This window comes from Dipteris shenzhenensis, chromosome 32, assembly GCF_047967505.1.
Source record: "Dipteris shenzhenensis isolate YYH24624 ecotype China chromosome 32, Dip_SZ_1.0, whole genome shotgun sequence".
Lineage (NCBI taxonomy): Eukaryota > Viridiplantae > Streptophyta > Polypodiopsida > Gleicheniales > Dipteridaceae > Dipteris > Dipteris shenzhenensis.
The window spans coordinates 2,764,176-2,897,347 of record NC_141627.1 but is presented as its reverse complement, the minus strand read 5'-3'; the positions used below and the strand labels follow the sequence as shown (position 1 = coordinate 2,897,347).

At 43.3% G+C, this 133,172-nt stretch overlaps 3 protein-coding genes across 3 annotated transcripts; all 3 read right to left on the bottom strand.

The window, feature by feature from the left end:
• Nucleotides 1-21,714: 21,714 nt before the first annotated feature.
• Nucleotides 21,715-23,742, bottom strand: LOC147880177 (Transducin/WD40 repeat-like superfamily protein). Its single transcript, XM_087371256.1, has one exon. The coding sequence runs from the start codon at nucleotides 23,619-23,621 to the stop codon at nucleotides 21,966-21,968; it is 1,656 nt and encodes a 551-aa protein (XP_087227382.1). The 5' UTR covers nucleotides 23,622-23,742; the 3' UTR covers nucleotides 21,715-21,965.
• Nucleotides 23,743-42,227: 18,485 nt separating this feature from the next.
• Nucleotides 42,228-72,071, bottom strand: LOC147880176 (uncharacterized). Its single transcript, XM_087370959.1, has 4 exons — nucleotides 71,670-72,071; nucleotides 71,422-71,551; nucleotides 43,315-43,429; nucleotides 42,228-42,922 (listed from the first exon to the last, which is right to left on the bottom strand). Exons 1-4 carry the CDS (start codon nucleotides 71,801-71,803, stop codon nucleotides 42,864-42,866), a joined length of 438 nt encoding a protein of 145 aa, XP_087227085.1. The 5' UTR covers nucleotides 71,804-72,071; the 3' UTR covers nucleotides 42,228-42,863.
• A 30,690-nt stretch (nucleotides 72,072-102,761) lies between these two features.
• LOC147880175 (triacylglycerol lipase OBL1-like) lies at nucleotides 102,762-105,698 on the bottom strand. Its single transcript, XM_087370852.1, has 6 exons — nucleotides 105,611-105,698; nucleotides 105,033-105,381; nucleotides 104,678-104,889; nucleotides 104,499-104,532; nucleotides 103,693-104,384; nucleotides 102,762-103,353 (listed from the first exon to the last, which is right to left on the bottom strand). Exons 1-6 carry the CDS (start codon nucleotides 105,695-105,697, stop codon nucleotides 102,940-102,942), a joined length of 1,788 nt encoding a protein of 595 aa, XP_087226978.1. The 5' UTR covers nucleotide 105,698; the 3' UTR covers nucleotides 102,762-102,939.
• Nucleotides 105,699-133,172: the final 27,474 nt, after the last annotated feature.

The window sequence follows — 133,172 nt, the reverse complement described above, 5'->3', positions numbered from 1 at the left end:
AGACACCTTAACGCATTATAGTTTTTTTTATAATCTCATGATTTAAAGGTCAACCTTGGTAAAAGCAAGGTTATGATCTTCAATACATCTCGAGTCGTCATGCACCAGGAGCAATTCACGTTTGATGGGTCACTTGTTGAGATAGTTTCATCGTACACGTATCTTGGGGTTGTCTTCTTCAGACCCATCTTCACTATGAGACCCGCGATGCAGGCCCGCCTGAGTAGGGGATATGCTTCATTGGCCAGATTAGAAAGGCAATGTTTTCGCTCGCACTTTCAAGATCCATGGACCAAGGGGAATACAGAGATCACTGCTTGCACATCATAAAGGAGGGTTTCATTAACCCACCAGGATACACGTAGATCCACTTACCCCACTCACTGAGGATCTCTATTGGGCAGTTCTGGGTCTCTTCACATAGCCTTCGTTTCAAGAGCGGCAGAGCAGAGGGCCTATCCAGGGGAGACACATATGCACATTATGTGACATGCAGGAGGTTGAGATGGAGGAGCACTTCATCTTCAGGTTCCTTGTTTACTATGAGATCCGAGGGCATTTCTATTGCCTCTTCAAAGATAGCTCTGGGGTTTTGTCTTGTTTCCTCTCCTACCCAGACCAGAGATGTTTGGCAGGCTTCATCCATGAGGTAGCTAGGCACCGTAAGAGGATACTTCGATCATGGAGACAGGAGTTGACTTCTTCCTTGGCAGATCCCTCTCAAAGTTCTACTACGGAGTTCTTCCTACCAAATCACATGGACCCCCATGAGACGAGGCCTCGACATGATCGTGACCCAGAGCCAGTGACCCGATAGCTCAAACAAAGGATTGACATGCATATTACACTTGGGGATATCTCCTCTCCATTCAGAGTCAGGGCCCCCGGTCGACAGGGGTTACTGGGGTTACTGTGGCCCTTGTTAGGCGTAGAGCTTTGACCAGGAGATATCATAGGGCTGCACCTGTAGGTAGCCGACAACACTCTATCGTCAATTCCATGCCTCCATTGCCTCATCCACCCTGATGATGATGAGATTGATATGTAGTCAACCACTGACATGACTATGTTGTACTTAATACTATCATTTTGCATTTTTTGTTCTGCATTAATGTGGATGCTCATTTAGTAGCTCCACCCTCACAGCTCGTTTTGTACCAGATTTTTCAAAGTCTCATAGACCCATCGATCTTTCAAAGACTTTAATAATCTCTCTCTCTCTCTCTCTCTCATTTTCATTCATTCATCATCTAGATATGTGGTTGGTGATTTATAAATCTCCATTGTCATTTAAAAATAAGAAACAACAAACGTGATATACTATCTTACCAATCAAACTAGTTCTGAAGTCCTACATTCCTAAAAGGATTAATGAGCAAGTGGGTCGTGAATGATAATGTAGATGCTCCAATCAAAAAGCCTTAAGATAATCAAGAAAATTGAAAAATGTTGTGATTGTTATTGCTATTAGGACTTTGATTCTCAATTGAATGCTAGAGATTAAGATTTTAGCAAATATTACAAAAAAATGCCAAAAAAAGTTGTTGAGCTCTGTAGTTGTAACGACATAATGTCATTTGTAAGTTAAATGCACTTCAAAAAATGAACGTTTTAATGCACAAGAAACCAAGCAACTCAAATCAATGAGGCCTAGAAAAATTTTTTTAACTAAGTACTCTTTGAACTAGCAAATTCGACACTAGCTAGTCTTATTCCAAAACTCTTTAAGGATTATGTGCAAGGAAGATGTTAAGGCAGAGTTGAAAATTAATGGATTTCTAAGGGCATGGATTTGCAAAGAAAGAAGGCCCCATGGTACCCACCAGTGCTCTTAAAGAGCAAAAAACACCAGAGATTGTTTGCAAGGAAAGAAAGTGCTTTAAATGTGTGAAAGTGAGGCATGTGGCTGCCCAGTGCCCTAAAAAGGCCAGTCATCTAAAAGGGACCAAAGAACACCACAAGACAGATCCCAGTTAATGATTAGGAGTCACTAAAAGCCACCAGCGGTTGAAGAGATGAAGGGGAATCTCCAAACAAAAGAAAGAACTCGAGGTAGGATTACCGCAGGTATCTTGTCAAGGCCAAATACTATTTGGCACTTGATGCCAAGTGGGTAGATATGGAATTCTTCTCAGAATATCCTCAAGTTTTATAGTTGTACCAAGAATGTGATTGTAGCGAGCATGTGTTTAATGATCACATGATACTATGTAATCTGGTTTGGAGGTTGTAATCTACATTTAGTTCTACAAAATGTGATTGTAGCAAACGTGTTTTTTTTGGAGCATCCATGTAGTTGAAAAAACTCAAGGTTACTTCAAAGTGGGTAGTCTCTACTTAATCCAATTTGTATTTTAAGAGTTGATGGGCACCACTTTGATGTTGTGAGGGTGTATTACTTGTTAATGAGTCAAAAGAATATATTGCTCCTCAATGCGTCAAAAGAATAAAATATTTCATTAGGCTAGTCATTATTCACATTGTTACATGCATTGATTCAATGCATGCAACAAGATGAAATTTCTTATAGATGTGTCAAAGCAAAGTTCCTTATTCTTATTGAGGCCTCCCTCAAATGCATTCATAACAACACCCATTGCCTATGTACTTGGTATGTATTTCCAATTATTAATCATTACCCAGAGCATGGTAGTCACAGGACAGCCAGGCCAGTGCCTGAGGTGTCACGGCTTTGGGCACTTGGCTGCTATTTGTCCTCGATTCTCTAGCTCCTCTCGGCCCCCCCCCGCCCCCCCCTCCGCCCCCTCCCCCCCCTCCGGGCAGCCACGTCAGAAGGAGCAAAGGCAGCCGGAGTCCGGTCCAGAGATGGATGGCGGCTGGACTGAGGTCAGAAGGAAAAGAGGAAAGAATAAGAAGATTTCTGAAAAAGGCAAGGAGGCAGAGGCTACCCAACCTGCAGCAGCGCCTCAGAGACCTGACAGGCAGCCGCCCCAGGGTCCTGGGAGAGCTTCTTCTTCGACTCTATCCCGGCCTCCACAGCCTCAGGTTCCCCTCTCTTCCGCTCCCCAGCCCCCTTCCACTCAGCCCCAGCCCCTTCCCCAGTCGCACCCCCTCTTCCCGACCCGCAGCATTAGCCCCCGCCTCTTCCTTTTCAGCCCCCTCCTCTTCCTACTCAGCCTCAGTCCCAGTTTCAACCCCATCCCCCTCCCCCCGCCCCTCTCAGCTCTCCTGCAGTGTCAGCTGCACCGATGATTCCTCAGCCGCGGGCAGCCCCCACTCCCCCTCCTCCGCCCCCCCCGCTAGTCGCTTCCGTGGAGTTTGAGTTGCCTACCCCTCAGCCTCCTCCCCCTTCCCCACCTCAGGCAGGACACCCCGAGTCTACACCACCCCTGGAGTAGTCTTCCCTGTCTGCTAGCCCAACCCCCTCAGTTGCAGACTCTGGCGGGCCTCAGCTTCAGGAGAGAGAGCTTCCTCGCGACTTCTACAAATCTGGCCCCTGGGACTACTTGGATGTGGCCAACCTTGGGACCTTCCCTGCTTGTCTCGACATCGGTATCTTCCTGCTCCGTAAAGGGGCGGATGGGAAGATCGCAGCCTTGGCCCCGAGGGATGGCCCTAACTTTGCTTTCACATTTCTTAGCGACGGCATCGAGACTTGGACAGATGACTCGGTCTAGGAGGCTCTCAGAGAGTAGACGCACGCTCAGGTTTGCTCCTGGATAGGCCCGTCGGGTGGACAGCTTCTCGAGACTCAGTGGTCCGAGGGTGACGTGTGCCTGCAGTGGCGTTGCGCTGCCAAGCGCTTCAGGTTGATTGTGATCCTCAGGCCCCCTCTATCGTGGCCCCTTCCCCAGGATGTCAGAGCCTGGACTCCTCAGAAACTCCGAGCCTTCTACGGGATGACTACCTCAGAGATCTCGAGTTGGCTCGAGAAAGCGTTTGTCCATGGCACTAAAGGCCTCACGCCTTTGCTAAAGGTTTTGAAGAACGGGCAGGACGACCCCGCCTCCCCCTCCAAACCCTCTCAAAAGCGTCAGCGCCTCCATTCCGAAATGTCAGCTTCTTCATCGACATCGGCCACGAGCAGACAGTTGTTCGCAGCCTACCAGTCCTCACCATGAGCTTACACCTTGTCTCCTAAAACGTGAACGGGTTCCATTCTTCTCGCACCCGTGGTCCTAGGAAGCTCATCTTGAGACAGGAACTTCAGCCAGCAGTGATTGGTCGCTTGGATATACTTCTGCTCCAGGAGCATAAGCTTTCAGTGGCTCATTCCCGTAGATGCGGGAAGATTCTCCCTGGACGCTCTCACACTTATTGGGAGCCCTCGATTGGTGCACAGGGGAGGAGTGGTGGTGTCTGTACTTACGTGTGCGAGTTGTTTGCCCAAGGAGTTTTTGGTCATGGTACGTTGATTCTAGGCCGTGCACTTTGGGTTGGCCTAGAGTTGGAGGGTTCGAATCCTCAACATCTATGCTCCCACAGACCTCCGATGCAGAGCCACTTTCTGGAGGACACTCACAGGGATTCTCCCAGACATGGATTCCTAGATTGTTGGAGGTGACTTCAACAATCTGGAGACTTTGGAGGACCAGTAGGGTAGAGGACCAGAGTTTACAGGTATGGCTCAGGCAGAGCAGTCCGCTTGGGACTCCTTTATCTTCAAGACAGGAGGTAGGGACAGCTGGAGAGACCCGTCCTTCCGCCGTTGGCACGGGAGCTTGGACTTCTCGTGGGGCTTCCGCAGGGAAGGAGGCAGACTCCTGGAGAGAGATTGGATAGATTTTATGTCAGTGATTGGGCCATCAGCAGGGATGACACTCTCCGACCACACGCCTGTGCTCTTATCATTAGACTCGGCAGCTCAGTCCCTTCCCCCCCGTTCGTGCCGGATTCCCGATTACATCCTCTCGAGGGAGGAGGTGCGCAATAGTATCGGTAGCCTTTGGGACAGAGATTTGGGCGAGTGCGTGGATCTGGTAGATTCGGTGGCGCAGGCTTTGCAGGAGTCCAGCCACATTTGCCAACTCGCAGCCCTTCAGGTTCGCCAGGAGTGGTAGGGCAGAGAGAGAGCTCTTCGTAGGGACTTCGCCTCCATTCAGCGACTCCAGCAAGCAGCCCCGGGCTCGGAGGAGCTTCAGATCCAAGCCCTGGATCCAAGCCCTTTGAGCCAGAGCCCTTCTTGAGGAGACTTCCCAGCACCGCTCAGAGTTTTCCTATCACGCCTCCCTCTCATACTAGCCTCGGAAGGGCGACCGGATGAGCAGGGAGTTCTTCAGGACGCATGGCCAGAGAGCAGCAAGGTGATCAGCTCCGGAGTCTTAGGACAGCAGAGGGGCACATCGTTACTAATCCGGGTGAGGTCTTGGGGTTGGCTACCGACTTCTACAGGACTCTTTTCCAGCAGGAGCACCTTGCCCCTCGTACTCGACGTTCCCGCGAGGAGGTGTGGAGGCACTTTCCAGCCCTTGTTCAGCCTAGCATGCAGGCGACATTGATGGCACCGTTCACTACCGATGAGATGCTGGAGGCCTTGATGGCCATTGATGGGCAGAAATGCCCTGGCGAGGATGGGCTCTCTCGCGCTTTCTTCACCTCCTTCTGGGATCAGATCCATCAACCCCTCCTAGCTGCCCTTCAGAGGAATTTCAGCAGCGGTTATATGCCAGAGAGCCTCTCCTCGGGATTGATTTGCCTCATCCCGAAGGGAGGAGATCGACAGGAGATCCGGTAGTGGCGCCCGATCACTCTCCTCACCACTGCCTACAAAATCCTAGCCAAGATGATCAGTGCCAGAGTTCGGGCCTCTATTTCCTGACCTCATTCATGACACTCAGACAGGCTTTGTCCAGGATCGCAGTATCCTGGATAATGTCTTCACCTTCTCAGAGGCGACGGAGTGGGCTCAGCACAGTGGGTCACACTTAGCCATCCTACTTCTCGACTTTGAGAAGGCCTATGATCGAGTGGACTGGTCCTTCCTGGAGGGTACTCTGGAGAGACTAGGATTCCCAGTTGGATGGATTCAGGGTATTTCAGCATTATACAGGACAGCTTCCAACAGGGTCATCATCGGCGGCAGGATGGGAGAGCGATTTCGATCGGAGAGATCAGTGCGTCAAGGTTGCCCCCTCGCTCCTTACCTGTTTCTCTTCTTCGCCGAGGCCATGACATACTACCTTCGGGCGAGGTCGACCGGGATCCGGGGTGTTCGCCTTCCCATCAGGGAGGACACGGAGCTCCTGGACTCGGAGTATGCAGATGACACAGCACTGTACATTCAGGATGATGAGATGATGCTGGAGAGGGTGAGGCTGGCCTTAGAGGTCTTTTGTTCGGCAGCCGGTGCGAAAATCAACTAGCACAAATCAGTTAGTTTTCTCACAAACCCAGGGGCGTGCTCACAGTGGGGGAGGTTTTTGGGTTTCAAATGGATCCCGCGGGGACAGACAGCTAGATATCTCAGCTTTCAGGTCGGCCTGGACATCACGCCAGCTGAGCAGTTTCTCCCGGTGCTAGATTCCATTCGACGGAAGCTGGCTTTTTGGAGCACTGCTAAGCTCTCTCTTGCAGGACGTGCTCTTGTAGTCAACCAGGTGCTCCTGGCCACGGCATGGTATGTGGCCTCTTGTTGGTGTTTCTCGAGATCCAGCGTGGCACAGCTCAGGAGGTTGGTCCGGAATTTCCTGTGGTCTGGGGGGGATGGTCTCAGAGATACCAGAGCCAGGGTAGCTTGGCAGACAGTCATTCTTCCGCAGGCTGAGGGTGGCTTGGGGGTCATCGATCCTGAGCTTCAGAGTCAGGCCCTGCTGGGCAAGCTGGTTATCGGTGGTTTGACCCCAGGGGGGCAAACGTGGAAGATGTTACTTCAACAGGGGATCGGTTCTTGCGTCCCGCGCCAAGGTGGAGAGTGCCTACCGTCCCTCAGGTGGATCTTCACTTCTGCACCGCTCACTCACCCCCGCTCCCCGCTCATTCGTAGCCTTCTCATGGTTTGGAGGCGGCTCCGTCAGTCTCACACAGTCCCCTCCTAGCTGTCAGGAGGAGATCGACCACCAACCGCTCATCTGGAACGATCAGGTCAGAGATGCCTTGGGCCTTCAGTTGGGGGAGAGATCACATATCATGTGGGACGGTTGGATGCGGGGGCCAGCCTGGTCCCTTCGAGTTTGGAGGGACACATATAGACACTTGGAGACCGTTGCTCTAGCAGCCACAGCTGGAGGTGCCCGAGGAGCTCAGGCGAGACGCACAAAGATAGACGGAGCGATTCCAGCCGGTTGGTTGGCTCCACCCGAGATTCAGATCCTCATGCTTGGTGATGACCGGTGGCTGGGACAGTTCACCCCCCGTGGCATCCCACTGGTGGTTGCAGGCCGGATGGATGACACCTCCGTCTCCTTCTTCGCGGTTATGGGGGACGGCCGACCCAGGAGAGAGGATGTGCTCATCGACCCCCTCCTCCCATGGCAGAGGGTTTGGGTCGTAGGCCTCGCAAGGAAGGTTTGGCGACCGATCCTAGTATAGAGCAGGATCAGCTGCAGTTATGGCGACTCTGGCTCTGGGAGGGGCAAGCCTTGTCAGAGCTTGATTGGGACCCAGGAGAGTGGAGATGGCCAGAGGTTGTGACAGGCCAGGGGCCGACCTCTTTCTTCGCTTACAGCACGACATTGGGCAAGAGAGTTCTCGGGAGGATGCAGAGCCGCCCGCCCACCCAGCGACCCAGTTGGTATGCTCAGGGTATCTCCAGGCTATTTTTGCAGGCCTTCTGGAAGGCCTTGTGGGAGAGCTGGCGGCCGCGGAAGATCTTCTACTTTCTTTGGCTACTCGCCCACAAGGGTCTTCCAGTGGGGAGCTGGTTGCGGCAGGTTGGTGAGGATGGACGTTGTCAGATTTGTCATGAGGATGAGGAGACACCAAAACACTGCCTGTGGAGCTGCACTCGCGCCTAGGAAGTGTGGAGGTGGACCTTCGGCATCCTTACTCGCGCAGCACCGGAGCTAGGTTTGATCACTTGGGGCGCATTCTGCTGGTGTAGCACCGCACCTAGCTTTCATCAGTTGTTCGAGGCAGGCCCGCAGGACCCCACATTTCTTATCACACAGGGGACTTGGGGGCCGCTCGAGGGCATTTCGCCGCACCTGGCAGAGGCTGACACAGGATCTCAGGAGAGGCAGCCAGTCTGGGAGATTATTAGCAGCATCGTTGGATGGCACATTTGGACCTCGCGCTGTGCGCAGATCCTCGGTAGCACTTCTCTTTCGACTGCCCAGGTCATGGCCGACATTTGGAGTGAGATTATACACACACTCAGAGGCCAGTGGGACCAGATACAGGGAGATTCCCGGGTTGGCCGGGAGAAGCGGCGATGTTTCCTCCGTGATTGGGATACACAGGGCCTCTTCTTCGAGCATACTTCGCAGGGCCTTCAGTGGTGCTATTCACCACCTCTCTGGCTGTTCATTCACACTTGCCTGATCCCTCCGTGAGAGGGAGCTTTATATTTTGTTTCCTTTTAGGGCTGCATCCGATTTGTGAACACAGCCCCGTTAGTTGCAAAGCTGACCTCATGTATCTTATTTTCGAAGTAATATAATTAGCACTGTTTTTTCGGGAAAAAAAAAATATATCCCTTGTTCATTTTTTACATTCATTCATTTGCTGGTGGCTCCCTATATTTCACGTTCCTTAACCGTCATGTATCCATTCATTCATTGCTCACTCGCTATACTTTAGAGTCCCATTTTCACATAGCTTCTACCTTAAAATGTAAATTGGATCCTATCGTTTAATGAAATTTTCCTTAAGGAAAAAAAAGAATTAAAAAAAATATGAACATGAGACACGACACAAGGTCCGTCAGGACCCGATCCTCCCTGCAAATGTCAGGGGTAGTGTTTTATTATTGCCTTGGTGATATGTAAAGATTTGTACCTTTTGGAAATTGAATCCCAACAAATACATGAATAAGACTATGCTCACAAGAGCTCATAACTCATTCTTGGTTGGAAACCGGAATAATATTTATCATGGACTACAACCATACGAAATGTCATCCTTTGATCTTGCAATCATACTTGGCTATCCCTACTACAAAATTCCAAATCTTACCCCGCATTGAGAACATGCATCAAAAGAGAGAAATGTTGTAAGAATTCAGATTGAAGCAACATTGAGAATATTACAGTCCAATAGTATTGTATGGAATTCTTGCCAATAGATAGGACACTGGCATATTACTTGAATATCAGTAGTTGTATTCTTATTGTGATTTGAGAAATCAATATTTTGCTTGCACCAGTCATATTCGTATTGCAACTTGAGAAATCAATATCTTGCATGCACCATTCACATTGTTTTCTTTGACTTTTTACACGCATTAAAAAATACATTCAAGATAGAAGGTAAAGATAAGTTTTCTAGTTTTGAGACTATAGACCCTTTTAGCATAATAGCCTTTTTGGCTAAATATAGTTTTGTGAAATAGATTTTTTGGCAAAATAGTTTTTTTGGCAGAACAGCTTGTTTAGTAGAATAGGATTTTTTTAATTTAAAGAACAGCTTTTTTTCTTTGGTTTTTGGTTCTATCCAATAGATAACAATCTTTTCACTAGTAGGCATAAAGCTTCTTAGGCAGGCATAAAACCTGTTTGGTAGGCCAAAAGTCCCTTCGACAGGCAAAAGCCCTTTTTGACGAAATAGCATTTTGGCATAATAGTTTTTTTGGCAGAATAGCTTGTTTGGTAGAACATCTTTTTTCAAATTAAGAACATCTTTTTTTCTTTGGTTTTTTGTTCTATTCAGTAGATAACAATCTTTTCACCGACAGGCATAAAGCTTGTTTGGCAGCAAAAAGCCCCTTTGATAGGGAAAAGCCCTTTTTGAGAGAATAGCTTTTTACTTTTTGGCAATTGGTAGAATAGCTTTTTTGGCAATTGGCAATACAGCGTGAGTAAGGAGTTGTAGTAACCTTCAACATTTAGAAGCCCCACCTGCAGAACAACATTGCACATAAATAAATCCAAAGCAAACTCTTGACAGGATTCAAAGTTGTGGCAAAAAGATGTGTCGGACCAGAATAAGAAAAGTCCAAATTTAAGGAATTTGAAGTCACTTCTCAAATGTTAACAAAGTTACTGTTGTATTGCCTCGTCATGGAGACTAACATTTGAGCTTGAGCCTTTCTACCAAAGACAACACACAAACAAGTATGGACTAGACTTTCAACCAAAGACAACACGCAAACAAGTATTGACTAGCCTCGATTACAAATCCAACCTTTTTGCCAAGGATGGCACACATAGACTACACTCAATTGCAAGGTACAACAGCATAGAAACACTCATCGACGATACTCGATTTCAAGGTACAACTTGTATACAATCATTAAACCGACCATGGAACATTGAAGAAACAATATGGTGTATAATAATTTACCGACTTGTCATGTATGCCAAGTTGAGACCAAGTTAAGACTTCCATGATTTCTTCCAATGTGCTGTATCCACCTACAAAGCATGGACTTCAATTCCTTGAATGGTTTTGCCAGACAACATGATAAAGAAAAGCATTTGCAGAATCATCGACCAATGAGGAACTACTTAAAAGAAATGATAGAGATATGGAAGCAGAGATGGAAAGGCAACATTTCTGAGGCCAAAAATCAAGATTAATCTAGGTCATACTAATGAAGACATCTGCATGTCGAGGCATCTCAGCCTTGTGTTGGTGCATGTCGGCCATAGTTCGAACCTCTCTTCATAATTTGCCACATCAAATTTTCAAGTAAAAGAGATGACTAAGATCGCTAATAACACTCGTTGTCACTCTTCACATGCACCAACAAAAAGATGCCAAACACTCAATCAATGGAGCTGTCTACATCGACATGAGAAGACAAGAAGATTAAGAGACCATGGCTTCAACGGCTGCGACACAGAAATCTTGGCAAAATACAATCCCATCCGACAATCTCTTTCATAAATTGTATACAGTATTGAATACTAATGAAGTTATGGCATTATTATGCTGCACTTTGCTGCCAACATGAGTGGTGATTGCAAAATTTACCTAGAAAATGGGGCCGTAGTGCCTTAAACTTTCCACACTTGAGAAGAGTGTCATCACTCCATCGTGTCACAATCAACATGAGTCAAGAGCTTTCTATGAATCAAATCGATTGCTCACAAATTCCTTGAAGCAAACAAGAGCTCTCAAATCATGATCAGCAGCTCTAATGGTGAGCCCGAAGCTATTGCAATTATCCAAGAACCTCTGAGATTCTTTGGAGTGAGCAAAGACTACCCATGGCTCTCTAAAACTTAGCAAATACCTCCCAAATGGAAATTGTAGCCCTGCTTGGTTCTTGCGCACCCATAAATCCCTTTGAGCTCTCGACATGAGGGCTTGAGAAGCTTGATCTGTCTGAGAATGCAAGATATCATTGATCTTTCTAATGGCCACTTTCTCTTCCATATGTGTGTCTATTGCAAAGCAAACAAGCCCATAACTTCCCTTTCCTATCAATTCCACTTCCTGATCATAGTGTGTCAACAATTTTAGATAGAATGTCATAGATGCAACAAAATCAATTTACGATGTAGGCATAGCTAATTCTATCATCTTAGTGTTCGATGATAAAATGCACTTGGTTCAATGGATGAGGAGTAGAAAATTGCCTTATGTAAATAGAACTTGTGAACAATCAAGCTCACTTTGTTGCGTTGTGCTCACCTTTGTGCATTTTCTTTCTGTTTATTTGCCCAAGGGCTCCCCTTTTGTTGTTCGAGTGCCACGGGGAGTCTATTTGGAAAGCATGATTCGACCTTACCTCCTTCATAGATCTGAACATTAGCTTATTTTTAGGTGCAACAATGTTGGACACAAAGCAAGGCGAGTTGAGTCTATTCCAGCGATGTCAGCGCCAATGTCAAAAATTTTAAACCAGTGTCCTACCCATGTGCTGCTAGGCTAAGGCTTGAATTTAATCGCACAGAGTTTTTTTGCTTCACATATGCAGCGATGCGAGAGTTTGGACGATTAGATTGCTTTACTCAAGCACAAACTACACCTCATTCATTAAGGTTTAACTTTCAATAGAAGGCGCACAAGATATTTATCCTATTCACCTCTCTCACCAATTTCAATTAATTAATTAGTTTTGGTACATGGAGGCTTAATTAAGCTATGTTTATCTAAGGCTTAATTTATTTATACTTTAATTAACCTATGTTTCTCTATGGCTTAATTTATTCATGTATTAATTAACCTATGTCTCTCAAGTCTCCATAGCTTAATTTATTTTATGCATAGACTATGTCCAAGGGGGTTTCCCAAACATTTAAGAAGCGAAAACCAAGATTTGAACCCAAAACTTCTTTATACCAAGCATGAGCTCTACCACTAGGCTATTAAGTAATATTATATGTCTCTTTCCTTATAATAGTAATATAAATCTTCCTTAATCCCCTCCCCCTTTGGAGTGTCCTTTTCTCTTTAATGTCCTTCATAAGTGGTCCCCCCTTCCCCAATCACACATCCCTCCCTCCTTAATGCCCCCCCCCCCCTTTATCTAATCCAAGCTCTCTCCCTCCCCCACGTGAGACTAATTATCCCCCCCCCCCCCCCCCCCTCCTCCCCCTCTTTATGCTTAAATGTTTTGCCATCATATACCACTTCTCTCTCCCCCCCTCCCCAACTAATTAATTAATATGATTTTTTGAATGTTAGGGGCACCTATTAGCTCATTCCCAAGGAAAGAAATTCAGATTTCCATCGCAAGAGGCTACTGGTAAGATGACCGTCAACTCCTCCATCTCATTTGGAGAAGATGATTGTGGCCTTACCACTTCGATGCCATTGACTCCATATCATTGTTCTTCATGTAAATCTTGGATGGGACTATATGTAGCAATCAGCTTATGTTGCAGCTGAGGATGTTTATGGGTATGCTTCACAAATCCCTCCATGCAAATTGGGCCTTTTACTTCTATCGTTGTTGTCTCCGCATTCCTAATATAATGATGTTGTTGCATGCAACAAAGAGCTCTCAATCCAACCCAGCAACAATAAGATCTGAAATCTTTCTAATTAAGTAGGACAAATTAAAGGAAGCGAAGGCTATGCAAAACAGTGTGAAACTGGCCTACGTTGATAGTCCTTCGGGATCCCACAAGCCCTGAAGAAGCATGCCACCCAGCAATCCCAAAATCAAGGCTTTCTCAGACAAATGGGCCAGAGGAGTTTCAACGCTATATGCAGGGAGCTCTAGTCACACAAGTGAGGCCTTTTCTCTTGTTGGGGTAAAGGGCAGTGTGCCCACCCACTTGTACAATGCCCATGTATACTCATATATATATGATAGAAAAATAAGCTGGAGTAGCTTTTGCTCCACCACTTTTGGTGTCTCCTTATGCCTTTGTGTGTGCTCTCCTCTCTCTACAACTGGTATCAGAGCCCTTGGCATTCCATCTACGAGGAGCTCGGTGAGAGGAGAACGGGCACTGCTTCGAGAGATCTACCGGGAGCTTTGGAGAGCTTGATTCTCTCATTCACGGAGAGATTTTGGGTAGACATCATCCAAATCTGTTTGCTCTACAATGCAGCTGCAAGAATCATTTTGGGTTATCTTCCAGCGCTCCAGTGCTCTAGCAACCTAGCGTTGGAAGACCGCTGTCCGTTGGTCTTGACGTTGTCTCGTGGGAGCCTATCGTTGGCTGTTGATGCATCCTTTGCAGCAAGTGGTTGGCTGTTGTGTGCTTGTTGGAGGCATTGGTTATCATGGGCAGCTAGTAGATAGGCGTCAAGAGCAATTGTTGCTGCTCTTCTGTGAGCCAGGAGTCGGTTGGTGAGCAACTTCTTTGGCGTAGGAGACCGTGAAGGAGCGCTGGAGAGCTGCATATGCAACTTGTGGTGGAGTTCGCACAGTCCTCCGATCGCGATTCCGTCGACACCAGGCTTCCTAAAAATTTGCAATTGTGCTACCTATAACCTCACATCGAGGTTTCCTCCCTGCAGATTTGGGTCTTATTTTGGCGCCATAGCCATTCTTGGCACTTGCAAAAGTACGCCTTGTGGACATTGTGTGGGATATGTGCTTGTGCACTATGCAGCTTCTTTTGGTTGCAGTTGAGCTTTGTTAGCTCGTGTTTTCCCGTGCATTTGGGTCGTTGTACGGACATACTCTGGTGCATCTTAGTCCTTGTGAACATTCCGTTATAGTTAGTCAGTGGGTTGCATATCTTTTTTGCAGATACATCACTTTGGCAGTGGCAGTGACACATGCTTTGACAGTGGTACATGCCTGGTTGAGATGCATTGACAGTTCGTTGGATGCATGGTTATTTGCCTATGTTGGATACATATGGTGGTACGGTGATGTATTGAGATCCTGTCAGATTAGCATTGTTTGGAGCTGTTTCAGGGCTGGTTTGTCAACATTTTGGGGCTGATTTGATACCGTATTCGGGGCTGATTTTATGGCATTGTGTTTGCCATTGGTCAGGACATTACAATTGCTGCTGTTGCTGTTTTTATGACAAAACAGTCATTTTCAGGACTGAATATCTCTTTCCTGGTGCGGAATTGCACTTTGTGCCGAACTGGAAAGTTGTAGCTCACAGAACATACTACAACTTTGCTTTTGGAAGCAAATTGATCCGGTATAAGCTGCAGGAGTTACAGCCTCTGCAAAACCACAAAAAGTTGCAGTCTACTGTCTATTTGTGACCAATGTACAGGAAGCTGTTTTTCAGGTGAGAATATCTGAGAATCCACAAGGATTTGGCTCTTGAGGTCAACTGACAAGTCGTAGATTTTTCTACAAGCTACAACTTTGCTGTTTACAGCTTTGGCATCCGGTCTTTCAGTGAAAAGATATCACTGTTCAAAAACAGGGACAGCGTGTTATTTTGCCCAAAGTGGCTGTGAGGTATTGTTGTAGGAATTTCTCTTGCACAACAGTGAATTGGGAACTCACAGTAAATTACAGAAAGTGATTGGGATCTCACTTCAGTCCAAGGGCATTATTGGCATTTAGGCAAGTCACTTTGGCACATTTGGCAAGTGGTGAATGCTTGATTTTGTTGCCAAACAATTGCGCGCTTAAGGTGATGCATTAGTGTTGCAGTAAATGCCATTTCGATGCATTATGGATTTGCAATGGTGGATGCCGCACTGATGTTTATGGATAGTTGAGCTGGGCTCCTATTGCCATTGGTTGAGCAGGCATTGCTCATTTGGTTCAGTGCATTTCTTACTTGGATTGCCAGGCATTGGCAGGTTACTGGGCTGCATATATTCTTGTTTATGCCTCTTTATGGCTGAGTGCTTTTGAGCATTGGATCAGCCAATTTATTTGGAGACCTGATTGGTCTGGACAACACTGCCTATTGCACTATACTGCTCTTTGGTTGTGACCTATTGTGCCACAGATATGGCATCTACAGCTGGTAGTGCCCTCTTTGATATTGAGAGGTTAGATGGATCAAACTTTCAGTATTGGAAAGAGCAGATTTATGATGTGTTAGTGCAGAAGAGGCAGCATAAGCCCATTCAATGCAAAGGTGTCAAGCCTAATAGCATTAAATAGAGTGATTGGGATGACATGGATGAGCAAGCATGCTCTATCATTCAGTCATCACTCTCAAAGTCAGTCTACTTGCAGGTACAGGATGGTGTACAGGGTGTAGATTGCCATGCATATGAGTTCTATACTCGTATATGCCGGATGTATGACCATGATAGTGTTATGTTACAGCATGATGGGCTGAAATGTACTGATGGGCTGAATTACAGCCTTGATATGCACTCCAAAGGTCGATCAATTGGTAGAAACAGGTCATGTTCAAGGGGGAATCCCAAGAGCAAGTCTAGCTCTCGGACTTGTGTTAGATGTTTCTATTGTGGAAAGTATGGCCACATGAAAAAGTACTGCTGGAAATGGCTAAGAAAATGCAAGAAGAAGAGCAAGGTTAAGAATGACAGGAAGAAGGAGAAGAAGCATGTTGAGCTTCAAGGCGTGGATGCCAGGGTTTCCACTGACAGTAGCAGTGATGAACGCATTCTTTTGTCTATGTCTGACACCTCCTTCTTAGCCACTGATGTACCTATTCTTGGTGATTGGATGTTAGATCCATGTGCTTCATGTCATATGACCCCTCATAGGTCATGGTTCAATGCATATCAGGAATGCATTGTGGAGAGTGGTTTGATGGGCATTGATCATTCTATGGATGTCTATGGTTATGGGGATATCCACCTTGTTATGCCTAGTGGCTCTATTCTTGTTCTACAGAGGGTTAGACATATACCAGGACTTGCTACGAGCAAGATCAGTACTAGACAGTTGGTTGAGGCAGGTTATCATGTCTCTTTGGGTGATCATGCATGGAAGATTGCTAGAGGCAATCTGGTTATGGCTAGGGGATCACGGGTTGGATTCTCTTATGCATTGCATGTATCAGGTGTCCAGGATAAGATGCTTATGATTAGTAAGCAGCCATCAGCTAGTTTATGGTATGCCAGACTTGGACATATGTCTACTGCAGGTATGGAAGCCCTTACAACATTGAGATACATTCATGTTATGGATGTCTCTCAAATTTTATGTCATGATTGTGATGATGGTCAGCAGTCAGGATCCTCCTTTGTGAGGAAGACAGTCAGTGAGAGGTATCTTGAGCCATTGCAGTTGGTTCATAGTGCAGTTTATGGGCCTATGCCTACCGTTTCACTGGGTGGCGCCTCTTACTTTGTGACATTTATTGATGCTGCTACAAAGTACATATGGGTATATCCGATTCGGCAGAAGCATGATGTATATGATACATTTCAGCGCTTCTAGGGTAATGCTGAAAATCAGTCAGGAAAGAAGCTATTGAGCTTGATGACTGATGGTGATGTAGAGTTTACCTCTCCTAGATTTCAGCATCTATGTGATACACTTGGTATCAGGAGGGTGTTGACCACTCATCTTTCTGCTCACGATGCCTTGGCAGAAGGCATAAATCGGATTCTATTGGACAGGATTGGTAGCATGCTACGGTATGCAAGTCTTACCGAATGCTATTGGGCTGAGGCATGTAAGACAGCTGCATACTTGCTTAACAGGTCACCCAGGAGATCTCTGAATGGTAGAGTGCCCTTTGACTTCTTGACGGGCCAGGCACCATGTTATGAGCATTTACGTGTGTTTGGCTGCGAGGCTTATGCTCATGGTTCCCGATCGAGGAGGTGTATCTTCCTTGGATACAGTGAGTCTAGTAGGGACTACAGGTTATGGGATTCTTCAACTAAAGAGTTGATACGCAGCCATAATGTCTATTTTAGAGAGGATGCTATGTTTGGACAGAGCCCAGGACTATGGATAGCAGGAGAGTGGTGTTCCAGGAGGGTGTAAGTGCACTGATACCTCCGAATTCTATGCAGGGACAGCCCATATCCCTTGGAGTGGGAGGTTTTTCCCACGGTGAGCAGGTTATAAAGTTGGGACAGCCACGATTACTTCCTGATTTTGGTCAGAGACGGTCAGATGTCTCGAGTATTCCACAGGTTTATACTCCTATGGAGATTGTTGATGCATCTTCTATGGACAGTTACAATTTACTCCCAGGATGTGGAGTGCCTCTTGCAGATGAGGATGAGGCTATGCATGGTGAGGAGGATACCTTGGCTAATGATGCCCGGTATGATCCATTGGCCGGTTATGCCAGGACAGATGCGGTTTCTGCAGTTATTGACTTGGGTCATATTGCGCATGGGCAGAAATCATTGATGTGTTTGCTTCGTAAGTGCCTCCATGGCCAGAAGCAATCCCCTCGAGCTTGGCTTCATAGGTTTGATACCGTTATGAGAGCTCAGGATGTGATGCGCAGTGAGACAGGTTATGGTCTCAGTATTCAGGAGGTTGCTATCCTTCTGAGGTTACTTGCCATATGGTTCCTTATGGACAGGGATGCTTTGCAGTGGGAGCTGCATGATCTTGATGATGTTTGTCAGATACTTGGTTATTTCAGTATGGACAGGGGGAAGTTACTGAGTACTCCATTGCCTGTATTGGCTCCATACTTGAAACACTGCAGGTTTGACGATCACAGATCAGTTGAGCAGCAAGTTATGGTTGATATAGCAGCCATAGTACTTCATGCATCCATGACTATGTTGAGACTTGGTTCTCACATGTTTGCCATTGGGGCTACACTTCCGGTTCTTGCTTCCGTTGCAATGGGAGTTGGTAGCATGATTATGGTAGATTTTGGCAGTAGGGAAGCGGTTGTGGACATCAGGTCCTTATGCTTCCAGGAGCAGCATGCAGGAGATGCAGGTTGGGTAGACCAGCAGAGGTCTATTGTAGGGCATGTGCTTATGGTCACAGGTGGTACAGAGACATTTTCTTTACACAGTGATAGTTCAGGTGCTATGGACTTAGCAGAGGAGCACGTGGTGGTGAGAGTTCACTCTCCCAGTGAGTTCTCCCAGTGAGATCTGGCATGAGATCTTGGTTGACAGGCATCTACAGCTTGTCATTTTCTATCCTACTAGCAGTGTGCCTTAAGGAAGTATAGTACACATATAATACAATCAGCCATAGGCTGAAAAACAAGATGACCACACCGTCATCCTATGCCCATCGGCACTTTACAATGTGCTAAGTGCATAGAGGATAAGCTGCTAGCAACTTATCCTCTATGCACTTAGCACATTGTAAAGTGCCTAGCAGCTTATCCTCTATGCACTTAGCACATTGTAAAGTGCCGATGGGCATAGGATGACGGTGTGGTCATCTTGTTTTTCAGCCTATGGCTGATTGTATTATATGTGTACTATACTTCCTTAAAGGCACACTGCCTTTAAGTGGGAGGTTGTTGGGGTAAAGGGCAGTGTGCCCACCCACTTGTACAATGCCCATGTATACTCATATATATATGATAGAGGAATAAGCTGGAGTAGCTTTTGCTCCACCACTTTTGGTGTCTCCTTATTCCTTTATGTGTGCTCTCCTCTCTCTCACATCTCTCACTCGGTCTGCCAGGGCTACCCACTTGCTCGCTTTCTCTTCTTGTTCGTGGCGGAGGCTTTGCGCTACTATCTGAGATCACAGGTGGCGGGTCTCACAGGGTTGAGGCTCCCAATCAGACAGGAGGAGCTACTTGACTCGGAGTTTACAGATGACATGGCCTTGTATGTTGAAGGCACCACAGCGAGTCTGGAGAGAGTCAGAGGCGCCTTGGCTATTTACTGTGAGGCCTCGGGGGCACGAATCAACTGGACGAAATCCTTAGGCTTCTTCACAGGCTTTGAGGAGACTGCTGAGATCCGTGAGTGGGGGAGTGACTTTGGCTCCAGATGGATACCGCAGGGCCAGACAGCGAGACACCTCGGATGCCAGGTGGGTATTGACATCACAGCAGACCAGCAGATTGCCCTGGTCCTAGAGAGTGTTCGGCGCAAGCTTCTCTATTAGAGCTCGGCCAAACTCTCCCTAGCAGGTCGCGCCTTAGTGGCAAACCAGGTCCTTGCCACGGCTTGGGATATCGCCTCCTGTTGGTGCTTTCACAGAGGATGCATTGGGCAACTCCGACGGTTAGTACGTAACTTCCTTTGGGCAAGCTCAGACGGCACGAGGAACACTAGGGCCCAAGTAGCTTGGTAGACGGTGATCATGCCGCAGGCCCTGGGAGGCTTGGGTGTCCTTGATCCGGAGATGTAGAGCAAGGCCCTTTAGGGCAAGTTGGTGGTCCGTGGCCTCACCCCAAGTGCAGAGCCTTGGAAGCTCCTCTTACAGCGAGGGCTTCCAAGGAACACCCCACGCATTGGGGTACAGTGGCGTCCTTCACATAGATGGATCTTCTCAGAGGCCCCCCTTATGGGGAAGGGCTCCCCCTTGATGAGGAGTCTTCACAAGGTATGGCAGAGACTAGCAGGGGGTCTCATCCGTTCTCCGCCCAGATGCAGAGAGGGGTTTGAGCGCCAACCCCTTATGTGGCACCTAGAGATCAAGGATCAGGAGGGACGTATGCTCGAACAACGGACTCACATTGGTTGGGCACAATGGGATAGTGGTCCAACAAGGTCCTTTGGCCATTGGAGTAGACTACCTATGGAGACAGAGACGAGGCTTTGACGCCCTAGCGAATCTGCGAGGGGCAAGGCAGCGGATGGGCGAGATTGACTTAGCCATTCCGAAGTCCTAGTGGGAAGCACTTCACGTTTGGAGAGATAGCAAATGGTTGGGACAGTTTTCCCATACTGGTGTTCCCTTGAGGATGTTGATGCAACGCGGCAACATGCACCTCGACTTCTTTCGTGTAGGACCTGGAGGCCTACTTCAGCCACTCACTGAGAGTGACCCCGAGATGGATGGGAGTCTTGATGGGATACACTAGCAGATGATCAGAGTGGTGGGACGTTTAGGGAAGACGTGGCACATTGACCCTCCCAGAATCTCAAAGCAGGACGCCTCTAGATGGCACCTTTGGCTATGGGAGGGTAGACCCCTGAGGGAGGTCCACTGAGGGAGGTCCAGTGGGATCCGAGAGAGTGGTTATGGCCCTCCAAGGGCAACCTAGCTGAGCAGGTGGATGAGGTGTCCTTTTCCTACACCACACGAATTGGCAGAAGGCTTTAGATGGACTCGTCAAGGTGGACGCCTTTGAGGGAGACATTGGGTGACCCAGAGAGTGCCTCAAGGTGCGCTCCAGGTTTTAGACGCGGTTGTGGCCCAGCTTACAGCTGAGGAAGATCTCTTACTTCTTCTGGCTAGCTGCCCACGGAGGCTTGTCCATCGGACCATGGTTGGAGCAGATGAGAGTGGAGGGGCAGTGTCATTGTTGCTCCGATGGTGTCCTGGAGACTATCCCACATTGCCTGTGGAGCTGTCGTAGCGCAACAAGGATCTGGATGGGAGCCGTCAGGATCATGACACGTATGCAAAGTCTTCATAGAGACTACACCTAGGACATGGTGGCTTGGTTGACAGAGGCAGGACATGCGTTTCAGATTGATGAGATCTCCCCAACCTACCGGATACGGGGTCAGAGCATCCAAAGGATTGCCCCTGACAGTCTAGCTCTTCCTAAGGAAGACTGTTTGGTATCCAGCATCACGGCTTGAACATTTGGATGGCTCGCTCCAGTCTTGTGATGAGTGAGCACCCAGTTCCACCCGCGGCTACCCTAGTTGCCATATGGCAAGATATCATTTACACTCTCTATGGTCCACTTGGGAGTGCGGGACTTCAGGCTCCAAGGCGACTATCTAGAGGCATGCTTGTTTCTACAAGGCTTGGCCTACAGGTCTTTTCTACATCTTCACTCCGCAGGGGATTCGCTGGCTATATAGTCCCCCCACCTGGTTGTTAGCCCCAATTCCAGAGATCCCCTAGGCAGTGAGCTGGGTTTCTCTAGAACAGGCCAGTTTTCTTTCAGCCCTTTCCAGTTTTTTTCCATACTCAGCACCTTCGGGGCTGCTGTCTTGTATGAAATCTTTCAAGCATTAATAGAAGGTTCCTTTCTTTGAAAAAAAAAAAAGATACCCCACTAAACTACTTCACTCACGTCTGTATGCAAACCCTAGTAGAGTAATCAATACTTAAGGGGACTAGCTTTCCTTCCTCCCATTAGCTGATGCAGTGTGTTAAAGAGTTGTCTGGAGGGAAAGTTGCAATTCGTACCTGTGAGCAGAATACTCAAACGTAAATAATCTATATCTGCAACGGGGAGAAAACCTACTGAACAAGTGTACAACAAACCAGACTATATAAAAGTGAACATGATAAAGATTCCACAGCTTATTGCAATCAGATCGATTTGTTTCAGTTTCCTTGACAGAAGAAGGGGGGAATGCATGACACCGCCTTTTCCACCATCTCCATTACACAATCCTGAGGATCTCAGACTCAACACAACAAAACACATGAAATCCTCCAGCATTACGACTCCAGAATTGGATCATGATGACAAGATTCCCAATAGCAAAACCAATAGCATTGGCATAACAAGTTTAAATCATGCTTGTTCGTAATGTCGAAGCCTGTACAGAAGAACTTTTCCTGAGGCATTACCAACAGCTAGAAACCCTCCACCTGGACTGAAATCCAATGAATGCACATACTGCAAAGGTGTCTTAGAGGTAGGCCAGTTGGAAAACACTGTATGTGACGGCAAATGTACCAATCGAAGTGCATTCTTCTTCATTCTAGAGCTCATGGCTAAAATTTGAGAGTCTCCATTGAACTTTAAATTGTCCACGGTAGTAACAAGATTCATAAATGTTTTGGCCGGCTGGTTCTTCCCATTAACAAACCGCTCTCTCTCGTATAAGTTCACCACGCCACTATTAGAACCTGTAGCAAACAGCCTGCTATCAGGAGAAACCCTGAGAGTTGTACTCTTGATACAACCCTCGTCCCTCCCTTTATGAATGCACCTTCTTGTCCCCAGGTCCCAATGATAAACTTCCCCATCCCCACCAGAGCTTAATAGTTTCTGACCACTCTCTGCGAAAGATATGGCTCTCACAGAACCATTCATCTTCAAAGTACCAATCAACTGCTTTGTCCTCAATGATACCAGAAGAATGTAACCCTCGTTACCTAAAAAAGCAACTGTTTTTGAATCAGGAGACACTTCAAAGCTCTCTAAACTCCTCTCCTCCCTGCCCACTAGTGGATTTATCCTCTCTATTGCGCCTGCATTCATGTCGTAGACATAATAGAAGTTCCTTCTAGCAGAGGCTATAACTCGGGATCCATCGGGAACAAATGCAGCCTTCTGAATAGGAAAATCGTCCAGAAAGATGCTTTGAACCTTGGGATTCCTCTTCCCATCGATCTGGAAAAACCTCAGTCGCTTATCAAATCCTGCGGTAAGCAGTATCTGCGCATTTTTATGGAACTCCACTGATTGGACAACAGCGTTCGAAGGCTCGTCAACATTCGCATCCCGCATTCTCGAAACTTCTATCAGTCCTTGAGGCAACTTCGATTTCCTTTTCACTACAAACTCCCCATTGCTTAATAAAGGATTGTAGACAGTATCTTCAGAGTCGGAGGTGACATCAGAGTCACCTTCTTCCGAATCCGAGCTCTCCCGAGCTCGCCGCCGTCTTCTTCTAGCAGACGGCAACTCAGCCCACGCGTTACCTGGATTCAACTTCGCATACTCTGCTCTGAGCCTAGAAACGTATTCAACTCCTGAGACGGTGTCACCTTCGCCCACCTTCATAAGCTTCCTCAAACGATTAACACCCGTAAGTTTCACTGTCGTCTCAGCTTCTTCTTCGTCCTCCCAAACTGGTTTCCTCTCATCACGACCTTCAGGCGACGTTTCCCGTCCCCGATCTCGAAGCTCAGCAGCCTGCAGTGGCACAGGCAATTCATCCTGAAACTCACAGCCAAAGTCGTGAGAAGAAGGGTCCTGAAGGCTAGCAAAGAGGAGGCTTTCGAGGCGATCAGCTTCCTTCTTCTCCTTTGCGACAGATTTCTCGTGCTTTATGGAATGCTGAATAATCTCTTGGCTGGCGGGCTCCTTGTTCTTCTTCTTCTTCTTCTTTTTCGTCGTCGTATTCTTCTTGGTCGTGGAGCTGGGGTAAGGCGGAGAGGCCCGAATCTTCATATCTGTCTCCGACTCGGTCTCCGTCTGTATCTCCATCTCCATGTCCATCCCCTTGAATCCCCTGAAGCCAGTGTAGGGAGGGAGCAGAAATGCTGCTGCTGTTGCAAAAACCCTAATCTCGAAACCCCAACCACTTCAGTTCTAGAATCTTGTCCCCAAATTTTTTTGACGTCTTTCCTGCATTTATTAAACAAAATTTGCTACACCAACCTTTCTCTTTTGGAGCACTTACCTATTTCACTCAACATTGAGTTGCATTTTATCAAAATTTTAAAGGGAACAAACGAATGAGTTTACCTATGGACATGAGAAGAGAGAGTGCCTCCGTTAGACCCCGATCCTCCTTGCAAATGTCACGGGTGGTGATTCATTACTGACTTGGTGATGTCCATATTTTGAAAGTTGAAGCCCAACAAATACATGAATAAGGTGATGTTCACAAGAGCTCATAACTTATCCTCTCTGTAGTCTATACAATATTGTCACATGGACTACAACCATATGCATAAAGTGTCGTTATCCTTCGATGTTACATCCCGCTTGGATTTCTTGGCTCGCTCGCATCATGTAAGAATTCAAATTGAAACAAGGAATTTTGAATGGACGAGCAATTAAAAATATTTATGTGATAATATATAATATAATTATTATAACCACACAGTGTGTGGGTTGGCAGGTGGCACACTTCCTTCCCCAAAGAGTTCTAATCCGAGGGAACAAGCTCTTCCCCGTACATCGAGAATATTAGCACCGAGAATATTAGCGCCAAGAATAAGTCTCATGAATGGATAAGATATTGGCTTATTATCTGAATGTCAATATTCATAATCGTAGTCAAACGACAGTAAAATTACCACGAGCGGCGCGCCAAGCAAAATTCAAATTCTCATCATCTTTTTCATGATGTCTTTGATCTTGGATGCGGAGAAAAGGCCATGTTGTTGCAAGTCATCAAGCTCAGGGAGCATATGCTCATGATGATAGTCGATGCTATCGGCCATGGCTAAAAGCTTCCACTTACATTGCGATTGGAACAATGTCAAGGATGCTGATGTGGAAGCCTAGTAAGTCTTCAATAAATGAGATCCCATAATTACACTTTGCCTAGCCAATCAATAGACCACATCAATTTGCTAGAGTGAAGCAAATAGCTATAGATGCAAGCTCTTTGGTCAATTGTCTCAATGAAAGTGCAACAAACATGCTGGCAAGCATACAAAATTGTAGCTACTCCTCAGTGCTATTGCCCAATTTCCCAAGTCCTCAAGTTCCAGTTTTGGTAGGTGGTGCGCTCTATCCAATTGCCCTACTTTGTTGCGAGCTTCTAAAGAGATAATCAATTGATAAGTACATCCCCTTCCTTCGCTAGGTTCGTGTCATGTGATAGCAATGGAAATAGCCTTAGCGCCTCATGCACTACCACATGTAAATACTACATGTGCTTCAACTCTTTGAATGAGGAAACAATTGAATGTCGGTCCTCACACAATTGAACACCAAAGCTGCAAAAGATGTAAATATACCTTCAAAAAAGGCATAGTGAACAATAATTGTTACAAAAAACTTACAATCCAACTCAGGAGAGTTTTGGACACAAAGCCCGGATGGAAAATACGAAATACAGCAAGGACTATGAATTGATTCGGTGTTATGTATATAGTTTCATTGGTTGGAATATACTTGGGTGACATAATATCTCTCTCTATCTAAACGGTAGTACTACTAGATTTAGTAATGAATCGTCTGGATAGTCAGATTTACTAACAATAATATCTTACTTAATAGCCAATTTTTTGTATGCTCCCTTGCTTTGGTGATCAGATGCATCTTGAGGGACATTCTTCTCACAAGATAGAACTCCAAGCCTGATTGAAAAGCAAGCGTAGACAAGGAAAGCACAAGGCAAACGTGGACAAAAGGTTCATTCCATCCGTGGTGTAGCAGGCAATGGCCAAGGAGGTGTGTATGGCGGTCTCACTACTCCATTTCTACTCAGCAAGTCTACAAATCTCTTAAAAAGGCATGAAGGGCCTCACTTCCATCTCTTCTTAATTAAAGGGAGCCTTAAATGATGAAGTTGATGCTAGAGGTCTTGAGTGTCGCCGTGTCTGAGGGCATTGATATGAAAAAGGCTTTGAAAGCTTAACCTTCAACGTAAGAGGCGGCAGCTTATACAACTTGAGGTGTAGCCCCGCACAAGAAGCAAATGACAAACTGGCACCGATCAGTGATGGTGTTGTCGGAGCTACTGAAAAGAGGCCAGAGGTGGAGACATGCATAGAACCCAATTTGTCACTGAGTGAGCCCAGGAGGAGATGACCAATGAGGGTTCCGATGAGGGCAACTGACAAAGGAGGAGATAGTTGACGGGAGGGTACCACGCTGACCATCATCTGTGAAGGGATCGTAGAAGTAAATTTGATCGAGAAGCCTAGTGACAGTGGAGATGCAAAAGAGATCGTAGGCATCATTGAAGAAGCCAATGCCCATTATTGTCCAATACTTCCAGTACCTCCAATCGTTGTCTCACCACCATCAGTAACCAGCTGTTGTGCACTATTTGAAGAAGAGTCTTGACCTTTGAATCTTGGAGTGGAAAATTTAGGCAAAGTTTGACAAACGTATGAGTGGAGGTGGGGAAGCACAAGGAGAGGGCAAAGTGTGTTATTCGGAACCCTGCAGCAAAGGAATGCCATACTCGCACAGGAAGGGAAGTCATGACAAGCAACAAAGGAATGCCATACTCATTAATCGTCTTCATCACACCTCATCAACCACAAAACTCTTGTCTGCTAGACTGAAAACGTACCAAATGAGGCAGATTTGTTTGAAGAACTGCGAGCTCGTCTGATGCTTGCCCATGAAATTTCTTGATGGTGTCTACCCATTTTTTTCCATTGATTTCCACACCATTGCTATCGTGAAAGATAATCAGAAGGTTGGGATCTGGAGTGTGCCACTTGTGGTCGATATCCTCCGTCCCCTTGTGACACATTCTGAGATTCCCATGATCAGCAGGTGACACATTCTCAGATTCCCATGATCAGCAGGATGAGGGTTGATTTTCCTAAGCCGAATCTTCACACTGGAAGACTTAGCTCATGGCTACCTCTACATCCTGTGCTTTGACGGTTTGACATACTTGCATAACACTGCATGCTCCTTCCCACCATTCTTCATTGACACAAAACACATATTCAGAGTCTCCTCAGTGACTCTTGCACATCAGGCAAGACATAAAACAACTGAAAAACTCTAAAAATGTGTAAAAATAGATTGGCATGGAACCTCTTGTAGCTCAATCACTCCGGCTCCACTCTAAATTCATCCTCTATCAAGAAAATGAAGAGAAAGCAATCCCAGGCTCCTATCCCATGAGGGACGTTTCAAAAGAGGGAGAGCCTCCCATACTAAAAATCAAACAAGCTATGCATACCCAAAAATAAAGCAACGGCTTACAATTCTACACGTGGCTCAACGAGGGCTCAAGAAAACCAAACTTTCCCCTAGGCTACCTGCCGTAACCAGAAACTTGCCATTTTAGGTACCCATCTAAAGTGGACTTCCCAAAGTGATTATAATCTTAGAAAAGTAGAGTTTCCTCCCTTGAGTCCCGCCCTCTCTCCCTCCAGTCGCCCCTTGTCTCCCTGTCCTCTCCCTCTCCTCTCCCTTCTCGCCTCATCTTCCTTTTTGAGAGATGTGAGTAGGTTTCTGGAGGGTAGCGCGCCCGGCATCTTGTGCCTTTTGTTAGTAGGGTTGAGCCCCCAATCAACCATTGATTATTAGAACTAATGTAATTCAAAGGCCAACTTTGGGACATACATCTTAGCACTTCGGCAATCACAACAACGTCCCAAGCAATGGCAAGGATCCTTAACATCCGATTAGCAGTTCAACTAGATCTTAACAATTTCATCACAAAAAGCATTGCACTTCAAATGTTTACTGATATCAAATTACCTCCCATATAATTGTGGGAGAGAAACAACCAAACCAATGGGAGATGATCAAATAGGCCCGACAAGAAGATATATTTTCCTCCTAAGGGCACTCCCATCCTCCACCTCTCCCCAAATGCATAGATCTAATCAATTCTATGCATATGAAATTCCTAACCTTTGCATATGTCCCAAGCCTCCGACTCCGAGCAAGAAACAGAATTCTTTATGTGGGACCTATTTTCAGCCTACTCCATCATATTCCAATCACCTCCTAGAATCCATTTTGCTCATACCATTTTTCCCTTCAAGAACCCCAGCATTTGCTACTCTCAATCAGCCCATTAGGGGCATACATGCAAAACAAACCCAAAATGAGACAACTTTATAGCAAGGACATGCCCATCACTATCTCTAAATAGCTCTCTACCCCTCAAGGACACTTCACCAGCACTGCAATGCCCCATTTTTCTCTACTTTGGAAATTGACAAATACTTGAAACCCCATCTTCCTAAATGAAAGCCATACTTCACAACATTTTAATTCTTGGAAAAGAACTATTCCAAGATTTAATTGATGTACCACCCTCATGCACCCCTTCTATTTAACTCTATCACAACCACCTAGTAAATTCCAAGGAAATAGCACCAATGAGATAAGGACTGACTTTCCTAGCCGTTGGCCCCAAAGCTTTGTAAGCATACCAGAAGAAGTCAAAGTGGTTTCTTAGTAGCACTAAAACCTCGAGCTGCATTCGTGTCTTAGGCATTGTTATCTAACTTCTAAGGCTTAATGGGGTTGGGAACCTCTTTGAGGGCCTTCTTTTGGCGAAGACCTTTGTTGTGAAACTACTTCTTATGATTAGCATTTAGTAGAAATTCATCTGGAGCTATAATAACCTAATTTGATCTTGTTGATGGGGTACAATACACATGGCTACATAGCTCAAAGTAGTGTTAGTTCACTACTCGGCTAGCTAAGTAGCACTTGTTTCCTAGGTAGGACAACTACTTGAGAAGTAGCAGCACTTGGGATGAAGTACTACTAGTTATGTAACGAACAATGGGGAAACAATATTAACTACCTAGCTAATAACTAGAGAAAGGTTCAGCATTGTATTATTCAATACTGTCTTACATATATTTTTCCAAGTTTCCCAATTTAGATCCTTTCAATTTCACACACGGCTTGCAAGAATTTGGAGCTTTTGCTCCTATTATCTTGCGATTGGTGTCACCACCCTCTTAAGAGGAAATCTTAGCACCATGAGGCTTGCTATTCAATGAGTTCAACACCAAGATTGCCTTAGAGGAGGCAGCCACATATTTTCTATTCTTGCAAACAACTTATAGCCCTCTGCATCTACTGAGCCATCACTTGAATCTAACACAACAACTGTAACCATCGTCTCCATTGCTTCGTCAAGCAACCCTTCACCTCTAGACTCACTAGGTGGCTCATGATCTAGAGAGGTCACCTCCTTGACAACATGCAAGCACCATGCAACTCTGGTTGAACCTTAAAGAGAATTTTTGGTGTGGTGTCCTTTTTTTTTAATATGTCTTCTCTGCCCAAATCCACCACATCCATCCTATTCATTGCACGGAATGTGCGAGCGGTACGTTGGCTGCACAACTAGAAAGCACAGAACCATGAGAGGCTACAGATTTAGTACTTTGCACATGGATAAGAGGTTTTGGCTCCAATCTTAGCATAAATGTTCAACCATGTAGTATGCCATGACTTCCCCTTACTTGGATTACCACACCACTATTGTGCCAATACACAAAGCAGGGGACGCTGGACATAGGGAACCACCACAACCTCATGATTGCCCACACACTAGCCAAGATATATGGATCAGTACTATCAGCCCTTACACAAAGGAGAATGGGAAGCAAGCTAGTGGACAGGTTGGTTTTTGGAGGCAACATTCCACTCTTGATCTCATACACCAATTCCATGACTATGCACCTAATCTTTAGACCTTATATATATATATATATATATGCCAAAGGATGTCTAAGTGAACTACACCCCTTATGGCAAGTACCAATGCTAGCGAGTGTCCTCAACACCCAATCGGGAGCGATCCATACCTTAACATTCTGATCATAAAAATTCTTGCACTTTAAATTTATACAATCAATTTGTAAGGGATATAGTGACCTCTTGCATGACAGTGAGAGAGAAAACCATCAACCAAATGGGATATCCTACCAAGGGCATTCTATTCACCACACTTCCTTGGATGCATAGGCTCAATCATGTCTCCCCACTTGAAATCCCTAACCTTTATGTCTGTTATTCCATGAGAACTCACTAAAACCATCTGGAACTAGCTCAGCACAATCAATTGGATCCCAAGATAGACACAAATCCTCCCAAACCTCTTAATTCCAAGCAAGAAATAGACTTCTTCAAGTGGGACCTCTATTCATACCACTTTGTCATATTCAAATCACATCCTAAAATCCAATTCGCTCCACCATATTCCCCTAAAAAACACCCCAGCACTCACTATGCCCATTAGGAGCATACATGCATACTATGTTGAACACAAACCCAAAAACCAACAACTCCATAGCAAGGCCATAACAAGGGAATGGCCATCACTATCTCTAAATAGCTCTCTGCCCTTCAAAGGACACTTTATCAGCACTGCAATGTGCCCTTTTCTTGTTCTTGGGCAATTGACAAATACTTCAAACTACATCTTCCTAAACAAAAGCCATAACACATCATCTCACCACATTTTAGTTCTTGCAAAAGAACAATCCCAAGATTCATAGACTCATGCACCATGCTCATGCACCCATTCTGTTTACCTCGATCACAACAACCTTGTAAAGTCCAAAAAACAACACCAATGCAACACTAACTTTCCCACCCACTAGTCCCTGCTCACACTTTTATCGGGTGAAATATTTGTAAGCATCCCTTAAGAAGTTAAAGCATTTTCCTTACTGCATTCTTAAGTCTCTTGGACACAATTCTTGCCTTTTGGGGATTTTTGGGGACGAACTCCTTGAGGGCCTTTTTCTAGGGAATCTTTTCCTCGTGGGTTCCACTTCTTGTGATTAGCATCCAATAGAACTTCATTTGGAGCCTCACCACTTAATTTGATTTTGTTGATGGGTACACTCCACAACCACTAGTTGTTGTGAGGTGTCACAACCCTCTTTAAAGGCAATCTTAACATCTTAAGGTCTACTGTCCGGTGAGTTCTATACTAAGCCCACCTCAAAGGAGGGAATCGTGGCTTTTTCTTTCTTATGTACAACTTTCTAGCCCTCAGCATCCACTAAGCCATCACCCAAACAATCGCAACCACCATCTCCATCGCTTGGTCAAGTGGCCCTTCACCTCTAGACTCACTAGGTGGCTCTTGATCCAATAGGACATCCTCCTTAACAACATGCAAGACATACTGAGCATCGTTGCAACTCTTATAGAACCGTAGAGGGACAATTTCTGGTGTAGTATCGTCTTTCTTTACAAATGAAGCAAGTATCAAGAAATGCACAAATTTAACCTATTGATTATGGATCAAACCAACCGTGATTTTGAGATTCATCTATTTGAGGATGTCTAATGCTCAATCTTAGAGGATCCATTCTCTTTTATCCCATAATGAGGTTCATACCATTAGGGGGATAAGCAAGGTGTTTCCAATAGCACATGCAAGATATTCAAAAGCATCCCCCAAACACAATGGAAGGTTGAGGAATTGGATCCATTTAGGACATTTAGAGTTTTGCAATGGTGTGTCTTCCATACCACTCCATGCTGCACCTCCTCAACTACCTTGGCCTCCACCCTTACTTCACCATCCTGGCCTAAAGTGGTAGCAAGATTTGACATTACCTTTCTGGAAAGGGAGGTCACAATGGAAGAATTGAAGGCAATACTAAATCAAATGGCCAAGGGAAAGACACCAGGGGAAGACAACCTTCCAATCAAAAATTTTCAAGTTTATTGGGAGATTTAAAGCCCCTTCCTCATAATGCTCTGGCAAGAAACAGTAGCGAAAGGATTTTTTGACTCTAGAATTAACACAGGAATGATTAAGCTAATCCCAAAAGGAGGGCCAAAGGAGGAGCTCAAGAATTGGAGGCCATTTATAATGCTTAACACCTGCTACAAAATTTTGGCCAAGGCTCTGGCACTCAGGCTAAAAGGGAAAATGCAGGTTTAGATTAGAGAGGAGCAAAAAGGCTTTGGAAGCAATTCTCACACTATGGGAAGGACTGGAGTACGCAGAAGAGCATGAGCAAGACATTTGTGTCATGAAAGTAGACTTTGTTAAAGCCTATAATAGAAGGGAATTGGGTTTTATCCTTTAGTCCCTACAAGACATGGGATTCAGACCTGTCTTCAGGAGCTATGTTAACACATTGTGACAGGGTAAAAAGCAAAAGTGGAAGTTAATGGCAAAATCTTAGACACTTGTCCTTCAAAAATATCTATTAGACAAGGATGTCCCCTTTTGCCTCTGCTCTGCCATAGTGGCCGACTCACTAGGATGGGTAATTCAAAGAGAAGTGGAAAAAGGGAACATTATGGGTATTCAATTAGAAGCAAACAAAAAAATTGTACACCAGCAATTTGCTAACAACACAAACCTCACCCCAACAAATGACCCCAGGTCTGTGAACACTGAGCTAAACTGCCTCAAGACCTTCCATTCCTGTAACATAAGTAGGTTTGCTGCTTTCTCACCATCTTTGTAATTTGATGTTAATAGATTAGCTCAGTTTGGCAATTTTTATGTTCCTATGATAGATAGAATTGGACTCTCAACACCACATTGCCATTTCCCAAGGGGGCATTCATATCCTCATGTTTTGAGCTATCATCCCATGAGGTCCACATCTGCATGGTCCTCTTCCATTAGGGGTAATGCTCATGGTCCTTCAGCCCCGGAAGGGGGGTTTGATCAGTGTAGTGGGATCTCAGACACACCCTGTTTGGAGATTTTCGTTGGCCTCCACAGGGTTGGACAAGTGGCCCTTGGAGGTGTTTGATGCTATTTTGGGAAATCAGATTACACTCATGATGGACGAGTGGATGGGACCACAGGGACTAGAGCTTTGGTACGCCCATGGCGTAGAGGTGAACTTTCAGCTAATCTTCACACGCGAGGAGCCGGTGTTTGGCTTGGCGACAGGAGTTATCAGATTGCCAATGGAGGCAAAGGTGAAGCAGGCACACTTCTAGTCCCTCCAGAAGTGCTCTGGTCCCTCCAGAAGTGTGCGGAGCTGTTCGGGGTAGAAGCCTCGTTCATGATGAAGTGGGCACGGAAGATCGGTATTGAGCTAGTTTCCACCCTAGTACAGCGCTGCACAAACATTGACTACTCGCCCTCTAAACCCCTGGCAAAATCGCACAAGGCAGTATTTCTAGAACAAGCACCCACTCATAGGAGAGCCTTGTTCGCGACTCCTCCGTCCTCATGAGCTGGACCTTAGTGAGTTGGAATGTACATGGGCTCCACGATCGTGTTCGTACCAACTGCAGTACCTGATACTCTGATAGGAGTTGCAGAGGGCAGTGGTAGGGCAGCCAATGGACATCCTTATGATTCAAGAGCACATGTTTTTAGTCGCAGATATCAGATGACACCATCACCTTCTCCCAGGGAGAGGGCCAGAGGTGTGGTCCCCCATAGTAGGACGGAGCAGAGGGGTCTGCATCTCAGTCTCACAGACTTTGGCTTCAAAGTCTACGATCAAGGCGAGCGGATGGGCAGTTTGGATGGGAGTTCGGATGGGAGAGTCCAGGATTGGGATCCTGAACGTGTATGCCCCAACATGCAGGCAGCACTGCCCGACCTTTTGGAGGAGGCTATCAGAGTGTCTTCTGGATGTAGACTCTTAGATTATTGGAGGTGACTTCAACAACTTGGAGTTTGGGTAAGACAAACAGGGCGGCACCTCCTTCTCTGAGATGCCAACAACAGAGCGTAGCACCTTGGAGCAGTTCATTTTCATGATGAGTGGTGGCAGAGACCTGTGGAGAGAGCCAGATTTCAGAAGGACACCTGGCAGCCTTCTCTTCTCCTTTGGACAGAGGAGACACGATGGATTGCTAGAGAGATTAGACCGTTTCTATGTTGGGGATTGGGCACTACATAGAGGCAGATCTACCAGGATTCTGGCAGGTACCACGATGTCAGACCACTCTCCAGTGGTACTTCACTTGGATCAGCCCCGTCGAGGTCTCCCCCAAAGGGAGCCTGCATCCGAGAGGACCTCCTGCAGGATAAGGAGATTCAGCAGGTCATGGAAGGGATTTGGGAGGAGTCAGAGATGGCACCGTGTGAGGGCTGGGCTACATGGGTGATCGATGCAATTCAGAGGAGCTGTGAGGAGCTGCAGGCTCACGCCCTTAGGCAGAGGACCCTTTAGGAACATGAGCGGGCTTTGAGGAGAGACCTTGCCCCCATTGAGAGGCTTAGGAAGCAGGAACCAGTTTCTTAGTGGCTTAGTAACAGATTTGAGAGCGCTCGTCTCGAGCTTCAGGACACGGAGTTGCAGTGGGTTGAGTTCTCCTATCACTCCTCCCGAGCCCGATGGGTGCAGCAGGGGACAGGATGACGAAGTAGTTCTTTCAAACCACTGGACCCCGATCGGTAGGCACACAGCTATAGTGTCTCCGAGACTCGCAGGACATCATGCACACTGACCCGTAGGAGATTTTGGACATGACCACTAGATTTTACAGCCAGCTCTTTCAGACGGAGAGGATGACCCTAGCTGGTCTTGTGGCCTGAGAGCTAGTTTGGGATCACGTTCCGACAGTAGTATCGCAGGACTTATGCAACATGCTTGAGGAGCCTTTCATAGATGAGGAGCTCTAGGAAGCCCTCAAGGCTCTCCTGACCCAGAAGTGCCCAGGTGAGGATGGTTTTTGACCCCGGCCTTCTTCCAGAATTTCTGGGAGATTATCTTTCCGTTTAGCTTGCCAAGAGATTTTTGACACATGCCTTCTCCCACAGTCCTTGAGCAGAGGGTGGATTTGTTTGATCCCGAAAGGGGAAGATAGGTCAGATATCCGAAAATGGAGACCGATCACCTTGCTTGATACTGCATACAAGATCCTCGCCAAGGTCTTGAGTTTGCAGTTACGGCCCCATCTCACCAACATCATCCATGACACACAAACTGGGTTTTTCCAGGAGCCTCGCATCCTAGATAACATCTTCACGTTCTGGGAGGCAGTGGATTGGTCCATGGAGGAGTCATAGCCGCTGGCCGTCCTTCTCTTGGATTTTGAGAAGGCCTATGATAGGGTGGAGTGGCCTGTCCTAGAGGGCACTACAAGGATCGACCAAGCCAAGCATATCCGATGGATAGAATACTTTCAACGTGCCTCAATCTAGGTTTTATTGACTTGTGTGCAAAGTGGAGTACCCCTCTGATAAGTACTTGTTTGGATAACACAACTAGGAGCACACTTTTTGACAGTTGTGCATACCATTAGGTGGAAAACGTTGTATAATGTGTGATCGCAAGAGTCTGGAATCTTTAGATAGTTCCAAGGTCCTAACCTCCAGTAGTCCCGCAGTAAGGGATGCCCAAGTTGGAGGTTGGGAGCTGCTGACCGGGAGGACGAGCCTTGTTCCTCAGGATCCCTCCCTGGAAGGACCTGCTACTGTGATGAGGAAGTAGAAGGGGGCGCCATTGTTCCCTTGCCTACTAGCAAGGGTGTCGAAGTAGAAGAACTTGCTGTTGAAGTGGAGGGGGGGCGGCGGTAGAGGGAGGGGTAGGGACATGGGGGACAGGGGGAGGGGGGTGGGTGGTGAGAGTGACCATAGAAGGGAGGGCTGAGGGGGGGGGAGGGGGCGGGGGGAACCTTGGAGGGGGAGGGGAAAGTGAAGAGGAGGGGGAGGGGGAGGGGAGGGGAGGGGGAGGGGGAGGGGAAGGAGGAGGAGGGATAAGGACGACATCATGCCCCCCTTCCTGATGAGGCTCACCGGGGCTCTGGATCTCGTCGGCTCCTCCATGGTCCTCGTCGAACTAGCGTCTGCGGCTTCTGCCATCGCCACATCTGGAGCTCCTAGGGCTCATTGCTACTACAAGGGTGGGTGTGGAGGCTGAACCTCCAAAGCTGGAGGATCGGCTGAGTGGGCGGTGGCCCCTGTCTCAAAGGAGGTGGCTCCTGCTGTTCCTCCTTCGAGGCCTCTCAGTCAACCTTGTCCCTCTCTCTGTGATTGGCCCTCTACCTATGGCGTTTGCGGGTTTGCATGCTTGGTTTCTTTTTCTTTTCTACCTATGTCGAGTCCCCTGCTGAGGGGGTAACCCATGGGGTCTGAGACTCCTGGTGCTCCTGCCTGAGAGGGCACTGAACTCAGGCCTGCTGACTCTGCCTTGTCTGCAAAGGAGGAAGGGGAGGGTGTATGAGGGAGGCCATGGGGGCAATCTCTGGCGAGGTGACCCATCTGTCTACACCGAAGACACTGGCCTGGTAACCCGGAGATCTCCACCCTCTGGCAAAGTGTGCCCCCTTCCAGGGTCTCGAGAAGGATCAACTTTGGGAGGGACTCCGGGCTCTCAACCACTAGTCTAATCCTAGGGACTCCATCATCTGCTAGAATGGAGGCGGCCATCTCTGGCAGGGACTCAAGCACTGTGCCAAATGCCCTACCAATGGAAGGGAGGATGGCTTGATAATCCTTGGGGAGCCCTCGTAAGCAGAGTGTAATCGAAGACCGTGGAACATGGTGTGTTGTATCCATGTCCTCCACTGTGAACCCATGATACCAAGGAAAGAGGTAGACAAGGTGCGGGCCAAGGAGTACCGGGCTCTACTCCACAAGTGTTAAGGTGGTGTCAGGGGAGCTCAACTAGATGAGGAAAATGCCTCGTCCATAGATGGTGACCTCTTGGATGTGGTCTCCCTCTAATGCCAAGCTTGCCTGGATCCACTCTCGCACCAGTCTCCGTGTAGGCGTGAGGCCCACAAGTCTGCCCACAAGTGCCTTGTCCTGGAGGGACTGAACTGCCTGTGCTGTACCTGTTGCTTGTCAGCTAGGGAAAGAAGAACCTTAACAGCTGTGGGATTCGAGGGTGTTGCCATAGAGTCCCTCTGGCCGAACCAAGGGTCGCCACCAAGGTTTTTCTTTTGCCTTCACAAGCACAAGTGCTCCCGCTACAGGGAGGGAAAAGGAAAAAGGGGAAAAAGAGCATCAAAGGGGGAGGCAGAGATGAGGTGGGGCGAAAGAGGGGGCAAGGACAAAAGAGGAAGAAGGAGGGCAAGGAGGGTGTGGGGTGGAAGAGGAAGGAGGGCAAGAAGGCGAGGGGGGAGAGAAGGAGGGGAGGAGAGGCAAGAGGGTAGAGAGGGGGTGGAGAGGGGAGCCGACAGGGGAGAGGAGAAGGGCACAGGAGGCGAAAGAGGTGGAGGTGGTGGGGGCGAGAGGCAAAGCAAGCAGAGGGGGACACAGCAAGGTGGCGAGAGGCAAAGCAAGCAGAGGGGGACACAGCAAGCAGGTGGGGAGGCAACGAAGGCGAGAGGTGCAGCAGCCGGCGCAGGAGGGGTGGTAGGAGCATAAGGGGCGGCGAGGAGGACAGGGGAGTGCAGAGGGAGCGGACGGGGTGGAGGTAGTGGGGCAACCAAGGGTGGCACGGTGTTACCCTAGTGGGTATCTAAATTACCAGGCAGCAAGAATTAATTGCTTGGTGGGTAACAGTGCTGATCTTGGGGCTCATTTGTCACTAATGGGATTGTTCATAAAATGTTTTGTTGTTGTGTTGAGACACAATTGAAAAAAGGGAAGACAGTAGTGTAGCCCAACATCATCTATCCCAACAGCAACAGGTGGCAGTACACTTCCTGTATTGAAGAAGACCCCAGATACTCGAACCTTGATTTTTGGTACAAGATCCCACACAGTAGCATTTGGGATGATGATTGTAGCTGGACATCAAAAGGTTGGAGAGACGTATGACATCAGTCATGCTACATGAAGCACCTTGTGATGTCATTTCCATTGTAAGTTTTCCTGTTAATTTTTTTAAAAATCGAATTGACTCCATTTCTTGACATTTGTAGCAGGGAAGTGGCTAAGCGAGTGTGTTGTCGAAGCTTGCTTTGGCAAACTCCCCTCCATGATTGGGAGCATGGGGAAGCCCAACACTCAAACCACCCTACCAAGCCTTTGTCGGCATAGTAGGATCCACACCTTTAGGTTGAATGTCAAGGCAGAGGGAGAACATCCTTCTTATCATCTAGAATATGAGAGTTGGAGAGTGTGGGTTTTATCCAATGGGGGCAAAGAAGCCTTGCCAATATTACATAAATTTGAGGTTGCACATGAATTGCTAGAACTCCTTCTAGTTGATTATTAAGAGATCGCAAACACTTTGTGCACCTATTTGCTAGGTCTTCCCCAAGTTTTGAAGTTAGGTGCTCCTATCTAATAAGTAAATGTCATTGCGTTAATTTGCACCTTGAAATTGGATTGGGGTTTATGAATGATGTTTCACGCCCACTTTTCACATCCTAAGTGTAGCTTAAGGGAATTTCACTCTACACAATATTCCTACAATTGGGCCTATAAACACTTTGGTGACACTTCTCTTCCAAGTCAATAGAGGTGCCGACTAAAATATAATACCTTCCATTAGTTATCAATCCAAGATAACATTGAGGAGCCCATGCCCCTTCTCTATTGAAGTTAACAATTAGTAAAAAATTAGTGATAAACTAAACTACATCTAACATTATGTGTGCACACAGTTGATAGAGGTGCCCAATAATATTCTCCATAAATTAATCCAAGATAACATTCAGGAGCTAATGCCCTCCATTGAAGTTTCCAATAATATGAAATTAGTTATACACTAAACTAAATCTAACATTATATGTAAAAGAGTTGCTTAAATGATATGATGTGAACTAAGGCCTTTGACTAATTTTATAAATCAAGTGCCCAATTATTGGTGGAGCAATTCAAGTATCATGAAGGCATAATAAAATATATAACTTGCCATATTACACCAGGTAGTATAATTAGCATTGATTAATACACCTCATTATGTAAGACATTGTATGCACAATACTCAATATCGACACTAAAGACACATATAGGAGCTTGTAATAGGGTATGACATTGTGTAAAATATTCAAATATTGTAAAATTGTATTGAAGTACACAATGGGCAAATTCACAAGGGATATGTGCAAGGCCACATTAGGGAATAAATAAGGTGAACCAATATGCTAGTATCTCCCTCACCAATTTGGAATTGATAATGCATATTTCCATTGTAGAGATGATCTTTTATATATCCTAGGTGTGTTGTTCCTATCCAACTACGCACTTTATTTCCACAGTAAGTTGCAAATACCTCCTAGGTGTAACAATAGTTTGCATTACATCTATAGGCTGGAGCCTTTACAATGTGCTCTACACCTACATAGCTTTGGAGCCTGCCCTTAAGCTGACAAATCCATTGTACAATCATCAAACTCCATTCTCTACACAAGCTAGAGCCTCTACAACCGTCAAACTCCATTCTTCACATTTATAGGCTAGAGCTTCTATAACCTTCTCTCAACTATTAAGTAATCTTTGCTAGTGTTGCCGTATCCTTCCCCTTGCTTAGTGTTACAGTTATTAACTCAAGCCTTATTTGAGCTTTCACTTTGAAAAGGCTCTAACCCTTGCAACCCCATTAGTTTAGGCCCATCTCCCTACCCTACATCTCCAAAATGTTTCATTAAACATGCACACGCATGCAAGTGCACGTACATGTTAATATTGTATATGCATGTATATGCACGCGTGTGTGTGACACAATGCACTCACACGTGCGTGCATGCATGTGTGTGTGTGTGTGTGTGTGTGTGTGTGTGTGTATGTGTATGTGTGTGTGTGTGTGTGAGTGAGAGAGAGAGAGAGAGAGAGAGTACGGTCTTGTTTTTATATGCTTTTATTTCATGTAAGTAATAAGACAAAATTATGCACATCTTAATTACCATAGCAACTGGACAACTAAAAGGATAGCTCATGTATTTCCATTTATTATATGTGTTAAACTACCATATTTGGAATTTGCAATGAAAACTAAACGGCTTCACAATTCTGGTAGTTTTACCCTTGATGAAAATATACCATTTGCCTGAGCCAAATATGCCCTTGTCTAGGTTTGATATTTAGTCAAATATTTGCCCTAAAATCTCTCAAGGGAGGAGTTGCGAGGATGTTCAAAGCCTTAAATGAACCATATAGAGCTAAGGGGGAATTTACCAACCCCAAGCTACCAATTACACATCCTGATTCAAGTGCCAAGCCTTTATGATAGAGGGCACGCAACACCAATTCTTTCTAGTGACTACACACAATAGACTTACCTTAGATTTCTATTCCACGACTTGACCATGTTTGTATTTTGACAATAATTAAGGTTAATATTTCTAGTTCTTTTTAGTTACTATGGATACTTCAATTGTTAGTCGTCTTTCCTATCTTAAGTCATTGGTAATCAATAAGTTCACCATGGCATCCATAAACGTATTGCATCAAGTTTTATCAGATTGCATCCTCTTGCAGTCGATCATTAACATCCCAAAATGCAAATGCACAAAAAGTATAGTAATCTTTGATAACTATGTCCTCATTTTGTCATACATATGATTGTTCTCTCTCTCTCTCTCTCTCTCTCTCTTAGCTTTCTGCCTATGCTGATCAATTGGTACTTTTAGTAAATACTTGGTATTTCATTAGTTTTGGGTCACTTGCAATCCCTCTGACTATAAGTACCTTTAGTAGCTCTCAACCTTCAACTTATTTATTTTGTTGTTCTCTTTGATGAGACAACACTAGCAAATGTATCAACTGTTTTAGTCTCATAGGCCGTTTGGCCTTTTAGAGACGTTAATATATATCTATATCTATATCTATATATCTCTCTCTGATTTAGTTAAATGAGCACTTTGCTTTCAGATTCCCTACGTACTATGAGATTTGAGGTTGTCACCACCATCTTTTCATAGATCGATTTAAACCCTTTCCAACCTCGTGGTTCACACAGAGTAGACATTTTGTGATCTTCATTCATGAGGTTGTACGACACGAAGACCAACTGATCAAGATAAAACAGATCAGGAGGCTTAACCAAAATCCACCCAACATGATCACGAGGTCTTTCAAATCAGTGTCATGACCAGCTGGTCAAGACAAACAGTACAAATTAAGGGGCTTCACCCAACACGATCATCGAGATCTTTCAAATCAGATAGCACGGATCAACAATCCCCAAAGAGACGATGTAGCCAAGGCTCGTTGTGAGACACGACAACCCCATCAACGTATGGATACACAAATGAGGCTTAGGGATTTTTCAAAAACACGACTCACGCAAGTGACAATGGCACTTGTCCAACGAGGCCACAAAGAACCATGCATACTAACACTTTATCACCGGTTTTATGCCATCAACACCAATCACCGTCAACCTCTGTTTATCAAGACTTTATTCATTCTTAGCTGCCGAGGGTCTTGGTTCCTCGAACAGCATACAAAAGGATGCCATAATGACACCACACTACAGATGTTTCCATCGTCTCCACGGACTCAGATACTTAGTAGCACTAGTGTTTGTGTTTTTTATTTTGTTTCATGTGAATGCCCACTTCGTAGTTCCACCCATTCAATCATTCTATTTAGTTTTTTCAATCTCAAACGCCCATTTCAACTCATTATATCTAGTTTTTCAATCTAAAGACTTTAATCAACTCTCTCTCTCTCCCCCCCCGCGCACATTTTTTTTGCTCTCCACACACATGATTGGATGGGAGAGTGGATAAGAAAAAAAACAAAGGATAGAAACATATGAAAAGTCCATGAAGCTCATAGAACAATATAATTCAATAGTTTAAGCACCAAGTTCCCTACATTGGGAAAGGAATGGCCTCTTATTTAGTATTAGTTTCCCTTTATTTTAATTTCAAAACAACAAAGATTTGATTGAGATAGTGAAGCTTGGTTATTCTCTACAGCAAAAAGAGTATAGATGCTATAACCCTTCTACTCGTATGTTTACAATGAGCAGAGATGTTTTTTTTTTAATGAGATGAGCAGCTGATATAAACCAATAAATGTGATTGATAATGTAAATGCACAAAATGGTAATGCTGCATAAAATTCACAGCAGCAATAATCGCCCACCAAAACAATTTCACTCTGTATGTTCAAACGATACAAAGCTGCCATAACCTTACCTTGAAATCCTTCCCTTCAAAATAATGAGCCTTTGTATTGGTGAATTGTATAAGAAGTGGCAATCTTTTTCAAGTGATGTAAAATTCTTGCCATGTAATCCTCAACTTATTTAGGCTAATTCTAACTTTTTATTTTGTTGTTAACAGAACTTGAAACCACAATACATAAGATTACTAATTTGAAAATAATGAGAAAACATGGAAGCACAAATGAGAAAACTTTGTAGAACTTTATGGGACATTTAGCTACATAAAGGGAAATTTGAGAATTAATAGCATGCAAAATCACTTCACTTCCATCATTAATGAAATCGTGTCCTCACACTCATAGCCAACATGCTTGGATGTTTTAGGATTTTATCTATATGATTGACCTTTCTAGATGGCAATCGTTGGAAAAGCATCCTTGCATTAATGACGCTTCCTCTAAACTTAACATCGACTCGTATAAAATCCTATGCACATCAATGCTTAACGTTAAAACAAATTGGACAGACCTGTAAAGCTCAAAGAGTTACTTGACTGTGTAAGCACTTTCATTATGCACACACAGGAACATATGCGTTTACATTGTCAATGGAAATGATCGATTCACTGTTATTTTGCCAAACACAAATCCTAGCCAGGTATGGAGATACCCGACATGCGAAGTCCTGTAAAAACCTGAATGTAAGCTTCAATTAACACAGCATTTGAATTTGTGTACTCTCTAGTACAAATGTAATCAATGCCTTGAAATACCCAGCTTACCTAGCCAGAGTTTGCTGCACCTACTTTGCATTCGTACCCAAAATGAATATTGTACACCTTCTGTAGACATAAGAGAAGCATTTACAGGCAGGCAGTTCTTCAAACAAAAGCCAGGTAGGGCACCTTGTCATCAAAAAAGAAAAATATGAACCTTGGTATACCGTCTGCTGCTCATGGCCTGACATTATATTGCAGAATCATCTGCTTCATTTTAGCTTGGTACATGCAATACCTAACAGAAGATCAACAAAGGCGAAAGTGACCATATTTTCAGCTCATGTGTTGTCAGCTTTTGTATCCTTGTGGCTTCCAAGCTTTAGCTAAATATTGCAATTTATCCAGAAAGTCTAAATCTCTTCATGCTGGAGGATTCACTTAATCCTCTATTGATTGTTCATCCCCTGCAAGCTCTTGCCGCCGCCTTTCCTCCTCTTCTGTAGAGACAGATGACATAATGTAAATAAGAGCACACATATCTAAGCCAACTTGGCTGAGCATCAGCGACATGGCATAGCTAGGACTTTTTGGCCCTCCCATGCATCATCTACAAAACCCCCAAGTCCTACTTGGCTCAGCTGTCATCTGTCAGTGGAAAAATACTAAACATTAACCAGCCATCTAAAGATGTTAACTGGCCATCTAACAATTCTCTATTCTTCCACTCCTCGTGGTTTTGCCTAGCAATGTTTGCACTACCTCTCCACCTAAAACCGCCAAGTATTTAGACTGAAAAATAGCTACTATCTCTCCAACACTATCCATCTGGCACTCCTTTTTTTAATGCACACTAATCTCCCATGAAAAGATTAATTTTTGGCAAACTTACGCATGAGTTCAATAAGTGCCCTTTGAGTGCGCCTCTCAAGCTTCTCCAATTTCTTGGCAACATCCCTACGTAAGTCCCAGTTGGCTTTTTTCGGGGCAATACTGACTAAAGGATCCTGCAAAACATGGTAGCAAAGAAAAAAATTTGTCAGCTTTGCTGCGTAACACACCCAAACCCCCCTGCGCGCTAAAAGTAAAGAAAGTAATAAATTGAAACTCTTCACGGAAACTGCAAAAACTAGGAAGCTGCCAAAGGACTGGGTAAAATAAGAGCTTTGAAGCACCAAAGAGAAGTCGAATATTTTTAACTTAGATTGCAAGCTCCTTTCATTCAATTTTGCTGCCACTGTCAACAATGTTTGAAAGAAAATGTTCCGAAAGTGGATATTTTACATGGAAATACCTTCAAAATAGAAATCATACATGGGAAAAGCCTCAAATATATGAAGATGCAGATGCACATATAATCCAGATACATGCACAAGAGCCAATTCATCCGACAAATTTGTATTGGTTACACATGACATATATATATATCCAACCTTAAACACTAAGATCTATTCCCTCCCAAAAAAACTTCTTCACACGCTGAAGTATATTCAAAAGCATAAAGAAAAAGAACGAAAGAAAGAAAGACAGAAAGAAAGACGTGTCGCTGTCACAGTGTCTGGTCTGGTGAACATGGAGGAAAGATCCCTATGCTTAATCTGTGCACCGACCAGCTGGCGAGTTTGTTGTGTCTTGCTCCAGGCCTAGACTCTGCCGTCTCCCTAGGGCTTGCTGTCTAGCTGGAGAAACTTAGTGATCATGCTCTAAGTGGAGTCTAGCATCTCGCCTATGTGACTTCAGGAGATGGTCTCAGTGTCGAACAGCCTCATGAATGAAGGTCGCTAAGCATCTCTATCTAGGTAAGACAAGAAACTGGAGAGGACTCCGAACCCATCCTTGAAGAGACAATGGTAACAGCCTCAAATCTCAAATACCCCTCCTTACAAATGAATGGGATAAGAGGCAGAGGAGCATGAGGTCCTAGCTGCTCAGTGAGCTCCCCCCCTCTACCTACGGCGGCCTAAAGGCTGCCCACGACCTATTTGCTCTCCCGCTGCCTGCCCTGCCCTCCTTGCAACCCCCTCGCCCTTGCCCTCACTCCGCCTCGCCCTCCTCCCTCTCCGCTCCGCCCTGCCTCCCCCGCTCCACCTCCGCCCCCCGCTCTGCATGTCACCACAATGTAAATATCCTAAGTCAAAGTACAGTTAACCATTTATTTGATCATAATTAAAGAGTTTTCATATGTGTTAATTATGGTCAAAGAGTTCTTTTAATGGTCAAAGAATTGACTACGATCAAAGATACTTGACTCTCGTCAAGTAAACCTGACTTCGGTCAGGGAGACTTGGTTTATTACCAAGAGGGTTAACTGCAGTTAACCAAAAACTATAGAGCTGACTACAGTCAGAGAGTGTTGACTTCGATCAACGAGACTTGGCATGCGCCAAGAGGGTTAACTACGGTTAACCAAGATGTGCCAACTTTGGTTGGAGAGTTGTGCCAACTTCGGTTGGAGAGACTTGACTATAATTAAGGCGCCTCAACCCTTGGTCAAAGCCCTTAATTATGATCAAGAGAGTTGACTTTGGTCAACGAGAGAATAAATATATTTTTTTTATATTTGTTGTGTGCGCACATGTGTTCAGTGGGGACGCCCACCATTACTAGAATTATTCCACAATGTGTTATTTGCATGCAAAGCGCTAACAATTAATGGGTGCCATGGTGGTGCGCTTTAATTAATTGTTGCAGGTACTAGGAAGAGTTATTTTCCTAAGCGCTACGGGAGCCTACCAAGAGTCTAGGAGGCGGTTCGTGTGACCAAGTGCTTCGAAGACTCCAGAGTTGCCCTTAGTGGCATGTAATTAGGAAAGTAAAGTAGAATTGACAAGTGGCTTGTTGCCAAGAAGGGGAGAATAAAAACCTTCGGGGGGGTTGAGCCCGACGATTGTCCTAGGTTGAGAGAGGGAGAGAGGGAGAGAAAAGAGAGTGTCTTTGCTGTTCTTTACGAGTAAGATTTTTTAGAGAAATGAGAGCGAGAGGTTCCAGTTTCATTGGTATCAGAGCAATGGCAAGGATTATCTTCTATGGCAACCTCAATCAAAAAAGCTAATTGCAAATGGGAGAAATTGAAGCTACGCAAATGCGTGATGCAGGCTATATGCTTAATCTCTTCGTGAGCGTATATTGCAGACATAATTAATAGCATCGTCTGTCATTATCGCTATCGTCGCAAGTATTGTGCTATGCAACCGGAAGGAGATTCGCTTGTGAGCAGTGAACGCTGTTCTAGTCGATGCCTTTCACAAGAAATGGACGAAAGGGCCAAAAATCGATTGGTTAAAATCGTGTACGGTGTCCGACATGAGAAATCCTTGGCCACTGTTTGTAGGCTGTGAGACGAACAGCCTGATCTTTATCCAGCCCCAACCCAACTGAATTCTTGGGAACAGGCTTATAGGAGTGAACGCTGCTCACTCGCAATAAACAGAGCGATAAATTTAATTGCGCCAAAAAGTGTTTTTGGGTGGCGTTCTTTCATCAACGTGTTCCGTCGGGGGGACCTCATCGCAATCATGAGCCATAGCCACAACTACGCATGGTTTAAGCCGCCATCACCATCGCTCGTCGAGGAGACAAAACGTCCCTTGAACTTCCAGAAAGCTGCAGAGGTGATGACATGGCAGATTTGACACGTGGCACACAAGTGATGTGGCGGCCACACGTGCATGCTGATGTGGCACACACATGGCAGAGGTCTTGACAGGTCCAGCTGACGTGGCAAGCACGTGTGGATGCTGACCTGGCAGTGGGAGCTAATGCTGATGTGATAGCACATGCAAGGTGATGACATGGCAGGACACATGGCAGCTGACCTGGACTGCCAGCTGGACTGCTGAGGTGGCAAACCAGTGGCTAGACTAACTTTGGTTAGTTAACCCTAGTTAGCCGTTCAGTTAGTTGGTCCAACCAAACTAGACTGGTTAGTCAAACCAGGTTTGACCAACTTACCTTAGTTTTAGTTAATCAGACCATAGCTGGTTAACTAAACTACAGATGGTTGAGGTCCAGTTGAGAGCCAACCAGACCAAAACCAGTCAGTCTGGTTAGAGTAACCAGCCGGTTTCCCATCCAGTTACTGTCAAAAAAAAAAGAAGGGACAGTTACAGAGACTGTTTCTGCTAGCAGTTTTCACCTATCTGAGAAAGCATTTACTGTCAGAAAAAGCAGAAAAAAAAAAAAAGAGAAATCAGAGATTTGCAGAAAAGAGAAAATGTATGCCTTTATGCTCAGGAAACGGGAGTCAGATGCATTCTGAGTGCTTTTTGCAACAGCCAGAAAAGGGGCAATATAGTTGTTGATGGCTTGGCAACCTTGTGGGTATATGCCTTGAGTTGACAGCCCGGTACTGGCATAGATTGTGAATGCAAGACACCTCTTGTTGAGGTAATTTTTCTCTTTGAAAAAGCAAAGGTTGCATGCATCAGTTGCATACACAGTGTGTGTGAGAAACTTGCAGATCTCAAACGAGTGATTTTTATTTTTTATTTTTAATGGCTCAATCACCTATCCAGAGGGATTCACAAGATAGGGATGCACATCAAAGACAAAGAAGTGTGCAACAAACTCAGCAAGAATTTGAACAGATGGTACGCACTCATATGCAAGAGATGGAAAATCTCATAAGGGATCCAAGGGCTCAGCATTTGTTTCAAACAGAAGCTATGCCTAATGCAGCTTATGACGTGCCAATGCCAGAGGCACACTCTCGTGTACAGCCAGAAAGAGAGAGATCTCATAGGGGACAGTCTCATAGTAGGAAGAGATCGAGGCGTCATCACCGATCTCCCAGTCCTTCACCGTCTACCTCGAGCTCGACTTCTGTATCTTCTTCTTTATCAGATAAACCAGCCAGGAAAAGAAGGAAACACAAGAAGTCTAGGATGAGAAAGTCTTCCAAAGAGACCAAGGAATTCAAAGAGGAAGGTAAATCTGTCAAGTTTATGACCTATAATGGAAAATATGGTCATACAGACAAAGCATTGCAATTCATTAGGCAATTTGATGCTACATTCGGTACAAAAAAGTTTTCAGAATCCTCCAAATTAAGAATGGTCAGTTTGCACTTGACAGCGACAGCTAGTGCATGGTGGAGTGCACAAACCACAGATGGGTCAGGCCCAAAGAAGTGGAAGGACTTCAAGAAAGCCTTCTACTAGCAGTTTATGCCTAAACAGTTTAGAGATCATGTTCTCCAAGATTGGGACATTTTGCATATGGATGCAGGAGATACAGTGGATCTGTACAACCAAAAGTTTTGGGATGCTTATTTGCAGGTTGCACCTTTCAAAAAGATCTCCAAAGGAACCCAAATGAGAAAGTATAGAGCAGGTCTCAGTCCAAGAATCCACGCAGTAGTGAATGCTTTGGGGGCAAAGAACATTCAAGACCTTATGCATTCAGCTTCAGTAGCTAGTCTTGTGCCGTTACAAGATCCATCCACAGTACTATCCTTGCATGCAGGACGTGCTGAAAGGAAGAAATCTGATTTTTCAAAATCAGAAAAGAAAGAGTATCCCAAGGTTGAAAAGAAAGGGTTTCAACCTCAAAAACCGAGGGGTACTCAGTTTTCAAAGACCTATAAAGGCAAATCCCCATTCACTCCTGAACAGATAGCTGAGTTTCGCAGAGATGGGAAATGCTTTAAGTGTGGGAAAGAGGGGCATGTGGCTGCCCAGTGCCCAGAAAAGCCTTCAACTTCGAAGGGAAAAGAGGTAGAAAAGCCACGGGGACCGCAAAAGCCAATGGCAGGAGGAATTCTTGACATACTGGGTCATGTTTCAAACCCAGAAGAGCGAGAATTGCTGCTATCACGGGGCAAAGTCAGAGACCAGCAAGCGCTGATTTTATTTGATCCAGGGGCTACTGATAATTTCATATCAGAGGACCTAGCCCTGAGGCTCGGAATAAAGACGGAGGAGTTGGGCAGGGCTTTGGATGCCGATCAGATGTTATGTGGAAACCCTGTGCCAGTCACTCCCTTGATAGGGAAGCTCCGTCTTCATGTACAGAGTTATGTGGATCAGGAAGACTTCTTCATTTCTCCACTAAAACATCATGATATAGTCTTGGGTATGCCTTGGTTCCATCGTAAGGCAGTGAAGTTGACTCTTCCTAAAAGAGTGCTAGAGTTTGTACATAGGGGCAAAGTATATCGTGTGGTTGCTAGGAATAGAGGGGAAACTGTTCCCATTGTATCAAATAGTTCTGTTGGAAAAGAAATAAAGTCTCTAGTTTCAGCTTACATGATTTTTGTAAAAGAGAGAGATGTGGAAATGCATGCTGAAATAAGTGAGGCAGAGCAGAGTAAATTTCAGTTCCTTGAAAATTTTAAAGATTGCTTTTCTGACACTTTGCCAGGGGAGCTACCCCCTGAAAGACCTGAGGATCATGGCATAGAACTCATTCCTGGCAGTGAGCCACCCAATAGGCCCCCATACAGAGTTAGTGCAACTCAGCGAGAAGAGATTATGACTCGGGTGCACGACTTGTTGTCCAAGGGGTTGATTCAGCCCAGTTCTTCTCCTTTTTGTTCCCCTGTACTGCTAGTACAGAAGAAAGATGGTTCATTCGTATGTGCGTTGATTACGGCGCACTTAACAAAATGACCATCAAGAATAGATTCCCTATTCCGCACATTGATGCTGTGCTGGATCAGTTAAATGGAGCTTCAGTTTTCAGCAGGATAGACTTAAAGAGTGGCTATCACCAAGTGAGGATACAGCCTCAGGATGTGCACATGGCAGCGTTCCGCACTACTTTTGGGTTGTATGAATATCTGGTAATGCCTTTTGGATTGACAAATGCCCCAGCTACTTTCAATAGGATGATGGATCGTATCTTCCGACCCTACAGACAGTTCACTAGTACCTTCTTCGATGACATAATTGTCTTTTCTAAGTCCGAAGAAGAGCACAAGCAACATCTTGCTATAGAGTTTCAAGAGCTGAGAAATCATCAGCTCTATGCAAACAGCAAGAAAAGTGAATTCTTCTTGGAAGAGATCCATTACCTGGGGCATATAATATCCAAGAATGGGATACAAATGGATCCAGCAAAGATCCGTGCCATTCAAGAATGGCGAGCGCTGAAAACTGTGCATGAAGTTCGAAGTTTCCTAGGCCTGTGTTCTTACTACACAAGATTTATCACGCATTTTGCGGATATAGCCGATCCACTCCACGATCTTACTAAGAAAAATGCAGCTTTCAGATGGGGAATTCCTCAAAAGACAGACTTCATCACACTCAAAGAGAGGCTGACCACAGAGCCAATCTTAATAGTTCCAGATTTGTATCAGCCATTTGATGTGGATTGTGATGCTTGTGGGGAATGTGTTGGGGCTGCATTGCATCAGAATGGCCATGTAGTGGCCTATGAGAGCAGGAGACTCCGGGATGCGGAGAGAGATCTGGGAATCTATGGAAAGAGTTATTGGTTGTAATCCATGCCATCCATACATGGAAGCATTATCTTTTGGGTGCAGATTTTGAGATACTTTTTGACTCAAACAAAGCTTTCCGAGAAGCATATGAAATGGGCAAATATGCTGTCAATGTATCATTTTCAGATTGTCCATACCCCAGGAATTCGGAACAGAGTGGCAGATGCCTTGTCCCGAAGACCCTAGGTCAACAATGTGACTATTGCTTATCATCAGGACCTAGAAGGCATGAGGGAGCAATATGCTAATGATGCAGATTTTGGCGAGATTATACAGCAAATGCAAGAGGGGCAGTCCACCAATCACTATTCCCTGAAAGATGGGTATCTAATGAAAGATGGCTGCCTATGCATCACCCACGAGATGAGGAAAAAGATTTTGGAGGAATGCCATTCACCTCCCTATGCTGGACATAGAGGAATTACAGCAACAACTCTAGCACTAGAGAGGTTTTTCTTTTGGCCAGGGATGCGAAAAGATATACATCAGTTTGTTACTGAATGCCTTACGTGTCAGAAAGTGAAGTATGATAGACGGAAGGCACCTGACCTACTTATGCCTCTTCCCGTCAAAGAATCTAGGAGCTGATTAAGGAGATGATTGTGGAGATCAGAGGTCATCAGTGATGTCAGTGATCATGTAAGAGGTGCCTACATAAGGACCTCACCTTTCTTCATTCCATAAGCAAGAATTCTCATTTTGTGTTCACTTCATGCTTTCCCTTCAGTTCCCCAACATGGTATCAGAGCACTATGATCCTCCTTGAGCCCATTTGTGCCACATCATCTTCTTCTTCTCCATCTTCTTCTTCTTCTTCATCTTCACCATTTCTTCCCAAAACTTGCTAGAGCTTGTTCTCCCTCGTTTCTCCGCCATTCTCCAAATCCTCTAAGCTGGAGATACCTCTCAAATGGGCGAACTTTCACCTGCAAGGAATTGAAGAAACAACTGCGCTGCTGGTCGCCATTCCACGAAGATCGTCGAAATTATCTTCTGCGTTTTCTATGTGTCTACTCCACCTTTCTCTAATTCCTTTTAGGGGACTCTTCTCCATACCTTGGGCTATCTTGTGTTGAAATTTGAGCAGCAATGGCTGCATATTCAAGGAGAAAACAAGGAAAAACCAGTCGACTTTCAAGCAGCTAGCTATGGCAACGTGACGTGGAATTGCGCCTCTCCTCCTCAGTGGCTGTTCTCTGGTATATGACCTTTGTTTCTACCTAGAAAGCCCTTTTTTCTTTGCTTTGAAGAGCGAGATACAAGCCCTCCAAGTTCAGGACTCTGTTTTAGACAGTTTTGACAAGGTTGTGAGTTTGATGCTACATTAGATGTTACTTTAGCATTTCTAATGTTTTAAAGTAATGAATAGCATCAGTACAATTGTGGCTACAGCTTTGTTTTAAGTTGCTATACCTGGATTTGATTGGAACACTTTCATTTAGTCACCTCTATAAAGCATGCAAGTGAAAGCATCATTGATTTGTAGTATGGAATTTGGTTACAAGTCTTTACTACTCTAAATGCTTGTACTTTAAAGCCCTTCAACTCTTTCTAGCCTTGTAAGAGAGTAGACACTGCCCACCCTCTCATGGCTACCTTCTTGAATATGGATAAGTTCAATGGTAAAGGCTTTCACACATGGCAGATGAAGGTTAAGCTTGCATTAATGAGGGAAAACCTCTGGGGGCTTGTCAAACCTGCTTCAACTTCTTCTTCAACAACCTCTAATGCTAGAGAATCCTCAGCTCCAACACACCCGGCAAGAGATCCTGCTAGAGAGGAGAAAGCCTATGGCATCATTGCTCTTGCTTTAGGAGATGACTATATTCATCACATTTCTGATTTGGAGTCTCCTTCTGAAGCTTGGCAGAAGCTTGATATTATTTTTGGTGCTAGCTCTCACATCTCAAAATTGTCACTTAAGATTGCTTTCTTTGAATTGAAGATGGCTAGTGGCACTCCTTTGGCTGCCCATGTCAATCATATGCGGAGTCTGATGACTCGACTTGCTTCTATTTACTCTCCAATCACTACAGATGATGCAATGGCAAAGTTGCTCAAAAGTATGCCTGAAGATTATGATCATGTTATTACCACTTTGAAAAATCTTCATAATCCTACTCTTGAAGGTCTTATTACTGCTCTTCAAGAAGAAGAAAGGCACATGGAACTCCGGAGAGGCAATGACACAACCTATGCCATAAAAATCCAGAAGGACAAGTTTTCACCTTGCAAACATTGTGGGAAGACTAATCACCTCTCAAAAGATTGCTTCAAGATCAATCCTTGCAAAGATTGTGGCAAAAACAATCACCATGAAAAGTATTGTAAGGCCAAAAAGGAAGCAACTACAAAACCAGAGACTGCCAATCTACTTTCAGTTGATGTGCCTCCACAAGATGAGGCATCCTATGAAGATCATGCTTTTTGAACCATCTCCATATATGCTCCAGATCTCTCTTTTTTTATGTTGAGTCAAGGTACTCAGCCTGGATAGTCCTCCAAAATGAATGAAATAAACTATTGTGTGTTTTGTAAACACCTCTGGTCACCATATGATGTAGGCCATGTGTATGTGTTTTGCTCCATGGTACCTCCTACAGACATTGTGTGCATGTACATGCAGGGGAGATAACCATTGGAAGGTCTTATGTATCCCTTTATTTACTTCACACCCTTGGAAACCCCTTGCTAGCATGAGAACCTAGCCATAGATTTATCCTTGACCACCATGAGATAGCATGAGAAACTATGAGACTAGATGTATCCTTGACATAGCCTGAGGCATTCCCTTGAGGAGGGGTATGATGGGATATCTCAAGGTGTATGCCCCAGGCACACCGTGGTTTCTATGTGTGTGTGCTAGAGGCACAGTTAGGTGCCCATAAGCACTGTTAGGTGGTGGTAGATGTCACATAGGATGATTGAGAGAATCTAGGAGCTGATTGAGGAGATGATTGTGGAGATCAGAGGTCATCAGTGATGTCAGTGATCATGTAAGAGGTGCCTACATAAGGACCTCACCTTTCTTCATTCCATAAGCAAGAATTCTCATTTTGTGTTCACTTCATGCTTTCCCTTCAGTTCCCCAACACACACATGCACCATAGAGCAAGCCCTTGATCATACTTATCCCAACATACCCTCCCTCAAGGGTTTGCCTCTTGCAGTGTCAAGGATACATCTAGTCTCATAGTTTCTTATGCCATCTCATGGTGGTCAAGGATAAATCTATGGCTAGGATCTCATGCTAGCAAGGGTTCCCAAGGGTGTGAGGTTCACAGAAATGGGATAGTCAAAACACATATCACATGGCCTACATCATATGGTGACCAGAGGTAATTTACATAACATATTCTTTTTGGAGTACTACTCCAGGCAGAGAACCTCAAAATTTGACCAAGTGATGATAAACAAAAAAATGCTTAAAAAGCATAGTCTTCATAGAAGGCCTCATCTTGTGGAGGCACATCAACTGAAAGTAGATTGGCAGTTTCTGAATACTTTTCATGGTGATTGTTTTTGCCACAATGTTTGCAAGGATTAATCTTGAAGCAATCTTTTGAGAGGTGATTAGTCTTCCCACAATGTTTGCAAGGTGAAAACTTCCCCTTTTGAGTTTTTATGGCATAGGCTGTGTCATTGCCTCTCCGAAGTTCCATGTGCCGTTCTTCTTCTTAAAGAGCAGTAATAAGACCTTCAAGAGTAGGATTACGAAGATTTTTCAAAGTGGTAACAAAATGATCATAATCTTCAAGCATACTTTTGAGCAACACTGCCATTGCATCATCTGTAGTGATTGGAGAGTTTATAGAAGCAAGTTCAATCATGAGACTCCGCATATAATTGACATGGGCAGCTAAAGGAGTGCCACTAGCCATCTTCAATTCAAAGAAAGCAATCTTAAGTAACAATTTTGAGATGTGAGAGCTAGCACCAAAAATAATGACAAGCTTCTGCCAAGCTTCAGAAGGAGACTCTAAATCAGAAATGTGATGAATATAGTCATCTCCTAAGCCAAGAGCAATGATGCCATAGGCTTTCTCCTCTCTAGCAGGATCTCTTGCCGGATGTGTCGGAGCTGAGGATTCTCTAGCATTAGAGGCTGTTGAAGAAGTAGTTGAAGCAGGTTTGACAAGCCCCCAAAGGTTTTCCCTCATCAATGCAAACTTAACCTTCATCTGCCATGTGTGAAAGCCTTTACCATTGAACTTATCCATATTCAAGATGGTAGCCATGAGAGGGTCTAACCCAAAATGGGCAGTGTCTACTCTCTTACAAGGCTAGAAAGAGTTGAAGAGCTTCAAAATACAAGCATTTAGAGTAGCAAAGACTTGTAACCAAATTCCATACTACAAAACATAATGGAAATGATGCTTCCACTTGCATGCTTCATAGAGGTGGCTAAATGAAAGTATTCCAAGCAAATCCAAGTATAGCAACTTAAAGGAAAGCTGTAGCCACATTTGTATTTCTCCACTTGTACAAATGTTTACCCTACTATCCTAGGAGGGGTATTCCAGTGATCATAGGACAGTGGTGTCCGATTCCATTCTAAGTTTACCACAGTGCCATTTTCTAGCAAGTAATAATTCAAGCAAAATAATAGCACATGTGAGTTTAGGCTTCTCAGTGTCATAGAAGAATGCACATGTGAGTTTGGTGGTCTCAGTGTCATTATGTATTTGCCAGCATGAGATTGGCATCACTGTCACTCTCCAGTAGTGGTAATCTAGACAAACTAAACCTGTAGATTGACATTCCACTATATTTATTGGCTGTAGTAGGATAATGGCAAAAGTTTCAATGCACATGTGAGTTTGAGGATCTCATTGTCATTATATAGTTGCCAGCATGAGATTGGCATCACTGCCATTCTCCGCTAGTGGTAATCTAGACAAACTGAACCTATAGATTGACATTCCACAAATTTTATTGGCTGTAGTAGTATAATGGCAAAGGTGCCAATGCACATGTGAGTTTAGGATTCCTTGTGCATGATGCTATTCAACATTTTAAACCATCAGAAATGCTAAAGTAGCATCTAATGTAGCATCAAACTCACAACATTGTCAAAACTGTCCAAAACAGAGACCAGAACTTGGAGGGTGCAATTCTCACAGCTCATAGCTCTATTCAAGGGGATTTTTATGCAGGAAGAAGGGCCTTATACCAAAGAAGGGCTACCAGCAAGGAGAGGTGCAATGTTGCGTCAGGTCGCCATAGCCAAGCTTGAGAAGACCGACTGGTTTTTGTCGTTTTCTCCTCCATCTGTTGTCCAAATGAGCTCAGATTTCAGCAGCAGCTTGCCCTCAGTGTCGTCCAGCACGGGCTCCAAGGAATTTGCAGATAGGTAGGTACAGAGGCGGAATTGCGTGAATTTTCTTCGAGGAGTGTGAGTGTTGGCATTGCGCATACAGACGAAATTTCACCAAATGCTTGCAGCTGGAATTTCGCCCATACGTGAGGAGTTTGCAGCTCAAAGGGTTTGGGCAATGGTCGTTTGTAGGCAGAGAACAGAGCTCTCAAAGATTTTGGAAAGAAGGAGGGAAATGGAGAAGATGAAGAAACTTGTAGTTTATGCTTGAGATAGCATCTAATGCTAGGCTAGGCTAGATCTAGAACCTAAAGCTCTGATACCAAGTGTAGAATCCCGTAGGATAGAATAGATGCATCTTGCAAGAGGTGTGAGAGCACAATGAAAGAAAGATGGTAGTTCTCTATTATGATTGTGAGAGAGAGGTCTCTCTCTTATTGACACATCCCAGCACTCCTGAAACCCCTGATCTGCAAAATAACCACACACAACATCAGAACTGAGCAGGCTGCTCACCACCCAACCGTGACATCTACGGGATGTGATCCCGAATCAGAAGATGTCCCCCCGAGCCACAAGCTGAGCTACCGGCACGAACTCCCAATCAGATCCCAACCAGCCTGGTGTCCCATACCACCAGGTGGCGCTGTGAAGCCCTGGATCTGCCACTGGGCCTTGGGCTACGCTAAGATGCAGGCGCGCGTCCGCGACACAATCCAGGATCAGACCTAGCACCTGGGAACAAGACTTGCTCCCAACTGCACACCGAGAACTGAACCCCCTGGGCCTCTTTTATAGACTCGGGCCCCGGCGCCAAAAATAGCGAAGACCTATAAATAGTTCGTACCCTTGCTACTCAACCCGAGAATCAAGCCTGCCTAGCTCTAAGCCTCCCCAGGCTAACCTGAGCTAGTTCTGTGTACCTAGTACACGTCAGATACCGATCCGTGCACATGACATACTCCCCCTCCTCTAAGAACTCACTCCTGAGTTCGCTAAGAAATCGGGAAATGTTCTTTGGAGGTTTTGTAATGTCTCCCATGTTGCATCCTCCTCAACACGATCCTTCCACTTAATCTTGTATTCCGTGATAGTACGATTTCGAATCTGTCTTTCACGGAATTCAAGAATAGATTCAGGTTCGTGAGGAATAAAAGTTAAATCTGTAACTTCTATAATCTCATGAGGAGAAACAATTTGATCATCTGCACCCAATACTTCTTTCAGTCGACTGACATGAAAGACTGGATGTACTTTAACATCAGGAGGCAATTCTAGTCGATATGCAACTGGTCCAATTCTTTTAATGACCTTGAATGGGCCACAGTATCTGGGGGATAATTTCGAAACCAAACCAGTACTTAGGCTCTTGGATTCCTTAGGAATTCTCAAATATACCATCGTTCCTTCAGAGAACTCTCTAGGTGAACGATGTCTATTAGCATAAAATCTGTCCCGATCTTGGGCACTTCTAATAGATTCCTTGGCAAACTGCAACATTTCCTGCATGTCTTGCAAGAAGTTCTTAGCAGCATCATTTTGAATCCCTTTTAATCCAACCATAACTGGTGACTTAGGTTGAAACCCGTACATAAGCATAAAAGGACTATAACCTGTACTAGAATGCTTTGCACTGTTGTAAGCAAATTCAATCATGGGTAGATAATCTTCCCATGAAGACTGTCTCTTAGATACATATGCCCGAAGCATGTCTTCAACCAACTGGTTGACCTTTTCTGTACTGCCATCAGATTGTGCATGATCCGAGGAACTCATACTTAGAGTAGTTTCCAACTTCTCAAATACAAGTGTCCAAAAGTTACTTGTAAACTTTGAGTCCCTGTCACTGACTATGTCAGATGGCAAACCATACAGCTTGAACAAGTGGTCCACAAACTCGTGAGCCAACTGAACAGCTGAATAGTTGTTCTTGTGGGTAAGAATCTAGCCATTTTTGTCAAACGGTCGACTATGACCCAAATAGAGTCATGACCCTTGCGCGTACGAGGCAAACCAGTAATAAAATCCATGGAAATACTCTCCCATTTATTACCTGGAATCTGTCGCTGTAATAAGCCCGCGCTCCTAAGGCGTTCAGCCTTAGTAACTTGACAAACTCGGCAACCTACCACATAGTTCTCTACAAATGCACGCATCTTAGGCCAATAAAAGGTATGCTTCACAAGAGACAGAGTCCTATGTATACCTGGATGTCCCGCACTAGGAGCATCATGACACTCCCAGAGAATCTTGGATTTTAGGTCCAGAACATTAGGTACACAAATCTTTTCATTCCGGAACAGCAAGCCGTTCCTAATCATCCACTGACCTCCCGCCGCCTGTATCCTAGGTGGCACAATCCCTGAGTCCTGGTCAACCATGGAATTCCCATCCTGGACTCTCTGCCAATAAGAACTGAAATGACTATCAGTTGCGTATAGCCCTCTCAAGGATTGAAATAGGTCTGAGGATATTTCCGTAAATGACAAAGCATTTACAAACTTAACTCGACTTAAGGCATCCGCCACACTATTCAACGAACCCTTACGATAACGTATTTCGAAATCAAAATCCTGCATTAACTCTGCCCATCTGGCTTTCCTTCCTCTCAATTCTGATCCATCACACACATACTTAATTGACTGGTGATCAGTCAATACAAGGAACTTTGAACCATACAAGTAGTGTCTCCAAACCTTGAGAGCATACACTACCGCATAAAGTTCCTTCTCAAGTGTGGGCCAACGATACTGAGTGTCGTCTAGCTTCTTACTCTCAAAAGCTACAGGTCTGCCCTCTTGGAATAGAGCTGCCCCAATCGCATAATCACTCGCATCGGCCTCTAAAACATAAGGCCGGGTAGGATCGGGTAATGCAAGAACGGGTGCTTCCTTGATAGATAACTTCAAGGTTTCAAAAGCCTTGTTCATTGCATCATTCCAAGGGATCGGTTGAGTAGACCAGCGTTCACGACCTTTCAATATGTTGGTCAAGGGTACCGTGATTTGTGAATAATCACGGACTAACTTCCGAAGAAATACCGTAAATCCTAGGAAAGAGCGAAGTTGTTTCACAGTCTGAGGTATAGGCCAATCTAAAACCTTCTGGATACGATCCAGATCAATGCTAATACCTTCAGAAGAAATCTTGTGTCCTAAATAAATGATCTCCTTCATAAAGAAGTCACATTTACTCATCTTGGCATAAAGCTTATGCTGTCTTAGAACAAGTAAGACAACCCGAAGGTGTCCTATATGATCCTCAAGCGTTTTACTATATAACAAGATATCATCTAAGAACACGACAACAAATTTGCCCAGATAATCTCTGAACAAATCGTTCATCATCTGCTGAAAAGTAGCAAGAGCATTGGTCAAACCAAAAGGTAATACGAGGAACTCGTAATGACCATACCTAGTCCGGAATGCGGTCCTATCTATGTGTTTAGCATAGATACGGATTTGGTGATAACCCGTACGCAAATCAATCTTAGTGAAATACTTCGCTCCGGCCAAACGGTCTATCAAATCATCAGAACGAGGTAAAGGATAGCGGTTCTTAATTGTAACTTTATTTAGTCGTTTATAATCTATACACATCCTCCAGGAAGAATCCTTCTTCTTTCTTAAGAGGACAGGTGCACCCCAAGGAGATTTACTTGGGCGGATATAGCCCATATTCAGGTAATCCTGAAGCTGGATAGCTAACTCATCCTCCTCGACTTGGCTCATCCTATACGGTGGTACACTGATAGGTTGAGCCCCTGGGACTAAGTCTATGCGATGATCTACTGCCCTTTCTGGAGGTAACCCTTCCGGCAGTTGAGCTGGGAATACGTCCTTAAAATTATCTAACAACGTTCTCCATAAACTCGGAAAAGATCATGGGAACCAAACAACGAAGTATTAAAGGTACAATTGCAAGAAAGGGGGCAAGTAATGACATTTACTGAAATACCTGTCATCGTAACCTGGTTGGCTCCCTTAGCTGCGGTACGCGGACCTGCCTGGAGCTTCGGTCCTAGCACCAATTTCTGGTTCTTCCGCTTAGGACACTCATTCTTCGTGTGGCCCCGCTCCTCGCAATAAAAACATCGGCCCTCTTTCTTGAGCCTGAGAGTGCGAAGGAAACGGGCCTTACCATTCTTCGCAGGAGTTAAGCTTTTCCTGGAGGCGTTGTCCGTAGACTTCGTCTCCCCAATACCAGTCGCATGCTGAAAGAACTTGCGTTTGTTCTTTCCGCTGGTCTCGGTAACTGTGGTTGCCTTGGTTCCGGCCATGGTATCATCATATATGCGCGCATATGTCATGGCCTCCTGCAATGTTGTGCACTTGTTATTCTTAATCTGTAACTTATAGGAGTCTGGCAAACCATCCACGAAAAAACCTAACAAGGTTACCGGATCCATTTTGGTGGCCCTGGTTTGCAGATCCCTAAATCTCTGAAGATAAACTTCAAAAGTTAAATTCAATTTTGACATATCGAGGGCTTTGAGCTTGCCGACGATATCATAGTCATCTTCCTTCTTCAGGAACTCCTTCCTGAAGATACCCTCAAATTCTGTCCAAGTGTCAGGCTTAGGCTGAAGTTCTTTCCACCAAAGCAAGGCTTTACCTGACATAAACCCTGCTGCTAGCTGAATCTTTTTCTCGTCTGGATAGGGGTGAAATTGGAAGTGTACTTGCCACTTGTGCAACCAAGTGTCAACCACCTCCTTTGTTCTAGATTTCTGGTCACCTGGAAAGGGATCCGGAGTGATATTCGGGCCTAGCACGGAGGCCATGGCATCCACATGCGTGAGTGCCTGAACCGTGCTAGCCAGAAGAGTCAAAGTAGCTTGTATCCCTTGGAGTTGCTGTGTCAACCCCGACTGATTAGCGTTGACCTGCTCAAATTTACCATCCAGAGCAGTCGTGAACTCACTGAAGGCTTTCTTAGTGATCAGGTCGTCGTAGAGACCCTGATCATCCTCTCCCACTGGAGTGTAGTCTAATTCCTGCTCCCCCATAGTGAACTCGGGATTCGGAGCATCAGACATAGCTGAATACTGATTCGATTACAAACGGGAAGAAATAAATAACTGAAACGGAGCACGGAGGGAGATGGAGTAGAAGAAAACCGTCCCAGATAAATCTGACAGAAAAAAATGCTGGAATCTGGAAGACCACGAGTCCTGGTGCCTCCCCGAATCTGCAACCGGATGCGCAGTCGACAATAGGAGCTGTACGGACTGCTGACGTGGCCTGTACGGCTGCTGACGCAGTCCGTACGGTGGCTGCAGAAGCTGGCGCAGCTGCTGTTCGATACAGCAGCTGTTTCGGAACAGACAGGACAGTCCGTACAGACTGTACGGCTGTCGCTGGGGCTGTACGGCTGGTACGGCAGCTTCGGGAGTTGCGCAGGGCTATCGCAGGCAGGGCGGATGCAGGGAAACTGTTCGAACAGGGCGCTGCTGAAGGGCGAGGCTGGCTGGCACAGATCTCGAGGTAACGTCTCGAATCTTAGGCTGCTGGTGGATTGTCTAGCACCCAGCCCCCCATCTATATAGGGTGCAGGGCTGCCCGATTTGGAAGCTGGGCTTCCAAAGAAGGCTGAGCCCCTCCAGCTTTGGAGGGGTGCTTTTGCGAAAAAAGCACCTGAGCCCCTCCAACTTTGGAGGGGTGCTTTTTTCGCAAAAAAGCACCTTCCACCTGCGCAGGCTGCACGCAGCCCTCAACGCAGGCTCTTCGCAGCCTGTTGCGCAGGCTGTGGACAGCCTATTGCGCTGGCTGTGGACAGCCTATTGCGCTGGCTGTGGACAGCCTATTGCACAGGCTGTCCCGCCACTTCTGCCTCGCCTACTGCGCCCCTTCCTACACCCCGCATCCTCTACTCCCTGGCTGTCAATTTCGTGCCCTACTCTCCTTCCTTTCTGCTCTCCTTCTCCTCCCTCAGACTTCTCTCTGTAGCCTTCAGAATTTTCGATTCTATTTCACTCCTCTTCTTCTTCCTTTTCCAGATATTTCTTCACCCCTTCTACCCCAGGTAGACAGCAAAAACGCAGCAGGTAATCTCGAATTTTAGGGCATACCTGGAAGAGAAATCCGTCAAATTTCTCGCATCAAAAGTTCCTACCTCAGGAGTTGGCTCTGATACCAACTGACACATCCCAGCACTCCTGAAACCCCTGATCTGCAAAATAACCACACACAACATCAGAACTGAGCAGGCTGCTCACCACCCAACCGTGACATCTACGGGATGTGATCCCGAATCAGAAGATGTCCCCCCGAGCCACAAGCTGAGCTACCGGCACGAACTCCCAATCAGATCCCAACCAGCCTGGTGTCCCATACCACCAGGTGGCGCTGTGAAGCCCTGGATCTGCCACTGGGCCTTGGGCTACGCTAAGATGCAGGCGCGCGTCCGCGACACAATCCAGGATCAGACCTAGCACCTGGGAACGAGACTTGCTCCCAACTGCACACCGAGAACTGAACCCCCTGGGCCTCTTTTATAGACTCGGGCCCCGGCGCCAAAAATAGCGAAGACCTATAAATAGTTCGTACCCTTGCCACTCAACCCGAGAATCAAGCCTGCCTAGCTCTAAGCCTCCCCAGGCTAACCTGAGCTAGTTCTGTGTACCTAGTACACGTCAGATACCGATCCGTGCACATGACACTTATAGAAAGGGGGAGAAGGTAATACCTTTCCTACATAAGTGGCAATCAGCCCCTACATCAGTGGGAATCAATCCCTACATTAGTGGGATTGCCTTTGTCTTACATCATCACTTAGGTCACACACTAGACACATCATAGCACTTGATGTGCCTTTACAACACACACAAACACACATGTGACTCCCCTAGATGCACACATGCACCATAGAGCAAGCCCTTGATCATACTTATCCCAACACCCTTTGAGGTCATTTATGGGAAGGTGATTCTGCCACCTATCCTGAGGACCAAGGATGAAATATTTGCAGCTGATCAGTTTGTGAGAGACCTCGAGACAGCTTACAGTCAAGTTCGGACAGCAATTGAAAGGTCTCAAGAGAAGCATAAAAGAGCTGCAGATAAGCATAGGAGACAATTAAATCTCAAGGAAGGGGATTGGGTACTTTTAAAGTTCGAGAAAGCTAGGCGTCGCAAGTTTAAAGGAAAACAGAAAGTGTATGCAAAGTTATCTCCTAGATACTATGGCCCTTTCAGGGTTACAGAAAAAATAAATGAGGTTGCATACAGGTTAGCATTGCCAGAGCATTGGAGGATTCACAATGCATTCCATGTGAGTCTTCTAAAGAAATTCCAAGGTCCAGAGCCTACAGAACCAGTATCACAAGATCCACCAGAAGTAGATGATCTGAAGAAGGTCCTTCAGCCAGAGCAGATTGTGTACCATACTGTACGCAAAGGCTCTCAGGGCAAGGAGTTTTACATGTATCTTGTAAAATTCAAGAATTATACGGCATTAGATACCAAGTGGATGGATGAAGACATGTTATCCGATCATCCACAACTTTTGGATGTTTACAAGAAAGCTTTTCAGTTGAGGTCAACTAAATAGAAGCCGAGGGGATGTCACCACAATGTAAATATCCTAAGTCAAAGTACAGCTGACCATTTATTTGATCATAATTAAAGATTTTTCATATGTGTTAATTATGGTCAAAGAATTGACTACAATCAAAGATACTTGACTCTGGTCAAGTAAACCTGACTTCGATCGAGGAGACTTGGTTTATTACCAAGAGGGTTAACTGCGGTTAACCAGAGAACTAGAGAACTGACTACGGTCAGAGAGTGTTCACTTCGATCAACGAGACTTGGCATGCACCAAGAGGGTTAACTACAGTTAACCAAGATGTGCCAACTTTGGTTGGAGAGTTGTGCCAACTTCGGTTGGAGAGACTTGACTATAATTAAGGCGCCTCGACCCTTGGTCAAAGCCCTTAATTATGATCAAGAGCATTGACTTCAGTCAACGAGAGAATAAATATATATTTTTTATATTTGTTATGTGTGCACATGTGTTCAGTGGGGACGTCCCCTGTGACTAGAATTAGTCCACAGTGTGTTATTTGCATGCAAAGCGCTAACAATTAATGGGTGCCAGGGTGGTGTGCTTTAATTAATTGTTGCAAGTACTAGGAAGAGTTATTTTCCTAAGCGCTACGGGAGCCTACCAAGAGTCTAGGAGGCGGTTCGCGTGACCAAGTGCTTCAAAGACTCCAGAGTTGCCCTTAGTGGCATGTAATTAGGAAAGTAAAGTAGAAATTGACAAGTGGCTTGTTGCCAAGAAGGGGAGCCTTAGAGCTCATGTAATGATTCATTTTACGTTTGGATTTATGTATGTACAGCTTCTACGCTAAACTCATGTACTCAGTTTTCTCTCAAGTAATAAAAACCTTCGGGGGGGTCCAGCCCGACGATTGTCCTGGGCCCTACTGTTTATGTGCCTCCGCCCGTTTTACCTCCCCCCACTCCACCTCTGCCCTCGCCCTTACCCTCGTCCTCGCCCTTACCCTCCGCCCTCTCTGCCTCCCCTCGCTCCGCCCGCCCTACTCTACCTCCCCCCACTCCAGCTCCACCCCCCACTCCACCCTACCTCCCCTGCTCCTCCTCCCTCTCCACCTCCGCCATCTCCCCCGCTCCACCTCCGCCCCCCGCCCTGCTTTCTCCCCCACTCCACCTCCGTCCCGCCGCCCACTGCCTTCCCCGCTCCGCCCCCCCCTTGTTGCTCCCCCACCCCCTCTCCCCCCCTCCTTCCGCCTCCTCGCCTCCCCTCCTTGCCGCCTCGCACCTCTTCCCGCCCTTTTGTCCTCCCGCCAACGTGCCCCCCCCGCCATTCCGCCTCCTCCCACCTTCTCCTCTTCTCCCGCCTCTCCCGCCTCCTTCCATTTCTTAATTCCTTCCTCCTCCTCCTCCCCTTGCTCCCTCCTTCCTCCCTTACCCTCTCCTTCTCTCCCCTCCGCCTCTCCGCTTCGTCCCTTTTTTATTTGCCTCCTTGCAACGGGAGCACTCGTGTTTGCTACGGTGAAAGAAAATCTTGGTGGTGACCTTTGGTTTGGCCAGAGGGGCTCTATGGCAGCACCCTCGACTCCCACAGCCGTTAAGGTTCTTCTTTCCCCAGCTGACAAGCAACAAGTACAACAGGCAGTCCAGTCTCTCCAGAACAAGGCGCTTGTGGGCAGAATTGTGGGCCTCACGCCTACACGGAGACAGGTGCGAGAGTGGATCCAGGCGAGCTTCACATTAGAGGGCGACCACATCCAAGAGGTCACCATCTATGGACGAGGTGTTTTCCTCATCCAGTTGAGCTCCCCTGATACCGCCTCGACACTTGTGGAGCAGAGCCCCATTCTCCTTGGCCCGCACCTTGTCTACCTCTTTCCTTGGTATCATGGATTCACAATGGAGGACATGGATACGACACACCATGTTCCACGGTTTTCAATTAAACTCCGCTTCCTAGGGCTCCCCAAGGAGTATCATGCCTCAACCTTGAAGAGGCAAAATAGACAATCTAAGGATTGGGAGCAAAGCTGAAGAGGCGAAGGGGAAGAGGGAAGGCCAAACTAGGATGTTCATTACAGGTTCCTAGAGTCTCAATGCATACAAAAGAAGACGAGCTAGAGTCAACAGCTAGCTAGGTGCACAAAGTTGGCTCACTGCCGAAACCTTGGAAGGTACAAAGCATAGGTTTACACGTACAAAGCATGCCTCGAGCTCCAAAAAGGCCACAATCAAGGAAAGTAACTCATCCAAGCCATGTGTGCCTTTATTAGAAAACACAAACCAATGTAGCCAACACTCCCGTGGCGGAAGATTGGGTAGAATTGTAGTTCAAATCTCACTCCTTTTCCTTTGTGCACACAAGTGAATGTAGATGCAGACACGCTTATTGAATCATGTATCTAGATGAACCCCGGAACATGCCCAAACTCATCCTCTAAAACCATAACATAGTGCAGTTTCAATCTCATGATAGTCACTCATAAGGTTGAAATCCATAAACTCCATCATGCATAGCAAGGACTAGCTATTATGACATCCCCACTGACATCATCAGAGCCCAACAGTGGGTGTAGACCATAGTATAAAATATGCTCACACATACAAAATCCACACACCCACACATACTTGAGCATCCATTTATACAAAGTCTTCGTACTGAGTTTATGTCGGCACTCCGGAGGTGAAAGGAAGACTCAGCCATGACGAAGTCTAGCACTAAACGAGAAGGCTAATCAAAAAGTAGTCCAAAATATCTTCATTCAAGCTACAACTGCTTGTGAAGACTAAACGATCTCATTTTAGTCTCTCCCAGACGAGCACATCTAGCTGATAGGGCAATGCACCACTTAAGATAGAAAGACTTATCGCAATACCAGCAGGCCGCAACATGGATGAAAACTTCACAAGGTGAAATTTGCATGTCCGCTAATACGAGCAAAAGCATATATCTAGATGAATCCAAGAACATGCCCAAACTCATCCTCTAAAAAAAAAACAAAGTACAGTTTCAATCTCATGATAGTCACTCATAAGCTTGAAACCATAAACGTCATCGTGCATAGCAAGGACTAGCTACTATGACATCCCCATTGATGTCATCAGTGCCCAACATTGGGTGTAAGCCATAGTATAAACATGCACAGTAGAGTAAAATAGATTGCCACAATGATGAACAAAACCTCATACAAAGGTATGCTCAGTGTGCCACCATCTACCAGATATGGTGTTGCCTAGATGTGGATAGCAGATATGGTGTTGCCTAGATGTGGACCATCGGCACCACAAAACTGTTCTCCTACCTCCTCTTGGCAGCTCCAAAGCTCTGTCAGCCTGCATGCTCCTATGGAGGTTCAGTGGGCCGTGTAAATGCCCTTCGTACAGGCCTCCTTGCTGCTCCAATGGACAGCCAAAGGTGAGACACTGCACTGTACCTTTCCTTAAACTCCTTGCTACTCCCCTTCCTAATGAAGACCTGCAGGTTGAGTATCCACACGGATCCCTAGACCTCCCTGCTACTAGAGCTGCAGCCCAAAACTGAGGCAACAATGAATGAATGGGCCCACATTCTTGGTCCCATCTTCACCAACCTTCCTCATTCCTCACATTTCAAAAGTCAAATCAAGCATATGTTAAAGCAAATTTCTAGACAAGATAGCAAGCTATCATTTCAAGTGCAACTAAAATGCCAACATCTAATGGAGAAAAACACCCCAAAAAATGGGATGATTAGGCTGGTCCACCCTTAAACATCATCAATAATCAAATTCAACATTTAAGACAACATGATATCACAAGAAGACTCGTGAGACATAAACCCCTTAGAAACAAGTAACCCCTAAAAACATGACAGGATCATCATGCTAGAAAATAAACTCAGTTATGCTAAGCAAAGCTCAATGCCATTTGGCCTTGCCTATGTCCGATATCGCCATGTATTTCTTGTTTCTTCCAGCTGGCCACGCCTGTACCTACTTGGAATAAATGAAACGAGTATTATCACCGTTTTGCTAGCGGCATCTTGAAGGCTATCGCATCTTGATGAGTTGCAAAGCGAAACAGTGACTTTGAAGATATACCCTCGATAGAGTCTAGACTCACACCTCACCTTCCAAGTCAGAGTAGATCTTCCATCTTGAGGTGATAGGCTGCTCCCCTATCTTATCCAGGATGCCTCAATAATCAAGTATGAGAATACTTAGGTTAACCTAATAGACCAATTTAGTGGCCCCAGTCCCCTGCGAAGACATTTGGCAAACCATAGCTGGAACAATTGTCTAGCAGATCAAGTTGCCCGTTGTAGCAAACTCGACCCACAAGCACGCCGGTAATCAAAGACTCACACCTCACCTTCCAAGTCGGAGTAGATCTTCCATCTTGAGGTGATAGGCTGCTCCCCTATCATCCAAGATGCCTCCATAATCAAGTATGAGAATACTTAGGTTAACCCGATAGCCAAATTTAGTGGCCCCAGTGCCCTAAGGAGACATTTGGCAAACCATAGCTGGAGCAACTGTCTAGCAAATCCAGGTTGCCCATTGTAGCAAACTCGATCCACAACCACGCCGGTAATCATGTAGCTCATCAGCATCTACACTTTGCTCTTTATCTCGGAGCAAAGTCAAAAGGATTCTAGCATCTACTATTGTATCACGGATAGAGGTATCTATTGGTTGCATAATCCCCCCCGAGTGCAGTTTAAATCTCATAACAATCACCCACAAGGTTCAAGCCATAAACTCCATCACAAATTACGGCACTATTTGCTATGACATCCCCACCAATGTCATGAGTGCCCGGCAATGGTGTTGGCCATAGTACAAGCATATGCTCTCACATGTATACATATCCCACACACAAATAAGCATCCATTTCATCCATTTATACAAAGGTCTTGGTAACTAAAGTTTCTGTGAGATGAAATGCAAAGTCAACTATAACATGCTAGCACTAAAGGTAGAAAGTCCATTGGTAGGCACCCTCATTCCCACCCTATATATAAAAAAAAGGCCTAAGAGCTCCCACCCTCATTCGCCTCGGCACTAGCATTAAAAAAACTCAGCTAGCACCAACAGATCACATAGCAAGAAAGAGGACCGGAAATAGCCATAAGCTCAAGGCATAGCCCCATAAAAGAAATGGACAAATCCACCATGCCTTCATCTCAGCATGGTTGATTCTAGCACCAACAGATCACATAGCAAGAAAGAGGACCGGAAAGAGACAAAAGCTCAAGGCATAGCCCCATAAAGGTAATGGACAAATCCACCATGCCTTCATCTCAGCATGGTGAATGCAACAAAAAAATGGTACATTCAAATGATGCAAAAAAGCAGTCATGGACAACCTCAAATCTAATGGCACACATGTGAGATGTTCTTGATGCATCCAAAAAAAATCCACGTACAAGCTAAATACATAGCTTTGGTATCACATGTTGTGAAGCCTGCACTCTTGAGGATGCAGCTAAGCATCCTCAATGGATGGCAGCCCTACAATCAAAGATTGAACAAACTTGGGACGTTATTGCGTGACAACTAAGGGGAAGGTCATAGGTAATAAGTGGATCTATAAGGCCAAGTATAAGTCTGACAATACTCTGGATAAATACAAGGCTAGGTTGGTGGAAAAAGGGTATGCTCAGATTGAGGGGCTGCATAGGAGACCTCTGCTCCATGATAAACATTTGGACTATGTTGTCTTTGGCAACCGACCTCCTCAATAGGGAGTTATTTTTTTAATTTTATTTCTTTTGCTTGAAAAACTTCATACAAAACAACAGCCCTAAAGGTGCTGAGTATGGAAAAAGCCGAAAAGGCTGAAAGAAGAAACCAGCCCATTCCAAAGAAACCCAGCTCACTGTCTAGGGAATCTCTAGTATCAGGGCTAACAGCCACGTGGGGGGACTATACAACTAGTGAATCCCTCGCGGAGTGAAAATGTAGAAAACTCTTGCAAGCCAAGCCTTGCAGAAACGTGCGCGCCTCGCGACAGTCCCCCTAGAGCCTGGGGTCCCACGCACTCAAGGTGTAGATGAGATGGCGACCGAGGTAGCGGAGGGTGGAGCCAGATGCGCTCACCCATCACCAGACTAGAGCAAGCAACCCAAATGTTCCACGCCATGCTACTGGCTACTACCTCCCAAACGCTATCCTCTAGAGGAAAATGAGGATCCGGGCTATCAGGAGGGACCGCCTTCTGAATGCTTGACCCTGTACCCGATATCCTCAATGGGGAGTTACAAGAGGAGATATATATTGAGCACCCTCCACGCTTTTGAGGTTAAGGGAACGTAATTAATGTGCAAGTTAAGGAAGGCATTGTACATGTTGAAACCAGCCTGAGAGAATGGCACCACAAAATTGATCACTATTGGCTCTCATGGACTCCATCATACGTCAACCTCTACACATTGGTATAGGATGACCTTTATGCTGATGACCTTATTACCTCTAGGAATCATGCTAGTGTAAGATGAGATACACAAGTCATGCTTCCGGAGGAGTTTGGAATGACAAATCCAGAAGAGCATCACTACTTCTTGATATGGTGATTCAAAGGCCAATCGATGGAATCTTTCTTAGTCAGCACAAGTATCGCTTGGAGCTCTTCAAAAGATTTTACTTCGATAGATCCAAGGAATGAACTTTCCAAAAATTATTCTCCCCCCTTGGTTGATGGTACATCATATTATCAATTGGTGGGATGCCTTCTTTATCTCACCAACACACGCCCTAACATTTCTTTTGCAATCAAGGTGTTGAGCAAGTTCTCTAGGTCACCTCACCAATCACATTGGACAACAAGATTACAAGTTCTGCAGAAGCTCGAGACTATGGTATCTTCTACTCCTAGAGAGTTGGGCTTGAAGGATACACTTGGTTCAATCTGGTCTCATTCCTTGGTCAAGCAACAAGCAACGGACGATGAATGTCTCATCAACAAAAGCAAAGTATCACTCAACAAGGGTGGTTTCATGTGAGGCTATCTTGCTCAAATAGTTGTCAACAAATTTGGAACCTCAAAATCCTCCTTCATGAATCCAATGTGACATCGTGCATCGCTATCGTGCACAACCAATGTTTCATGGTCACACAAAAGATTTTGAGGTGGACTGTCACTACATCCGAAGGCTAATTGAGGACCACATGGTGGAGCTTGTCCCCTATTGACAAAGGGGAGCCTGGCCTTCTAACAAAGGCAATTTCTCAAATAAAGCCCTTCATGCCATGTCATTTCTAGTAGTTTTCCAAGTGCCCCTCCAATTTATCACCTGCCTCCGCATGCAATTAGAACTGAAATTACACGTGTGAAGAAGGAAAAATAGTATTTCATTGCTTGTTACGTATGCTCCATGCCTAGACAAAAGCAATAAGATGATACAATTCAGTAGAGAACAAAAAAAATGTTTCATCACCACAGCACGTTGACATTTTTAACACGATTCTTCAATAGAGTAAGGGTTTGAGCAAAAGCGGATGTCACAAGAATACCCCGCAAAAAGCTTAAGTAGTGTAAATGCATCCAACCTATCATTCTTCTTAGCATCTAGCTACAAGAGGAACAATATTGCACCGGGAGCTCGCTGATGTGCTACTATGTGGCAGCTTTCGGGACATTATTGGTTTTGCATGTGCAGTTTCAATGTTGCTTATTGTGGTGTGATCGTGGAAGCAAAGAGGTGCACATTCTTAAGAATGTATTCTTTCACTCCTGATCCAATACTTGACCTAGAGTTGTTATTGTGCACATAATGCAAAGGCAGTTTGGAAAATTGGTCTTCAGGAAGCCACGGTCCATGCAATGACCAGCTAACAAAGGAGGTGCAGCAGTTTAGGAGATAACCTTGGTGCCTCTCTAGCGGGGTACTTGAGAAGCGATTCCTGTGCTTGTGCTATATTAGAGCTTTGAGTACAGTTCGCAAAGAATGCAACACTTAAGGGGATGGTCTTAGCCCGTGGTTTCCCACAAAGCAATAGTATGATTGTGCTTCATCTTTGTATTCAGCTCTAAGTACTATACAAACACTTGTCAATTTTTTCATACATTTATGTAAGTCTTCCATGAAGCTGGTCAGTTGCATGCTTTTTGTTTTTACAAAGTTCTCCCTTTGTAAGGAGGCACCATGCATAGTATAAGAACGACATGAAGAGAGAGAGAGAGAGAGAGAGAGAGAGAGAGATTATTTAAGTCTTCAAAAGATCGAAGGATATGCGGGACTGAAAGAACTAGATACAATGAGAAAACTTGGAGGGTGGGGCAACCAATCGGACATCCACTCCCAAGACAAAAACTAATATCTGAGAAACCGATGAAAAAAGAGATATCCCAAGGCATGGAAGAATCTAATATCTGAGAAACCAAGAGGAGGGGACAAAACAAAGCTATATAGAGTAGTATTTCAAACTGTAATTTTATAACCCATGAAGATACAAACTTTCATGCACAATAACTGCATGCATATGCACAAAGGCCTTCCTAGTATTTCTTCGTAGGGCTCCTTCATGGGCTGAATTCGGAGATTTCATCCAAGTATGGCATTCGATAGTTATAAAAGGTCTACAATAAATTTTACAAGATCCTGGTTCCCAGCGGCTTGTCTTAAATATAAAAGACAAACTTCATATTCTTAAAATCGATACAAAACCCTTTTCCCCATAGGATTTGAGCCCAGTTTCCTAGTAAGTTAAGTAATACTGTGTAGGCTTTGCTTGAGCAATATGACAGTAAATCAATGTACCTCTGTTCCATTCACAACAGGCGCTGAAGCTAACGGGTCGTCAAACTTTGGAACAGTAGGCGGAGATACTTTGCTTGTCTGCAGCTCCTTGTCCCGTGGTATATAATTCCTGAACTTGATATTCTGGTCCCTGTTAAGAATCAACCATCTAATTCATTCGTCGCCGGTAAACAGAAATTCCAAGGTAATAACTAGGAGGACTAGCGTACGAATCACAATATATGCGTTTAATCCAAATATTGGCTTACGGCTGTTCCGGACCGTCCTGAGCATTGGCTTGCTGGGCGTTAGAGTCCTGGGCTATGAGCTGGGCAGCGGCACGCAAGGCTAGGAGCCTTTCCCGGCGCTGAGCTGCAGCAGCCTCGGGGGAATCCTCGGCCATTTCAAAGCGCCCTTTCAGAGATAAGCTAAAAGACCTAAAGACCTGTAGTGCCTGTAACTAAAAGTTGTGTATTTCAAATTGCTACAAAATTTGCTTTTTTAAGGGTGGATTCAAGTCATCCGCCACAGAAACGAAATAGAAACTAGGCAGGCTTTCGGTCATGGAGCCCTTTCCATCGTGAATAAAGGTGTCGTCATCCTTTAATCAGCTTGGCTTTCCTTGCTCCCTAGCATGGCATCGAGAGCAGGCATCAAAGAGAGGAATGTTGTAAGAATTATATAATATATAATTATATAACCACAATGTGGGCGGAGAGGCGGTGTGCTTCTTTCCCCAAAAAGTTATAATCCAAGGGAACGGGTCCTTCCCTAGGTGCCGAGAATGTTAACACCAAAAATATAAACGCCGAAAATAAGTCTCGCGGAAGGATAAGATACTGGCATATTACCTAGATGTCAATAGTCGTAGTTGTATTTTTTCACATCGTCTGTAAAGCCCAGATCTTTCTAACGACTTCCATGTTAACCTGCTCGCACAAATAGAAAACAAGCAATGCACATGAGGGTGCTGAAATTCAAATTAGGTAGTGGACTTGCAAAACCTAGCTTTTATCGATAATTTAAATATAAAGTTTGCTATTAAACTATAAAAAAGACATTGCTAGAAGGAACCTTTATGGGGCCAATTTATTGTTGACTTTTGGGGCTATTGTGGTTGACACTTAATCTCTTGGCGTTGGGTTGTAGAGTGCTCACAATTGGTTTTGTCTCGCAATCTCTTGGCGTTGGGTTGTAGAGTGCACACAATTGCACCCAATCTTGCTATTGTCTCACAAAAGAAAACCCTGTGGAGAATTGAATTGTCTAGAGGGTGTGGACTTGTAAAAACTACCCCCCAAAGAGAGAACACCAAAAAGAAAAAACCTGTTGAGAATCAAATTGTCTGGAGGGTGTGGACTTGTAGAAACTACCACCAAAGAGAGAACGCCTTTATGTGATGGAGGGAAACAACGTGCCAAACTCAATCATCAACAAACTTTGTCTTCATCTAGATCATTACGTACTCGGCAACTCCTCATCCAGATCATCATCTGGGATTTCAGCTCTCTTCTTCGCGAGTCTTCTAGTTGTTGAACTTTCAAGCTCTATAGAATCAGCCATCTTTGGGCCAAAGAATCTCAGTCTAGTTGTTGGTCCAAGAGTAGTACTAAAAGATAATTCTTGGATAAGATCACTAATGTCCAATGGCTTCTTACAAGAGTCCACACTAAAACAGAAACTTGCCACTCCCTCCAAGGAATGCCAAAGGTACTAACAAAGTCCCTAGACCACTCCCCCTTGTCTTCCTCTAAATCTGTCGACTAGGGCTTTCGCCTGCTGTCTCCTAATTCAATCAGTCGAAGTTCTAGTCCTAGCACTTACACCCACGCATCTGGCTCTACAAATTCCACCACCGGACTAATTCAAGGTTTTGAACTATATTGAAGGATGTAAAGGCAATCACAGAGCAGAAAATAAGGCATAAGGGGGTGTACCCGTCAAGAGGCATAATACAAGGTGCGTTGTTTGTCACCTTTAAAAATATAAATGTAAAGATGCCCATGCCCACATTGCAGCTCTCTACAAATTAAACATTTGTTGCAGCTCAAGAACAAAGCAACCATCAGTGCGTTGTGGCGTCCGACCTCATTGCTCGAATTAGTTCTAATCAATGCAGATATTCAAACCACCACTGACTCTATTAGGCACCAACCTACACAATTGTCTTGTAGACTGTGTATGAACGAAATGATGGGAATGTCAAGCGTTGAGGAAACCTCCTTATTCTTATTACCATGCTAAGTCGTTCATCGAAAACTACGAAGCTTCCTCCACCACACCTCAAAGATCCTCTTCAACCCCTAGAACTTTGTTGGTCATTGTGCACCAGGCCATCACAACACCAAGCGAAAAGCCCAGATAATAGATAGACATATCTAGATGCGGAAGAGAAACTAAAAAGCTTGAATCTATAAAAGAAGAAAGGAATGATGATTATGATGGTGCTAGCACTGAAAGGCCCACAAAAGAGGTGATCAAGCAAATGATGGAAACAGTCAGCATTCGTATTCTTCCCTCATAGAGCACGTGAAAGTGCTTATGGTCCTCTAGTTTGCGTTACTCCATCCAAACAGCTTCAAGGCATTGCAACCCTGTGAGCCAAATTCCATTCTCGAGAAAGGAGGTCTAGTCCATAAGATTAACCGTGTAAGCTCACAACCGCAGTAGGGGAGGAGAAGATGGGTTAGTCGGGGCCCCCAAAAATCTCTGCATTGTTGTTATGCTTTGCAGAGGTTGAGAATTCTCAGGCTTTGAAGCCATCAGACTTTAGCAAGAGCCCTTCAACCTCTAGTCAACCAAGATGAGGAGATTGGATCACCGAGGTTGAGGGAGAAACCTGGACAGAATAAGAGAATTGCACTTTTTTTGGTACTACGGATTTTCCTCCATAACTAAGAACTAAAAGAAAAAAGAGTTTAGCTCCCACGCTCATTTCGATTCTATGTTCCATCATGCCAAATGAAATTCCAAAGAATTGGGGACTATACCGTAGAACAGCGTGGAGTTTCTTTGTTCTCAAACGTTTCTTTTAAGAAAATCAAAGGATCCATATATAAAAATGTGGCGACCGAGGTGGTCTATGTCAAGGCAATCGTAAGACAACACAATTATCAACTTATTGATAAGAACATTGTTGGTGTTAACAAGGCTCAGGATCGTTGATGACTCCCTGGGCTCAGTAGAGATGTGTACAGGATCAGAATTTATGTTGCCCACATCACTACAAACTACTCCCAACACATCCCCCTGGATGTGCATGAACTTTACGAAAACCTGGATCTACCATTCATCGACAAATCTGCATAGCTTCTCCTACTGCTATTCTACCGTAAGTTAGAAGCAACAAGAACAAGACGAGTGGAGGTTGAAAGGAGAAGGGTCAAGAGTAGAAACTCAGTAAACTTGAAAATTGCAAAGCTAAAAATTTAAGAAGCTGGTGCGTGTTGACACTGTATGCAATGCCCAAAACAAACCCAAAAACCCAGAAAATGGCAAGGCAGCAGCACAACCAGCCCCTTGAGTTCCGTTGCCCCTTGATTTCAATTGCACTACGCTCATGGAAGACATCAGGCCCGGTTCCAGTCATGCCAACTTTTCATGCATCATCCTTGTCACTCTAACATGGGAGAACAGCTCCATACAATACACTTGGTACTGGACTTTGCATCTACCCAATCATCAACCCAAAACACTAAATGATACAACTTTCAGGACCTTTGAAAGACAGGCCATAGCTTAATCTGAGGATATTCATGACAATCTGAGACACCACTATTGAAAGAGCACAAGCCCCAACAAGGGAGAGAGCTAGTCATTCATGGCTCAGCCAATGTGAGGAGATTCATCCTAAGAGTCAGAAACAAAAAGGAAAGCTAGCCGGATTCCAAACGAAGCAACACAAGACCACAGTGACAAGAAGTGGAAAGCCTTTAAAAAAGCTATCTATGCTTTCCTCTCTTTTGAGACAATTTTAGAAGGTGTGTTGTAAGCCATTAGATCAAAGTGAAATCAAGGCTTATATTTAAGACACGTGGCTCAAGGAGAGCTCAAGAAACCAAAACTTCTCCCTAGGCTACCTACCATAACTAGATATGCGTCAGGCAGCATAAGGGTTTGTTTTTTGCTTGCCCCTTGGGAGTAGCCTTAACAAAGATGCAATCTGGGCAAAGAAGAAATTAGGCATTTTTTTGGCCTAAACCCCTGGGGGTAGCCTTAGCAATGATGCAATTTGGGCAAAGCAAAAATTAGGCATTTTTAGAATTTTGGGAAGTGCATTTTTCCTATTGGACAATATGTTGATATGTGGCTTCTCTTCTTCATTGGACTCAAATGCAGACTTTAAAGTGGTTGACTCTCTCTCTCTCTCTCTCTCTCACACACACACACACACACCATCTCCACCTTTTCTCCCTACCCCCCCAACACCCCCCCCCCCTTCTCTTGCTCTCTCTCTCTCTCTCTCTCTCTCTCTCTCCCTCTCTCCCCTTTATCTTGTGTAGTCTTCCTCCACACCATTTCCAATGGATTCCTTTTTGTTTGCTTTTTTAAATCTTGGGGAGGCCTCATGAATGATTAAATATCATTCACCTTGTTAATGATTAGTTCCAAGTTTTGTATGGGCCCAAATTATTGTTACATGCAAGTTGATATGTAAAGCATAAAAATAAAGATGAAAGACGATTGGTTTTGATAGGTCAAGATGGAATGGAGTAAAATAAATGCAAAGTAAAATGAATGTTTAGAGAAAATCAAGTAAAGTAATGAATCTGTTTATGATTTATATCAGATTCTTGTGCTTCAAGTAATAATATTTTCTCGCACTTGTAGGGTTTCCTTTTAAATTGTTATATCCTTTTGAAGTTAGCGTTTTTCAAATAGAATGTTTCTGCGGACATCATCAACCATTTTAGTCGGTGGGTTAGTTGAACTTCTTTTCTGTTTCTTTTACGCATTCATTTTTTTTCATCGAATTATTATAGGCCAATGATGCATTTAGCCCAAAGAGATGAAGTTGTGTCTAAAAACTAAAGTAATTTAACATAATCATTCAAATTCATAGAATGACTCTATTGCAGTTCTCTCTAGTTGATTGCCTTAGTTTGCAACATCGGCATCATGTATGTTGCTTAGTTGTTCTCGATGTCAATAAAATGTCTACAAAAAGAAGAGGAAATATAATAGCAGTATACTTATAAGATTTAAGTTTGAATGTGATGTTGCAAAAAAATTTTAAAAAGCAACACATTTAATTGACGAATAGGAGGCTTGTATCCTTTTTTTAAAAAACCAAAATAATAAAAGTTTGGATATTAAGAAAGTGAGAAAAGTAAGACAATTGTAAAATAAAAAAATTGTAAAACAAAAATTTAAGGAAATCCATTCATGATGTATGGGGAGAGGTGGCACGCTTCCTCTCTAGTTATTTTTAATATGAGAGAGTGAGCCCCTCTCTCATCAACTTTTTTTTTAATTCTTTTTTCACCTCTATTTTATGCTCAAATTTCTACTCTGCTTTATGTTGTTCAGATGCAAAAGGTTTATCTCTGATAAGTTGCTCATGCACTCCCTCTATAGATAATAATCCAATTTTACTAGACACTTGCATGGCAATGAGAAGACATGAATAAAATTTAATATATGTCAACATTCATGAACTTCAAGACATTTCCATGAACTTCATCACCAATTCTTTACGTATAAATTGAAGTTACTTTAGCGGAGATTCATACTATAACCTAGCACGTGACTTGGATGCCAATGAGGTGAGGACTCTAGAGACACAACAAAGAGAAATTAGATGTTTTACTACAAATCATTGAGTAGCTCTCCCTAAGGTAATCTAGCTCATAGTTTCCTTTCATCCATGCCTCCAACAAAAAGTAGAAAGATGAAAGAAGTCGTTCTTGTGCTTTGAAGTGTACTTTGAGAAACGATGCCAGCTATACTTTGCAATCAAAGATGTTCCTTTAATTTTGTCATGCAATTGCATGAAATGCCTCCTCAATGACTTGGATCACCAACGTGGCCTTATAGATCTCATTGGAATCCACCTAGACTTTATGCTTGCCACACTTGGAACTCAAAGCAGCCTCAAAGACCCATGAGGATGGCTGGTGGATCTGAGAGTCGAATGTCAAAAATGGTTGCAATTTTCTTGTTAGTAAATAGTCTCATATATGAAGCTAATGTGCGACTTCAAGACCCCATCTATGGTTGCATGTGTGTCATTTCAACATTTTTGCATCACGGTTGAGCAAGCGAGTCTAAGACTTTGCAGCTTTGTGGCATGATGATGAATTAAAGCCTTAGTCTCTCCTTTTGCATGAAGCAACTCGACTAAGGACACAACATAGAAAGCTAGCTATGAGAGAGAACCTTCAATCGCTTTCATATTTATAGCTTTATATCTGATTTCTTGCTTTTATCTTTTCTACTTTGCGCTTTTGTTTTAGCCATTACCATCATGACAACTGTCTAACACGTTGTTGGAGGTCCCATAAATCAAACCTCCAATTGGCCCCATAGTCCAACTATCCAACCATCCTCGACCATGGTTACTAGGAACATATAGAGGTATCTTGGCATGACTCAAGGAGAGACAAGCAAACATTGAGATAGATGTTGGAGGTCCCCTATCAATACACTTAGTTTTGGGACCTTGTATGCAATCCATATTTTTTATCTATTTTCAATTGTATCTTGTTTCTACTATGATGTGAGTCGCACATTGATCCTCCCTACTAAGAGGGGTTCCTCCCCTTTCAAGATCCCTCCACATTTCTCGACTTGAAGTCGTAAGTCTCCTTTTGTTTTTTGTGCTGGCCTCGTGCGATCACCACATAGCAGCATTGCACCAACTTGATTCCCTAGCACTAAGCATGCACTAAGTGTATTGCATGGAGTGAAAAGTTCATCGCTGGCTTCATGGATAGACTCTATCACTACATAGCATCATTGTGCTAGCTTGACTCATTGGCACTAAGCATGCACTAAGTGTATCAAAAGAAGTAGAAAGTCCATCAAGCTTTTTGGCAATGGCAACATAGCACAGTATCAGTTAGCAGGATTTTTGTTCCAAGTAAAAGACTAGGCGGATGGTTACACCCAATTTTTTGGATTAAGAGTTTGCTTTTCACTCATCTCCCTAGGATTTCTCTCTCAATGTGTACCTTTTTCTTCACACTGCTGGGAGCAGCTCCCCAAACTATTACATGATTACATGCATGTTTCAGATCACCATGAGCAATAGCATGCTAGATATCACTAGAGCAAGTTGACTCCATACTAGCAATAAGAGCATGGTATTCAACATTGATATTTCTAGAATCATACCCCCAAAGGATCAAGTGTTGTCCTAGGTCAGGGCATGCAATGACTACTCAAAACTATGCATATGAATGGCCTACAAATTTGCCATGATGATGACTCTGATACAATCAAGGTTGATGGAGTAAGAGAGGAGCACGATGGCCAAAAGGGCCAAGAGATGTCCTCCCCCTATCCTCACATCATATTTTTATTTTGCTTTGGTAGATATCGATGTGTGCATGGTGCTTCATGGGATACAATGCTCAGTATGGAAGATGCCCTCTTTTGGACTCCAAGGATGAGTGATCAATGCTCAAATTTCTCTCTTCTTCAAATTGTGAGATAGATGCACATGTTCAATTGGATTAGAGCTGCCTATAAATCCCAATGATAGCATGAAGCTACTTTGTTTTGTTTTTGGGCAAAGAAATATTTGATTAAAATATAATCATATGATTTGTACACTAAAGTCCCTGCTGAACAAAATTTTCTCCTCTAAGGAGGAAGATTTATACTGAAGACAAAACTTCCACTATTCAGAGGAAGGAAACAAAATTTTAGATTCAATGATCTAATTAGTAGTGCTTTGGTAGCATGCTTTGTCCCATTTGTTGGCAGGAAAAGATTCTTACATCACCTGGATAGAGAAAAAAATACTCATTGTATTGCTAGGAAAAAATTCCTAGTTCAACTTGTCATAAGCCTTATCAAAATCGCATACATCTTGCTAGGTTTCTTCTGTGTGCACCCTTCCCAAAGATTTATAATTGCCTCTAAAAGATGTCTACCCTTGATAAACCCTTTCTATTCCTGAAGAATCCAATTGTCCATCTTGTTCTTCATCCTTAAAAGCCAGGGCTTTGGCAAAAATCTTGTAGTAACACTTTAACATAGTTAAAGGTCTCCAATTATTTAACACTGTCTTATCCCCTCCTTTTGGGATGAGTTCAATAACCCTTCCATTTAAGTGTTGGGCTAGAAATCCCTGGTTAGAGCTCTCTTTCCAAACTGCCATTAGGGTAGGGCCGATTGTATCCTAGAAAGACTTATAAATATCTATTGGAAGCCCATCCTCTCCTGGAGTTTTGCCATGAGCCATAGAGAAGGTAGCCTCTTTGAGTTCTTGAATGGAAAGATCATTTTTTAACTATAACCTGTCCAAATTAGACACCATGCACTGCTTGACTTGCTGGCATCTCATCCTGGCATCGGTAACCTATTCATCATTTGCATCTACTCGACTGAATTCTTGGTTTCTCTTCTTTATAATCCTCTTAAAATTTTCTTTAGTTGGCCTGTCAACTTTTCCATCCCACCAATCTCTGAAGTAAATTTTAGGATTCTATAATTTGATCTATTTCTGGATTTTGATTTAATTTCTTTTGTTTAGAACTTGTTGCTGCGAATTATTGTTCTGTAACCTTGCCTTTTGCCCTAGTTGTTCCATTCCCCCTTCAACTTATTCATTCTCCTAGCCTTGATGGTAGCTCTACTTTTTGTGGCTTCTTTTAAAATTGTTTGAACACTTAGCATAGCATTTTCCCACCCTTGAGAGCATGTTCCATTTTTCAATGACTTGTTTCTGAATAGACTGAAGTTTGAATAAGGAGGGGTTAGCTTTAAACCGAGAGCTACCTTTCCTACCATTCCCCATATCTAGCCAAGTAGAGACATGTATACGGTCTGATAAACTGAGGGAGGAGAAGGTCTATTGTTCGATTTCCAATGCTTGATCTAGAACAGATTGGGAGACATACACTCTATCCAGTCTTGCCTCTCTTTTAAGCTCTCCTATTTGTCTGTCGCACTAGGTAAAAATGCTAGATGCACCAATGTCCACAAGCTATAAGTTTTCCTTGAGGTCTTCCCAGATTTGTAGCTTAGAGCCTCTAAGCACAGACCCCTTCTACAACCATCTCTCCTGTGGCCCCTCAACCATATTAAAGTCCCCTAATATCACACAGTCACTGCCAATATCCATCAGTGCATCCCACGTGGCTCTTCTAGTCATAGTTCCAATTGGAGCATATACTGAAACCACAGTAAAAGCTATTCTTTCAACTTGCACTTGATGGAAATCCATTTGTGGTTTACATCTTGTTGAAAGTTGAACACATGGTCTTTGTAGTGAGATAAGACCCCTATTGCAGTCCCACCTCTATCCTCTTCATGAGAGGTAAAAACCACACTTTTCTGCTATCAATGCTTTTGAGTCTATTTAACAAGACATCATTAATAACTTTAACTTCTTGCAGTGCAAGAAAGGTTGGGGAAAGAGAGTTCCCTATCAACCGATTGTCTAATTCCTGACTCCTCAAAGCGTCAGTCAATCCACACACATTTAATGTGAGGAATGAAAAATGGCTACTTACCATTCTTGTTCTTCCCCTTTTTTGCCTTGGGGGCAAGGCTTTTGGGAGTGGCACTCTAACCTTTGACCTGGGAAATTCTTCTCTTATTTTGAACTATGGCTTGAGGTTTAGCTGGCACCACAGTACTATTTTCTTGCTTTTAAACCAAAGGAAGTTCCTCATCTGAGTCATCTAACTTAGAGTCACTCATACTTGCATCCTACTAGTTGACATCATCTTCAAATTCCTTTGACCATTCAGGCTTGACCTCATCCTCTTCCATTTTGGCTTCCTAAATCCATTGCTTAGTTTCATGCTCTATCAAGGCTTCATAAGCATTGTTAGTAGCCAGGGGAAAAGTGACTTTGTCCTCCCCTAAGTGCACCTTAGTGTTCTTCACTCCTTTTGACTCTTTGATTGATGCATTGTTGATTCTTTTATTTGCAACCCCTTCCTATGTTTGAGGTTCTTAACAGCCCACTTGGGTTTGGAGGGTTGGTTGTTAGCATGTTGCTAAGGATGTTCCTGTGGGGTCTTGGATTTGTTTCTTTTCAGAGGACTTTTTTTTACTGTATGGGTAGATAACCCACAAAGGAAACAAGAAATAGGTAAACTCTTGTACACTAATGGTTGCTCCATGAATATACTCCCATTTCTATTGACAATCACTAATGTGTCAAGAAGGTCCTCAACCACATCCAGCTTGACACAAACTTGAGGATGCCCTCTAGGGTTGATAAATTGCGCTTTCTCTACATCAATAATCTACCCTAGACTCCTATAAAGATTTGGAGCTTGGTTGATAAGAGAAAATGGAAGATCAGAGACTTCAACCCACACTGGCACAAAGGTAGACCTAGGTTTAAGGGTTAAAATCCTGAGAGCAAAATTCTAGATATAAAGGCTGGTGCCTAATGGTCCAAAGACCATGGTGTAAAGTTTTCCAAGCCATGTCTTCTATTTCAAATAGGAAGAAAAAGTAACCTTTTCTAAAAAATCTTACATTGGTGACAACTAGGCCTTTCCTAATCCAATTGTTTCTAAGCCAGCTCTCAAGAAAAGCTATAGGAGGCCTGGGGCCAGGAAGAAAGCCTATCAATGCATGAGAAGAAAGCCACTCAATGGACTATTATAGCCTATCTTCATCCAAAAAGGCAGCAACTTTACCTTTAGAATATGACTCCTCCTCATCTTGAGACTAAGGATCCTCTTGTTGATGTGTGCGTGGACTTGCTCTGATGCATTGCATTGATCTGGGTAGCTAGGATTTATTGACTTGGAGCCTCCATCTACTCCCTCCTTGGGATCTCCTTCATTGAAATCGGTTCTGCCAGCTGCGTCACCTCCTGTTCTATGCCCATTCCTTGCGCTTGAGTCGGAGCTCTTGGGGGTCTACTGAACATTTGTTTTTGTCTAGCTCTGAAGGTCCTCCCTCCTTGTGGAACATGGCATGGTGATGGCTGGCTTTCATCCATTTCTCAACCCTTCGCTAGCCTCTCCTATAGCTACGAAAGCCTCCACCTGCGGCTCGCTACAAGGCTCCAATAGAGACCTTTTGTACCTCTGCGGGGCTCCTTTTCTGGCATCGCTGGGGGTACTAAAAGAAGTATGCATGAAAGGAGGGTGAAAAGCCCTCCTCTAAACTCCAAATAGGAAGAGCATACCGCACACCATAGCAAACATGTGCATCCATCGCACATTTAATAAAAGAGAAGAAGAGAATTGTGGGCATTGCCACCCATCTCATTGAGGAGGAAGAACCTGTGCACTATCCACACAACATGAAGAAGAAAAAGAGCAATTGTCTACCCATATCAGGACATTGGAACTCAACATGACAATGAACTAGTAGGCTGTTTGACAAATAGACTAGACAAATGAGTGATAATAGGCCCGAAAGATGGATGGCTGACTACCAATTGATAGATGATTGGTGATAGATCAATGGATAGTTCGACCGTTAAAAGTTTGATGATGAAAACCTATTGGATAGACAGATGATGGATGATGGATTATTCAGATAATATTATCATGTGCATTGACTACACGTCAATTGATTGACAATGAATTCTGTGCACCATTTCATACCAATCATTGGATTTACAAAGTAGCTTCATGGGTGGAAGCAGAGAGCTAAGAAAGGATGGGGACTAATACGGGGGGAAAGGATCCTCCCCCTAAGCTAGCTCCAACTATCTAGACTTAAGGTGACACCTCTCTCTTTCATGCATGGATTCTCTACAGGTATGTTGTTCGCATGAGATGGATGCATGGAAGCCAAGCTTCAAGGTAGATGATTCGGGGTCACTTCTGTCCACTTTCCACCTCTTCTCAATGCCAACAATACTACCTTTCAAGAAGATAAGTTGCGAGGCAATCGCATCACCCTCTCCCAAACACCAAATACTGGTAGTGGATCTTCCCCAAAGGCAACAAGGCCCTACTATACCAACTTTTGGGTGCTTGCTTTAAGCCGTAGAGACTTTTCTTGAGATGGAAATCCTGATTCTCTTTATCTAGTTCAACATAACTTGTTGGTTGTTGCATGTAGATTTCCTTTGTCTATGTAACCATTGAGAAAAGCATAAATTGACATCTAGCTTGGTACATATTCCATCTGCTGAGTGTCGCTAGTGATATCAAGAACCGTATGGAATCCATCTTTGCTACTAGAGCATAAGTCTCATCATAGTCTTGATCGTATTGTTGTGCAAATCCTTTTGCAACTAGTATGGCTTTATATCTTTCAATGCTTCCATTTGGATTGTACTTCACTTAGTAAACCCATTGGGTTGCTATGGCCTTCTTTCCTAGTGGAAGTTCGCATAATTCCCAAGTATTGTTTTTGTACAACGCTTCCATTTCTTCATTCATAGTGGTTTCTCATTCTGGCTTGTCAATTGCACCTTCAAATTTTCCATTCCTGATCTACTTGATCGACTTGATAACTGCATTCCCCTTTTGAATTGCAATCAATGTCAAGATACACTTTTTAGTCTTTTGCATATCCTCCCTTGTAAGAAACATATCCCGAGGTTCATTTGCATAATGACTGTGACTTGAATGTCCACTGCAATGATTTCCTCTTCTGCGAAAATCCCCTCAATTACTACTGGATTGAGCGCTTGGGTCATATTGCTTTTTGCGGGAATCTCTTTCATAGTGTCCAAACTTATGAGAGTAATTGCACTCAATGTTTGACACATTGGTGGATGCATTCCCTTGTCCTTGGAATCTTCCTCTGTTGGAATGATTTCCTCTTGGATATTGATGCTGATGTTGCTGAGGATGATGCTGATGCTGACTTTGCTGATGACTTTGTTGTTGATGATGACCACTTTGCTGAAATGATCTACCTCTGCCTCTGCCTATGCCCCTGCTTCTATCTAAAGCTGTGAATGCTTAATCATTAGAATGACCTTTGTGTGCATGAATGGCTTGAGTCGTTGAGTTCTTCAGCAAGTAACACTGACTATAGTTCTTCTAGTGTTGGAATTTGTCATTGAATGGCAATACTTTGGACTAGATTCTTGTATTCCTCTCCTAATTTGGTGATACATAGGGTTGTTTTGGGTATAATGCATATTAAACCCAAGAAGGGCATACAATTCTTAGTGATGGGATTAGAACATAGTAGAGACTATTGAATGGGTTCCCAGCATTAGCTCAATGCCATGAAAGGGTTTCATTTTCAAGGAGGTGGGGAATTCATTTGACCACTGGTAGTGCCAAGGAGGTGATATGAGTCCCACCTTCTATTTTTTATTAGTTCAATTCTACCAATAGTGGTTTGAATGTCACCAAGTGACGGTACCCTTAACCCCTTTGCTATTATTTTGGGATAGATATGATGGTGGTAGAGATTGATAGCCAGAAGAGCTAGGAGTTCTTAGATGTGCCTAGCTCCACATCATTTAGGATCCATGGTTTCACAGATGGTCATGATGTTACATAGGGACTCTCTATGGTGAAACCATCGCAAGACTCCTCATACGATCCAAGGGATGTTGTTTGAAGGTCCTCCTAGTGCTTTTCGACACATTGGGAGGATGGAGTAGTTTTTCAAGGTACCCATTGTCCAAGAATTATGTTTTTATTGTACCATGGTGTTTAGGACATTATGCCATTTATGGGACATCCATATATAGCTGATGTTGGATCTTCATCGACATAAAAATCGTGGGTGGCTTTACATGTCCACTGGTAGTTTTCTTTTTATCTTTGTATAGACTACATGGTATTTTATGGGCTCCCATCCCTGGCGATTAGTCCTAAAGTGGTACATAACATAGAATACTTCTCACAACACTTGCATTTTGCATCATTGTGGGCTCAATGATTCTCACTCCACTTATGATGCAAATGTATTAGAGGTTCGATAGGTTTGACCATCCGATTGGTTTGTCTATCCAATCGTCCAATGATCCTTGACCACAATTAGGCACATACAGTGCTATCTTGACATGGAGCATAGACTAGTAGCTTGCATTATGGAGGAGCAAGTGGATGCTTAGGTAGACATTTGAGGATCCCTACCTATATCATTGTATGCCCATTTTGATTTGGATGATGATGGACACCTAATTTTGGGATCTTATATGCGATTCATATTCTTCATCTATTTTTAGTTCTATGTCATATCTACTATTATGTGAGTCGCACATCAATTCTTCATATTGATCTTGTTCATCCCCTTAACATGTGTGGCTTATTTTACTTTTAGATTTCCCAAACTTCATCTAGAACGGCCATTTTTGAAAGGCAAATAACTACAAAACATGATTCATCTTGGGAAAAGTCTATATGAGAGACTTGTGGACTTTCGAGTAGGCTATGATTTTGATACTTTGCAATCTATGTGATTCAACCATTTGGATAGTGAATAATGGATCAAAGATCTTCAAGAGCACTTAGGACTGGTTTTCATGCTTGGATTTATGTGTAGATTCTAAAACGCAGATTTGAGGCTTAAGCTAGATGGTTTTGGCAAATAAAGATGAAGACCAAAGTAATAAGGAATCAGGAGATGGTTCAAAGTCAATTGTGGTTATTTCCAAATTTTGCATTGTTTAAAAAGAAGTTACGAAATCAAAGTGAAGGCCCTATTTCTTGAAAGTGGGACTGCCTTTTAGAAAAAGAAGGTTCACACTTCAAAAAAGATAGATTTTTGGAGACCTTGGTTCACTCTTACACATTTTGAAAAAACTTCATGTGCATGGGTTTTGAGGTGAATTGAGAAAGATTCAAAATCAAGACCAAGAGAAGGATCAAGATTGAGGCTCCAAGAGTAGATTTTGAGTTCAAGATTGAGATCAAGGTTCGTATTCTACCTTCAATTGTGATTGAGCTTGTGACTGTGATTATGAGAGGTAAAGCATGAGAGTGGTGGAGCCATACATCTTTCTTCCTACAAGAAGTACTTCCTTTGTAAAGGAATCTTTTTGGGATAAAGAAACTCTTTCTTTTCCAATTTTGAATTGTGATTTTATGTGAAAAGTGGGCTTTTGTAACTAGGTGCCTCACAAATGGTATCAAAGCAAGGTTTCAACTCTTGAAAGAGGCTTGAATCTTGAGACAAGTTTTCAAATCTTGCAAAAATTTTGAATTTCCATTTCGAATTCTACCAAAGGTATGATTCTCAAAACAAGTTCTACTTTTGAGGAAGATAGATTTCAAAATTCATTCTTTCTCAAATTCAAGAACAGAGTTTGAAAGATGGAAGGGAAAGAGAATGTGAGTATGTAGCATAGGATGAAGCTACTTGAGGAGTAGTTATAGGCTCAAAAGGCGCTATAAGATGAAAACAAAAGGCTAGAAAAGGAAATGAATGATCTTGGATTTCCTGTAAAAAAGTGGCATATTGGAATACCATTGCTAGGGGACAGCCGCACTTGGGATACAGTTAATCCAAAAAATGAAGATGAATTAAGAAAGAGAATAAAAGGAGGGATGATGAATAATATGAATACAAGGTTCAAATCTAAATTTTTGATTGCAATAGATTCAAGACACTGATTCGAAGTCCATCATAGACTTGAGGTCTAGTGAGGAAAATATATGTAGTAAAGAAAGAAGAAAGAGATGTACCAAAGAATGAGAAATGGAAGAATGAGGCATTTATTCAAGAGAGCAAGCTTTCACAATCCAACAAGACTTAGAAAATGGGAGAAGATACTAAAGCTTGGACCGAAGAATTGAAGGACTACTTTGTTTTGGAGGAGTTTGATGAGGTCCCAAAAGTAAAATTAAATATCCTTTAGCTTAAAGGATTTGCAAAATTATGGTGGAAAAAGACCGCACCAAACATAAGAGAGTTGATCACGTGGATAATGCTAAAAAAGAATGTGGAAGAAAGGTCCTTCCCACCCAATTTTAAATGAATAAGAAGATGAGTTTTGTTGAATAGAGACAAAGAACGATGGAAAAAGGACATTGGGATAAATTTTTGGAACTTCAAATATATGCCTCTTAACTAGCAAATTCACTAAGGGCTTGAACTCTTAGATTTTCTTTTTTGTGAAAGGTGGATCACCACTGAGTTTTAAGGATGTCATGAGGACCAAATGAACATCCTTCAAAATAAAAATAATAGAAGTCAAAATATTTGTTAGGAATAACTTCACAAAAAGGAAGGGGAAGAGTAACATTTCCATAGGATAGGCTACACATCAAAACACTAAATTTCAATCCCAAAATAGAGACAATTTAGGACAAAATCAAATTTTTGATAGGCTATGAATCAACCCCATAATTAGCCATAAGAATAACAACCACCATAAGAGGATAAGAGGAAAAAAAATACACCAAAGAGTGGGACCAAAAAGGTAGATTGGAGGATGCTAGAAGATGTGAATTTGCTACCAATACAAGGAGCAAGGACATAGGATGTTTGAGTGCATGAACAAAGTGATTCATCCTAAGATATAGGAAAAGGGTTTTGCAATCATTGAAGACTATGCAAAAGGTACACCTTTGTGCTTATCTATGTATATTTTGTTGGGCAAAATGTATGCTTCATATATTACATCCAAAAAGAGATCTTACATTGAAGTTCCATACAATAGCTAACCTGCATGGGGAGGTATTAGGGGAAAAACCCAAATAATATCAACAGTGCTGGACATATCTTGTGAGAAAACTCATAGTCCATGAATCTTCAACTTTAACCTCCAATTGTTCTAGAGTCCTATTGCTCTGTCCACACCTTCCTAGAATATTTGACTATGGCCATACCTTTGGTCATGATCATCATTTTCTCTTTGTAGCTAAAAAAAGGCTTCATTAAAATTAAGCCTATCCAACATGTAATTGCTTCTGATCTTGTTAAAGTATATGACATTTCTAATGAGTACAACTAGTTAAACAAGGTTATCATCTAAGAAATCTGCTAACAAAATTATTGTACCTTTCATTTTGTATTTACATAAGCTTCCTGTGCATTCATGATGACAACATTGTTAAATTGCATGTTATTTTAGAAATCCAAATAAACAAGAGTGCATGAGCCCTGATTGATAACCATACTTCTTGTTTAACTTTACGAGCATCCCCTTGTAATATAGCCTGTTGAGGAACCATCTCGACATCATATGTTTGATATGTGCATAGCACTAACCCAATAGAGTGCTATAAAGGAAAGGATTAGAACCCTAACCCTAAAGGGGTTTGTATATATTCTACATTTTCAACTAAATCTAGTGTATAGTTAGTCATGTGTGGTGTATTCTCTAGCTATTCCCTACATTCTTGTCCCACTCTTCTCCTCTCCTCTCTCCATATTTATTCATGGTATCATAGCCCCCTTGCCTTTCGCTAAGGCATTGCGAGTTGTATGAGAGCATGAGAGTGTGATAGGAGTGTGATCGAGTAATTGAGAGGTCTTGAGTGATCTTGAGTTCATCCAATTCACTTCCATTGAGAGATTTTCTCTTCATTTTGGAAGAGAATTTCTGTCCAACTATTTTATGAAAGATTCATTGATTGAGAGAGAGAGAGAGAGACTTCACCTTGAGAGATTTCCATTGTTGCATTTGAGAGAAATTCTTAGATTTAGGGAGAGAGAGAGAGTTCTTCTCTTCTACTTTGAGTGAGAGAGAAAGATAGGTTTCATTGAGAGATTTTGTTCATTGCATTATTAGGCATTTGAGAGAGATCACCTTATTGAGAGAGAGAGAGATCCCGTTCCTTCCATTTGAATCACTACACAACAGTGCCCTCAAACAAAGTGCCTACATCGACTGCTCTATTGGCTCACTGGCTACACATAGGAAGGCTTCAACACACAGGCCAGACTCAATGCAGCCACCTCAACTCCTACGAATGGGCTCTAGCTATGAGCTAGAGGCTCAATCCTTTTTGTGACACATACACGGCTCTCTCCAATGAATGGCTGTCAAGAACCTCCAGCACACTTCCAGACCCCATGCTTCCTTTCACAACAATGAGCTCCCACGATGAACAATAGGCCTCAACAAGCCTCCAGCAACTAGGTGGACTCCCAACACCCATGTGAGACAACTACTTTGACACTTATGAAAACGACCAGCTAGCTCCACGACCAACTGCAGAGAACTTTGACCAAGCTAGCATGCAACAAGAGCTAGCGATAAGCAACTAGCCTCCATGCATGACTCAACAACTGATGAGAGTGCCTCCATCCACAATGTCACGTAGCTCCCTTCACTGCAACACAAGAACTGCCTCAATGTAGCTACGTGAGCCCTCTAGCACAATGACGGGCAAAAGCACAGCCCATGGAGACTCTTTGAATGGACCTGTTGCTATTAGCCTCGATGTTGTAAGAGGCAACACACACCTCCAATGAATAGCTCAAAACGGTAGTAGCAGAGCTCCAATGGGCATCAATGACCCTCTAGACCGAGCTCTACCCCACGATAGAACTCACGATCTCACAGGTGCCTTCATTGCAGCACATAATATCCTCAAAGCTCCAAGCAACTCTCTCCTATGCTCAACAACCCCATTCAAGCTCTAAGAGGCTCACGAACAATGATGGAATCTTCAAGATTTTGTTGAAATCTAGAAGATTTTGTTACTCATACACACTTGCTAACTCCTCTTAATAGAATATGAATCAAGGCTCTATACTACTTTCAAACACTTCCAACATCCTTGAGCTATAAAATGTAAGAAAGGTGACCAACATCTCGATACATACAAGAGAGAATAAGTGATAATACAGCTTGGATAAGTCTTTGGTACCATGCAAGCCTCCAACAAAGAGAATTGTAGTCAATAGTTAGGAAACATTGATTAATGACATTCTAGTTCAAAATCCAAGTACATGTGAAATTCCATTGCACACATAACATTGTTAGGTATGGAGCATGAGTACATTTTTAGGTTTTAACCAAAAATTTTGGTTTGAAAACATGAGGGAAAATGATTTAGAAGAAGAAATTTAAATATGTCAACGAAAGACTTACAAAGATCCAACAACTATTCTTGATGATCCCCATCTCAAAAAGTTGTCAAGAAAGATCTCTATAATATATCAGGCCTTGTGAAAAGAACCCAAATTATAGCATCCCAAACTATTCAAAAGAGATAGTCAAGTTTATAATTATAACAATGGGATATGTCATGAAGCCATTCAATGTGACAATTGATATATTGTTAGAAGCCTTTATGCTCAATCAAAACTCTTTAGATAATAATAATTTGAGAAAAAAATTTGCTCAAAGGTCTCTTGCAGTATATATTATGTCAAGTGTGACTTGGATAACCAATGCAATTTTGAAAATGTACCAAATGCAAACTTATCATTCAGAGTTAATCTTTAGCATGTACCACACAATTAAATCTCTATTGAAATTGCCAAAGCTATTAACAACACAAAGTATGCAATCAATCCTAGTGCAAAATATGGTGATGAATCAACAATTAAGATAGATGTTTTGATCATGGAAAAATCAATTAATATACATCAGTATTAGAGACCATCAATTATGAACTTCAATCCACACCAATATTCGACATACGGTGCAAAGAGCACCTCAATGATAGCAAATTAACATTCCAATGATAGAAGGTATTAATATATTTATAGCAATCAACAATGTGATTTGATGAGCTAGGTTGGTGTTGTAACAAGGAAGGATGACCTCCTCTAGCGATGGCCAAGCTAGGGTTGCAGCCACCATTGCCGCCGCCGCCAAATCCATTCTGCTACTAGATCCTGATAGTGACATGGCCAATGTGGAGAGCATACAAGAGCATCAGGTTGTTTGACAATACCAATCATGTAGGGGACTGCCAGTGGTAGAAATGATATTGAAATGACCTTTAAGGATGACGACTAAGACATCCCAGGCAAGCTCGTATCCTTTCCTGATTTTGCACTGCACCTCGAAGGAAAAGACCTGACTGATGGGTTGAAAGAGGCAATCGCTATACAATGGTTCCTATCAAAGATAAGCGCTGATGCTCAAACTAAGAAGGTACTGGAGGTAACAAAGACAAGCTGGGTAGAAAGAATGAACCAACCTTCACGAGCCCAGCGCAATGGCATAGACACCCGCAAGAGCAATGGAATAGTGCAAATGCCAGTGAAAGACTCCCAGCGGATGGGAACCCTGCTACAAGGCAAACCATCTTATATTGCAGTAGGTTAGAGTGACAATCAAAGCTTCTTTAAAGCCCCCTAGTGCCGAAACACACGTCATGGGAAGCCCTCAGCACAAGAAGGCTAGGAGGATCTTCCAAGGTCCCCCCAAAAGAGACAAAGATGAAAAGCAGAGCCAAGTAGCTCACGGAAATGATAAACTAGATGGAGAAAGGGGGGAGAAAGCATGTTAGGTAAGCTTCCCCATGTTAAAGTCCACACCAGTCTCCTATTGTATACATCCATGGTCCGAGACCACCAGTGGCATTCCTATAGGGATGGTACAAAACTCTTATCATAAAAGGGCTTAGTACCAACCAATGTACACTTCTTGAGGAATGGATTCATGGTCTTCCTATTTGAAAAGCTAGATATGGCAAGCTTAGTAGTCCAACTTGGACCATTAGAAGTCAACCATAATCTGTGTAGATCTGGGATCCTTCTTTTTCCCTCGATATGCCACCTTCATCTAAAGCGCCCATTTGGGTCGAGTTCCCTGACCTCCCTTTATCTCTTTTTCCTCAAGTGGAGATGCCGTGTGCACCACTGGGTAAGTTCTTGGGTATAGAAACTGAGAAATTTATCAATCCATAAGGCAACCCATAGGTGTGTGTATTAATGAACCTAGCCATAGATCCCCCCTCGGCACGATCAAAATAGTTGAGGAGACGGCTGTGAGTTCATTCAAAATGTCTTCTTCAAGAACATCGCAAACTCTTGTTTTTTGTGTGGATTAGAAGGTCACTTTATTTGGGATTGTCCCTCTCATACACGTAGAAACATAGGAAGGGATATTAAGGAGGCACCTATAGAAATAAACAAAGAAGAGTAGAGAAAGACATGGGAGGAGAACGAGAAGGCCAAGGCACAGAAAGAGAAGGAGGTAGTCGACCTTATGAATAGGTTCGAGACCCTGAGAAAGGGATCCCCATATGAGGAGGTCCTAGAAGATATTAGCTCGGATGAGGAGGAAGAAGTCGTTCCAAACATGCAAACTTTTGAAGAACAACTGCATCGAGTAGACAAAGAGAAGATAGTTGAGATGCCCTTTACAATGATAAGGGGGAAAAAATCAACCCAACAAGAGAAGAGGGGGTCCTAGAAGATATTAGCTTGGATGAGGAGGAAGAAGTCATTCCAAACATGTAGACTTTTGAAGAGCAATTGCATCAAGTAGACAAAGAGAAGATAATTGAGACGCTCTTTATAGTGTTAAGGGGAAAAAAATCAACCCAACAGGAGAAGAGGGGAAAGTAAGCAGATTGGGAGAGCCACCCCCTGGACTGTGAAGTCTTGACAGGGAGAAAAGGAGAGTGTCAAGAATCTTCATGACCTCTCCCTGGCAAAGCCCGATCCAATTCAAGAAAAAGAGGAGAAAAAATGGTTAGTGATCATGCAAGACACTAACCAAAACACTTTTTCATTTCTTAGTGTTAATGTCTAGGGGCTGACCAATGACTGTCATCTTCAAGTTATGGATTAGCAAATATGGAATAAAGCCCTATTTTTTATCAAAAGGTGAAGGTAGGAGGAGAGAAGCTAAGATGGCAACTAAAACAGATAGATAGCAAAATGAGATGATCATAACAGAGCACAAGGAAGGTAGAGGTGGTGCGATTTTAGGAGTAGGTGTCCACTTAGCAACAGGAAGACTACTCAATACACTAGGGAAATGTGGAATTGGAGTAGAGTTTATATAGAAGCACTTAAAGAGCGACATTTTCTTAGTCTATGCCCTAAAGACTGCAAGAGAAAGAACCTTGCTTTGGGAGCTATGCTCTCTCAGTGAGGATACTATTCTCTTGGGAGATAGATGGAATGGGGTCATCATTAGGAGGAGTGAAGCCAGAGATCGGCAAGAGGTCAAGAAGTCAATAGAGCTAATTGACATTTCCAACGGAACAACATTCACATAGACTAATAACTAGTGTGGGAAAAACTGGAGGATGAAATGAAAGGAAAAGAACCAGACTCTACTAAACAGGGGCAGATTATTTACAGAGAAATCAAGGAAAACCTTAGAGGAGAAACAATAGTTGAATCACAGTAGGCAACCATCATGAGAATGGTGGGTGGGCAAAGGTGACATGGCAAATGAGGGAATGTTCAGGATGCTCATAGGAAAAAAAATCGCCCAGGAAAGCATCAAAGAACTCATTATGGGCGGACAGACACGAAATGACCAAGATTTGATCCTACAAGTTGTAGTGCAACACTTCTAATAAATACTAGGCGAACCAAAAACTCATTCTTGATTAGGCAATGACAACACCTTAAGAGTTTTGCAATTATGTTTCTATCATATAACACCATGCTAGGAGGTCATTGAGACTTAATTTGGCAGCCTAGACATTGGGAATGGAGCCACCTGGCTTGCATGCATTAGATACAAGTATGGGGCTTGAATTGAGTTTGTGTAGATTTAAGATTGTAATGTTGATTCAAACTGTAGCCATGATGACAATCACCGGGCTTGCATTCACCACTGGACTTGCATGTAAAGTAAAGTGAGGAGTTAATTACCAAATAATTGAGATTTAATTTGGACTTGTGAATGAATCCACCTAGCTAATATGCATTGGGAACATGATTGGTTGATTGATTGATTAAAGGCAACTCATGATCAAATGGACATGCCATTGAGCTAACATGCGATTAATTCGAGGGCCACTTTGATTGTTTGAAGGCCAGTGATATTTTTTTGGACATGCCAATTAATAAAATGCCACATGTTCAATGGGCTGGTAATACTTAGACCTAGGCATAAAGGAGCACACTCATCTTCATGCATCTAACACTATTTCTCCACTGCTGATCATCTCCCCTATTCGCTCCCCGTCGCCATCCAGAATTCTATTTCTCCTCTAACACTATTTCTCCATCGACTATTTCTTGCTTCACATCTCCCCTAGTTGCCATACATAATTATATTTCTCCACTGCTCATTGCTTATTTCTCCATCGCTCCCCTATATGCCATGCTTGCTCTTGTGCTGACATCTGTTGTGAGTCTCGACGGTGCCTCACGTGTCATGGGGATGTCGAAGATATGCCGATGGAGCCTCCACTCTTAGCTACTCCTTGTGGGAGCAATGCATAGCACGAGTCATCTGTAAGTGTCACTTGAGTGGCCTTTGGATTGTTGCAATGTGTTTCCACACAAGAAAGGGGGAAGGGGAAGGGGAAGAGGGGAGAGGAGAGGGAAGAAAGGAAGGAGAGGGAGAAGGGAAGAGGAAGAAGAAGGGAAGAGGAGAGTGAAGGGGGATGGAGTGGCAGACACAAGGGCACTACAATGGAAACAAGAGAACACCTAAAACACTCTCTTGGAAGAAAAGAAGGAGCTTGTATTCAAACTTGTGTAAACAACAATGAAGACCAAAGTCAACCATTTGGCCTTTTATACAAGTCACCTTTTGAAGGGAGGGCCAACACTTTTCCTTTTTAGCACTCTCCTCTCTTTACAACCAAAGGCTCTTGGGCCCATAGGGTGCCAAGGCATATTGCTATTCTTTCCATCTCTCCCTACTAGCAGAAATAACGCTTGTATTAACCATATTAGAGTGCTTGGGACAAGCGTGGAATTAGGAGGTGGTCCTAACCAATTCCCAAATAGCGCTTGTGTTAGCCTCGTGCCTCCTAGGCTTAGGTGATTTGGGGCTCAAACTCCTTGAGAGCCCTCACGCCTTAAACCATTTGTGGTTCAAATCCCATGCCTGAGGCTCAAAACCCGAAGTGGCGAGGCTTAACATTTGTGAGACACTCAACGTAATCCTACACGCTGCCTACAATCTTTTGCCTCGGGATATTTGGGGATCAGACTACCTGAGTTTGAGCTGTACTCCTTTCATGGCTATTTTCATTGGTGTGGCTATTTTCGTGGATGTAGACCTGAAAAGTGCACGTTGCCTGCACTCTTTGGTCTTGGTGTTAGCTGGAACATACAACTTGTGCTTGGAACCCTTGGACTTTGGGGTAGACTTTGGATATTTGGGGATCAAGCACCTTGAGTTTGAGCTATACTCCTTCCATGTGCACATTGCTTGTAATCACTGGCCTTGGGGAATTTGGGGGTCAAAGTCCCTGAGCTTGTCCATTGCAGTAGATCATGTGACTTGATCACCTTTAATCACTGATTACCCTACATTTGGTGACTGTACTCTGTGGATGTTAACATGCCCCCTTTCCTGTTGTTGATCCGTCCTCGGGTTAGCTGCGCCGAAGGAGGTTGGTGGTGAGGACAGTTTGTAGGACGGCGTAGCAGTCCAATTGTCTCGTGACATGAGGCAAGTGAGGTACAAGCGGTACTTCCAAAAATGGTTGGCATGCATATCCTTGTACGTGCAGAGGTGATGTTTGTGGAGATTGCGGATGTGGAGGTAGAGACAGAGGTCCTGGAATTGAGTCAGACCGATGTCGGGATTGAAGACAATCTGGTTGTTTAGATTGTGGAGGTGATCGTTGATGGGGCGACTGTGGGTGGGAAGATCGCGGAGTAAGAGGAGGAGGCGATTGAAATTAACTGCTGTGATGATGACAAGATCTGGCACTGCTGAGCCGTATGTGTCGAATGACTAGAGGCGGAAGAAAAATCCCTCCCGAGTCATCTCTTTGGGGAAGTTTTACTTGGAAAAGTTGTACAACACATTTGGGTCCTTCTGTTGGAGATCTGGAAATGTGGCCCAAGTCCATCGTCATTCCATGGGCATGTAGAGTGAGTGGGCTCGATGATCGATGGGTGCGCTATGGTAGTAGCGCCAAAATTTCTCCAGCTTTAAGAAGGGGAGTTGCCATTGTGGTTGCAGACTAACATCAGCATTGGTCATGGGGACTGGGGCGTCAGGGGCGAGGCTATATCCTCCTCTCGTGCACTTTGGATGCATGCGGCCCCTGTCATCGAATGACTTCGTGATGAATTGTGTGAGGGGGCACACCTCAAGAATTTTGTAGAGATGGAGGTGAGAGCCCTCGAGTTGGTGCTTCCAATGGTGCATCAGTGCACTATCTGGCGATAGGTTGAAGGCTGCCCATACCGTGTCCTGATTGATTTGGTAGTGGTGGGGATTGCCTACGGCATCTCTTAGGACACCAATGTTGGTGTTGCTATTGTACGCCTTGAGAAATTCTTCAAGTAGTGTCATGTTTAGGTGGCACGAGAGATGGGCGGCTATTCGGCTCAATCCTGCAAAGTTGAGTGCCTCCTCCATTGTTGGGTCTTGGAAAGCTGTGTATGCTGCTTCTGTATGGTAGTGGAAGGTGTATTCGTGGTCCTCGTATGCAAAGCATGAGTGTATCATGCAAGCATTTATTTCTTGGAGCCATGCTTCTCCAAGTGGCAAATTTTGAACATAGAACCCAAGACCTTAGGATGCAAATGGCCAATTGTATATAGGACCTAAGGCTTTCAAAAGTTTTATAATAACACAAACACGTTTCTCTTTTCTCATATTCTCTCAACAAGTGCCAAATGGTGAATCCACTTAGACTATTGTAATAAAAAATTTATAGTAGATTTAGCCCAAGGCTATACCAAAATTTTATAATATTTAAAAAATTTGTAATAATACAAACACATTTCTCTTTTCTATATTCTCTCACAACAAGTGCCAAATGGTGAATCTGTTTAGACTGTTGTAATAAAATTTTTATAGTACAATATGCCATAGTTGGGGTGCTAAGGATTTCTAATATACTTTTGAACACATGTGATAGTCTAGTTTTTTATATAAAATATGAGTCTCTGTGCGAATTTTTTTTTGCTTTGTGTTAGTCCTTGTGCAATCATGAGCATGCTCTAAAAGAGGTAAAAAGTGCATTCTAGCCACTGTCATTATTGGGGTACTACGGCTGCTAGGTTGGCATATATGCCAACCGAGATCTATTCCTATCGTTATTTGTTATGCCGGTTTGCAGGTTGGAGGCCCCCAAGGTAGCGTTCAGTGTTAGAATTTTTGTTTTATGCAATGGGGGCACACAAATTCTTACTTTGGGAAAAAAAAAGGGCGAAGTTTGGTAAATGGCTGATTTACCTCTTTGCATCAAAATAGTTATAAAAAAGCTCTTGAAATCACCACGGTGGTTTAAATAGCTTTAAAAATGCTAAAGTAGCTCTCTTATTAAACAAGTGTGATGGTTGTAGAATTGCAAGATAATGTGACAGTGGCACACAAGAACTAATGCGACAGTCACTCTATTTTGTGGACTGCCATGTGTCATATACTGTATTGTTGTCCAATAAAGGCGTGTATTCTTGTGTTCCTATCCATTAAAGCCTAGAGTGGTGCATGTCTATCTTTGCACCATGTTTAGAATGTTGAGCTCTACACCATGTTTAGAATGGCTGTATGCCCATGGAGTAAAGGCTCCCATGGAGTAAAGGCATGGAGTGGAGCATGTTAAGCTCTAAACTATGCTCATAATGGTTGTATGCCCATGGGGTAAAGGCTTGGATTTCTACATCTCAAACTCTGCACCGTGTTCAAAATGATTATGCATCATAGTGAGCTCAAAAAATGTCCCAAAAATAGTTCCATGATTGGTGCATCGGCCCTGATCTATTGTATTTTAATGATTAGATACAATAAAGCTAAGTAATTCATAAAGAAAATGAAGGGAATTGCCTAGTAAATAGTGCCTCAATGAGGCCTAAACTTTTGCACAATAAAGGCCATAATGAGTGCTTCCCACTTCGAGCACTTAATGAAAGTTAACTCCTCTTGGCATGGTAGATATGATATTATGTGCCAATGTGGTTTCAATAGCAAATCTTGAGGCATCTACACGAAGATAGAAAATGATGCTCCATTGACTATCATCGTATGTGTGATTGCACCACTTGGTTCTTAGTATTTAAAATGCTTGTGCTCCTGCAAATTATCTCATTAGTTCACACAGAGTTTTTGCTATTCATACAAGGTACTTAAGGGTCCATGGGTAGAAGCTAATGACAATAAATGATTTGAGCTGGTTTGACTACATGGTTTGCACATCTTCTTAATTACCTCAATCTTGGACCACTTAGTTATTATACCTATCTTAGCATCACGAGAACACTTTTCCAAAAAGACATCCAACCCTGATCTATCGCATAGTAGATATGATAGTCTGTGCCAATGTGGTTTCCATAGCAAATCTTGAGGCATCTACACGAAGATCGAAAATGATGCTCCATTGACTATCACCGTATGTGTAATTGCACCATTTGGTTCTTAGTATTTAAAATGCTTGTGCTCTTGCAAATTATCTCGTTAGTTCACACAGAGTTTTTGCTATTCATACAAGGTACTTAAGGGTCCGTGGGTAGAAGCTAATGACAATAAATGATTTGAGCTGGTTTGACTACATGGTTTGCACATCTTCTTAATTACCTCAATCTTGGACCACTTAGTCATTATACCTATCTTAGCATCACTAGAACACTTTTCCAAAAAGACATCCAATCTACGCTTCCTCGGCTGTATAGATGCAAGAGTCATCAAGGAATATCATGATAAACTTGGTTAGGGGGAAGGTCTTGGCCATGAAACTTCAGAATGCTGAGGGGGCATTCCTAAGCCCGTGTGGTGTCACCTTGCAAGCATATATGTCCCCCACTTTATGATGATGTCTTTTGCTAATGCTCCTTAACCTATCAAGATTTGATTATAGCCACTATTCCCATCTATAAATGAGTATAGCTCATAGTAAGCCACTTGATTGAATGCAACCATTGCAAATGTTTCCTCATAATCTATGCCATCTTATTTCTTACTACTTCTTTAACAAGAGGTTTCAGCATGGCACTCAAAGGGGATTGCTCTTCTTAGCAAAGAGGGCTCCATGTGGCAATAGGAGGTGGAGTGAAGGGAGAGTTGTCATGATGCCACGTGCTGCTATGGTGCCTTCTTCTTGCCACCTTGCCACATGGTAACAGAGGATTAGTAGACAAAATGACGGGCGGATATTGTACCTACAAATGCTAAAAGGCTAGCACTAGCAGCCAACCACAAGGCACGGCTACAACTCAAGAAAGGGACATGTGGAGGGCAAGTCTGCAAGACCGTCAAAGATTGGGGTCGCGCGTAACACGATCTTAGCTGTTCGATTCAAAATATTATAGAATGGGAATTTCGCCCTACCTAGAACAGCTGCCCGCAGTCAAAATCTGACATGTGGCATGCTCCTCATGCCTTTAACGGAAGGGAAAGGGGGGGGCTATCCTTTCCCCCTCATAAAATGGCTCGTGGGTTGCCCACCCACTCACCATTTTATGAGGGGAAAAGGCTTCCCCCCTTCCTTTCCCTACTCCACGAAGGGCACGACTCAGCATGAGCAGAGAAGGGCACGAGCAGTTGCAAATGGCACTAAAAAGTAGTCGTCGTCGGCGGAGACTCGCAGTCTGAAATGCAGGCAGAACTAATTGTGATAGGCATTGGGCAAGGCTAAGAGGCCGCGGACTAGAAGCTGCACCCTTTTGTAGGTAATTCTTTTTCATTTCTAGTTTCTCTACAAGCCCCCTTTTTTAATTTTACTTCTCCAAGTCTCTCTATTTATAATTGTCTATACATCCCTTCTTTGCCCATTCACTTTTCTTTGTTGTCCCCCCTTTTCTTTCCTCTATAGTTACGTTTGGCTCTTTATACTAGAATTGCTATTCTTCTATTAACAAATTTTAAAAAATATTCCTTATATAGTTACACACTTTCTTTCTTTCTTACCATTAGACATTAGATTTGAATTTAGTATGATTTTTAAATTTAGCAAGTTTCTTGTTAGTAAACTTTTTTTGTTTCCTTCTTAAGTTGAATTTTAACACTTCTTTAGTCTTTAAAAATTTCCCCCCCAATTCTCTTGCTTCTTTCCTAAGTAGACAATTTTTCATCTACTTTATTTATAATTACTTAGGTCATCTCATTCATTTTCAATAGTCTTTGCTTCCTAATTTCAATAACTTTGCATTTTATTATTTTCCTATAGGTTTATTTTATCTTAGTTATTTTGTTTGATTAATTACCTTAATGTAAGGGTGTGGAACAACCCCCCTTTTTAAATTTGTTCTCGTAATTTTCCGTCGATTAATTTCTTAATTTTATTTATTTATTTATTTGCTTTTATCCGTTCTTTAAAGGGTGTCGACTACCCTCCTTCAATGACATTTTGTTATTAAAAGAAATGATCTCTGCCTCTCAACCTAATTGTTATATTCAAACTCAATCAAGTTTGTGTTTAAATAAATATTTTTTCTGTTTTTTTCTCCATTTATTTAGATAATTGCTTGATAAGGTAGGCTTTTTTTACATAAGGGGAAGGTTAAGCTTTTTTTACATAAGGGAAAGATTTACCTCCTTCATTTTTTCCGTGATTGGTTGAAGCACCTTGTGGTGTCTATAATTTTTGACCAAACTCCTTCGTCACCTTCATTATTAGCCTCCAGAACTATATTTAGATTCTTCTTGGCTTTAAAATATAAAATTTTTGGTTAATTTTCTTGAAGATCCTTTTTATTTTAAAATTCTAAAAGGGTTGTTGTCAAGCGATAACAAGCCAAGATGCATTACTTATCTATCCAAACTCAACTTTACTATTCTAACAACTGGTTGGTTTGGATGGTAGCAAGTAGGTGGACCTTGACCCCAGACCCTAGACTACCTGATGGATTCGACACTTTTGTACTAATTCTTTGCTTAAATTTATAAACTCAATCTAATAAAAAATAATATTGCCAATGCTCTTGCTCATGTCCTTTCCAATTATTTGCAAAGATTGTAATATTGTCAAAAGTTACTTCAATTTAGTATTCTTGAAAATTTCAATCCATTTCTCATATGCAACTTTTTATAACTATCCAAATGATTGAATTAATTGTATGTTTCATTTATTGATGAGATTATTAAATCTAAACACACACACAAATGGATGCAACAGTCTCTCTATTTTCTTAAGGATTTAGTGCATGTGTGTGTGCGTGCATGAGGGAGACATTTAAATAGAAAGAAGAGCGAGAGAAAGTGCATGTGTGTGTGGGGAGGAGAGAGAGAGGGTTCATATTTTTGCGTAAATGCTTGCCCCTTGATCAACATCACATGGCTTCTCATCAAGTTGAATCATTGAGTAAACTGAGCATAGAGCTAAGCCAAACAGTGCCTATGGTGGAGGGGTCTTGAAACTTGAAATTTTACTTCTTGAAATTAAGGACATTTTAAGATCCCAAACCAACTCGTTAGGTTATGGTACTCGTACTCTTAAGCATAAACTTTGACAACAACAAGTCTTGCTTTGAATTTATAAACTTTACCATTTCAACTCAACTTAGCTTCTTTGGTGGGTGATATAATAATGACCAAGATTCATTATAGTTCTCATCCAACCATTCTAGTCTTTTGTACTACTTAGAAAGATGTAGGTTCTGACTTTGTAACATTTGCCATAAAAGTAAAATCACCTCTATAAACCAATATTTTTGGTTTTATTGTTCGTAGGAAGATCTTCTCACTTCTTCAATAAGACTTCTAGGCATTTAAATGATGACCATGGTGTTTACAATGCTTACAAAATTTTCGTTTTTTTCTTGCCTTTGCTTTGTGTGGTGATTGTGGGTTGACCACGGTTTGAAGGTTGTGTGTCTGAAGGTGTCTCAAACAAAGTAGTTTTTTGAATCATTGGAGTGGTAGATGGAGCACACTAAATGTATTTAGGATGGTCAAAGTAGCGAGTCTCATCAAAGATGATATCTCTAGCGTTGGTTTACCTTCTCTAGAGACCATCAACCATCTAGAGCTAGATGTCAAAAGTCTTAAAGGATGATCAAAGTAAAGGAAATATCATTATTGAGATGATCATAGTTCTCATATTGAGATGACATCTCTAAAAACTATCAACCTTTTCTTGATTGGATAATACAACCTAGGTGCTAAATGCACGCTTTTGATTCTTTGAGTAACGTACGAAAACACATCTGATAGATTGTACAATGACCCCATGCACACAATGGCACAAACCAGATCCTCAACTACCTGCAAGACCCACAGTGGTTTTCCAAAGTTTAGTGGAAAAGGATGGCTTAGCGAGAGAGAGAGAGAGAGAGAGAGAGAGAGTGGAAAAGGATGGCTTAGCGAGAGAGAGCGAGAGAGAGAGAGAGGTTTATACTTCATAGCCAAGCGAGTGACCTACTCAACGACACAAACCAAAGGGGGAGAGAGAGAGAGAGAAAGCTTTTTCCTCCATAGCTGCCACCATCATAATTGATAGTTTTGCCATAGTACCTTTAAGTAGGAAGAGCCTATGATTGTTGTTGATCAATTACAGGCTTTGAATTCATTGTTGGTGCTCCAGCCGGGAAACTTAGCGAGGATCTCAAGGATGAGGGACACAACCAGGTAATGCTGCTCATAACTCTGGCTGCCCAAGAGCCTTGCTCCAAGCTTACTTCTGCTTGTTGGATGAATAAGTTTGAGGATCCACTCCGGATTGCATCCACGTAGTTGGAAGGAGAGTGAGCACATATCCCTGGAGTTAGCAAAGCGCAGAACCGCATCAGTAAACACAGTCCAGTTTCCACAAATTCGTCACTGCTGCTCCTGTCTCTCAGAAATCTCCGATCAAGGCTTATAATTAGCTCCTTGAAGGCACTCCAATGAGGTGTAGGCGATAAGATAACTGTATATATGTTCTTGTGAGGTTGCTCCCGTACAACCTGCAAACATTTTGCTCCATGATCAATTGATATATGAGCTATTGATACAGAAATCTCAACAAGGCTAGCAGAGAACAAATTTCTAAAAAACAGTGGTGATGGCTTTTCCTCTGGAGGCTACTTGCATCCAAATCACCGTCGTTGGTCACACATTTTATTGGAGCCGCTCCTTAGCAAGAATCTAATACAGAAAGCCAGAGTAGGATTGACAAAGACACCCACACACTTCATGGCATATGCATACATCTCCTTAGCAATCAACTATTGAAAAGGTACAGGCTCAAGCTGGCAAGAATCCAATCATAGGCCCATACACAGTTATCTGCAAAAAGAGCAAACCTTGGCTTCCGAGACGCTGCTGTAGTAATGGCAGGGCCCGATATGCTTGAATTGGAACAATGGATCATCGAAGGGGACACGAGGCACTATGTCGTTTCGAAAAACCACTCGAAAATACTTCTTACCCTCTGGTTTGCACAGGTGCTGCTGCATATAGCTTGCAAACTTGCTGTCTCCCACTCTTGGCTGTCCAAATGTGAACACTCCCCCAAGGCTTTCCAACATGAGATCTCGTTCAAAGTGCAACAATCCAGTGAAAAGTGCAGCCAATGCTCCCCCTAAGCTGTGCCCTGTGATGTAAAGCTTTGCACCAAGGTTTGCTCTCAACAGGTCTCTCACCTTCGCACAGATGGCGTCGTAGGCAAGTACCTTATCATCGTCATCCAAGATCTGCTGAGATAGGCCTGAAGTGGGAGTAGCTGCAGGTGTTTGTCCATCTGCTTTCATACCAGAGTTTATCTTCACCTGCTTGAGCGTTTCCCTATTCAAACGGCTGCCAAGGCCAAGGGCCTCCAGAAATCCCACATGCACTCTACCCATCTGCGGCAGCGCATAATAAGAGAAATCAAAATCGGTGGACCAATCCGCCATGTTGAAAGGCTGAGTGCCCCTAAACGCCACCACCACGATGTTGGCATCTCGTGCTCTGTCTGTGAAGATGAAGGCCTGAGTGGCCTTGGAGTCGAGGTATTCTGATAAGATTTTGCAACAACATGAAACTTTCAGCTGCAGGAAGCTTTGAAGCTGACGGTTCAGATTATGCCCTACTCGCACGTTTCAACTCGCGGAAAGTAATCGTCACTCACCATTCCAACAGTCGAAGAACTGCACGAAGTTCATCTGCGCATCGAAGCAACCACCTCAGACGACTCAGCATTCGAGATTCTGCTCAGACTCGAACGAACATAAGAAGAATTGAAAGCCTGGTTGTTTAATGTCTCCAAGGAGAAGCGCAAAAAACTCTAAGGATGAACTTTCCTTTTACCTTCCATTGTTGGCTCACAACTCTTTGGATTACTTTCGCATTTTCATACGAAAGTTTTGATGCCATTATGCACAGATCTGCCACCGATGTCATGTGACCATCTGAGTCTGGACTGAGGCTGCTTGGTTCATGACGCAAGTCTTGACGCGTATCGAGCAGTCCACAGACGCTATAATATCTGTCGTCCTCCGGGCACGGTCTTATTACAGAACCTACAGTCGTGCATAAGCTTAGTAGCTTAACCGATTGGTACAATGCTTCCCTCAGAATTTGAACTGAAGGTTTCTTAAAATTCTGATTGAATCTTGTATCGGGGAATGTCTCCTCCGGTCTCGAGAGCTAAATTAAAACGTACCTGGGGTGAAAAGGCGCTTCTGCAGCGTCTTCCTAATTCCGCCGTTGGCGAAAATCAAGTTCAGATAGTACTCCACTGAGTCACCGAGCTTTTCGAAGTGCTTCGCAAAGAGAAGGAGAGTTTTTATGAAGAGGATGGAGCACACAGCCGCCCAGCTGAGCCTTAAACTGCGGCTCGTAGCGTCCGACGAGGAATCCAACGAAGGACTCTTTTGTATGTTTCGTCCGGAGATCAAGGAATAGATGTCACAAGTCCACGAGTGAATTAAGGATGCCAAAAACCGAAGCGGATTTGAATCCTTGAAGAGAGCCAGAGCGTATTCCTCTGCCTCGGGCTCCAGGTCACTGCAGTACAACCAAACAGCTCTAGGTGAGAAGGATTTCCAACTCGTAGTGACAGTTGCTGTGCTGCTTCACTCCGATGCCGGAATACCTCGCAAATCTCTCCATCAAGAGATGAAGGGACCGGTCAACGAGCAAAATTCACTCCGTCATTACAGTAAGAAGCCAAACGCAGAGCTTAAAACACCAGATCGACGAAGGATTGACGAATTAGAACGACGCTGTGACTTGCCTGAGCGTGCCATGGTGCAGCGTCTTGCCAGAGTCGATTCTCCGCTGTCTCTCTCGCAGAGTCTCGACGCCACTGCTTGGCTGATTCTTCATCTTGGACCGAGTCCACAGATAACACCAATGCAATGAATTCTACAAAAGGATTTCAGGGAGGCTGAAACGCGCTTAGACGATGAATTGCGTGAAGGGATTGCGAGAGAGCAGCATCGTGATTTTTTTTTGTGAAGGTGCGAGATTTTGGTGAAGATTCGAGAAGCAGAAAAGAAACCTACGTACGACTCATGGGAAAAGAGAAGATCCACTGAGCTCATGGTCTCATGGTCCATGACTCATCATCATCATGGCCCATCCTTCATCATTCATCAAATGACTTATCATCATATCACGTTTTTTGCATGAGTCCTCTCTGCTCACTCCTTTTTCGCATCTTCAATAGAGCGGTGCTTATTGCCAATTTTTAGCCCAGCAATCATCAAGGCACTTAGTGCGAATGTTGCAATCATGGCCACAATGCAGCATTTACACTCACACCAAGTGGGAACAACCTTTGTGGCCTACGAGCCAATCGTCATCAGTTGAATGTTTGGTGCCTTCTCGTTCTGAATCACTAGTAGCTAGTCATCGCTCTGGCTACCTTCTACCGCTTGGCTTAATGCATAGTATAGTTCCCTTGGAGGATGGACATCCCTCCCCCACTCCAGCCCCTGAACCTTCTTCACTGGTGATAGGCACTTCTTTAGAGCTTTGCCTCCATTTTCATTGTCATATCCTATTTGCAAGGCTGCTCTGTACAGATCATGGCTACCCTCACCAGCTACATGTAGTGAACGATGTTCCTTTTTCGATGCAAGTGTAGGAGTGGAGCTTTTGGGTGCCAGGGACTACCACAACCAATGCAACCCCCAAAACACGCTACAATGGCCTTGAAACTCTAATAAGTGCTACTCCTAAATTCATGGGGTAGTTTGACAAGTTCTTCCATGGGGACCTACATGCTGACTCAAATTCTTCAAATAGATCTTGACTAGGGCCAGCTCTAAAGACCTTGGAACCACCTTTGATCTCATGACCACTTACCTTCTCAAGAATGAGGTCTTGAAAAGGAAGAGGATGATGGCCTCTCTTGGTGGTCGCATTGAGTTTCTTATAGTCGATGCAGACCCGCCACTTGTTGTTTTTCTTTGGGGTGACTACCATTGGTGAAACCCATTCAATATTGTGAACCAGAACAATAAACCCAGCTTCTACAAGTTTCTGCAACTCTAAGCGCAAAGCATCGGTCTGTAGGGGCCCTAATCTTTGATACTTCTGAGCCATAGGCTTCAGCTCTATCTTGTGCTCTATGGCAATCACATGGCGAAGGTGGTGGTAGCTAGTTGCGAAAAGGTCAGGGAAATCTTTGAACATTTCTAGGAAGTCGTCTTTCTCACTTGGAGTGAGGCCTGGGGAAAGCATAGATTCAAGCTGTTGAGGACTAGTTGTTACCTTTTCTGCAGGTGGCGGGGTCGGAGACACCCCCATCATGTAAACTTCGTTCTCTGAGAACTCCTCCCCCCTGTTCGATTCTTCCATATTGATTCAGACACTGAGGATGAGAGAGTATCACTGTGTTGCTCCTTTTCTTCTTCGGGTTTAGTGGCACCTGGTTGCACCGGGATCTTCTCCTTAGAAGCACCAAAAGACATGTGTCCTATCTTCCAATAGCTGACTGCATCACTCTTTCTCAACCATGGTCTCCCGAGTATGGCTGGGTAACTCCTGCCTGTATCTTCAATGTCCACTACATAGAAATTGACGGTGTTGGTCAACCCATTAACAGTGATGGGCAAATTCTCAATGACTCCCAGGGTGGCGAGTCATCGACCATCTACTACCTTGGTTCGAGTGGAGGAACGCCTTGTGCATTTCAAATTCAATTTCTTCATGATACGGGGCACCATGATATTACATGCAACTCCCCCATTGACACACACACTTTTGACATGGCAATTATCTATGATGACATCTACTATATGCAGGTGCCGATCAATTTCTTTAGAGATAGAAGAAACCTCTCGTACCTTTCCCTTTTTCTTGCTCCTCCTTGTTGAGAGCCCTTGCTGCAGCTCACGTCTCACCTTAGGGCTTAATGCTATTAGTTGAGGAAGTATGATGCTCAAAGACCGATGAGCAAGGTCCTGAACGACCGAAATAGTCCTCTTGCCCCGAGCCGATGGGAAAATCTGAGGGTGACCACTTACTCCTATGAGATATTTTAGTCTTCTATATTGGTGGGTCTGCCATCTCAACATCTGAGGGCTTTGAGAAGGACACCTTCTTCTTGGGGTGGCCCGGCGGTCCACGGTTTGGAGAGGGGTCTGAGGTGGTACGACTTATTTTCTCGAGGTTAAGAAGGTGAGATGGCGCGTCGATATGTGGATCGAGCAGCCCTGCTCCTGGACCATTTAATTGCCACGCAGAAGGACAACGTCGGATTTTGAGCTGGAATGACTCAGCATGTGCTGGGCTACCTCGTAGAAGGAGCAAGTGATGAATTCCGCCTCAAGCTTAAATGGGAGAATCCAGAAACCATGGTGCTAGCACATGAAATTGCTCCAAAGTTTGATAAAATTCAATCTGACCCTGCTTCAAAGAAGACGATTGTCTCTCCGCAACCCCCTCAATTCTTACAACAATAACCTGGGGGGTCCCCAACTCAGGGGCATACCCCCACCCCCCATCAGGGATGTATCCACTGCCTCCACCTCAAATGTATGGTCCTCCCTTAGATGCTTACCCTCAACAAGGAGTATATGCTCAACCTCCACTTAGAAGATTTCCCCAACCTCGCCCACGAGCCCCCCTCCTTCCTACTCCCTCGGCCCATCTTGCTAAAGAACCCAGAGTCAATGACCTAGCCAAGGCCCTGAATAATCTTCGGCTTGAGATGGTGGGCATCAAAAATCAAGCCAATCACCCTCCAAGAGAATGTGCCAATGTTGTGTGCTATGAGTGCCACCAGAAGAGTCATTATCACACGGAATGTCTCAATATTCCAAGGGTGAATCTTCTAAGTGAATCAAGCAGTGAATCAAGCACCGAGGATTCTGATGTAGACTGCTTCAAGTTTGCCACCTGCAGGTACACATTCTCCGGCTCCTATTCTTTGCCAAAATACTCGATCATAGCTATTGTCAACCTCAGCCAACTTTGGCGAACATCTTCGGCCTGCTGTGGGAAGAACCAATAGCCATCTATCTTCAGTAAGAAAGTTGAGAGAAACACAACGGCGCTTGAAGGCCACAAGATACTCATTTGGATTTTCTTCAACCCGACCACAGAACACGAGAATGTCAGCCATGCTTGGAAGATGGAAAAGACGAAGGCAAAATGAGGCTTATCTATTAGCAAACATGGAAAGAGGTAGCTTGAACTGAAAATCGGGTGAAGATACATCTACAAAGCACACATAGGCAGGGTAGGGTGTGACTGGTGTATTGTGAAATATTATACGGGAAGAATCTTGAGCATAGAATAGCTCATAGACAATCTTAAAAGTCCACCACATGCAGTGAGACCTCAGTGGGCTTTTAGTTAGTAGCACCAACACCATGATTCCCGGACCCCTAAGGGAAGTGGGCCGGAAGCACAAGTAGTGTCGAAGGTGATGACGGGGCAGGGAGAGAATCTAGGGACATGGGGGAGACATAGACGCGGCGCTGCATGAGGTTGTTCATCAAGACAAACAAGAATGCCATGACAAATGTCAACAACTGGAGAGCTTGCACATCACCTTCAGCTTCTTCCAGTTCTTGTAGTCGCCATGCTATTTCTTCAATGGGTGTGCGGTTTGGCATCCTTCTTTTGAGCAATGTCCTTAAGGACCTTCAAATATTCCCAACACTTAGTTTCATGATGACCACAACCTTTGCATTCCTTACAAATGATCATGCTCATTTGTGGCTTGTGGCTTTGTTCGGGCGGTGCTCCACTCGATTCATGTGTGATTGAAGTACAAGCTTCTTGTGCTAAGAAATCAGCAACTAAATTTTGAGCTCGAGGGATATGCTGAATTTTTACCTCTTCAAATTGTTGGCAAAGTTCCAATGCTTGTTGATGTCGTGGAACCAAGCCTTCGCTCTGCACCTTCCACCTTCCACTAACTTGTTCACACACGAGTTGAGAATCTCCTTGCACCTCAAGTTGCTTGATGCGATGTTCTTGCACCTTTTGTAGCCCAAAAATGAGTGATGAGTACTCAGCTTGGTTGCAAGTACTTGATGGTGCAAACTTGCTATAACAATACACCTCACCCCCTGGTGAAGTGAGCTTCACACACACCAGCAGCCTTGGTCGAAGGTTTGTATGCACCGTCAAATTGCAGGAGCCAAGATGTCATCACACCAAGACTAAAATCCGGATATCCCAAGTTTCTCGGTAGTCCAAGATAGGTAGAAGGAGAGGGTGGGGAGAATTCAATACTTGAGTGAGACGTTCAGCACCAAATAAACTTGCAATTCTTTGTTTATCTTTAGACCAAAAAGAATTACAACTTGAAGCTCAAAATGAGGCACAAAGGGTTGATTAGGTACAAAGGGATTCCTTGGTCGAAACATTACCAACCATAGCCGAGCCCTAGAAACCTTTGTAGTGAGATCGATAAGAAATCATTCAAGACGAGCTTATCCACAGGAATTAATAAGCAAATGCGCCAAATCTCCCCCCAAGCTTGGGGAGCATCCCACCCTTCGAAGAATGTCACCCTTTTAATTACCTCCGATGCAGCAAGTAACTCGATCACCGCACAATGAGTAGAATTGAAATCAAAGTCCTCCCAATGTATCACTAGTTCTTCACCTTGAATCATTCATGGTGTATCATCCCACCCATCGTCTCCTTGAACAATGCATTATACAATCAGTTGTTAAAGATCGACATGAAGATCAAGAAAGAGATCTCGCCAATTGGTAGCCGTAATGAGCGGAGGACCAAGCACCAAATCCTTGAACTCGTCAACAAGTGACATAAATATCCACTCTCCTCGTGTGGCGTGCATCCAAGGAGTGAACTTGAAAAAGTTCAGAATCTGCGATCTAGTATGAGATATGAATAGAGCACATGAAATGAAGTACTTTTGCTTTTTACAACAAGAGGAAACTCCCTATGGTTAGAGAGTTACAGTTCATGAGATTTCACGATATAAGCAATATCATTACACTTTCATCACTTCATATTTGCTGGCCCATTGGTAAGTCTTCCTTTTGTGAATAAGGAGGTCTTGGGTTCAATTCCCACTCCTTAATAAAAAGAGAGGAGAGGAGAGGAGAGGAGAGGAGAAGAGAAGGAGACGAAGAGAAGGAGAAGGAGAAGGAGACGAAGATAGGGGGGCGCGAGGTCTGTTGTAGATGCGTAGGAGCAGTTTTGTGTGGCACCGCATAGGAGATGCGTAGGAGCAGTTTTGCAAGCGCGGTCGACCAAAAGACGTGTGGCGCCGCACAAAAAACGCGTAGGAACCCAGAAGGTACGCAGGATCCGCAGGCTGAAGGCATAGAAACTGAGAAGTTCTGTAGCCATAGAGATGGAGAATTGCGAGCAGAAGACACGTAGATTAGAGGCGCAGAAGCAGAGAACCGCACATGGAAGGTGCTGTGTAGAACTACACCCGGTGGTAGGAGTAACGAATTTTATGCCACCAACCGTGGAGATTTTGATCCCAGTAGCCACACCACTTCTATTAAATAGAAAAGAATTCGAGGCATGATGCTAAACACGAGGCATGGCGATACTCGAGGGCCATAGAGGAAAAGGGAACATGAGGGAAGAAGCATTAACATAGGTGGGGAAAAAGGATTAAGGGAATGAAGAGAGGGACTATGCCACAAGGGGGAAGGGAGAGGGGGCAGAGGAGCATGTACATGATGGGAGGTGGAATGTAGAGATGGAGACATCAAGGGAAGAGAGTCATGCTTTATTTGAAAGGAAGGATGGGGGGGGAAATCAAAGTACTAGCTAGGTGGCTTTACAAGAATGAGTGTGTTACATCAAGGAATAGCCCCCTCCTTTTATAGCCAAGAGAGAGGGTCTCTCCCAATAAATGTATCCTCCCACATGCATGGTGTGTGTGGAAAAGTCTCCCATGTGGGCTAGGTGGGTATACACTCTCAATTGCATGCGACAACCCTTTGCCTCATTTTTCCACATAAATCAAACCCCATATCCCAAGTCTGAGATACTCCCTTGGTCTCTTCCCAATTTTATAATACGTTCAAACATCTAGGAGAACAAGTGGAGGGTTGGCACAAGGAGTCTTGCCACCTCATCCTACTTTTCCCATTATTTAACTTGCATACTTTGACTATCTACACCCCCCCACATGGGCCTATCCTACATGGAGGAAATAATCCAATATAATATCCATCTCCACCTATTTTATATTACTTCTCCCATGGTTGTTGGTCCATGTCTCACTAAATGCAGGCATGGGACCGCCTAGGTGGAGGGGTGGCACATGGAGGAACCATGCCACCTTAACATTTTATAATATAACTACCATGGATTATGTACAACACACCTTATGGGTCCTCTTACGTGGGTGGCACATGGTCATGCCCTGCCACCTCAACCATGGGCCCTATGCACACCATATTTTATTATACTATTGCCACACATACAAGCACACACATATATTTATGCCTTTTACCTTGGTCAAATTTATCCATAACAGTGCAAATCCCATTCCAACTCCACGATGCCCACAACTTGGCAAGTCAGTTGCTTGTTTCTCAAAGGGACATGTTGTTGCCCCAATTGACTAGATGGTGTCAAAAATGATGTCTAAGTGTTGAAGTGTGCTCACAAATCGTTATTCTCCCATTGTCACATGATTATCCTACGATAGCTGGCCCTTACCTCCAAGTGTTTTTTATATGTTGGCATTCTACACTTGAGCATGTTTTTACCACAAGACTGCAAGAGTGATCATCTTCACCCAACACAACACCTGGTTGGGTTGTCACCGAGCATCTTTGAGGTAGTCAGGTGAGGGAACCAGAGTGTCAACATTTTGGTGATCCTACTTGGGAAGGGTCAAGTGAATTCTAAGTTGATGAGCTATTAGGATAGGAGATTTAGGGAGCCGAGATGGTAAGCTTAGTGTTAGGGTAGAACTGGAAGAGAGTTCATGTTAACTGGTGACAAAGTCAAATGGCTGGCCAAGTAGTCTTTCTATGTGTCATAAGAGGAACTCAGGCAAACTGCCTTAGTTGCTCCTTTTTCACCTTGGATATTCCGTGGTGCCTCTCTCCACATCAGCCATAGTAGCCGGTCTTCTATTTTCATACCTTTCTCGATGCAATCCTTCTAGCTGAGTACTATCAAAGACATTCTCTACGCTCTCTGAGTTGGCGTTCTATTCATTTTTATGCTCAATTAAGGTGATGGCCATCCGTTTGAAATCCAAACTCTTTGTAGATGAGGGTTTCGAGGGCCATTTTCCACAACGAACCTTCATTCACCAATCTTCTAGGATGCCTTAACTTGATACGATCATTTATGACCTCTTGGCTCTGCATAATAGTGTTGGCTCTTTCCCATGGCTTCCGCAGGAAGAGCAGGGTAGTCTCAGTCTGCAGCGTTCCGAGGATTTTTGTCACCTACAGATATATCGGTGTTGTCGTTTGTAGTATAAGTGTAGCTTAGGACCTCAAGTCATATTCCAGTGAGAGATGTAGGCTTAAGTGTGGTAAGCAATCATAGTGCACACATGTGTGAAAGGGACATGCATCATCATGGTTGGGGTAATGCAAGCTTTTGCCTTCCTTAGGGGTTGAAGGGTTTAGAAGGAGGTTCCAAGGTTCAGAGAAGGTTCCGGATTTTAGAAGAGCTTCAAGGGTTAGAAGGAGGTTCAGGATTAGAAGGAGGTTCGAAGGTTCAGAGAGAGGTTCTAGAGTTTAGAAGAGATTTAAGGGTTAGAAGGAAAATCCAAGGTTCAGGGTAGAGTACATGGTGGAGAAATCATCTCTCTTGTAGATCATGGATGTTAAGGGTTGAGGAACTAAGGGTTTAGGGGGAGCATAGGAGTAGGAGAGGAAGAAGATGTAAGAGCATGGGGGGGAAGGAGAGAGAGAAGGAGGGAGGAGGAGAAGAGAGGAGGAGGAGGAGGAGGACGAGGAGGGGGAAGGAGGAGGAGAGGGAGAGGATGGGTTGCACAGTTGGAGGAGAGGGGAGGAGGAGTTGCAAGGTTTAGGACATGCTTTTGGACATGGAGTGCAAGGAAGCATGGACACTTGAGACAATTGCTTGGAATACCAAAGTAGAACTCAACACAATGCCCTACAGAGTGTAAGCTTCATTCCAGTATGGGGTATTTATACAAGTTGGAGAGCTTCTCTCTGCATGTAGGAATTGTAAGACATTCTCTCTCTACGTGTAGAACTTGCATATAGAAGTTGCATGTAGGAGTTGCATGTTGAACTCGCATGTAGGAATTGCATGTAGGACTTGCATGTAGAACGTGCATGTAGGAGTTGCAAGTAGAACTTGCATGTTGAGGATTTCTAAGAGAGATAATTCCTAGCCTTATACAAGTAGAAACAGAGCTTTGCTGCTACTCTACACACATATTTTGTACTACCTAAGTCCATGTTGGCACAGAGACAACATACTCTCGGATCCATTTTATTACTCGTCCTCACGTTATGGTTTATTGTGTGATCACGTAGTTGGGATGCCATGCGTGAAATCTAATGGTGGCTATGGAACTTGTGTCGTGCCAGTCAATCTTGCTATAAAGCCTTGGCACGATATAATTTTTGATCTGTTTCCAAGTAGCCTATATCTACTATTTATTTGAACAGAGGATTACCAGAATTCGAGCGACTGTGTTCGGATGAGGTGGCGGTTCGGAGTGAAGACTTTTATAAATTTTGACATTCTAGTGTGATGATTTATGTTTAAAAATTATCATGCATTGCTTACTTTTATGGTTGTTGTCCTACCCATGATATTGTGAGTAATTAATTGTCTTATGTACAAACAACAATTCCTAAAAATGTTTGCCTATGTTTTTGCAAGGGTCAAGGAAGGAGGGGTGGAAGAAAGGGGTCAAAGTATGTGTTTTTCTTGTGCAATTTCCATTTTAAAGGGACAAAATAATGGGAGGAGGAGCTTCTCAGGAGGCCGCGATATTGCGGCCTCTTGGGAGGCTCCTCCTGTCAATTTTATTTGGGCCATAACTTGGTCGATCGGACTCCAAATATGGTCATGTTTGTAGTCAAAATGATCGAAAAGATATGAATGAATCCATTTATCTTACTAAAGTGTCAAAATTATAGAGCTTTAGAAAGTTTGTACTTATCTTTATTTCATTAGAGCTAGACTGTATCAAACTCTATATTTTCTTATGACCATGGATTTTTCTCATATAGAGTTCGGGTCCTTGGTTTCCTCCCTCCATCCCAAAGGTGTATACATGGTTATGTACATATGAAGCTGATCTATATTTAGTTAGCATCATGGTCATAAGGTGATCAATAATTTATTAGTTCTATAGGTTAAATGAAAACATGCTAAAACAAATTATGAATGCCAATAACATCAACACATATACAACGGAAAATATAACTAATATCACATACAAACATATCAAACAAACAATAAATAAATTGACTTGCATTTAGCAGGCACACTTGACTTAGTAAAATATAGTAATTCTAAACAAATCACATTTGAAAAATGACAAACATTGTTAAACTATCAACAATTGTCAAAAAAAAAAAGCTTGTGAATGAATAATACCACATTCTTAATGGCAAGGATATCTAAAACAAGAATGTGATCAAACTTGTCCTCCCCAATGGCCCCTCTTGTATATGTAGGTTGTTGAAGCTAATCGATCTTGCTCCAAAGCAGATTATATGCTCCCACTCATCTTGGAGTATATTTCAAGCAAACTTTTGTAGAAAATTAGGAGTATATTGTTTGAAACTATTTACTTTCATGAAATTTCTTACAAGATAAACAAACCTTCCAATGTTTTCAAACCATATAGTGAAAGAGAACAACACATGTACAGAAAACAAACCATGAACACACTTTTTCTTCAAAGTTGCATCATTAAATTTCAAATCTCGTCATTGTCACTATCTTGCATTGCTTCAAAGGCTGACTCACCTCAGCCTTCAGAAAGCTACTTGGATAGGCTCTAAACCTTCACATATGATTTGAAATCTTGCATCCCAAGAGGTTGCAATAGAGAAAGTGATTGATGGTAAGATAAGGTCAAAAGAAAGATTGTTTTTCATGTATAAGCAAGTGTAATTCTTGAAAGTCAATCTTGTTTCTTCCTTTCTGTTAATTGCCAATCAGTTAACACTTCTTGTATTATAAGAGGTGAGAAAAAATATAGGAGAGAGTGTAAGAAATAGCGGTTGATAATTCCCTTGGAGCCAGATGGGCCCAAGCAGTTGTACAATGAGAGAAGAGAGGTGCAAAAGAGTGCAAGGGTTAGCCCTCCCTTCAAAAGGTGGATATGTATAAAAGGACAAAAGTTTGACTTTGGTCTTCATTGTGTAGTTTCAGGGAATTAAATAGAAGCTCTCTTTTCTCTCATTCTCTTGCATTGAGTTTCCTTGTTCTTCCTTGTGATTTGTCTTGTGATTGTTGTGGTATCAAAGCCATACTTCCCTCCTTGAGCTTCATTGAGCCATGTCATCATCTTCCCCTTCACCCTCCACCTTCTTCTTCCATTCTTCCCTATTCTACCCATTTTTGCTTAAGCTCATTCTCCCTCTTTGTTGCACCATTTCATGAGCCCTTTCAGCTGGAGATTCCTCTTGATAGGGTGCACTTTGTGTTTAGAGGAATTGGGGAAATATGACCTACATAGCCCGTGCCGATAGGATTGCTGCCCGACAAACTTTTATTTCATACGACCTGTAGAAGTGGAATTTTGACCAGCCCTCCTAGGTATTGTTGGGTGACCTTATGAGCTAGATTTTTTTCTAATTTTAGCTCATTTGGTCCATTGAGCAAGGAGAAAATGTAAACTAGTCAATTTTGTAGCAGCTCCAACAGGCCCCCTTCCTCATGCTCCCTTCTCCCTTCTATCTCCCTCTCCCTTCTCTTTCCCTTTCCCTATGGAATCACTTGCACAGGATCTAGTAATTGCTTGGGTGACACAAGCAGATGGCTTATGGATGCAGAACTCCCACAAGGAGTTGTTTGAGAGTAGAGGCTTTGATGACATTCCCCCAAGATCCCCATGACACGTGAGTCAATGCTAGGGGCTTCACATTTCTGGCACCATTGCCGGGGAGTTTGAGGTAAGCTTCCATAGTGCACAAGACTCTATCAATATCCACACATTACACAATGCTTGTAGCTTATCTAGGGGTGTTAGTGGAGTATACGCTAGTTTGGATGAAAAAAAGTGAGTTTTTGGAGTAGGAACAATAGAAATTGCCATTTCCATCCATAGAGTGTTTTTTGCTCGTTTGAGGTTTTTTATTGCCACATTATAGGAGTATCTAGTAGGGATGATTGCTACATTTTTTTTAATTGCAACATTATTTTTTATTACCACATTATATTTATTGCCACATTGTAGGAGTAGCTAGTAGGCATGATTGCTAAGGTGTGTATGGAGTCATATTTCACTTGCAAACACTAAAAAATGAGTTTGAATCATTTCAAGTTGGCACATGAGTGTGTTCTCAACCACCACCTTCAAAAATCCTTGCCCCACCGAGAGTTGGGCACACAATATGCAAGATAGCATGTGAGTTCAACAGAAAGGGTTTTATTTCCTTGTGGAGTTATAGAAAATACACATAAAGAGCGGGTATAAGGGGTACTTGAAATTGGTTTTTTAAAACACATGTGATGTAGGTGGTTTTCACATAGTAAATGCCCCAGATTTGATGCTTTCAAGTGGTTGTTTTTTGTGCTTTTTTTATTGTAGTAGGTAGAATAGCAATTTCACTTTCATTTGTGCTATCAAACCTCAAACAGAAACTTCAAAATCTCGAGAGAGAATCAAAAACCAATCGGCAATCGTGCCATCGCTCTATAAATCTAAAGCAGTAACTCAGGCAATCGTTGCTATATAATGCAGCGACGATTGACACGAAGAATAAGAGTTGGCCACCCAACCCCACCCACCTCACCTAACTCCATGTGGCATGTAATGAACTCACAGCTATCACTTCAAAGGTCGACACCCACTTTAAGGCTAGAGCAATGATTGAGGACTCGTTGCTTTCTTGATAACACAGTGACTCGTGACCCGGTGCTATACTACGCAGTGTGCTATTGACTCATTCCTTTATTCAGCCCTGCTTTATTCACCCGTTGAGTTATTTAGTCACTGCTATATTGCTAATGCAGTGGGACTACTACTTTATTGTTAAAGCAACAAGACGATTGACAATGCAGTGACTGACTGAGTTGGTGCTTTAAGGTTAAAGCAGTGAGATTGATCATGATTTAAGGGTTAGGAAGACATAGATATTGATTCTGAATGGGCTGTCAAGTGGAGTAGGTAACACATGCATCTACGGTTTGGGAGGGGGATGAAAGTTGAACCTGAACAAGAGGATAGCGCTTCCAATAACATCCTAACTGGTCCATCTAGTGTCGCACTATTAGTGCCATTTGAGATCTTGACCTTGAGCTTGTATTTGGTACATGATCCCATGCACACAGAGTCCTCAAGTTCAGAGGATGCTATGAGCTTCGATGTTGAAACCGGGAAAAACTTAAACCCGGATTTGGGGCTTCCATGGCTTCCAACTCTAGCTCTATAAGGCCCTAATCCCCCACACCTTCTACCATAGCTTCACATTTGACGGAGTCATTCTCCAATCTCATGGGACGGTTTGTCTTGGCTAACCCTCACCAAATCAATCCATTCGCTAGGGAAAATAGGGTATTTGAGGACTAGCAAGACCCACTCATAACTACAGCATTTGGTAATGCAAGCCCACCATGTATGCTGGCTCCAAGTCCCACAAGGCCATGACAATCCATTCCGATTCCTATCAGGTTGACAAACCTTTATAATGAATCTTAAGGACCACCAGTTTGGCACCGTGCCAATCCCTCAGGCACCTCCACCCATGCCACTAGCGGTACTCACTGATGAGGCGATGGGGATCCTAGTGCAAGCACTAGGAAGGGGATTGACACCGCAAGTAGTCATGGGGAGGGATAAAATGCCTCATGGAGCCGCCTAGTCATGATCTCTAAGCTCATCACTAAGTTCTTAGGTGAGGGATATCCTATCTCCCACGTTGAAAGGTTTGAGTAGATCTACAAGACCTTTGGAGACATTGGTGACCTAGACAAGGTGAATGCATTTGGCTTGCAAGGCAGGCTAGTGGTACAGAGCACTAAGGCCTGAAGAAAAGATCAACTGGGAGACTTTTAGGAAGGAATTTATGGTGGGATTTGCGCCCATGGGCCCAGGGTGGAGTACTTTAAGGAAGGCCTTTATAGTGGGATTTGCACCCACAGGCCCAAGGTCGAGTACTATCAACCAGTTGCATGAGGTTAAGTAAAAGGAGCACAAAACCCTTCGAGAATACATTGCAAGAATCAACATATGAATTACTATTGCAAACCCCACAAGCAGATCAGTGACAAGTGTTCATTGCCTCACTTCCTCATCGGATTAAGGGATGCAAAGTTGCATGATCATCTATTCACCCTAAATCCCACATCCTTTGATCTTTGTAGCAAGGTTGCCATGCCCCTGGATGACAACATGAAGGATAAGGCATATGTTGAGAAATTGCCAATTGCTCCTTCAATAGTGCCTCGTTTTGGTAAGACCCTTAGCTCTATTAAGGTTCAAGAGGCTGCCCAAGGGACTAAAGGTGCAAACATAGATGAAGTAGCCACAGACTTTTTGAATCGAGTAGCCCAATAGCTTAAGGGTGGGTTGGGTAGGAAAGGCCCAAGTAATCCACCCTTGTTTCCAAGGTGAGACGTGTGGTGTGGGATATGCACAGGCAATGACCCAAAAAATGAGTGCCCTTGCCTATTGGGCAAGGTCGACACTCTACTGTGCTCATTGTGCTAGGTGGGGAAATCATGAACCTTCACAATGCCATTACCCTAAGCCAATGCCCCCACCCATGTACCAAAAAAGGAAACCACTGTCATTGCTGGTGCCACCTAATCAATACAATCAGGGCCATTTAGCTTTACAAGGAGCCCCCATGCCAACCAAGGGTCAATTTGGGGGCTCAAAACTGCCATTGCCACCTCCAGTTTTAGTTCCACAACCCCCACTCCCTCAGATTACTCCCATAAACTAGGTAATCATCGAGGAGCCACCAAGCAAGTGGGAGGACCCTGACTACATCTTACCAGCACCCAAGTTCCAAGTCATCTCCCTATGAGAGTATCATGAAGTTGGTTTGATTTTGTTTATCGAAGCAACATGCTTCACAAACTTTTCCTAGAAACCATAGCTTAGGAATTTCAATTGCCATATTCTGATTTTTAAGCTGGATCAAACTTTTGAAATCGACATGTCCATATCTCTTGTGCCATACTGCGAAAAGTGGCATCGGTTGTTGCTGAGATGACATGGCATGCAAATATGCAACTAAAGCTAGCATTATGAACAAGAGTCCTTCCTTGACTGCTTTTCCTACTAGCTGATATCCTCTAGGTTATTTGTCTCTTATAGTGCATTCATCTCCATTGAAGATAACTTGATAGTTGTGTTCCGTCATTTGCCCAACTAACAAGAGGTTATTCTTGAGCTTACATCTTTCACCAATCCTTTCATTCTAGTGAAATTGTTCATAGGGACAATGCCTTTCCCTTGAACTAGATTTGGTGTGTTATCTCCAGTGTAGATAACATTCTTCTGTCCTTCCAATGGTTTCATCTTTGTGAACCATTCCTGATGCTTTGTCATGTGAGATGATGCACCGCTATCAATGTACCAAGGATCTTGATCTGCTTGATTGACTTGATAACTACATTCCCCTTTTGAATTGCAATCAATGTCAAGATACATTGTTTCAATCTTTTGCATATCCTCACTTTTGCAATAAACATATTCTAAGGTTCAGTGGCATAATGACCGTGACTAGAATGTCCATCGGTGATTATTTACTCTTCATAAAAAAATCCCTTGATTGTTACTGGATTGAACTCCTTGGTCGTATTTCTTCTTGCAGCGGCAATCTCTTTCATAATGTCCAAACTTGTGAGAGTAGTTGCACTGAATGTTTGACACGTTGGTGGTGGATGCATTCCCTCATCCTTGAAATCCCCCTTTGTTGGAATGATTTCCTATTGGATGTTGATGCTGATGTTGCTGAGGATGATCATGATGCTGATTTAGATGTTGATGATGACCACTTCACTAAAATGCTCTACCTCTGCCTTTGCTTCTATCCGAAGCTATGAATGCTTGATCATTGAAATGATTATTACATGCGTGAATGGCTTGAGTGTTGAGTTCTTCACCAAGTAACACTGTAGCTCTTTTAGTGTTGGAATTTTCCATTGAATGGAAATACTTTGGAATAAATTCTTATCTCTCTCTCCTAGTCCATTCAAGATGACTTGAACCATTTCTGCACGATTCATAGTCTCTCCTACAGTTGCAAGTTGATTGTTGTAATCCTTGATCCTGAGTACATAAGCATGACTAGTTTCATTGCTATTGCAGAAACTCTGGTTGACCTAGTTTCTCAGTGTGGGAATCCTGGATGTGTTCTTAGACTCGTAAAGAGCTGTGAATGTATCCCATGCGTCTTTTGATGTCTTGACTATGTTGAGCTGTCCTAGCATGACATCTTGTATATTCTGTTTGATCAAACGATATGCATATTTTTCTTTCTTGTCCCATTTTGCTTGTGCTCAGGAAATGGCAGGATCTATCGTGTGTTGCCATGTAGAGCTAATGAAAGGAGTACCTAAGAGTGTCAATAGAAGGAGGACCTGAGAGCATCAACTCACAAAATGATTTGAGTCTACGTAACACCTTGCAGGTGAACACCATAATAAAAGATGGAAGCGGCTGAGACAACCAATCAGATAGCAATCAACCAAGGATAACAAGTATTCAAGAAGGAGCAAGTAAGATGACAAAGGAATAGCAAGTTGACAATAAGACAAGATGCGTGATGGCAAGAGAAGCTAAGCCAAGAGATATGGTGAAAGGAAACAAGAGAATTTTGACATAGGCCTTACAAAGCTTACATTTGGAGCTATAGCTTATATTTTGTCTTGCGAGGGAGGACTAGCCAAAAGGAGCTCGAGCATATTCAAGGAATGCAACATAGACGCTCAAAGTTGGTGAAAGGGAGGTGAAATTGGATCAAAGGAAGGGCGACGAGGGAGTAGAGGTAAATGTGAAGAGTAATGATTTGTAAATAGGTGTCAAAAAAACTTGTGATAGCAAGGGTTGCAAAACATATCAACATGAGTAGGTAAGCAAGCACAACTAAATGACGAGCCAAGAACAAAGAAAGCATGGAAGAAGTGATCAAATGGAGGGCCTACAACCTTGGAAAAGGTAGCCAAGTAGAAAACAGAAAGCACCGAGTGGGGAGGTGATCATCACATACGGGCCATAAGGCAATGCATATCTTAAGAGACATCAAAGACGAACAACCAAGACAATAAATGAATTAAGTCAATGGAAGACTGAGAGAAACAAAAGAAAGGTCTGACATGAAAAAGTAGATTGTGAGTAGAAGGAAACAAAAGGAGCCAAAGGCCGAGGAAACATCCATGGAAGGAGCTTAGTGGAACAAAAAGGGGGTAGAGCTCTCCATATAGAGCCTTGGATACCAGGAAGCACGCAAGGCATGAAGAAGAGGATCAAGGAAGAGGAGCTAGAGCAAAGAGAGAAGAAGAGCTACGATAAGCCCAAGACATGGCGGGCTCAAAGATACAAGAAAATTAAAAGGGAAAAGGGTAACAACAATGTATATGGTGATGGCAGTTGCAAGGGAAAGAATGAAAAGTGAAGATTGGCAGTCTTTTTGGGGGACTTGGATTAAGTTAGAGTGGGAGATTGGGTTTCGTTAGAGTGTCTTAGTTTGGGGTTGTGAGGGAAAATGTGTTAAGTTTTAATGTGTTAGAGGTTTAGGTGAAGGGGGTTAGTAAAGTGTTAAAAAGAGTGCCATGAAGAGCAGTAAGAAGCCTGGGCTAGCTATGAAGAATATTGTGAAGAATATTGGAGATCAAAAGGAAATTGGGGTGAGTGTATAAACGCGAGAAAGGGCGCGTGCACGCGTGTGTGTGTGTGTGTGTGTTTTTTATTTTACCCAAAAAAAAAAAGTGTGTGTGTGTTTAGATCTAATAATCCCATCAATAAATGAACCATAAAATTAATTCAATCATTTGGATAACTATAAAAAGAAATGGTTGGAAAAAATTGAAAACTAAATTGAAGTAAGCTTTGACAGTATTGCAATCCAATTTTTTTTTAAAAAGAAGTTAGGAGGAATGGCAAAATAATTTCTCTTTATATTGAGTTTGCAAACTTTAAGCAAAGAAATAGTACAAAAGTGTCGAATCCGTCAAGTACTCCAGGCTCCGAGGTCAGGGTCTACTTACCTGCCACCATCTAAACCAACCTTTTTTTAAAACGATAAAGTTGAGCTTGGGTAGACAGGTAATGCATGTATTCCCTGGCTTGTTATCGCTTTACCTAAGAACTTGACCAACCTTTTAGATCTTATAAGAAAGATGAATCAACTAGATCGATTTAATACTTAAAAAAAGATTTTTGTTCAAGGTTGAAAATTAGTTAGAGAAACAAAATGTAATTAAATTGCGTGAATGGGAATTTCTAAATTAGAGCAAAAAATCCACATATAATGTGTGATTACAAAAAAAGGGGGGGTTAGTTTGCACACATTAAATACAAACGTCATTAAAAATAGACCAAGAGAAAAAACTCCATCATATGAGAAAATTTTAAATATTGTTTAAAGGGAGTAGTCCACACCCTTTTTAGAAAAAATTAATTAAGTATCGGGAGTAATCCTCACCCATGATTGTGCAACAAGGGCAATATATACAAAGAAATTTTTAGAGGAAAAATAAACTAATTTGCTTAAGAAATTCTATATGAATTAGTGGCAATTAATTGATTAAAGAAACTAATTAACCAAAAAATTGGGGAGAACATCTAACCAAGGGAATTGAAAAGACTGGTTTTAAACAAGGAAAAAGAATTAATAAAGAAAAGTTATAGAATGAAAAAATCAAGCAAAAACTTGTTAAGGACCAAGGGGGACGGTGATTTAGGCACATTAATTTAAGGAAATAAATAACTTTATTAAACCATGCATGTAAGACAAAGCAAACTAGAAAAATCTAGGGTACTTTTAAAGCTTGAAAATTTTAGTTAATATTTTAGTAAAAAGAATTATGGTTAGAGAGAAATTATAGTTTAGTAAAAAATTTAATAAATAAAATAACAACTTAAATGAGTGTGTGTTACAAAGAAATCTTGTGCAAAAATTAATGAAAAAAGACTTGGACCAAAGGGCCATTAAAGAAATTATAGAGAAAATAATTAAAGAAGAATACCATAGAGGAAAAAGTAAGGGAAAAATTCAAGCAATCACCAAAGTGATAAAAGATAAAAAAGCCAATTAAATAAGCATGTATCAAACAAAATATATATAACTAGGGTATAGTTTAAAACTAAATATATATAGATAGGGTATAAATAAGGAGAGAGACACAATAAACCTATGGGCAAAGAAAAGGAGGAGGACTCTACGGAAAGTATAAATCTAAGAGGGAATATAAGTAAATATACATATCTATAAATGTGCACACATGACAAATTATTTGAAAAAATAAACTACATATCTAAGGGGTAATATGCATATCTATATACGTGCACACATGAAAATTTAATTGATAAAATAAACTAAAATAAGAAATAAGAAAAATGAGCATGCAATTTACTAGGGAGTGAAAGAGTAGATGAATAAAGGATTAAAGGCTTGAATAATTAAAGAATTAAATAGGATGCTTTAAACAAAACAAAGGAATTAGGTTCCACGGAGCCCTTAGGGCCAACTAGGCACGGGATAAGCACGAAAGAAGTGCAAGTTTTGCAAACTTAGTACTGCGTGGGGAGACAGATCAGGCCGCAAGAGGATCAACAAGCTATGGTTCCACGAGAGAACTGCGGCTCCAAGACTTGAAAAAGGAATGTGGTGTTCATCGAAGTAGGAAGAGCAGGGACTTGCATAACAATCGATGGAGCTTTGAAAAGAACAAGTGCCACACCAAGCATAAATGAAGCTAATTAGTGGAAGCTATGAAAACAACGGTTTTAGCCAAGGAATTTGATGTGCAAAGGTAAGTCATCAAGCAATGGTTGGAGGATTAAAGAAAAAGGGTTGCTATGAGTAAAGGCAACGCAAGCAAGGAAGGCCATGCAAGAGCAACAATGGGCTATAAGGAGAACACGATGAAGAACTATAACGTTAAAAGGTAGGCATCAGAAATTTTAGCAAAGGCCATAAGAGACTACGTGTCTCTGTTCAAAGTTACTCACAAGGCTAGCTAGGCACGTAAAAGGTGCGTAAAGAGTGGCTATAGCAAGAGAGTTGCACTCAGAGAATAGAAGGTTTTTACAGTTGCCAAATAACGTAGAAAACATTGTGTAAGATAAGTGGCCAAGGCAATGAGCCAAAGAGTCGATGAGGCAAAGAATGAAGGCGAACCTGCGAGAGTGAGAGAAGAGTCGATGACGGCATAGAAGTAAGGCCCACAACTAAGAAAGTAAGGCCAAACTAAGAGGCTTGTTACAAAGAGGAGGCATACAAGAAGCAGGAGGAGTTTGCTAGTGAGAAGGGAGGCGAGGGCGCAGAGTGAAAACCTGCAACCTTGAAAAGTGTTAGAAAGGAAGAAATAGGGCTACCAAGTTGAAACGCTCCACCAAGAAGCTAGTGACTATACGTGCATGATATCAAACACGACAAGAACCATGTATAACATACAAGAAATTCTAGAGAGCTCAGTTACAGCATGAATTTCAAGAGCAATATTACTAAATCTAATCAATAATGCTCCAAAATAAAATGCTCCCCACCTCTTGTAATGTAGAAGTTTGATAATTCTAGGAAGTGCTTTATGTAGTGCTAAGTAAATTCCTAAAGAAATACAAGGGAATCCCAATAGTCGTAAAGAAATAAGGAAATAAAGAATTCCGCGATCAGGCATCCCCATTCCATTAGTCCTCCTTCCAAATATTCATAGTCTTTTTCAAGTTAATAATTCATGAAAAATGTTAGTCTACCTTTCTAGAAAAGGTTATAAATATCTTAGCTGCTAGGGAGGCATCGAAGTGACCAACAAGACGAAGCTTCATGAAATAAAATTTCGCATTTAATAATTTAGCATTCACCATTCCCATGACAACGTAGGTAGACAAACCTGTTATTGTCGACTTATACTTCTCCTCGAGAGTGAAATAAACATCCGTGAACGTTGAGTTTTGACAAGGCTGAGGATTAGACTGAGATGCATGTAAAGCAAGCTCTCCAACTATGGGCTAGCACAATGAGCTTGGCCATCATGCTCTGTGCTACCAGGATCCTAGAGGAGTAATGTGTTCAATAAAGTGGACTCCTGGTCAAGAGGCAAGAAGGAACGAAAATAGAATAGTTGCCATACCTAGGACGTGGGGCTCCTTTGCCCATAATTCATAAGTGGTATTTCGTGAAGCTCTAGGTCTTCTGCTATTGAGCCCGATATATTGAGCAGCAAGTCACTAAAGTCATCAGTTCACCAAAGCTCTGTAAGCCACAGAGGTCGTGCCAGAGCTTGGTAGGTCATGCAAGAGCTTGATAGGTCGTTGGAGCTTGGTAAGTCATTGGAGCTCTGAAAGTATGTTCATTTCAAGAATAGAGGTTGAAAGGGAAGTGCTCTTGGGGTTTTTCGAGGTTGGGAGGGAGGGGAAGGGAAGATGTACATCCCCATGCAATCAATTCCCCAATAGAGCACACTGGTAAAACACTGACTTCTCAAGTATAAAAGGTCCCTTTCATAATATTTAAACCGTATCAGTATGTGATCTCTTCCCTCCATGCCATACCTTCACTCCCTTCCTTCAATATAAATCTCTACCCCATACCTTCACTCCCTTTCTTCAATATAAATCTCTACTCCAAATTTACCAAGTCTCATAGTATACACAAATGACCAGAAAAATCCAACCAAGTGAAGGCACCTTTTTCTCCAATTTTCAATAGTAATATCCAAGGTCATCAAAGTGTTGAACAAGTGCCGGGATACTCCTCTCTCATACCGATGTGGGGGACCGTAGCATAAAAGTCATGTGGATCCATCATGCACACTTGGGGTCACAAGGGTCCCCAAGGGAGGGAGGGAGGGAGTGTGTGTGCATGTGTGCATGCGCGCGCGCGCGCGTGTGTGTGTGTGTGTCCCACCCCCATCCAAAGAGTTACTTACTCCCCAACACGTGTGTGTGAGAGGGGTAAGCCCAACATGTGGAACTTACTCCCCATCAAAGATATTAATAAGACAATTATTATCAAATCTTGATTGAGGGAACTTGTTCTTTTCCAGAAAGTAAGGGAAACAAGTGGTTGAAGCTGCAGCATAGCCCAATTTGACTAGAAAAGGAATCCATCGGTTGTACAAGTCAAATTCAATAGCTGGTATACAAAATTAAGGAAAATCATAACTGACTAAGAACCATATCAAAAAATTATCTAATGAGTATGAATAATTGTATGGTACTAGCCTGACCAAGTGCTAGTTGGGAAATCAATGTGTGTGTTTAGATTTAGCAGTCCCACCACAATAAATGAACCACACAATTCATTCCATCATCTGGATAAAATGTTATATATGAGACAAGGACAAAACTATTTGAGACAACTAAATTGAATAAATTAACAAAATTGTAAAAAATTGAGAATTTTTACTAATATTGAGTTTGCACACAAGATAGGTAGAAAAGTGTCGAATCCATCAAATAGTCTAGGTTCCAAGGTCAGGTTCTACTTGCCTGCCACCATCTGAATAAACCATATGTTAGAACAATATAGATTAATTTGGGTAGATAGGTAATGCCTATGTGCCCTGGCTTGTTATTGATTGACCTAGGAACAAGCACCACCTTGAAGATTCTAGAGTATTAAATTGTTATAAATTCCCAAACAAAAGACTACAATGATTTAAAAAAATCCCAGGGGTGTAGTCAACACCCTTAAGTCAAGCCAAGGGAGGCATTCCACCTACACACAGGGCTACCCTTATAGCTTTGGGATGAAGCAATGAATATAATTGTTTACTTGATAAATAGATCACCTTCAAGTTCCTTAGATGGTGGCATTCCAGAAGAGGCATGGTTAGGTAAAAAGGTTAAGTATTCTTTTCTGAAGGTTTTTGGTTGTGAAGCGTTTGTCCATGTTGATAAGGAATTGAGAACAAAGCTTGAGGCAAAATCCAAGATGTGCATATTTATTGGATATGGAGGTAGTGAGTTTGGTTATCGTCTGTGGGATTATGAAAGTAATAAAAATCATTAGGAGCACAGATGTATTTAGTGAGATTGTTATGTATAAAGATCACTTGCAATAAAGGAAGAAAGAAAATGTAGACACAAAATACACAACTCTTGAATAAATTACAAGAGATGAAATTCTAAAGGTTGTAGAAAATGAGAATGTGTAGCAGCAGCAACATCAATGGTAGCAAGAACCTAAAACCCCTTGAGGTGCACTTAGAAGGTCTACAAGGGTAAGTAGACCACCTGAGTGATTTTCTCCTTCTTTTAATTATGTTTTTTGAACTGATTCTAGTGAACAAAAAACGTATGAAGAAGCAATGCAGGTTGAATTTAAAAAAGGAGTGGGAGTGAGGCATGAAAAAGGAAATGGGCTCTTTGCTACAAAACCAGACTTGGGATTTCGTTCGCTTGCATATGGGAAAAATAACATTGCAAAATAAATGGGTTTATAGGGTGAAGGAAGAAGATGGAGAAAAAAGGAGGTATAAGGAAAGGCTTGTTGTAAAGGGGGTTGCACAAAAGAAAGGTATAGACTTTGATCAGATTCTCTCCTGTTGTTAAAATGACTTCAATCAAAACTATTCAAAGTCTTGTGGGCCATATGTTATTTAGACCATTGTGTTTATTTTCAGAAACTAGACAATGGTAGATACATGATCTTGTTATTATATGTAGATGGCATGCTTATTGAAGGCTCTAACATGCATGATATAAATGTGCTCAAGAGAAAGTTGGCAAATAATTTTACAATGAAGGATTTGGGTGCTGCAAAGCAAATCCTTGGCATGAGAATAACAAGAGATAGGAAAAACCACAAGTTGACATTGTCTTAGAGTGAGTACATTGAAAAGGTATTGGAAAGGTTTGAAATGCAAAATGCAAAACTTGTTTCTACACCTTTAAATAATCATTTTAGATTATGTAAGGATATGTGTCCCAAGACAAAAGAGGAGATTGACTATATGTCAAGGGTTCCATATGCATCAGCAATTGGTAGCTTGATGTATGCAATGGTATGCACAAGGCTAGATATTGCACATACATTGGGAGTTGTGACGATTTATGAATAATGCAAGTAAAGAAACATTGGATGGATATAAAGTGGATTCTCAAATATGTTGAGAGGTACGACTGCTCATGCATAATGTTTGAAAGGTTCAAATATTTCTCTACAAGGATATGTTGATTCAGATACGGCAGGTGATAAATATGGAAGAAGGAGCACCACTAGGTATGTTTTGACTATAGGTGGAACACCAATAAGATGTGTTTCAAAGGTTGTTGCACTTACTACAATAGAAGCAAAATATGTTGCAGTTACAGAGTCTAGTAAAGAGATGATTTGGTTGAAGAGGTCTATGGAGGAGCTTGGGAAGAAGCAAGAAAATTGTAGCTTATAGAGTGATAGCCAGAGTGCTATTCATCTCACAAAGAATTCAACCTTCCATTCAAGAATCAAAGATATACAGATTAGATATCATTTCATCCTATCTATTTTGGAGGATGAATAGTTGAAGCTAGAAAAGATATACACTAGCTAGAATCCTATAGATATGTTGACTAAGGTGGTAACCAGGGAGAAGTTGAGCTCTTGTTCAATTTTAATTGGTCTTCAAGAATGAGGAACAATATGAGGGACATGAAGGATACACACAGCCTGAGAAATTTCTAGTTGCTCCTTCAGTAGTGTCTTATGGTAAGACCATTAGCTTTGTCGAGGTCAAGGAGGCCACCCAAGGGGATAAAGGTGCAAACATTGATGAAGTAGCCACCACAGACCTTTTGAATCTAGTAGCCCAACAGATCAAGGGTGGGTTGGGTAGGGAAGGCCCAAGTAATCCTTACTTGTTTCCAAGGCAAGACAAAATGTGGTGTGGGATATGCATAGGCAACCACTCAATGAATGAGTGTCCTTGCCTAATGGCAAGGCCGACACTCTACTGTGCTCATTGTGCTAGGTGGGGAAGTCATGAAACTTCACAATGCCATTACCCTAAGCCAATGGCACCACCCATGTACCAATAAAGGCAACCACTATCCTTACCAGTGCCCCTAATCAATACAATCAGGGCCAATTATCTTTACAAGGAGTCCCTCAGTCCAACCAAGGGCCAACTCAAGCTCAAAATTTTCCATTTTCATGTCCAGTTCTAGGTCCACAACCCCCACCACCCCGAATTACTCCTATAAACCAGGTAATCATCGAGAGCCACCAAGTGAGTGGGAGGACCCTGACTGCATCTTACCATATGCCCGATTCATCTCCCTATGAGAGTCTAATGTGTCAGACTAGTTAGATTAGTCATTATGTGATGCAAGATGAGCAATACATTACGATGCATCAAATGGCTCCTATAATGCAGCGAGCTAGGGACATGAATGTCGTGAATTGCAGGCCGACAATCCCGTGTTATACTTGCCAAGATCTACACTGCACTAGTGGGTGTTCATACAAAACTACTACTAACCAAGCCATAGCCTGTTATGAATGTCAAGGGCCTCGCTTACTTAGGGATTTCCCATATAAGGATGATCAACCCACACGTAGACCAACCGCAACCAATTCAAGCACCCCATTCTAGTTGTGGGGTAGACCATCTCTATAAAGGTTGCCCTATTGGAAGGACTCCTAGCTGACCAAAAAGCTAGCATTAACCTACTAAGTATTGAAAGGGGCCAAGTATCCTTGGTGTCATTGAATGTGATCACGAGGACCCAGGCCAAATCCATGATTAAGGAGCTATGTAGTTAGGGAAAGGACACATGTCTCAGTCTAAGGGCAAGGGGTGCACAAATGCACTTAAAGTAGGGAAACGCTCAGATCAAGTTATTATCCAAAGTGGTTCGGACAAAGAGACTGCAATGGTCTCCACTTTGACATCATTAGGAACCCAGCCGATCAATCTTGGAACCCAGCCGATCAATCTTGGAACCCACCGCATTGTGGCCCAAGGTAAAGGGAAAGACAAGAAAAGCACATCCACCACGAAGATGGGATGTAAGCCCAGTCGGCCAAAATGAATACCCTGACCCAACCATAGAAAAGTGACACTTGGTTGAGGCACAGTGGCTAGTCTGATAAAATATGAAGAGGGGAGAGGAGAAGAGTGGAGATGAGGAGAGAGGGCACAGCTAGAGAGCACACCACAAATGACTAATTGTACACTAGGTTTAGTTGAAAATGTAGAATATATACAAACCCATTTAGGGTTAGGGTTAGGGCATCTAACCCTTTCCTTTATAGCACTCTATTGGGTTAGTGCTATGCACATATGATCACATGATGGTGCTATGCACACATGATCACATGATGTTGAGCGTGAGCTCTCAACACCTTCCCTCAAGATCAACATCATGAAGTAGGCCTTCCCTCAAGATGATGATTCTGGGGAATCAAAGAAGGACTGAACATTGCATTCCATCACACCCCTTTAATGGGAATGTCCTTCCTCTGCGTCAAACCAAGAGCAATGCTGTAGCGTGATGTTACCAAGTAACACTCTTTCTCTGATGAAGTGCTCTTTAACATCAATGTGCTTTGGAGTGATATATTGGATTCTTGGCCAATGCTTGAGCCGATCGATTATCATAGTATATTGTTGTTGGCTTTGACTCATCAAAGTAATATGTTTCTGGAAATAGTCTTCTAAGCCATATAGCCTCACATGCACCTGTAGTGAGTGCTCTATTTTCTGCTTAAGTCGAAGACAAGGCTATAGTTGGTTGTTTGTTTGACAACCATGATATAGCACCTTGACCAAGGAAAAATGCATATCCCTGTGTCGATCTCCTGGTCTCATGATCTCCGGCATAGTCACTGTCACAGTATCCATGCAACCATGGATGACTTCCTCTGTATTCTATCCCAAACTGTGTTGTACCTCTGATGTATCTCAAGACTCTTTTGGCTACATTCTAGTGAGACTATTTTGGATTTGTCGTAAACTGTTCTAGTGAGCTTACTGCATAACAGATATCTGGCTGTGTGATAGTCAAATATATAAGAGATTCGATGGGCTGCCTATAGTATTTGTCATTGACTGTAGGCTTTTGTGAATCTTTAGTAAGTTTCAAAATCTGTTCCATGGGAGTGGCTGCAATCTTGCAATCTGCCATATGAAACTTATTCAGGAGATTGTCAACATACTTGAGCTGACTCATAAATGTGCTATCTAAATCTCTCCAAAACTCAATTCCATGACAATAGTGCATAAGTCCAAGATCTTTCATGTCGAACTCAGCAAATAAGTCTTGTTTTAGTTTTCTGATGAAGCTATCCTTGCTTCCTATCACAATCAGATCATCTATGTACAAAAGTGCAATAGTAATGTCTTCCCCTTGAACTTTGTAGTAGAGAGTATGATCTGCATTGGATTTCATGTATCCCAGATCAGCAAAATACTTGTTGATTCTATTGTACCAACTTTTGGGTGCTTGCTTTAAGCCGTAGAGACTTTTCTTGAGATTTGAAGATTTTTGTCATTGTCGAGAGAGAGAGAGAGACCTAAATCATTGCTTAGAGAGAGAGATTCTTGAGTGTGAGTGATTTCTGTGAGAGATTCATATGTGAGACAGGATCCATTCCTTGTGAGATTTCCATGTTATTGTAAGAGAGAGTCCCATGTTTTCTTCTCTCTATGAGAGAGACCTAAGGAGAGATCTCTACTCTCCTATTTTTCTTTGAAAGAGAAAAGACCTCATAGTCTTCATTGGGAGAGAGTTCAGAGAAAGGTCTCATGCAACAAAGCTAGCAAGCTTCAAGTCTTCACAATGAAGCTAGCAAGCTTCACGTCTTCAAAGAAGTGCTAACTCCCAGGCTTCCTTCAACGCTAGCAACAACGGGCTTCCAGCAAGCTCACAGCTCCAATGACCCATGAAACAACCAAAGAGCCTTACACTGTGTTGCTGAGCGGCGGATCATCAGAAGGGAAGAAATCTGAGGCCACTTATTCATGCAAGCTTGCTACAGTGACCCTAGCCTCATCTGCCAAGCCCATGACCTCGCCATGCTCCTATAGGTAAAAAGGCACGAGATAAGAGAAACAACGC

Coding starts and splice junctions, on each gene's coding strand:
- LOC147880177 (XM_087371256.1), bottom strand. CDS start 23,621: ATGGACATGGAGATGGAGATACAGACGGAGACCGAGTCGGAGACAGAT.
- LOC147880175 (XM_087370852.1), bottom strand. CDS start 105,697: ATGAAGAATCAGCCAAGCAGTGGCGTCGAGACTCTGCGAGAGAGACAG. Junction 105,382..105,610: donor AGACGCTGCACCATGGCACG/CTCAGGCAAGTC, acceptor GTTTGGTTGTAC/TGCAGTGACCTGGAGCCCGA. Junction 104,533..104,677: donor TTGTGAGCCAACAATGGAAG/GTAAAAGGAAAG, acceptor TTCGATGCGCAG/ATGAACTTCGTGCAGTTCTT.
- LOC147880176 (XM_087370959.1), bottom strand. CDS start 71,803: ATGGCCGAGGATTCCCCCGAGGCTGCTGCAGCTCAGCGCCGGGAAAGG. Junction 71,552..71,669: donor CAGGACGGTCCGGAACAGCC/GTAAGCCAATAT, acceptor GATTCTTAACAG/GGACCAGAATATCAAGTTCA. Junction 43,430..71,421: donor CTGTTGTGAATGGAACAGAG/GTACATTGATTT, acceptor CATGTTTTGCAG/GATCCTTTAGTCAGTATTGC.